At 44.2% G+C, this 144,179-nt stretch overlaps 1 protein-coding gene and 1 pseudogene across 2 annotated transcripts; one reads left to right on the top strand and one right to left on the bottom strand.

Moving 5' to 3' along the window:
* Positions 1 to 8,468: 8,468 nt before the first annotated feature.
* Positions 8,469 to 8,586, bottom strand: LOC124778579 (annotated as a pseudogene).
* A 66,207-nt stretch (positions 8,587 to 74,793) lies between these two features.
* On the top strand, positions 74,794 to 141,458 carry LOC124777719 (mitochondrial 2-oxoglutarate/malate carrier protein-like). Of its 2 annotated transcripts, XM_047253216.1 has the most exons (4): positions 74,799 to 74,854; positions 93,640 to 93,853; positions 105,188 to 105,287; positions 140,825 to 141,458. In XM_047253216.1, the coding sequence occupies exons 2-4, from the start codon at positions 93,646 to 93,648 to the stop codon at positions 141,051 to 141,053; spliced, it is 537 nt and encodes a 178-aa protein (XP_047109172.1). In that variant the 5' UTR covers positions 74,799 to 74,854; positions 93,640 to 93,645; the 3' UTR covers positions 141,054 to 141,458. The 2 variants fall into 2 exon arrangements, 1 of the variants encoding a protein (XP_047109172.1); XR_007015773.1 differs by lacking the exons at positions 93,640 to 93,853; positions 105,188 to 105,287; positions 140,825 to 141,458 and adding an exon at positions 75,248 to 75,485 and having other exon boundaries at positions 74,794 to 74,854.
* The last annotated feature ends 2,721 nt before the right edge of the window (positions 141,459 to 144,179 follow it).

Genomic DNA, 144,179 nt, shown 5'->3' with positions numbered 1-144,179 from the left:
TCGGAGCTGGTAGCCTTCTTGTAAACTGTGTACACCAATGTACCATTTGGTGGTCTGTATATTTCCATTCCGAGACATGGCAGTACGCCCCTATTTTATATTTATACGATATATTTGTTTCAACTGTAATCTAAACCTCTTGGAAAGAAGTGTTCATTAATACAACTTTTGTTTTGCAGTAAAATTTTCGCAAAAATTGGTTGGTAAATTTCTAAATTCATTGCTGGTCATAGAAGTTGCATCACTTGTAAGGGTAGCATACAACAGGATTTTACCTACTGTGTTTAAAGAGTATAGCAGGATGAATATACACTCTAAGACAAAATAATTAAGTAAATAAAAATAAAAACTACCCACCCCGGAGGAATTATACGAATGCGACGGAAATCAGGAGATATGATGTACATTTACAGACAAACATATGATTATAGTTTCAAAAAATTGGATGATGTATTCAAGAGGAAGAGCCCCACAAGTGGAGTAAGTCAATAGCGCATTGGTCCATCTCTGGCCCTTATGCAATCAATTATTGGGCTTGGCATTGATTGAGAGAGTTGCCGCGTGTCCTCCTGAGGAATATAGTGCCAAATTCTGTCCAACTGGCGCGTTAGTTCGTCAAAATCCCGAGCTGGTTGGAGAATGCTGCACATAGTGCTCCAAACGCTCTCAATTGGGGAGAGTTTCGGCGGCCTTGCTGGCCAGTGTAGGTTTTGGCAAACACAAAGACAAGCAGTAGAAACTCTTGCCGTGTGTGGGTGGGCGTTATCTTGCTGAATTGTAAGCCTAGGATGGCTTGCCATGAAGGACAACAAAGCAGGGTCTAGGATATCGTGCTGTAAGGGTACCGCGGCTGACAAAGGGGTTCTGCTATGAAATGAAATGGCACCTCAGACCATAACTCCTGGTTGTCGAGCCATATGGCGGCCGACAGTCAGGTAGGTATCCCACTGTTGTCCAGGGCGTCTCGAGACACCTCTTCGCTGGTCATCAGGGTTCAGTTCGATGCAGGACTCATCACTTAAGACAGTTTTACTCCAGACAATGAGGCTTCAGGCCGAATGTGCTCCACACCATAGCAAATGAGCTTGTTCATGAACAGAGGTCAATGATAGTCGGCGCAATGAGCTCAGCCCACTTTCTGTGAGCCGCCTATTGGTAGTCCTTGTAGTCAATGAAGCACCAGTTGCATGTCGGATCGGATCGATGATAATGATGAATCCAGGGCACTGGGTGTCTCTCTGACGACTACTCGGCCTTCTCGTTGTGTCATCTCCCTGCTTGCTTCTTAATGCTGTGTTCTGCCATAGTTCACCCATTCCTGCCAACATCGTCGAATAGTGGCATTGCTCTGTTCAAATGTTGAGTGATTCACCAATTACTTCAACTAGCTTGATCCTCTCTCAAATGCTGAAATCTGCGTGTATTGTTCATACGCCTATCTGCGAGGCATAGTTACTGAGTACACGGAATGAAATTCGCAAAGACTTTATGCCCTGGTATCGATATACCCCCCGTTTACTAACCTTGCCAGCTGTACGGTGAACCCCGCTGCAGCATCACACATTCATCCATAGGCCACCAAAATTTATAGTTTTGCATTTTCTATCGATACCTCTATGGATATAAACTTGTGACCAATTTGCATAGCTCCTTTGCGGTGCGCCTCTCTTTAGAGAGTATGATTAAACTTGTAGAGATTTAGGAGGTGTACAAGGTGTGGAATTTAGTACACATGACGAATGCAATTTGGCATCGTTTGCCCTCTTTGGATCGTACACACACACACACACACACACACACACACACACACACACACACACAGCTATATCGATCGCAGTACTGTATGTAGAACTGGGACCCGTCTGAGACGACGACGTGGTGTAACTTTTATGTCTACTACTGTCAGGCAAGTCACTATATATGTGCCTGTCTCAGATGCCGTTACAAGGAAAGCCGCAGTGATAGTTGGCATTTTCACAATCCGTGGAGCTACAGACTTAGTCGCTCTATCCATGTGTATATTTGTCTTGCTCCAAATAAGCCCCTTTTCTGACTCCATGTATACGACATGGTTGTGCGATCCTGTAGGGCCATGTACATTTGTCTGTCCTCTCGGACGCTAGATGCGTGGAGCCGTTGATATCTTACATTATACTGAATGTGGCTGTCGTTAAGTCCATCAGTAACATTTTCGTACAGCAGCCATCAGAACCTGACCAATGGGAGCAAATATACTGTGGGACGATGAACTGCAGTTTGGATAGGACACGAGTCTGCCACTGTCGGTTTCCAGTGTGTGCTGGTAGATGCTGCTTCTGTTTACATGGGGCATAACACGATCGTGGAAGGGCAAACAACATCTGAATGCGAATTCTGAGTGAGACAGCCTTCCCTTATAGAGGATGTAGATGACGATACTCCAGTTAATTTGTGTGTTTGCGCTGAAATACTGATCGTTTGTAAATCCAAGAATACCTGTGGTGGCCCGCAATATTTGCGTGCCTGAGACAATTACAGATCCTAAAATGCTTGTATCAGAGCTTCCGAGATTACTGTGAAGGGTGCACTTTGGAGTGGGGCGCAACATCCAGTAACGTAGTGAGGCGAATTACTAAGGGCTCTTCACAGGGATCTATATGTGGACCAGTTTTCTGGGACCTTATCCTTCGGCCATTGCTAACAACTCTGAATGAAAACGCTCAAGTGTCAGTAGTAATGGCCTATGCCGATGACATATCTGTTATGGTGGCAGAGGACTAAAGAGCCAAACTGGAAAGAAAAGCTTGTGGTGTGCTTGCTCAGAAAATTAATTAGAAATGGCACCAACTAAGACTACCTATCTGCTTTTGAAAAGCAGGCTGTCCCACTTCTGGAATCATTCTCTGAGAATTGGGGGGTGGCGTAACACGGTGAGATATGTCAGTGTTTGGGCATACAACTGGACGCGAAGCTTATCTCTGACGCACATATCTCTCACATTCTTGTATGTCATAAAGCTGCCAAAGTTATGCACAAAGTGGCAAGACTGGGCACTGTTGATTTTAAGATCCCTTTTTAACAGTTTAATCCCTGTCATGATGCACTCCCCATTGCCACCGTGGGATCTGTTAGTGTCTGGGTACACAGACTCCGATACAAATCAGTCCTTAGGCGTACAAAAAGAAGTATGCTGTGAGGCTCGCTGGAGCATATGGGACAACACTGTTGGAGGCACCGTTAGTCATACTAGACGTGTGCCAATTATTACTGTCAGATACAGAGGGTCTCTCTACTGGCTTCGCAAAGGGAATCTTCCCAAGGTGAAAGAAATAACCTAACAAGAGTTAAAATTATGGAAAGCGCTTGAGTGGCAAGGGATTGGAACAATATCACCACAGTGTGAAGGATATATGGCGTATTTCCAAACATCAAGGAGAGGATGTTTATGAGCCATGAAACTCCTCTAGATGCGTGGTTCATTGCCTGACAGTCCTGGGCTATACCCTGAATATTTATACAGCATAAAGAAACATCCGACAAATGTGTTTGCATATTGCAACATTGGTGCACCAGGCCATGTAATGCCTCCAGCCTACAAAGACTCATAACGAGCATTAGCACACTAAGTGACATTCTTAGAGACAAAAACAGATCGTATGCGGTGAACGAGGTGGCAAATAAGATATCTGCAAGGATGCTTAGAAAACACACTCTAAGGGAAAAAAACCGACGCACCACGAAGAAATTATTCAAATGGGACGGGAATCAGCAGAAGAGATGTTAATGTACAGATAAGCATATGGTTACAATTTCAGAAAAATTGGATGATTTATTCAAGGGAAAGAACTTGACAAATTGGGCAAGTCAATAACGCGTTTGTCCCTCTCTGGCTCTTATGCAAGCAATTATTGAGCTTGGCATACATTGATAAAGTTGTTGAATGTCCATCTGAGGGATATCGTGCCAAATTCTGTCAAATTGGCGCGTTAGGTCGTCAAAATCCTGAGCTGGTTGGAGAGTCCTGCTCCAGTCGTTCTCGGTTGGGGGCAGATTCGGCGATCTTGCTGGCCGAGGTAGGGTTTGGCAAGCATGAAGATAAGCAGTTGAAACCCTCTCACTTGAAGCTCTCTCAGTTGAAACTCTCTCTCTCTCTCTCTCTCTCTCTCTCTCTCTCTCTGTGTGTGTGTGTGTGTGTGTGTGTGTGTGTGTGTGTGTGCGCGCTAGCGTTATCTTACTGAAATGTAAACCCAGGATGGCTTGTCATGAAAGTAAAAAAAACGGGACGTAGAATGTCGTCGATGTATCGTTGTGCTGTAACTGTGCCGCGCATGACAGGCAAAGGGGTCCTGCTGTGAAATGAAATGGCACCCCAGAGCATCACTTTTGGTTGTCGGACCATATGGTGGGCGACAGTCAGGTTGGTGTCCCACCGTTGTCCAGAGCGACTCCAGACACGTTTTGGGCCTAGAATCTCATTGACTGGAGTAGTATTGTCTTCAATGACGAGCCCCGCTTCGAATTGAGCCCCGATGACCAGCGAAGAAGTGCCTGGAGAATCCTTCGATAGCTGGGTAGCAACCTGACAGTCGTCTGCCATATGGCCTGCCAACTAGGGGTGATTCTGTGGTGTGCCATTTTTTGCATAAGGGCTAGAGGTGAACCAACGCGTTATTGACTTACTCAGTTTGTGAAGCTATTTCTTTTGAATAAATCATCCCATTTTTCCGAAATTGTAATCATTTGTTTGTGTGTGCATTTGCATCACATCTACTGATTTCTGTCCGATTCGAATACTTCCTTTGTGGTACTTCGTATTTTTTGTTTTTTACAGTATATTTAGAGTGTAACAGAAACCCCAATTGTAAGCGCTAATGCTGAAGTGAATACTCTGAGTGAAGGAATATCACCGAGGACTCACTGATATAGAAATTATTTTCTACACGGAGGATGACTGGAACCAGGGGATATGTGACGAACACGTGGCAACTATGCCAGCACCTGCAGAATGAATGCGAACTTAAAGGTAACTTAGGTGGGTTTCTCACTTTTCCAGCAATAGCAAGCTGCGGAGGGTTGCTGTGGTGAATCCGTTAGTTTCCACTGGTAGACACTACTGGGACTGTGGATGATGGCGTTAGCATACTGGTGGTTCCATCTCAGGGCTGAAGCGTGGCGGGTTCAGGATTGTTTAGGAATGGTGTGGGTTTTCTCGGAACTCCTGGTCTAGAGATTTAGCATGCTGTCCGCAGCAATTGGGGATTCACTCCCAAAGAAATAAGTAATGTAACATGAGTCATGGATGTAGAATTTCGCATCAGGGGCTTCCTGGAGAATATATCTTCCTTAACCGCGATGTTTTCCATTGGTTAAGATTAGAATCTGCCAGTAAGCCATCTACCATAGTGAAGACGATTATCAAATGTAATATCATGGCTTATAGGTGTTTTTCCTTTCATATGTTTCATAAACGTTGTTCAAATGCGTCAAATGGCTCTAAGCACTATGGACTTAACATGTGAGGTCATCAGTCCCCTAGACTTAGAACTACTTAAACCTAACTAACCTAAGGACGTCACACACATCCATGCCCGAGGCAGAATTCGAACCTGCGACCGTAGCAGCAGCGCGGTTCCGGACTGAAGCGCCTAGAACCGCTCGTCCACAGCGGCCGGCTATAAATGCTGTATTTCACTAATTGTTGAAAATACTTAAATTGCTATTCTTGAAGTGAGTGTTAATAACAGTTGTATACAACTTTTTGTAACTATATGAAAATGAAAATTCGACCCGCTTTGGACTCCAGGAGGCAGGAGTCGTAATTGTAAGCAACAGTAAATAAATATCCACGGATGTACGACGATTGAAGCTTTAATAATGACGGATATTTGTTTAAAACTTATACAGAATAGATACGTTACAAAGTTTGACTATCCTTCAAAGTAGTCAGCAGCATTGTGTATAACCTATTGCCAGCGAGGTGGATATCGTAGGATACCCTTAGCAGCGCCAATTGTTTTGATAGTTCGGGTGTGAAGCAACCTACTGCCCGACGAATCTTCGTAACAATTCTGAAACGAACACCATGAAGTGTTTCCTTTATCCGGGAATCAAGTTGAAGTCCCAAGGATTTTAATGCACGCGGTGTTAAAAAAATGAACACCTTAGAGAAAGAAGTGGCGACACTTTCTCTAGGAGCTGCACATCATTTTTCAGGACATCGCTCGGGTGCATATGGCGCATCTTGTGACTGATTTGTTCGATCGATACCACACTCCCTGGACTTAAGCCCTCGTGACTTCAACTTGATTCCTGAGATGAAGGAAGCACTTAATGGTATTCCCTTCAGAACTATTCCAAAGATGCTTCGTGGAATACAAGGGTAGTCTGAAAAGTTCTCTGGCTGATAGTGAAAACGACAAAGACATCTTATTTTGCAATATAATCTCCTCTAATGTCAATACATTTCTTCCATTAGTGTTCCAATGCCATTATACCCTCTTTGCAGTGTTCTTCCGGAAGCCATCTACAACCGCAATGGCTTCTCGATTGGACGAAAAGCAAGCGCCGATCAGCGAGGAGTTTCTTCAGTTTCGATAATAGATGGAAGTCTGAGGGAGACAATTCTGGGGAAGAGGGTAGATGTTCCATCAACATCATAGAGCAAATCCCTAAATTTCCCCCATTGCCAAGACATTTTTGTGAGCAGATGCATTGTGTGATGGAAGATGATTTTTTTTTTTAAGCCGGGTCTGTTTTCACGAATGCTTGTGTCTATTTTAGTTAGAAGTTAAGAGAAGTATTCTCCAGTTATGGTTTTACCTTTTTCAATATAGCTAATCGACAAAATTCCTTTCGTATCCCAAATCACCGATGCCATGGTCTTTCCTGCAGGTGGTACCGTTCTTGCCTTCTTCGGAGCTGAAGAACCGTCTTCTATCCACTTTGCATAGACTGCTGTTTGGATTCGAGTGTGTAATGGTGAATCCATGTTTCATCCACTGTCACGTAGCGACGCAAGAAGTCACTTCTGTTTTTGTTAAAACGCATCAAGCACTATTGGGGAAGTGACGTGCGAATGCGTTTGTTATCCGCTTTGAGCAGACGCCGCTCCTATCTCGCGCAAAGCTTTCTCGTTTTAAATTCCTGGCGCAAGAAGTGACCAACACGTTCCTTTGACATCCCTAGGGCATTAGCGTTATCACCTACCTTTATACGCCGATCTTCCAAAATCATATCATGAACTTTATCGATGATTCCTGGCGTCCTTCCCATGGATCACCTAGGATGTTTTCACGACCACGTTTAAACTAGGCTGCCCATTTCTTGATGGTTGAAAATGAGAATAAGAGACATCATACACATTTACAAGCCACAAATGAATTTGGGTCGGTGCAAAACCTTTTTTTACGAAGAATTTAATCACTGCACGATACACGAATTTTTTTCATTTTCAACACCACATGCACCACAACTGCTTCAAACTACTGCCTACAGTCACCTGCTGCTCGGAATGATTTGCAATTTTACGTGGCGTCTACTAACATGTGTACAAACGTAAGAGGAAAGAAGTGACTTGAGTAGTGCCACGATCTCTGGGCAAGGCCGAGAACTTTTCAAAGAGCCCTCGTAGATCGCTCCACAGCTATCGCTGCCAAGGATATGCTACAGCTTCCACAATGCTGTCAGCGACTTTACACAATTCTGATGACTACTTTGAAGGACAGCGGACCTTTCAAACATGTTTCCATTTTGTAGAAACTGCAAATAAATAATTGCTGCTATTAAAGATTCAATCCTCGTAGTTCACTTCATGTGAACATGTTTGTTGCAATCGCCTTAACGGTCAGCAGTGTATACGCCAACACTTGCTGCAGATCTGTGCATCCCACCAGCTCCTGTAAGTGTGGCAGCTTAGGGAGGTGGGTGTCCGCAGAGTGGCGGTGGCGTGCGCGCTGCAGCCGCTGGATGTGGTCAAGATCCGGCTGCAGACGGGCATGGGCGGATACGGGGGGGCGGCGCACTGCGCCTACTCCATCGTCGCCCACGAGGGCCTAACCGGGCTCTATGCGGGCACCAGCGCCGCCCTGCTGCGGCACGCCATCCACGCCATTGGCTGGGTCTCCGCGCACTCCATCTTCATCAGCACTCTCACGTGAGCACCGCCTCTGTAATCACCTTCCATTTCACAGACCACGTAAGCTTCTAAAAGGAGTGCCGACTTTTCGAGGGTGGTAGTGTATTTATATCCCTAGTGAGTTTAATTACGAGGGGCATTCAATAAGTAATAAAGAACTCCGTCTTCAGGCCACGACTGGCCTACCGGGACCATCCGACCGCCGCGTCATCCTCGGTGGAGGATACGGATAGGAGGGGCGTGGGGTCAGCACACCGCTCTCCCGGTCGTAAGATGATATTCTTGGCCGAAGCCAGTACTATTCGGTCGAGTAGCTCCTCAATTGGCATCACGAGGCTGAGTGCACCCCGAAAAGTGGCAACAGCGCATGGCGGCCTGGATGGTCACCCATCCAAGTGCCGACCACGCCCGACAGCGCTTAACTTCGGTGATCTGACGGGAACCGGTATATTCACTGCGGCAAGGCCGTTGCCATTCAATAAGTAATGAAACACATTTTTTTTGCTGAAAATATGGTTGGTTTTATTCAGAATTCCAATACACCATATTATTTCCCACTCGGCTAAAATACCCTATTTTGCAACGTAATCTCCGTTTAATGCGATGGCCTTACGTCTATCTTACTGGAAGTGTCTGTGTGCCTATTTGGTACCATTCTGTTGGTCGACGTCGGAAGTAATGTCTTGCTGCATCAGTAACCTTTCTGTCATCCACATACTGCTTCCCGCAGACTGTATCCTTCATTGGGCCAAACAGGTGGAAGGTGTGAGACCCAAGGTGCAGTATGGAAAAGGAAGAACAGTCTAGTGAAGTTTCGTGAGCTCCTCTCGGGTGCATCTACATCTACATCTACATGGATACTCTGCAAATCACATTTAAGTGCCTGACAGAGGGTTCATCGATTATTCCAATCTCGTATAGCGCGCCGAAAGAATGAACACCTATATCTTTCCGTACAAGCTCTCGTTCCTCCCTATGTAGGTCGGTGGAAACAAAATGTTTTCGCATTCGGAGGAGAAAGTTGGTGATTGGAATTTCGTGAGAAGATTCCGTCGCAACGAAAAACGCCTTTCTTTTAATGATTTCCAGCCCAAATCCTGTATCATTTCTGTGACACTCTCTTCCTATATTCGCGATAGTTAAAACGTGCTGCCTTTCTTTGAACTCTTTCGATGTACTGAGTCAGTCCTATCTGGTAAGGATCCCAAACCGCGCAGCAATAATCTAAAAGACGACGGACAAGAGTAGTATAGGCAGTCTCCTTAGTAGATCTGTTACATTTTTTAAGTGTCCTGCCAATAAAACGCAGTCTTTGGTTAGCCTCCCCCACAATATTCTGCGTAGACTTGCGTGAGGCCTTACGTTGTCACGACGAAGGAGAATTTCGTTTGCATTTTTGTGGCGACAAATTTCAATTTCCTAATGGAAGCAAAATACAATTTAGACTCGGTCGATGCACCACGAGAGAGGGCATCAAGCAGAATAACGCCTTCAGAGTGCCAGAAGACCGTCGCCATGACCTTACTGGCTGAGGCTGCGGCTTTGAACTTTTTCTTCGGAGGCGAGGTGGTGTGTCGCCACTCCATGGACTGCCGTTTTTTGTTTCCCGTTCGAAGTGGTGAACCCACCTTTTATCGCCTGTGACGGTTTTCGATAAAAATTGTCACAATCAACCTCATAATACTCAAGCAATTTCTTACAGAGGGTCATTTGTAGTTCTGTACGCTCTTCTAATAGGAGGCGAGGAACCGAGCGGGCACACACCTTTGAGCATTCCAACTGGTGGACGAATGCGTCTCAGCATTACTAATAGAGACGTCTAGTTGAGGAATGAGATGTTTGGTTGTGATCCATCTATCACGTAGAATGATAATGTCCGCACGTTCCAACATCGAAGATGTCACAGATGTGCGGCCGGCCTGCACGCGGGAGATCGGACTTTTGTTCACAGTAGACATTCTGCAGTCGTCTATAAATATCTGCGACGCCTCCGTTATAGTCGCCAATTTGAAGGCTACGTATAGCGCCGATATCCATCGGAAACTCATGATGATAGCGGAACAAACACTGGTAGCAGTTACTTCTGTAAAATATGCGTACGGAACGATTTGAAGTGGAATGATAATACAAAATTAATTGATGGTAAGGCGGGTGCCAGGTTGAGATTCATTGGGAGAGTCCTTAGAAAATGTAGTCCATCAACAAAGGAGGTGGCTTACAAAACACTCGTTCGACCTATATTTGAGTATCGCTCATCAGTGTGGGATCCGTACCAGGTCGGGTTGACAGAGGAGATAGAGAAGGTCCAAAGAAGAGCGGCACTTTTCGTCACAGGGTTATTTGGTAAGCGTGATAGCGTTACGGAGATGTTTAGCAAACTCAAGTGGCAGACTCTACAAGAAAGGCGCTCTGCATGGTGGTGTAGCTTGTTGTCCAGGTTTCGAGAGAGCGCGTTTCTTTATGAGGTATCGAATATATTGCTTCCCCCTACTTATACCTCCCGAGGACATCACGAATGTAAAATTAGAGAGATTCGAGCGCACACGGAGGCTTTCCGGCAGTCGTTCTTCCCGCGAACCATACGCGACTGGAACAGGAAAGGGAGGTAATGACAGTGGCACGTAAAGTGCCCTCCGCCACACACCGTTGGGTGGCGTGCGGAGTATAGATGTAGATGTAGAACAGTAGGGGCTGAAGCTGGAATATTCCACGATGTCCTACAGCAAATTCCGCATATTTTCAAGCGAAATTGGACGATAGGAAAAAAAGTGTTGAATTACTTGCTGAACACTCCTAGTATATGTGCATCAGTCCGTTGTCTAAGACATGTTCTGCGCTGAAAGTTTCACCTCCTAATGCAGGGGATATCCTAAGAGGCTAATCCACCAAATTTTTGGAGTACAGTCCCATTCGCTTTATTTCACCTTTTTGTGATATTCTGGCTGTATCTCTTTCGGCCATCTGCAGAGTGAGCCAACTGAAACTACGGTACGCTACAGCACTTGTTCCGTCATTTTAAACCAGAGAAACCGCAGATCGTCCACACATGGAGCACCTTGTCCTTCAGCATGACAATGCCGTAGACATAAAGAACGAAGAAGAAGACATAGAAAGATCCATGGCTTTCTTGGTATCTGTGGGAAACATGTCGTTAAAAATAGGTCGGATCCTGACTAAACACAATGTTGATGTGATTTTTTGTATTCCACCGAAGACATCACCATTTCTGCATTCCGTCAAACATGACTTGATGCGCCACAAGGCTGGAGTTTACAAGATCGCCTGCTAAATGTGGTCTTGTGGGGCAGATGACTCGTAAAATCTAGAAAATGTGCATAGAACACTGCATATACACCCGACTGTTACAGCTCAATACATTGGCTATGCCAGAGCACTGCATCGATACCAGTCGCACCAGGCGATATGAAAACGTCAACTTCATCGTAGCCTCGACTTCATCAGTTTGGGACTCGGAGATGAAAACCGCAGCTGAAATTCGTTTGACGAATAATTTACGAGGTTGTGCTGAAAAGTAATGTCTCCATTTTTTTATGTGGTAACTCTTAAATCTTTTAAAATAAACCGCGCGTTATTAACATTCTACACATTTATCCTTTATTCTGTATATTTGCAGCCCTCTGCCGCTAGACGGCTCGATGTTTGTAGCATGTAGTATGGCGATGTGTAACGTAAGTATGTCGGTACGTGAGAAACAGTGTGCTGTAATTGAGTTTTGAATTTGAATAGTTCGTCCACACATGGAGCACCCTTTCCTTCAGCATGACAATGCCGGACAGCACACGAGCGCTGCGACGTCTACAACAACCCGACGTCTTGGGTTCACTGTCATCAGTCATCCTCTATTCATTCCCGATTTGGTCGTATCCGACTGTCATCTGTTTTCAAAATTTCAGGAACACCTTCAAGGACTTCACTTTGATAGTGAAGAACCGGTGTAGGCGCAGGTGAAGTAGTTGCTCCGTCTACAAAGCCAAACATTCTATAGTGACGGCATCAAAAGACTGGTCTCTCATTGGGAGAATGTTTGTCGCTAGGGTGACTATGTTGAGAAATAAATATGTAAACATGAAGAATAAAGATGTAGACTGTTAATTACGTTTGTTTTGTTTAAAAGGCTTTAAGAGATTCACAACAAAAATTCGGAAGCATTACTTTCAGAAAGCCGTCATGATTAACAAAGAAAGCAGTTTCAACCTAGGCAAATCATGGAATACGGCTCTTTCTTTAATGAACTCGCAAAGACGTCACTACAATGCAGCAAATAATGAGACACCGATATCCCAACATGGATGACAGCATACTCTTTGCCGCCGATCAACGCCTCTGGCGTTTGTGTTTTCTGTGGTTTAAAACGACGGATCAAGTACTGTAGCGTATCGTAGCTTCATTCGGCTTACTCTGAAGATGACCGGAAAATGTGCCACCGAAATATTAGAAAAAGAAAACATGAAGATTATGCGGTTGCACTCCCGAAATTTTATGTATGAATGAAAACTTCGCGAAAACATTATGAGGCACAGCTTCAAAAGCTATAAATATTGGTGCCCATATAAGTAAAATCACCAACGACACTTAAAAAAAATTTCTGCGCTACACGTTCTTAGATTCCGGGGGAGCCAGAAGTGGAAGAATAAGCCTTAAAATACTAAACAATTGTCTATGCGCTAGTAGGACTCGCGCATTGTATTTTACATACGAACTACTTATGTGTATAGACAGTTCATCCATTTCAGTAATCGAGGATCTTTACCATTTCTACCGGCTGCCGGCATTGATACTGGCAAGATATCTGTCCTATGTATCCCAAGACTTTCGTGAACGTTTTAATTTCACGTTTGAAATCGGATAACAAGTGACAAAAGAAATATTTTTCCGTGTGATATGTCATTTAACAATTTTCGGGTTTTTACTTTGGCTGTAGTGTGAAACCTTGCTTCTTGGTAAATTTCATGATTCTAGGTCAGAGGGAAGTACCCTGTACTGAGTTCGAGAGTAACAAAAAGTGTCATAAACGTCTGTATCTTTCGGTTGTATTGACTTATAAACTTCACTTTTTTACATCCCCAAGGGATCATAGACTTTACTATGTGACCTTACTATGCGTCTAATCATTTCTGAGAAAAAGGGTTTTGAACAGTTGGGCAGACAGACAGACGGACAGCAAAGTGATCCCACAAGGGTTCAGTTTTTAGCGACTGAGGCATGGCACCCTAATAAGTAGCTTTAAAACAAAACAATAACCAGAAATAGGTAATAAACGTCTTTGCACGTCTGTGAAATCAGAATCTTCTGCTGGTTTCCATTCAGTAGCGTATTGTTATTGCGCGTGCATTGCAACATGCTGGGATCCTCCTTGGGTCACTGCCCACAAAGTGGTCGAGTCAATGTGATCAAGCCTGTCCCACCCTTCGAAGGTTGTCCGTCTGAGGACATCTAGTGAGCGATAGGGGTTCATGCGACGACGCACTGCAAGCTTCTAGCGGTTCCAAGCATGCCCAGTCGGGTTCATGTCAGTAGATACCATAGGACACTGCATTTGATTGATTTCTGCCTTTCTGGAGGAAGGGGTTTACGAGGTGGTCACGGTCTGTTCATACATTACCGTCCTGAAAAACCAATTTATCGTAGAAGACTTTAAGTCTGGACAGTAGGTCGGAGGATGCTGTCCCGGTACTGTGCAAACCTCAAATTTCTCTCGACAACGATGAGATGCATCTGGGATCCGTTCGTGATATCGGACCAGAATATGACTGACATGCCACCATGATGAATGGTGGGACTGCACATCTGAGACATATGTTGATACCTGGTCTCCTCCGTACTCTGTTTCGCCGATCATCATGTGTCAGGCGAATGAAGTTTAGGATTTACTATCCCGTCGACATCGAGGTCATTTGAGACGGAGCACAAGCTCGGAATATTGCAAGGATGTCGAAGGAAATCGGTCGTGCCCTTTCCAACGGGACATTCTGGCATTTGCCTGGAGTGATGTAGGGAACTCATGGAAAACATAAATATGGGTGGCTGGACGCAGATTTGAGCCGTCATCCTCCCAATCGCGATTCGAGTGTCCTAATCGCTGCGACACCTCAATCTGCGTCAAACGAATCCTACACTCTTCGGTGAAGAGATTTCGACGCAGATGTTCCAATTTCCCAACTTCTTCGCGCACGCCGGTGATAGAATTTTGAGGTGATAGAATTTTGTATTATTGAAACTTCCTGGAAGATTAAAACTGTGTGCTGGGCCGAGTCTCGACCTCGGGACCTTTGCCTCTTGGGGATAAGCTCTCTACCGACTGAGCTGCCCATGCACACAACACAGGAGCCGTCCTCAGCTTCACTTCCGCTGTACCTCGTCTCCTACATTCCAAACTCCATAGAAGCTCAGTTGCGAAACTTGCAAGACCAGCACTCCTAAAAGAAAGGATATTGCGGAGACATGACTTAGCCACGAGCTAGAGATATTTGCAGAATGAAATTTTCACTCTGCAGCGACGTGTGCGCTGATATGAAACTTCCTGGCAGATTAAAACCGTGAGCCGGACCGAGACTCGAACTCGTGCCTTTTGATTTTCGTTGGCAGGTGCTCGCGGGAGAGCTCCTGTGAAATGTGGAAGGTAGGAGGTGAGGTACTGATCGAAGTGAAGCTGTGACGGTGAGTCATGTGTCGTGCTTGGGTAGTAGTCGAGGGTGGTTCCTCGTAGAGTGCGAATGCAGCTTAGCGGTGCAACGCTGTGTGACGTTTAGTGCATAGGAGAAGTGTTATCAAGTGGCATTAATGGGTTGGCTGTTTATCTTCCGGTCTTTTAAGTACTGAACATTGCCATATAAGCCCCGTTTTTGTTTGATGAATTAGCGAAGTTTTCCGCTGCCCCCTTGTTCATCATCTCGGATATTCTCAGGAAAAACACGTTAAGATTTTTGTTCGACAAGAATACACGTCATGTTCAGCCCACTGCATTGGAGATGCATAATTGGTTGCATGATAACTTTGGTATTTCAGGAGATAATGCTGAATTCACCCAGATTGATAATGAAAAGTATTGAGGGTTTGTCAAATTGTGTAATTCTGTTTTGTTGGAATTTGTAATGCTAACAGTGAGCTAAAGACTGTTAGAATTTTGAATCTTCCTCCTGAACTAGGTAATCATGATTTAGTACAGTTTCTTTCTAAATATGGCCAGGTTAAGCACACTGAATTTGAAAGGTGGTCCAGCAGGTACAAAATCCAGTATTATAACGGCATCATGTCAGTGCAGGTGTTTGTTAAAGTTGACATTCCATCCCACATTACTGTATCTGGTTGCAAGGCAAATGTTATCTATCCCGGACAGAAACCAACGTGTCATGTTTGTAATGAACCACGACACCTTCGCGAAAACTGTCCACAGCGGGTGTTCGTTTTGAGAAACAATCTACAAAAACGTACCAGACTGCAATTACTGGATATGATAACCACCGGTACTGTGAGATACTAGTGAAGTTACCCAAATGACGGACACGGAACCACCCCTAATCACCTTTGATGGCTACCGTTCTTTGATGAAAGGGACGAGAAAAGCATCACCGAATGTACAGGCAGATGGCGAGGAAAGTGGAAGAAGCACTGAAGTCCAACCTGTAATTCCTACGCAAGAAACAGGTGTAAAAGTAGGTGACTCGGTAGTTTCGCCACAAGAATGTGACACCAAAATGATAGCAGATGGCCATCTCATTACCATTGAACCTCAGAAGAGCAAAAAGCGGCCTTTGGAAAGGAAAACTCGAACTCCGAAGCGGAAGACGATGGTGACAGTTCTTCCCAACAACCGAGGAAGCAGAAATCGGATAAAGTAGTGAACTTCCCCGTTGGAATTGAGGCGGATACATCTGTGATAGTCTCTGTAGAAGTACTTATGCTACATCAGTCACCTAAACCAGACGTCACGGACTCCCACAGCCATGCCACTCAGGAACAGGAAAGTAAACAACAGCCGACGGACGGAGGAACACAACAGGCTACAACGCAATAGCAGCTGAGCCAGGCCTCAACAGCTGACAAGGCATACAGTAAACAAGGAACCAAAGCCGGGCACATCTCCAAAACACTTTCCCTGTCGCTGACGGCTCAGCTGAGGACACCGTTAGACACCTCGAACAAGCCGCCAAGCAGTCACACGTTGCTCGGACCCAAAAGTACAGCAAAACCGTCACGGGTGAAGCCCAAACCGAACTTAAACGTTGCACGTAACAAAACCAAGATTGAAGAAGTGAAAGAACACCGAAAAGACAAAGGAAAGGTAGATAAGCAACTAGCTCCAACATCACATGACCCTGGATCAGAACATTAAAAACGTGTAATTAGTTATATGGAAAACCAGAAGAGTACTCACGTTTTTAACGTTAAATATTTGTGGGTAAGGACTGAAAAGAAGATCAATATCTTGAGGAAATTTCTTCGAACTAATGCTATCAATGTTGTCTTTTTGCAAGAAGTCGTTTGCGAAGAGAGAGGTTCCTTTCCGTCATATAATGTATACAACAACGTTGGTGTCGGCGGCAGGGGTTGCTGTATCTTAACCAGGGATGGATTAGAGTTACGGACGTAGAAAAAGAGCCGGGAGGACGCATCGTCAAAGATGTTCGGAATGGTGTAACCCTTTTAATTCTCTACGCTCCCTCTGGGTCAAATAACAGAACTGCAAGGGCAAAGTTTTTTTACTGAAGATGTCGCGTATTATCTGAAGCAGGCGAAAGGCGAGATCATCATCGCAGGAGATTTTAATTTCGTACTCATGGCTATAGATTCGAAATGCACAACGTCCTTCTGTGGTCCCCTGCAAAACATGATCACAGGCCTGAACATGAAAGATCTGGTTGAGCGCCTTGGCATCACACGTACTCACCATACGTACGTCTCGGCAGCGGCGGCCTCAAGGCTTGACCGAATCTATATCACAATGGGCATAACCATGCAAGATTACGACGTAATTCCTGCCAGCTTTTCCGACCATTACACTGTAATAGCTAGAGTACAAGGTTTCCCTCGTCCCAAAGTACTTGGTAGAGGTTATTGGAAACTAAATTGTACCCTGCTCCACATACCATGAGTTAAAACAGAGTTTAGTGCCCGTTACAGATGGTGGATTACGTCGGAAACGTTTCTTTCGTAACGCTACTGAGTGGTGGATGACCCTTGTAAAACCTGGTATCCGGAAACTATTTATCAATGTCGCCTACAGGATTAATCAAAACAGGAGGAATAACATCGAGTACTACTACCTTGTTACTCGTGAACTGCAAACAAAAGTAGACAACGGGTAGGATCGAATAAGTTCAAATGGCTCTGAGCACTATGGGACTTAACTACTGTGGTCATCAGTCCCCTAGAACTTAGAACTACTCAAACCTAACTAGCCTAAGGACATCACACACATCCATGCCCGAGGCAGGATTCGAACCTGCGACCGTAGCAGTCGCGCGGTTCCGGACTGCGCGCCTAGAACCGCTAGACCACCGCGGCCGGCGATCGAATAAGTGATTTAAAAAATTCAAAAAGAAAATTTTAGAACTGCAGGAAAAGGAACTATAAGGGAGAATTCTCACCTGCAAGGATTACGGGCTTATACCAGATGAGAAATGGAGTCTTTATCGTCTCACAAGAGATCGGAAAAGGTGCAAACAGCGGTTTCTAAGTAATATACTGTCTCCAGATGGGAACGAATTTATTCGTCGCGAAAGGATCGGTGAACATTTCCAAAGGCTGTATAGTGCACAGTCATCTGATGCTCTCAGAACAGCACATCTGCTAAGCATTTGTACGTCCTCTTTAACAAACGAAAGTATCACTATGTTGTCCGCGCCAATCTCTGAGGAAGAAATTGAACATGCTCTCAAAGGTTTACCAAACTGCAGAAGTCTAGGAGCAGATGGTATCCCTTACGAATTTTACAAATCCTTCTGGTCAATTGTTTAGAAAGAGTTCATGAAAGTCATGAGGGAGAAACAGCGATTCGGACGCCCCTACTCCGAAAAGGAACCAGGAATTATCGTGCTTGTTCCAAATAAACCGATTCCATGGCGGATTTTGTGCTGACTCGAAAATACTTTCTCGTGTCTTAGCGGCACGGCTAAAGCAAACCCTTCCAGATATCCTCGGACCAGAACAAACGCGTAGCGTGCCCAACAAAAGTATTATCGGTGGCATTTGTTCCTTAAGGGGTACAACTTTCTACTCATAGCAGCATCCTGCACAACCACTAGGACTTTTGAACATAGATTTAGAAAAAGCTTTCGATAACGTCAGCCACCAGTATCTAGGACGTGTGCTACAGCATTTCGGGTACCTACAAGAACAATCTACCGAATCAATACCACCTGGTTTCCAAGGTGCATATCAACGGGCATTTCACGGACGAATTTCAGATCCAACGATCTGTCCGCCAGGGTTGTCCCTTATCTATGATTCTATTCGTCGTCTCCTTGGAACCTTTACTTCGTACCATCAGCGCCACACTCCCAGGATTACATGTGGGCGCGCAGCGATTCACCGTGAGCGCGTACGCTGATGATGTTACCATAATAATTACCGAACCTTAAGACATCGCAGGAATATTAGCAATAATGAACGATTATAACGAAGCAACAGGAGCGAAGATGAACAGCGCAAAAACGCAGCTCTCTTGGCTAAATAGATGTGCTCATTCTGTGCCACATCCCTTTACCAAATGTGATGAAATGCAAGTGCTTGGAGTGAAATTCCGGAAAAACATCGACGAGTTAATTGCAGTCAATTCTAAAGGAATGGCCGACATCTTGAGAGGTGGCTTCTGGCGCATAGTACGCGGCAGTTAAAGATCATTCAAAGGATCAAATGCGAAAATGTGGTATGTTGCTCGAATCATACCACTCGATCGGAAATATATCGCCCAGGTCAAAAAGTACATAGGCTGATTCACTTGTAAAGGTAATTTGTTTCGGGTAGCCAGGGATCAACTGACGAAAACACTTACCGAGGGCGGTGTAGCCTTAATAGATTGTGAGGCAAAATGTTTAGCCCTTATAGTGAAAAATTTGCTGAATACTTTAAACTTGCCAGTCGATCGGTCGGACTTACTGAAAGCTGGATGGGGTATTGCGGGGAAACAGAGGTGACAGGAGGATGCCAGCAAGTATAATTCGCGCCTTGCAAACTACAACACCTGTTTTAGCGCACACTCCCAATGTACGGATCTATACTACGAAGAAAATATTATAAATCATAGGAAACACTACTCCACGCCCCTCGGCCAACCAGACGAAACATAAAGACTTAAATTGGAAAATAGTCTGGTCAAATTTTGCAGACAGATCCTTAAGTTCGCGGTTGCGCTCCGCTGCTTACATGTTTATATATAATTTAATCGCAACAGCTGCGCCACGCCAAAAAGAAGCTAACTAGTCAACCATGCTGTGAATTGATTGGCACTGCCATTCACCGAACTGTAGGCTGCACCAAAAGTTAAAACGGCGAGATTGTTATCAACAAATGCTACTGAAATCAACGACAAGAAATTACCGTACATGAACGTTAAAGCATTTCCAGCGTCCAAGACAAGAACACTCACATGGTTTATATATTCTTTCCTCTACTACATCTTAAACGAGGGAGGAGAGTCAATACGTGACTCTCAACAACACATCATTCGTGAAAAACAAGCGATTCTCACCAATCCATGGACAAGAGAAAAGTTTTTACCATTTATCCACCTTCTCTAAAAATAACAAGAGAACAAAGGGCACTGACCGCAAACCAAAGTCACGAGTCCAACGTAACCGTTGCCAAATGAAACGCGTATCTCAGGTGTACTACCAACACATACCAATTTCTACATGTCAAGAATTTAATACTCTAGAACTTTAACTGTGTTGTCGTTCAGAAAAAAAAGGAGTCTCTTTACTTTGAATTTCCTGAATGGCAAAGAAGCCAGGCCGATGAAGGCATTTTTGATGAGAGCAAGGAAGGGCTAAAAGGGGAGTTGGGAGACCCTAAAAAAATAAAAGAAAGATAGCTCAGTCGGTAGAGCATTTGCCCTTGAGTGCCTTGAGGCCTTGAGTGCGAGTCTCGGTCTGGCACTCAGTTTTAATCTGCCAGGAAGTTTCCTCTCAGCACACACGCCGCTGCAGAGTGAAAATTTCATTCTGGTTTGTTTTGTTCGTAATGGACATTTACAGGTCGAACTGATCGTGTGTAGGCTGTGTTCCAGTTACAGCCAAAAAGGCAGTTCGCAATCCTGTTGTGTTCTGCTCCGGGAGCCTGCGAGCCATAATTTGTTGGTAGCAGACATCACCTAGTGTTGTCGGTCGCGGGCCACTATGAGGTTGTTTGTGTCTCACGGCAGCCGTTGAATGTTGAAATCACTTCGCTGCGGGGTACAGCAATTTGGCGGACAACTTCCCGTGCTCACAACCATTCTCGCAACGTAGATACAATGCGTGCGCGGTCCGAACTCCAAATTACCGTTTGAGAGATGCTGACAGACTGGGCGGTGTGCCCAAACTGCGCTGTCTGGTTCACGATTGGACAATAATGCACTATACTCAACAGTACTGAGAATGCAGCTTTGCATTCGCCTCCGTTTCCTAAGTGGCCGCACGTAGCCATTACCTATTACCTATTGCCAAAGTAGTGTACCGTGCGACGTGACGCAGTGGATAGTACACTGGACTCGCATCCGGGAGGATGTCGGTTCAAACCCGTGTCCGACCATCCTGATTTAGGTTTTCTGTGATTTCCGTAAATAACTTCAGGCAAATTCCGGAATGTTTCAAAAAAATGGTTCTGAGCACTATGGGACTTAACAGCTGAGGTCATCAGTCCCCTAGAACTTAGAACTACTTAAACCTAAGTAACCTAAGGACATCACACACATCCATGCCCGAGGCAGGATTCGAACCAGCGACCGTAGCGGTCGCGCGGTTCCAGACTGAAGCGCCTAGAACCCCTCGGCCACTCCGGCCGACCGGAATGTTTCCTTTAAAAGGGCACAGCCAACTTACTTTCCGATCCTTCCCAAATCTAATGGGACCGAGGACCTCGCTTTTCGGTCCCCTCCTCCAAATCAATCAACCAACCAAAATAGTATTCAGAAAGAGATTTCCGATAAAAAATACGTGCTATGCATGAGGGAGACGAAAAACTTTTTCGACTGTTCATGTCAGTAGCCGATTCCATTCCTGGGAAGTAACTTTGTGGAGCTCTGGAATGTCCTTGGTGACCGCAGACTGTCTGTAGCTCTTCTCCCCAGTGCATCTCACACAGGCTCCACTGTTAATATCCGAACCTGATGCAGCTCCCTGTTAAGCATGTGGGACTGCATGCCTGAGAAATGTATTGATCATTAATACATAGTTGCCTCCACATTTTTCTGCGACAACAATCAAACAAATCGTACACTCGTCAGCGAAGAGAAGCCTGCAGATGGAGAGCAGCTTCAAGACTCCGTGAGTAGGTGATGATAATATTGCCCATTACCTCCACCACCCTAGTTGCTCGTTCGAAGTGGCAGTTGGCTTTATAATTCTGCTGGAGGAATAACAATGGCACTTCTCTTAAGTAATCTACCTATGGACTGTAAAACTTTGCGTACAGTGCTATGAGCCTTTTGTTGTGCGTATTTTTCACGCAGCATCTGAAGCAACGCTTTAAGGGCTCAGTTTCTTCCAGAAGCCTCAGTGCTTTGCGCGTTTGCATTGCCCGCCACGCGCCTCACTAGCTACCCGTCTCAACAGCGTGTGCCCTGGTCTTGGTCCACACCTCCCAGATAATATTCTTTTGATGTATTACTCACCATCCACATTTTTCCTGCTTCTCCAAAACATTGGTCAGTGACGTGATATTTTAAGAGAATTCAAGTTATGACATCTCCATTTTTTCATTCTAACAATCTAATCACACAAAAACTATGAAACTTGTGTCACTTCTCGACTTGATATCTCTGCAGCCGTACACAACATCGATGCCATAATTCCTATGGCCGCTGCGAACGATTCTTTATGAGTTTGGGTTGAGCACTGGAAAGTTGTTGATGCAGTGGTGACACGGCTAGTGAATGTGCTACCACAGAGAGCGTCTTTCGCTGTTGGAAACAGCCAAAAGTCGCCAGGAACCAGGTGAGGTGAGTAGGAAGCATGAGAAATCACTTCAAAGTTTTTGTCACGAAAAGACTATAGTATCGCGCATGCTCGATATACTGGTGCGTTGTCGTGGTGCAATGGCACATGTGGAGCCTTTTCCGGCCGTTTTCCCCTGCAATGCTTGGAGTTTGTCCTCAAACCATCTTGATAGTATGCACCTGTCACCGTAGTGATCTTTCGAACGCAGTGAGTAAGCATTATGCCATCGCAGTCCCAGGACATGCTATAGGGAAGCAGCCTACTCACGCCTTATAAAATTCTCATCAGTCTTTCCATTGTGTGCCAGCCTAGTCCGCTGTTACTAGCTCTTACGTCATAAATGTTGCGCAATACTTTAAAAATCAAGTAAATAACCTGAACGTTTCTAGCATGTCAGGAGTAATACTAAATCAACATGTGTTGAATGTCAGTTCAATAACTTTAACTATTTTCGAAATTTGGACGTTTTTCTGTAAAAATCATTGGCGCAACAGAAAAGCGCTAGAGACTTAAAAATTTACATTTAGATTCCTTTTTCATAATAATTAAGATTTTAGTTGAAATTCATGATTTTCTGGTTTTTGTCTTAAAAATTAAGGAAGCAAGATATATTAAGTAGGCGAATAAATAAGGCTAGGATGTTTAAATTTAAGTAGAAGGGAGATCCGCTATAATCATAAAGATGTGAGAAGTTTCAAGTGAATAACTACAAAACTATAGCGATAGTGTATCTCCAAAGGGCAATTTCAGAGCTCGTCTACTGCGTGTAGTGTAATTAAATTAATACTCTCGCCCAAAATAATTGACTTAACCACGTCAGACTTTTATTATGTTTACTTACCTGTGTGCTGAATGCACATTTAAATTGAGAGCTTCATCGGCCATCAGAAAAGCAAGCGATGATTTATTCAATAACTTAAAGTGGTGCATTACTAGCCCAGCAGCTAGTCGGGAGAGCCGATTTGATCAGGCGTTCCCTTAGCCGTCCGCACCGCGGCTTTATATATAACAACGCTGCGCGATGATGCCGTACCGAGCAGACCGCAGTGAAGAAGCGAAGGGTGTGGCGGATCGCCGTTCGGCAGTGCCTGCTCTGTCGGTGGCTCCATCCGGCCCCCCAACAGCAACAACCCAGCAGACGCCCCTGGACGACGAGATGGAATGCAGCACGGACCAGCGCGGTCGTTATGCGACCTCAGCTTCGGCTGACGTAGCGAGTGGCGCGGCGGACGGCCGCACGGCGGGGCTTGCCCCGACGGCGGTCACAATCCGCCGCCCACCAACGACCGACCGGTCCAGACGGACGGGCGTTACCGAGAGAGGCAGGCGCGCACTTTCGGCGGATGGGGGCATGTCCCTGCACGCCTTTGCCCGCGTGCTCGATGTTGGTGGCCCGCCGGCCTTACCCTCGGCCTCACGCGCGCCACAGCCGACAGTTCAACAGACGCGAGCCGCAACAGAGACGGCTCTGACACCTGAGGATACCACTCCCACGGAGACTGCGCCTACTGGGGACCCAGCCCACACGCCGGAAGCGGAAAGGCAGCTCGCCTTCCTGATGGGCCTCATCCTAGGCGCCAAACCATCTCCGGCAACTATGGAAGTGGTGCAGCACTCGCGTAAGCGGCCAGCTGACGCCAGCGCGGAAACCGACACCAAAAGGACCGCCACTAGCTCGTCTAGTAGCGCTCTCATGCTCCGCGATGAGGGCTTCATGCAGCCCTCACGCAAGCACACAGTCAGGGCTGTGGTGCTTGCGCAACAGTCGGCGGTGCACACCGGCAACCGGTTTGCTGGCCTCTCCAATGATGCCAGTGAGCTCATGGACAGCCAGCAGCAGCAGCAGATGAAGTCATCGCCCCCACCACCTCTCGTGGTCATCAAGTGGACGGGCCACTTCCGCGAATTCAGAGAAAAAGTAAAATCGGTAGTCAAAGGGAACGTGACGTTCCGGGTCGCAGGGCGTGACTTGAACCGCGTCATTACGAAGATTTCTGAAGATTACCGCGGGGTCATGGTCCTCGCAGAGAGGGAAGGGCTGCACAGCTTCACCTACTCCTCAGAGCCGGTGAAGATGCTCAAAGTCGTGTTCCGCAAGCTCCCATTTAGTATGGACCCTGGATACTTGCGGGAGCTGCTCGAGGACCTGGGCTTCCCGATACGCACCACGGCGCGTATGAAGTCACCCAGGGACTTCTCCGACTTGCCACTATTTGTGGCGGTTCTCGACGACACCGTCGAGAATCGGAAAATATTCCAGCTGACCCACGTGGCCGATGTCGGCACCACCGTGGAGAAGCTGCGCAGAAGACGCGGCCCACTGCAGTGCTTCAATTGCCAAGGCCTGGACCATGTGGCGAAGTACTGCAAGATGCCTCCCCGCTGCATCGAATGCGCGGGGGAGCATCCCAGTCGGGAGTGCAAAATCCCGCGGACGGACGCGCCCACATGCTGCCATTGCGGCGAAAAGCATGTGGCATGTTACCGCGGCTGCACTGCCTTCCGGCGCGCCGCATCAAGAAGAGGACAGCCGACGGGGTCCGCGTGGGTGCAAACTGGAAGGAGCTATGCATCTGCTGCCACCGACAAGGCACCCGCCAAATTGGTTGAGCAGCGCCCTGTCGCCTCCGCTGACGTCCAGGGGCGTGGCAGTCAACCGGAGCCTTGCCTTGCCTCGTGACTCACGTGCAATTCACTGCACGGTTTGGAGCAGGTTAAGCAGATCAACTGCTGTTCCTGCGTCGTGGATTCACGTGTTGCCTTATGGTCCTCTTTTATGGTTTGTCATGTCAGTGTCACGAATGCTGGTCATCCTCTCTGGCTGCACGGAAAATTATTCCAGCAACCGGTCCGGCCATCTGGTCACTGGACGCCAGTGGATTTGGTTTCCCAGTCCACTGACCAGCGGGTTTCTGGATGTCCTCGCCGACTCGAAATAGTTCGATGCGAGCGCGCGGAAGCGGCGCTTCAGCATCGGAATTCCCGCGATGCCGTGGAGCATACGAGCGTCGTAGTCCCCCTCCTGATGGGTCAGGTACAGCGGAAGACGCTCTTGCACCTCCTGGATTGTCTCTTCCTCGACCACATCGTCCACAGTGGAGCAGGTCTCGGCGAAGGTGGCCCGAGCACGCTGGCCTTCATGTCCGGCTCTGCGGCGACTTCACGGCCAACTTGTAGCGGCGGGATGCGCTGCCCCTTGCGCAGAAAGCTCTTGATCATCGCCCAGGCGCTTCCGTCATTGATCCTGAGCGTGGCAATTTTGCCAGCCCAGTCCCGATTACGGTGGTGTCCGACGGCCGCCGAAATCGGTTTAGCAGCGGTTTAGCAGCCGCTTCGTGGCAGGGTTTCTAGTGATCTGCCACTCACGAAAAACCCGGTTCTTCTCTCTGATCAACGCCAAGGTGTCCGGCGGAAGCTGCTTGGATTTGTCCTTCGGCTTCCGCGGTCCTCGCGGCACTGCTGCATCTGCCGCCGCAAGTGTGTAGTGGGTGAATGCTGATGGTGCTGCATCCACCCCCTCCTCGTCAGGGTCAGGTGTGGCTGTGACCGTCTCTGCCAGGTGCTGCTGGAAGTGCGCCCAGTCGGTGTTGAGGCGGGCGCTGCGGTGCTCAGGTGGCGCCATACCGTCTGTGTCCAGGTCGAAGATCACTGGTGATCGGAAGATAGGGCACAGCGAGTGCTCGCGATCGCGTTATGTGCTGCCCCTTTCACAATCGCGATGTCGAGCACGTCGGGACGGCCGCGCGTAGGGTAGTGCGTCGGGTCGAAGGGACCCAGCACCACGGCGTCATGGTCGTTAACGACCCGGAGAAGCCGTCTGCCACTGATGGTGGTGACCCTGGAGTTCCACTCCGGGTGTTTTGCATTGAGATCGCCGCCGATGAACAGGTTCCCGCGCATCGACAGCAGCGTCTCGATGTCCCTGGAGTGGAGGTGTCCTGACGGCTGTCGGTAGGCTGCCACAAATGTTACGTGGCCCACGGAGGTGTTAACTACGACGCCGGTCGTCTCCAGGGTTGGCGTCACCGGGAGCTGCACCTGGTGGTGGCGCAACGACGTCTGCACGTACACCGCCGTTCCGCCGCCGTGGGTGGCCCGGTCGGTGCAGTAGCAGCGGAAGTTTTCCGCCCGCACGTCCACGCCCGGCTTCAGCCAAGTTTCTGTGACGAGACAGACGTCCACGTGTTCGTCTCGCAGATACTGGCGGAATTCTCCCGCTTGGGAACGTATGCTGTTCGCGTTCCACACGCAGACGGTTAGACACTGGATGTGCCTATCCACGTTTGGGTGTGGGAACAGCTGGTGTGGTGGTGGCCTGGGCGGCCGACTGCACTGCAGACGCGATCATCTGCGGGAGTTGTTGCAGGAGCAGCTTGAAGTCCTCCATCAAGGCCCTGACTTCATCCGCGACGCTCGCTGCGGATGTAAAGTCTGCCTGCTGCTCCTTTTCTGACTTCCTCACTGTGAGGAGGTTCGGGTGGAAGTTTGTGGCCTGTTGGCCTTTACTCCCCTGGGAATCTTCAGGAATCTTCTTTCTTTACTTGTAGGTTTTTCTGGACTGGCAAGGAGTGCCAATGACCTATTTTCTGTACTTGTCGGTATGACGACTTTTCTTCTTCTTCTTGGCTGTTGCTGAGGGCCCTTCCTCGGTTGGGATGTTGTGCAAAATGCATCCCGCTTTATCATACTCTCCATTGACCAGAGCGATGATGATACAGCGCATTTGCCACTCTGTGAAGATAGGGTAGGAGTCAATCAGATTGAACTCCTCCCTAGAAAGACCAAGAAGGCCTTCTGGATACCCGAGTGGGCGATGTGGGAGTTGTGGTTTAGGATGGTTAGGCGGAACGAAAGGATAAGGGTTATCGTGGTGGGGGTACGTACCATCGCGAAGCGATGCAGCTATCTTCTGCGTCACAGCGCTTGCGCTGTACATGTCTGGAAGCGGGAGGAATGGGACTTCTTCCCACTCTTCTTCTTGCGCTGCTGCTTCAGTGTCCGTCTTGGGCTGTGTTGCCTCCCCTTCGGCAGGCACGTCGGTCTGCGTGGCCACCGTCGCAAACTTCTTCTCTCGTGGAGGAGTCGTCTGGCTGGCGGTGTCGACTGCTGTGGCGGAAGCTGCTTTGGCTGAGTGAAGCTCCTGCGTCAGCTCAGCAATCTGACGCCGAGCCTCGCCCAGTTCCGCCAGCATGGCCGCCCTATCTTCCGCCGTGGCGGATTTGAAGGCGGACATGGCTTCTTCTACGGCGTCGTTAATGCGCCTGGTGACGACGTCTTTTGTGCAAGTGACCACCTCTTTGTGTGTGGTGGTCACTTGCTTCTGCGTCTTCTTCTCCGGTCCGCGCCAATTTCTTCTGTAGGCGCAGGAACGGGCGTTGGCCGCGTGTGCGCCGCCACAGTTGGCGCAAGTGCAGGGGGCGTCCTTCTGCTTCTTGCAGTCACGTGTATCGTGTGCTTGCGCACACTTCAAGCACGCAACTGCTCCGCTGCATTGCTTGGCGACGTGGCCAAGCTTTTGGCAGCGAAAGCACTGCGGTGTAGTCTTCCTCTTCTTCTTCCCGGCTGGTCCTGCTAGCGTGAGCAGCAACTCCGCCAAGGCAGCAGCATTGCGTCCCCTTCCGCGTCCCGACATCTCGAGTAGCAACAGCGACAATCAGCTTATGCGTAACTCTCCGCGGCGTGAGCGGGAATGGATGTAAAGTCAGTGCGGGGAGAGGATGCTGGCTCCTGTGCTCGAACAGCGGGCTGTGCGGCTGCTGGCTCGTGGGCAGGGCGCTCCCTCCGCCGTTCGCGCCGGCGGACGACCCTGGCTGGCGTTGGGTGCTCTCTCGGCGGTCCGCGCACGGCTACCACCGCTGGCGCAGGCTCCGGCTGGTGCTCTCTCGGCGGTCCGCGCCCGCGCACGACCACCGCCGCTGGCGCAGGCTCCGGCTGACTGCCACGCCCCTGGACGTCAGCGGGGGCGACAGGGCGCTGCTCAACCGATTTGGCGGGTGCCTTGTTGGTGGCAGCGGATGCATAGCTCCCTCCAGTTTGCACCCGCGCGGAACGCGCCGACTGTCCTCTTCTTGATGCTGCGCGCCGGAAGGCAGTGCAACCGTCTGCGCTGAGCCGCCGTAGCGAGAGGACGCTCTGGCTCAATGCAGCTGCTATTGTCTCGCTCGCGCTATTGTTCTTGCACGTCCTTGTCTGTGCGCCTTTATTAAGGTGCAATGGTCAACGGCGTCTGTGTGCAAAAGCAAAAGCTTGTCTCTCCTGCTAACCAGTTGCACGCGGGTTTGTTAGCGGCAGAATTGTTGTGTTAACTGCTACCGGCTGTGGCACAAATCGATTTAGGAATCGATTTGCGTCACGCCTAGGGAACGTTAGGGCACGCCGTGATCCAGGACCCCCTTCACGTGGGACCAGTCCGCGATCACTAGAGTTAGAAATCTCCACCTTTTCTTTCTCAATTACAGGTGCCCCATGGACCCAAAAAATAGCTGCCTAACCGCCATGGAGGATTCTGTCCCGACAGTTCGCGCTTTGTCGGCGGCGACATCCGCCACACTACCCGCCTCCAGCGATACCACGTCCACGGTCGGCGCTTCTTGCGCCCCCTCAGGCTACCGCCCTATCTCTGGCGTTGAACTGTATGTGATTATGGATCGCATGACAAACCCAAAAACTGTCGAAGACGAGAGGCCGCAGAAAAGGCGTACAAATTTTTCGTGCGCTACGAGTTAGCCGCCGTCAAGGCACAACAGCCGCAAACAGAGTCGTCCTTTCTGCCGAGTGAACTGCCGCGCTCGGCCATAGAAGAGGAGATTGTTCTGCCGGGTGCAGCAACTCAAGATGTTGCTGCTCTGGTGGAGGCGGCCCCGAATGGTGTTGCGTCACCAGACGTGGCTACTCAAGAAGCCAGTGCGCTGCTGATCGCCCCAACGGACAACTCCAGTGAAGAAGCCGCTAGTGCGCCAGTCCTCGCCGCGCAGGGACTGACCGACAGCGACCACCCAAACCCAACACGACACCCAACAACGCCAGTTTTACTAGAAATTCCTGAAGCCAACCTGGGGACACTTCTATCGGCAGAAATCCCGATGGAAGTGCAACAGGCATCACGGAAACGACTGGCCACCTCCGACTCTGAGGAACAAACTACAGCAACTGCGCCTGAAGGGCGCCAAACAAAAAAGAAGGTTGCTGCTGCAGACGCCCCCACGGCGCCCCCTGCAGCTGAGGAAGACGGTTTTACCGTACCAAACCGGCGGCACACTGCCAAGCCCAAAAGGCTTGAAAAGGTGCTCCCCCCACCGCCAGCCACATCAAATCGGTTCGCAGAGGCAACCGAAGATGTCATGGAGCGGAATCCGCCGCCCCAGCGCGTAAACAGACACGCCCCCCTCCAGTAGTCATGAAGTGGGACGATGATTACATGGACCTCCGCCGCATGATTAAAGAAGTAGCGGAAATAAAGTCATTCAAAGTCAACGGGAATGACATCTATAAGGTCTTCCTAACATCCATAGACGAGCACAAAAAGCTCATGGATTTTGTTAGGGATCAGGGACTCCATTGCTATACCCACAACACCGAGTCCCTGAAGCTACTAAAGGTGGTTATACGTCACCTGCCAATCAAGATGGACCCCACCCACCTTAAACATGAACTCGCGGAGTCGGGTTATGCCGCGCGCACGGTAGAATTAATGACATCGCCGCGTACGCACAAAAAGATGCCGTTGTTCCTTGTCGTCCTAGTGGACAACGAGGACAACAGGAAAATCTTCCAACTCGACAAAATTGCGGACATCGACGTCTCAGTCGAACTGCTCAAGGCCAAGGGCATGAGGCCTCAGTGTTACTCTTGCCAAGGCCTAGACCATGTTGCACACAATTGCACCATGCCCGCGCGTTGCGTGAAGTGTGCAGGTGCACACCAAAGCCGTGACTGCGTAAAAAAGCGAGACGAACAGCCCAAATGGTGCAACTGCAGTGAGCCGCATGTTGCCAGCTACAGGGGCTGTAACACATTCAAATCCCGCAAGTGTGGCAAGGCTGCCAAGAAAGTGCAGCCAGGAGTCAGCTTTGCTTCCGTTGCCGGGGGACGGGCTGCTGAACAGCAGGCCCTGTCTCGCGATGAACCTCGCCCACCCACCCGCAACCTGCAACCGCCTACCAACCCACAGCCGGAACCCAGTGCTGCTGGGCTAACCCCCCCCCCCCCCGTCCGCCGACCCGCGCCGAAAATGGACAGGCTGCCCCTGCTACGCAGAGTCCCGTCGCAAAACAGTGAACAGTGCCAACCTAGTACTGCTCCAGCGCCGCCCGCCCCCGCTATCACCGATGATCTGGAGACGCTACTGCAAACATTAAACAGAATCATGACACAAATACCCACGCTAGTCTCCGCAGCTGCGACGGCCCTCCAGGCCATCGCCCAGCCCCCCAGTCATGGATAACGACCATACCCATGGTCTGACTATTTGCGTTTTCAACGCAATCAGTCTTGTACCGCAGCTGGGTGAATTTAGGGAATTTCTACACAGCGAGGCAGTAGACATCTGCCTCGTCTGTGAAACATTCCTAAAACCCGGTGTGCACGTCAGGGTCGCAAACTACAGCTGCTACCGCACCGACCGGCCGACCCACGGCGGCGGTACGGCGGCGTATGTCAGGTCGTCCCTGCGGCACTACCCTGTGCAACTGCCACAACTCGAACACCTTGAAGCCACCGGCGTGACCGTTAACACGTCTGTCGGCAAGATCACTTTCGTGGCGGCATACCGGCCGCCGCGGGTTGTTCTACAAGAGGCCGATTTCGACACCCTACTGGCCATGGAGGGGAGGCTGTTCATCGGGGGGGACTTTAACGCAAAGTCCGCCCACTGGAACTGAAACGTCCCATTTGAACAATTTATATATGGCTGTGCTTAACCTGACACACAATATTTTGTTAGCGCAATGCAATCTGACTTTCAAAAATCCCTACAAAAGAATGGCCCTGACTAACATTAAACTATACCTTTCACAAATCACTTACCTCACAAAAATCTTCGCTGCTCAAGCTACTGCAATACAGCGAGCGCCACTACTGCCAGCTAAATAAAAGATTCAAACTATGGAAGGCACTAACTACTGATAGGGATAGTTAGCAAATGAAAGATATTAGTAGAGAACAAACAATGTATTTACCTTGATATCATCATATATAAATATAGCAGTTCATGACAAATTACAAATCTCCGCCATCTCTCTCCCCACATCCACCACTGCTGGCGGCTCACCTCCAACTGCGCAACGCTACACGCTGTTCACATCCAGCTGCCTAACACTACAATGGCGAGAATTACAACAATGCAAAGCAGCCACAGACTGCACACAGCACAGCCAGTGATTTTCATATTGAGCGCTACGTAACGTTGCCAATAAGAAAACATAAACAGCCTACTTACATAGAGAAAACATAAACAGCCTACTTACATAGAGAAAACATAAACAGCCTACTTACATAGAGAAAACATAAACAGCCTACTTACATAGAGAAAACATAAACAGCCTACTTACATAGCCCCCATGCTCCCCACAAAAAATTTTTACAAATGGTGTTGGGCACTGGCCAATACAGAGTTGACAAAAATTTTTCACAATTACAATAACAAAGAAATCAAATGCACACACTTATTGATACAATGTTGGTCAAAAGCTAAAATTTTCTCACAGTCCATAAAGATAGTCCTGATCATTCATCATAACAGTAATTACAGGTTTTTTTTCACAAAGTCTCATTAGTAAAAGAAATTGCACACAGAAGTAGTGGATTTCCATGCAGTCTTGAAGAAGTAGTGTTGTCCTTCCAACGGAAAGACAGTGCTGACTCGACATGCAGACAGGTAATGGGCCACAACAGAGTAAACCCACAGCAGAGTCAGTCGACGTTTTGAAGAATATTGGTAGTTAGGTCATCACAGAGCAGACCCACTGTAGTCCTGGTAGAGATTACGGTATTGGTGGGCCACCAGAGGTGCAGACCCACTGTAGTCCTTGTAGAGATAATGGTAATGGTGGGCCATCAAAGATGCAGACCCACTGTAGTCCTTGTAGAGATGGCCAGCAGCCATCTGTTGCGATTGTGCAGGTGCACAATCACCATCGAAGAGTCTTGCGGACAATATAGCAAGTCCATAAACCACCACTTGTGCACTCACAAAGTTTTTGGAATTGTCCTTAGAACCAGCAATGCTGTTATCCAGTCCCTTGCTGAATTATTAACACACGTGCAAACACTAACAGTCCCTACTTCTCACATATTGTCCATATACTATGACCAACAGAAATGTGTGCAGTGAAATGTAACTTAATTGGAAGAACTGGTGTCTGTACAATTATAAATTTACAACATGAAAATACAATTACAAAGGTACAAAATACATCATTAAAGAACATAACAATACAGATAACATTTGTAGTAACACAGGCTTTACAAAAGAATAGAAATAAACATATACATCAGTGGAATTATGACATGAGTACATACATAAAGGATCACAATAACTTTTGAAACATCAACTTCACACATGAGCATTGAACAGAACAGAATTAATAATGTCTAACATCTTTACAAAGTAAATAACATATTATTAATGCCAATTATATTCGAGGATAACAGTATTCCTCATCATAGTGAATGTAGCTTAATATTAAAAGAAGAAAAAATTCTATGAAACTACACAGAGACAGGAAGAAAACAAATACACAAGGGTACACAAACACATAGTGGGATAACACCAATAGGAAAGGACAGGGTTCGTTTTCAGTGTCACATTTGGTACTGCAGTCCAACCCAAGACTTCATATATCTTTCCTCTTATTTCATCCTTTGTTTCCACCAAAAAAATTCTATCTAAGCATGCTTTCTGTATTTATATGTTCACACATTTCTCACCTCAACATTTATTTCCAAGAAAATCCTACCTAAACCTGTTTTCTGTATTCTAACCATATTTCTTTCAAAAGAAATATGGCTCATTGTGCAATACTCATTTAGGCCCAAATCGTTTTCATATAACTTTCAAAGCATTCTTTCCCTATTCTCCATAGTTAGGTTCTTATATAGTCTACCCCCTCTTAAGCTAACTTAAATCTACTGAGCTCAGATACTAAACTAAGGAACGAGGCAATGCAGCAGCACATAAAACAATTAATATAAACAGCAATAAAAAAATGGAAAATCGCAAAGCAAGCTACAGTAAATCTAAATTACCAAGCAATTCAACATTACAACTAATATGAGGCAATGCAGCAAACAAAAAATAAATCTGGCTTAGCAGAGTAACACAAATTAAAGTTCAGTAGCACTATGCCTGGCAAACAGCAGCTTATATCTAAACATGACATAGCTCAAGCAGAATAAATAGTACACTAAAGATAACAATGCAGATAAGGGAAATGTATAATCACATCTTAATGTCTAAGTAATTAAAGTGGTGCACCACAACAACTGATTGTAAAAAGAAATATTACCATGTACTTGAAAAGAAAATTATGTGTTACTGTTACTAGTTCCTTCTTATTGTTCTTTCCTTTCCAAGTGCTCCTTTTTTAAAGAATGTGGATCATAAAATAATTATTTAATTGATCTGTTGACAGAAAGTGTTCACATTAGCAAATGCATTTCATTTTATAAAAGCAATGCTGCAACACAGCTGGAAACCAGATATCAAATGAAATAAGCAATTACGCAAACCAAAGCATAAAAACATCATTCAATAGCTATGTGGCATTTCGTAAGTCAGTAGCTCTCAATTCTCGTAGAAAGACACTTGTCATTATCAGGTTTGCAGATGTAAGAATATTTCCGAGGATAATGGCCTCCCCTTTTTTTTTGTTCTACCTGTGCCGCTGAAAAGGGCTCGCAATAATGGCTTTTTCTCCAGGCGTCTGACACAGCTGGGTGCCCGCGACGCATTACGTGCAGGTGGTCACTTAACTTTCGTACGGAAATATTTACGACAGCAGTTTCTGCTACCGTTGCAGTCTCATATAAAAATATTTCACAGGTCAAGAATTAGCGTTGCAAATCTGTAGAAACAAAATCCTATAAATATAAGTGTCCAAAAAAAATATTCGTCAGCATTGTGATACAGTCACACATTTCATAACTCTTAAAGTACGTTTCTTGGTTTCCAACATCCTTTTCATAAATCAGAGTCCCTAAACACTACTCATTATTCCTTACCTCATTATACATATACATATTCGTCGACACTTCTTCAATATTTCATCGTGAGAAATACGTAGCATAATAAACATTCCTCAACAACATAATACACATCGTCGTCGTAATAATAACATCATAAAACTTCAGTCAAATCTCAAAATCATCGTAACTTCCTCCAATAATTTCTAAGCCTAAAAAGAATTCTCTGCTCATTCAAATAGTGTCATCTACCTCAAACGTACTTTAAAAATCATGATCTCACACCAAATACATCATTCAAAGCTCTCATAGTATCACAATGGTTCTGAAAAAATATGAACAGTTCACAAAGTACAGACGAAATACAATTTCTTAAGTGTGAAGTTATCCAACGGTGTAATCACGTAAACATCTGTCACTGCCGTAGTAAAAAAGTTTGTCTCTCTCAGTTCAATGATCAGATAGCTGTGTAATTTGTGTGTTAGAGATATATGGTACCGATGTGTAATGTTGTATAAGCAAATACCATATTAGCTAGGGTTCCTTGTGGTTGCCACACACATGGTACACAAAGTAAGTGTGTACCCCCCTGAGGTTTAATGTAATTATACCCTCAGGTGTTACAGATTACAGCAATGGAATGAAATGTATCATGGAAAAACTTCGTATCATTGTACTTCAAATATCTTAAAAAATAAATTTTTAAAGTACAAAATTAATCACTCAAATGCGTGTCCTGTAGCGCTAAATGTGCGTCTTGTTGCAACATAATCTCTGTGGAAGTGTCGTAGTTATCGTCCTGCGAAAGCTAAGTTCTGCAGAAGTCAATGTACTTACCTCATAATACACAAAAGTGAAATGCTTTGCGTATAAATGTCTTAGTTATTACGCTTATTGCCGTGATGAAGAAAGTACTGTACTGTAACGTAATGTTGTGCCACGAAAAAGGCTGTCTCATTGTTGCTATACCACAAAAGTTACTACTAAAACATGTTTTTCTTTCCAGAAGAATTCAGAAAACTGTGCAGATATAAAACAGATACACCGCAAAAGCAACATTGTAAATTGTCACTCATTAGTAGCGTCGTGATAAAAATCGTGTAGCTGTCACATAAACTAACCTCTGTGTCATCTGGTATCTCTCAGAAAGCACTTTAAATTCAGAATGTATTTTCAAATAAACCAAAATGTTGCATTAAAATCTCATTAGCAGTACTGGTAAATGTTCTAAGTATGTGAGCCTTATAGTCGTTACGTAATCGTGCAACAAACAAGCAAGAATGTACACACACAATAACACTGTGACGTCTGTTCACTATAACAATGCATTCGTCATTTCTGTTTAAATAAGTTCTCTTGGTTCTTGACTGGATATTTCACTTCAAACATTGTTACATATTAACAGATTCTAAATCTGACAAAGCATATTAGTAATGTGAAGCGAAAAATTTTATGACAAAGACTAAGTTAAAAAGCAGATTATCTTTCAATAAACGGTTTTACATGTGAAATGTGGTGTAAACCTTTACTCTTCCTAGCACGCAGAGTTTCAACTTCAACGCAATTATCATGTGGTACACGTCGGATTCTGTAAGGTCCATTGTAAACTAGAAAGAATTTGTGACTCAAGTGTTTCTTCTTATGTGACAATGAATGAGCTTTAATGAGAACCTTCTGACCAATATACAATTTCTTTGCATTTGCTTTACCGTGTAGTTTTCTCCTTTTGTCTGCTGCAGATTTTATATTTTTAAGAGCCAAATCAATTATGTCTTTGTGTCGAAGTTTACGTGTATTTGGGAAAGGTACAAGCTCTCTGATTCTGTTTGGTGGTTCTTCATTCTTTAGTACAAGAGTAGGTGGTAAAGCAGTGGAATCATGAGGCATTTCATTCAGCACATTATGAAATAAGTGTAAATATCTGTCCCAATGCTGATGCTTTCTGTGACAATAAAGCCTGCAAAGCTTATTGATTTCTTTCATAATCCGTTCGGAGGGGTTACAATGTGGTGAGTACAATGAAATAAAAACAGGTTTGATTTTATGGTTGCGAAGCATGCGTGACCAAACAGCAGATCTAAATTGCGGTCCGTTATCTGAAATGACTTTAGCAATGTGGCCAACTTCACGTAAGAAATTTTTAACAAAGGCGTTGGATACAGACCGTCCAGTGGCTTTACGTAACGGTGTGAAAGAAACAAATTTTGAAGTAAGTTCAACAGCGACTAGAACGTACGAAAATCCATTAGATGTTCTGACAAGCGGTCCCAAGAGATCAACAGCAGCAAATTCTTTTAATTTAGAAGGAATGATAGGAAACAACGGAGCACGATGTGAGACAGTAGATGGTTTCGCCTTTTGACAAAGTTTACAAATAGACAAGACTCTTCGAATTCTCTTTTCCATGTTGTTAAAATAACAAGTCGTTCGAAGAATATGATAACATTTTCGTGGACCAAAATGTGCGTAGCTGAAATGAATGTACCAAATGAGCTTATTAACAAAATCGTCAGGAATGCAAAGTACCCATAGCTTGTCATCAACAGTGCAGCGTTTGAACAGTATGTGGTTTCTAACCAGATAATAATGCCGAATCTGTGTGTGTGTCTTTTCATGCCATTTGCTCTTGATGTCTTTCCAAATCGGATCTTTATCTTGTTCATGAGCAATGTCCTTTAAGGATGTGGTGATGAAGTTTTCAAAGGCGACTTTCTGAATGTAAAGAATACTGAAATTTTTCTCGAGGTTGCCTTCTGTGGTACTTTTCTCAAGCCCAGCCGGTGCGCGTGACAGTGCGTCCGCAACAATGTTCTCCTTGCCGGGAATGTAGACTATTGTGAAGCGGAATTCTTGCAGAAACAATGCCCAACGTTTTAACCTGTCATGATTTAATTTTGAAGACATAAGAAATTGTAATGCACGATGATCACTGTATACTTTTACGTGCTTACCAGAAAGAAAGAAACGGAATTTGTTAAATGCCCAAACGATAGCTAAAGCTTCTAATTCAGTAACGGAATAATTTTTTTCAGATTTTGTTAGCACTCGGCTAGCAAAAGCAATGGTTTTCTGAACGGTAGTGTCATTTTCTATGGCTTCTTGAAATAAATGGGCACCAAGACCGACTTTAGAAGAATCGGTGCTAAGGCAGAAATCTTGTGACAGATCTGGATGAGCTAAGATTGGCGCGTGAAGTAACGCTTCTTTCAAAGAATTGAATTCCAACTGTGCTTGTTCGTCCCAGTTCCAAATAGTATTTTTTCCAGTGAGAGAACAAAGTTTTGGTGTAACAAGAATTTGCATATTCAGAAAACGACGGTAAAAATTTACGAGACCTAGAAAACTGCGGACTTGTCTTTTTGTGGATGGAACTGGAATGGCTCTGATTGCTTCTAACTTTTCAGGATCCGGCTGAATGCCTTCAGAAGAAATAATATGTCCCAAAAACTTCACCTTTGTCCTACCGAATTCAGACTTTTCCAAGTTAACTGTAATTCCAGATTCTGCAAAAATACGTAACAAACTGTTGAGGATGCGATTATGTAGTTCCCATGAAGCTTCTGCTATTAGAATATCGTCCACATATAAGGTGATGTGACGTTTTAAGAACTCAGGTAATATCGAATTTAGCCCGCGAATGAATGCTGCTGAAGAAATGTTCAAACCAAAGGGAAGTTTCCGAAACTGATAACAAACGCCGAAACAAAGGAAAGCTGTGTATTTTCTACATTCTGGATGAAGTTCGATCTGATAAAAGCTGGATCTGAGATCAATGGAAGACAACACTTTTACACCATTAAAATTTTGAAGAAGTTCTTCCATCGTCTGCGGCCTGTCTGTTTCAGGAATAATGATAGTATTGATTTGTCTCGAATCTAAGACAAGCCTGATCGATCCATTTTTCTTCTCAACAACATGTAACGGATTGTTGTATGAGCTTACTGCAGGCTCAATAATGCCCTCGTCAAGCATAGATTGTATTTCTGTTCTAACACGGTCCCTATAATGCGCCGGAATTACGTATGGTCTAACACAAAATTTAGTATGCTCACGAACACGAAATTGGTATTGAAATCCCTTGATTGTTCCTGTTTTGTGAGTAAAAACTGTGGAATGTTCTTGTAAAATCTCAAAAAGGTCCTGCCTATCAGTGTCATTACAATTCTCAATTGTTTGAATTTTATTCTGAATTAACTCATTAATTTCAAATATGCCGTCGATATCATCCCTGTCAGTTCTTGCAGAGTGATTGTTAGTGTCTAGTTCCGTAGAAAATTCCGAATTGTTGTCCAACAGAAGGTAAAGCCGATTAATTTCCTCGTCATGGTTTGAGAGCCAATCTTCAAATTTCAAAGCTATTGACTTACCTTCTTTGTCTAAACTTATTTCAGCATCGTGAAAGTTTAAGATTGCTTTGTATTCATTCAAAAAGTCTACTCCCAATATAATTTCCGTCGACAATAATGGAACAATGAGAAAGTTCATAGAGAAGCTGTGGCTTTGACAAAAGCATTCTAAATTGGTTTGTTGGCGTACATCTACACTTTTTCCAAAGATTGCACCTTGTAATTTAATCTTACGTAACGGAAGTGTGGGGCAATCGTTCGATTTGTTGCATTTGCTAAAGGCTGTTTCACTGATTACTGAAATGGGACTGCCAGAGTCAAGTACTGCCGTAAATTTTACGTCATTTACAGTAATGTGAATCACAGGATATGCAATGTTGTTATGTTTTACGTCGTGTTCCTGGAGTAAGATGTCCCTAATGTCTTCCATTTTTACGTAATTACTAGCTACGGCAGATGCGTCGTTAGTGTCATAAGAACGTTTTGCGGCTGCCAGCGGTGTGAGTCATTGCCTATTGTCTCTTTGTTGGCGCGCGTCGTTATTGGGATTTGGAGACCTAACTTCTAAAAATTCACCTCCTCGAGAGGGCCCTGCTCTGTTTGAATCCCGCCAGTTCTGATGCAATTCAGGTCTGTCGTTACGATCACATCGTCTGTCGTCATGTCGGTAGTTCCTGTAGTTTCTTTCTTGTCGGTTAAGTGGTGGAGAATTTCTCCCTGAATCGTAACTGCGCGCTGAACTGTTGCGTCTGAAGTTATTCTGTCTCCCTTGATAATAATTATTTTGGTTCCCATATTGTCTGTTTCTCTGATTGTCTCTGTGATAGTCACTACCGCGGAGAGGTGATCTTTCCCTGTAATTATTACTACTCTGCCAACGGTTGTCGTACGGGTGGTGTCTATTTTGGTCACGATTTGCGTTGTAAGAATAGACCAGTCGTGTCCGGTTATTGTTTCTGTCGTCACGGAATTGTGACGGATGTGACCTGTAATTGTTGTGTCCTTGTTTTCGCGTTCCGCGATTATCAGTGTCAATTTCTAGTTCTTGTAACAGTCCCTGAAAAGCTTCAATGTCGTCTTTGCAACGTCCTGCTAAAATAATATGCCGTAAATGTTCAGGTAATTTGATTAAGCAAATGCGGATGAGTTCTGAGGGGCTGTATGGGTTTGACAGGTACTGATTCTTGTGCAACATGTCTTCAAAATATTTCACAAGACTGGAGAATTCAGATTGTTCGAAATGTTTCATCATTATGATACCATGTTTTACGCGGTCTTGTGTGGCTTGAGACCAATACGCTGAGAGGAAGGCATGGTAAAATTCTCCTTCACTGTGGCAATCGTGAATGACCGATCGCATTCTTACAGCTGGTTCATTCTCTAAGTAGCCACACATAAATTCTAATCTGTGTTCCAACGACCAGTTGGGAGGAAAACAATGAGAGAATTGATGGAGCCATGCTTGTGGATGAATGTCGTTGCCAGAATTCTTAAATGTTTTGAATTTACGTGTAGTAATGAACAGCTTATAGTCAAAATCGTCATGTCGGCGAGTCGCATATCGGTCATTGTTAGGTCGTGTCGGCCGTTCCATCTCAAAATTCGGTGCACATTGCCAATTTCTTTCATAACTTCCGAAATGCCCTGTGTTATTATTTTGCGGCTTTTCCGTGTTTCTAAGTCCCTCTTCCCGTGTTGGAGCGCGAGTGTCCTCTGAAATACGTAATTCTTGTATTACCTGTGTCAGCTGATCTTGTACTTCCCGGATTTCTCTTTGGTGTTGTGTATTAATTTGATTCTGATTTTGTTTGAATTTTCTGATTTGTTCATACTCTTCTGTGTCAGTGAAGGCTACGGGTCTTGTGTCATTCAGATCATCATCTACCTTTGTAGATAAGTTAGTGACCTGATCCGAAAGTTCGGCTACTTTCTCCGATAGTGTACTTATTTCTTCAGTGTGTTTTTCTGAACCAAGTTTCAGAATATCTACTGTGTCCTTAAAGTTTTCCTGAGTTTTTGCAAGTTGCGTAACCGAATCGGTAGATGCAACAGTCAATTTTAGCCCACAAGGTCTCATGATTTTCATGAACAATGGTTTGCAGTTCTTTTATGGCTGCTTCGTGATTCTGTAATGCATTTTCATGCCGCGAAAAAATAGGTTGAAAATGCTCACAAATTTGTGTTTTTACGTCATTACAGACTTTTTGACATTTCGATTCAATGTTATGTAACTCAGTAGTTAAATCTTCACGTGTTTGTTCAAGCGTGGTGTGAAGATTTTGTTCCATTGCGTCTAACTGTTGCTGTGTTTGTCTCTGGTGTTGTTCCATTGTGTCTAACTTTTTAAGATTTTGTCCCATTTGTCTCTGATTTTGTTCCATTTGTTGCATTAATTGCAATAATAATGTATTAGTGTCTGGAATCTGTTTCTCTACGCTTTTCGGCAGTGCATTTGCACCGGCAACATTCACATTTTGACAAGCAGAAAATGTGTCTTGACTTATTTGAGAAAACGGTGATGACCCAAAACCTGAATCTACAGTATTTGCGATATTGTGTTCTGTCATTCCCGATTCCTGAGGCGAGCTGTTGCCGACCAATCGATCGATAACGCTTCCCTGTTCACTACCAGTTTCACTGTCTACACCATTGTTTGCCGCCCGCTCCATTTCCCTATGCGCAATTACCAAATTACTACTTTGAACATTAGTTAATTCATTACTCTGCGGCGCTAACACACTGCCTTCGTCTTCACTGTCATTTCTCAGTTTACTTTGGAGTCTAGTATTACGTTTTTCACACGCCATAATTGTCACAATATTTCACACGATAACACAGAAAAGCACAATTTGAAGAGCAAAATAAAATAACATAGCAATGGAAATAATGTCTACTTAATTGCCAGCGCAGCTGCGAAATACTTGGTGCAAATCTACATGCATGCCACAACTGTTTTACTGTACAACAATGAAAGGCTACAACTACAAAGGAGATTCTCTCTACAATTACGCGCTAGCAATAAACAAAATCTACACTAATTACACAAACTACAAGAAAAATCAGAAGATTCCAGTGAGGTATCCTAGGCTAAGGGTCGACATATGAAACGTCCCCTTTGAACAATTTATATATGGCTGTGCTTAACCTGACACACAATATTTTGTTAGCGCAATGCAATCTGACTTTCAAAAATCCCTACAAAAGAATGGCCCTGACTAACATTAAACTATACCTTTCACAAATCACTTACCTCACAAAAATCTTCGCTGCTCAAGCTACTGCAATACAGCGAGCGCCACTACTGGCAGCTAAATAAAAATGAAAGATATTAGTAGAGAACAAACAATGTATTTACCTTGATATCATCATATATAAATATAGCAGTTCATGACAAATTACAAATCTCCGCCATCTCTCTCCCCACATCCACCACTGCTGGCGGCTCACCTCCAACTGCGCAACGCTACGCGCTGTTCACATCCAGCTGCCTAACACTACAATGGCGAGAATTACAACAATGCAAAGCAGCCACAGACTGCACACAGCACAGCCAGTGATTTTCATATTGAGCGCTACGTAACGTTGCCAATAAGAAAACATAAACAGCCTACTTACATAGAGAAAACATAAACAGCCTACTTACATAGAGAAAACATAAACAGCCTACTTACATAGAGAAAACATAAACAGCCTACTTACATAGAGAAAACATAAACAGCCTACTTACAGAACTCCCGCCTCACCAATGTCAGCGGGCGCCGACTTGAACGCGTCGCCCTCAGACACGGCGCCATCGTTCTAGGGCCCTACGACCCAACCTGACGTTCTCGATGTTGCTATACTGCGGGGGTTCGATCGGTTTACGACTGCTGAAACGAGGACGGCTCTGTCATCAGATCACTTGCCAGTGATCTTTGACATAGACGTCGCCGGCGCGGCGGTGCGGGCCGGTCGTCCATCCTTCAGGAAAGTCAACGTCGAGCACTTCCAAACCGAGGTACGGGAGTACCTCACAGATGCCCCTGATCCGGAGGAGGTGGGGGCGGAAGCCGCCATCACCTCCCTAAATCAGGCGCTCCTGCGAGCTGCAGAGACTGCCACACCTGGTCGCACTCGTCAGCCACAAGACAGGTCGCGTCGCCTCCCGCAAGAAATACGGGAGCTCATAGTGGCGAAAAACCACCTCTTCCGCGAGTGGCAAATAACACGACAGCCAGAAACGAAACGCTGCGTAAACCGCATGCGTCGTACCATCACTGCGGCCGTCCGCGAACACCGCAACCAAGCATGGGCCAACCTTGTCGAGTCCCTCGACCCGGATGACGGCAGTGCATGGCACGTCGTGAGAGGTTTTCTGCGCCGCAGGCAGCGCATTCCTCCCCTGCAACTCGGTCAGGACCACGTCTACGAGCTGGACGCCAAGGCAAGTGTCCTAGCGGACACCTTCGAGGCAAACTTCCGGCCCGTAGTAGAAGACATTGACTGGCCCACGTCCGTCTAGTGGAAGAACGTCTCCCAGTCTTCCTCGATGCACGAGAGGAGGGTGACAGCATAGACCTCATCACCGCCGAAGAAGTCGCATTGCAACTCCGATCACTCAATGCCCGGAGGGCAGGCGGCATCGACGCCATCCCGAACTCACTCCTTAGGAATCTTCCTCAGGAGTATGAGCAATATCTAGCCACAGTCTTTAACGAAATCCTTGCCTCGGGTGTCTACCCCTCGGTGTGGAAACATGCCGAGGTGCTGGCCATCCCGAGGCAGGACAAGGACCCCCGGTCGCCATCCAGCTACAGGCCCATCAGCCTCCTCCCATGTCTCTCGAAGGTTTTCGAGAGACTTTACGTGTGGCGACTTCTAAAACACGTGGACGAGGAACACACACTGCCAGACGAGCAGTTTGGTTTTCGTGGAGGTCACTCCACAACCCAACAGCTGCTCTACCTCGTGGAATCCGCTATGAGGGCGCTGGAGACGAGGGATTACATGGGGGCAGTATTCCCGGACGTCTCACGCGCCTTCGACTCCGTGTGGCATGACGGCCTCGTCTACAAGTTGTTTGTACTCGGGGTACCGACGTCGCACGGAGTCCTTCTCAGGTCCTACTTATCTGGCAGGACCTTCCACGTCCGGGTAGAACAGGGAAGGTCCACAAACAGACCCATCCGTGCCGGTGTACCGCAGGGGTCGGTACTCGGCCCCATACTTTACTCGCTCTTTACCGCCGACACACCGCGAGTGGACAGAGTAGAGTTGGCCCTCTACGCGGACGACACTGCTCTGTCCACCCGGAGCATGAACGCGCATACCATGGGGCGCCGCCTCCAGCAAGGATGTGAAGCGCTTGGTGCTTGGGCCACTATGTGGCGCCTTAAATTTAACGTTGGCAAGAGCCTGGCGGTGGCGTTCACGAAACGCAGAGTGCCGCCAAATCTAGAAGCCTTACACATCGCGGGAGGCCCCATCCCGTGGTCAAAAACAGCGACCTACCTCGGAGTGAGACTAGACCAGCGGCTCACCTGGGCCCCACACATTCAGTGGATCAGAAACAAGGCGATAGGGCGGCTTCGTGCACTCTACCCCTTGTTAAACCCAGAGTCCACATTGCCCTCGCACCACGGCATCACACTGTATCTGACACTGATACGCCCAGTGTTAGAGTACGCGGCCGTGGTGTGGGGCAATGCCGCCGACTCCTCCATACGATCGCTACAACGCGTACAAAACAAGGTGCTGAAGCTTGCGCTGCGCCTTCCCAAGTTCTACCCCACCACCTTTCTCCACGAAGACACGGGTATCCTGACGTTGCGGGTCCGATTCCGAGCCCTAGCACGTCAGTTTTACCAAAAAGCGGGTCAATCCCGCAATCGGCTGATTCAGGGCTTGGGCCAGCAGCAGCACCACCGACCAACTACCCGTTGGCCGGACCTGTTGCAGGAATAACCCTTCCCCCAACAACATCAGGACACACGAGATAAACACCGAGAGGACCCCAACAACGGTTAGGATGTCTTTTCAAAAACCTTTATTTCAGGTTCTGCAGATACAGCACACAAGTGCTTACCCTGCCCAAACACGTGCCTCAGGTAGGCACGTCAGTATCGGAGTCGGAAGGCAGTGCAGCCGTGGTAGCACGCCACATGCTTTTCGCCGCAATGGCAGCATGTGGACCCGTCCGTCCGCTGGATTTTGCACTCCCGACTGGGATGCTCCCCCACGCATTTGACGCAGCGGGGAGGCATCTTGCAGTACTTCGCCACGTGGTCCAGGCCTTGGCAATTGAAGCACTGCGGTGGGCTGCGTCTTCTGCGCAGCTTTTCCACGGTCACGTCCGATTCTCGACGGTGTCGTCTAGAACCGCCATAAATAGCGGCATGTCGGAGAAGTCCCTGGGTGATTTCATACGCGCTGTGGTGCGTATCGGGAAGCCCAGGTCCTCAAGCAGCTCCCGCAAGTATCCAGGGTCCATACTAAATGGTAGCTTGCAGAACACGACTTTGAGCGTCTTCACCGGCTCCGAAGAGTAGGTGAAGCTATGCAGCCCTTCCCTCTCTGCGAGGTCCATGACCCCGCGGTAATCTTCGGCAATCTTCGTTATGACGCGGTTCAAGTCGCGCCCTGTGACCCGGAACATCACGTTCCCTTTGACTACCGATTTTACTTTTTCTCTGAATTCGCGGAAGTGGCCCGTCCACTTGATGACCACGGGAGGTGGTGGGGGCGATGACTTCATCTGCTGCTGCTGCTGGCTGTCCATGAGCTCACTGGCATCATTGGAGAGGCCAGTAAACCGGTTGCCGGTGTGCACCGCCGACTGTTTCGCAAGCACCACAGCCCTGGCTGTGTGCTTGCGGGAGGGCTGCATGAAGCCCTCATCGTCCATGGTCGGGGGAAGGGTCCTGGATCCCTACCGCGACGCCTTGCGCTGGGTGCGGAGCGTGGGAGCGCTACTAGACGAGCTAGTGGCGGTCCTTTTGGTGTCGGTTTCCGCGCTGGCGTCAGCTGGCCGCTTACGCGAGTGCTGCACCACTTCCATAGTTGCCGGAGATGGTTTGGCGCCTAGGATGAGGCCCATCAGGAAGGCGAGCTGCCTTTCCGCTTCCGGCGTGTGGGCTGGGTCCCCAGTAGGCGCAGTCTCCGTGGGAGTGGTATCCTCAGGTGTCAGAGCCGTCTCTGTTGCGGCTCGCGTCTGTTGAACTGTCGGCTGTGGCGCGCGTGAGGCCGAGGGTAAGGCCGGCGGGCCACCAACATCGAGCACGCGGGCAAAGGCGTGCAGGGACATGCCCCCATCCGCCGAAAGTGCGCGCCTGCCTCTCTCGGTAACGCCCGTCCGTCTGGACCGGTCGGTCGTTGGTGGGCGGCGGATTGTGACCGCCGTCGGGGCAAGCCCCGCCGTGCGGCCGTCCGCCGCGCCACTCGCTACGTCAGCCGAAGCTGAGGTCGCATAACGACCGCGCTGGTCCGTGCTGCATTCCATCTCGTCGTCCAGGGGCGTCTGCTGGGTTGTTGCTGTTGGGGGGCCGGATGGAGCCACCGACAGAGCAGGCTCTGCCGAACGGCGATCCGCCACACCCTTCGCTTCTTCACTGCGGTCCGCTCGGTACGGCATCACGGCTCGGAATACCAGCCGGAGCCTTGTCTTGCCTCACGGCTGTAGCCGTGCGCGGGCGCGGACCGCCGAGAGAGCACCCAACGCCAGCCAGGGTCGTCCGCCGGCGCGGACGGCGGAGGGAGCGCCCTGTCCTCGATCCAGCAACCGCACAGCCCACTGTTCGAGCACGGGAGCCAGCATCCTCTCCCCGGACTGACTTTACATCCACAGCGAGCGTCGTGGATGAAGTCAGGGCCTTGATGGAGGAATTCAAGCTGCTCCTGCAACAACTCCCGCAGATGATCGCGTCTGCAGTGCAGTCGGCCGCCCAGGCCACCACCACACCAGCTGTTCCCACGCCCAAACATGGATAGGCACATCCAGGGTCTAACCGTTTGCGTGTGGAACGCGAACAGCATACGTTCCCAAGCGGGAGAATTCCGCCAGTTTCTGCGAGACGAACACGTGGACGTCTGTATCGTCACAGAAACTTGGCTGAAGTCAGGCGTGGACGTGCGGGCGGAAAACTTCCGCTGCTACTGCACCGACTGGGCCACCCACGGCGGCGGCACGGCGGTGTACGTGAAGACGTCGTTGCGCCACCACCAGGTGCAGCTCCCTGTGACGCCAACCCTGGAGACGACCGGCGTCGTGGTTAACACCTTCGTGGGCCACGTAACATTCGTGGAGGCCTACCGACAGCCGTCAGGACACCTCCACTCCAGGGACATCGAGACGCTGCTGTCGATGCGCGGGAACCTGTTCATCGGCGGCGATCTCAATGCAAAACACCCGGAGTGGAACTCCAGGGTCACAACCATCAGCGGCAGACGGCTTCTCCGGGTCGTTAACGACCATGACGACGTGGTGCTGGGTCCCTTCGACCCGACGCACTACCCGACGCGCGGCCGTCCCGACGTGCTCGACATCGCGATTGTGAAAGGGGCAGCACATAACGCGATCGCGAGCACTCGCTGTGCCCTATCTTCCGATCACCTGCCAGTGATCTTCGACCTGGACACAGACGGTATGGCGCCACCTGAGCGCCGCAGCGCCCGCCTCAACACCGACTGGGCGCACTTCCAGCAGCACCTGGCAGAGACGGTCACAGCCACATCTGACCCTGACGAGGAGGGGGTGGATGCAGCACTAGCAGCATTCACCCACTACACACTTGCGGCGGCAGATGCAGCAGCGCCGCGAGGACCGCGGAAGCCGAAGGACAACTCCAAGCAGCTTCCGCCGGACATCTTGGCGTTGATCAGAGAGAAGAACCGGGTTTTTCGTGAGTGGCAGATCACGAGAAACCCTGCCACCAAGCGGCTGCTAAACCGCTTGCGCCAGGAGATTTCGGCGGCCGTCGGCCACCACCGTAATCGGGACTGGGCTGGCAAAATAGCCACGCTCAGGATCGATGACGGAAGCGCCTGGGCGATGACCAGGAGCTTTCTGCGCAAGGGGCAGCGCATCCCGCCGCTGCAAGTTGGTCGTGACGTCGCCGCACAGCCGGACATGAAGGCCAGCGTGCTCGCGGACACCTTCGCCGAGAACTTCTCCACTGTGGACGACGTGGTCGATGAAGAGACAATCCAGGAGGTGCAAGAGCGTCTTCCGCTGTACCTGACCCATCAGGAGGCGGACGACGTCATTGAACCAACCACTGCGGAGGAAGTGCAACACCACCCCGACTTCCTACAGCCCAGGAAGGCAGGGGTTTGCGACAAGATCGACAACGCACTGCTGAAGAAGCTGCCATCGGAAGCAGTGCGTGTTGTCACAGCGATCTTCAACGCCATCCTTCGCACAGGCGCCTACCCCGATGCATGGAAACACGCAGAGGTGATCGTCATTCCGAAGGCTGGCAAGGACCCCAGGCTGGCGCAGAACTATCTCCCGATAAACCTACTGCCCTCCCTCTCGAAGACCTTCGAGAGGATACTCGCCAAACGGCTACAGCGCCACGTCAGAGAAGAAGGCCTGCTTCCTGACGAGCAGTTTGGCTTTCGCAGTGGGCATTCGACGCAGCACCAACTACTGCGACTGGTGGAGCAGTCGATGGGGGCCCTGGAGCGTCGCGAGTACCTTGGGGCGGTACTCCTCGACGTCTCCAAGATCTTTGATAGCGTGTGGCACGACGGCCTCCTGTATAAGCTGCTGGTACAGGGGGTACCCGTGTCGCACGTCCGCCTTCTCCAGTCCTACCTGCGAGGGCGCACGTTCCATGTGCGTGCAGACGGTGGCGTGTCAACGGCGCGCCACATACGTGCTGGAGTGCCGCAGGGGTCCGTCCTTGGCCCCCTGCTGTACTCTCTTTTCACTGCCGACGTCCCGAAGACGACGCCGAGGGTTCATCTGGCGCTCTACGCCGATGACACCGTGCTGTACACGCGCAGCATGAGCGCGCAGCTGATGCGCCGCCGCCTGCGGCTCGCCTGCAATGAGATTGGAGCGTGGGCCACCAAATGGCGGCTCAAGTTCAACGCTGGGAAGAGCCAGGCGGTGGTGTTTACGCGCCGCCGCATACCCGACGCGCTGCCGCAAGTACGGATCATGGGAAGCCCCATCCCGTGGTCCCGTACTGGAAAGTACCTCGGCGTCACCATGGATCGACGCCTGACCTGGGGTCCACACATCAGGGAGCTGAGGGGCCTGGCGCTTGGACGGATGCGCTCGCTCTACCCCTCCTCAACCCCACGACGACACTGCCCCCCCCCCACTGCGGCCTCACGCTCTACCTAGAGCTAATCAGGCCAGTGCTGGAGTATGCGGCCGTGGTGTGGGGAAATGCCGCCGACACACACATCGAGACGCTGCAACGAGTGCAGAACAAAGCCCTTCGGCTGGCGCTCCACTTACCAAGGGACTACGACGCTCGTATGCTCCACGGCATCGCGGGAGTTCCGATGCTGAAGCGCCGCTTCCGCACGCTCGCAAGGAACTTTTACGAGTCGGCGAGGACGTCCAGAAACCCGCTGGTCAGTGGACTGGGAAACCAACTCCACTGGCGTCCAGCGACCAGATGGCCGGACCGGTTGCTGGAATAATTCCTTGCAGCCAGAGAGGATGACCGGCATTCGTGACTACGAGAAGACACACAACAAAGTGAGGACCACATTATATCAAGTGAATCCACGACGCAGGAACAGCAGTTGATCTGCTTAACCTGCTCTAAATCGTGCAGGGAATTGCACGTAGTCACACGGTACTGTACGATGAAGGAAGGCCCCAGTTCTCTCCAGACGCTGAATAGCACACCACCTGTGTCGGGAGTCGCGTCGCGTCGGTGTCATTGCTATAAACAGCCCCGGATGCCGTATTAAGTTACTCGGGATACGCGTAACCATGAAATCATTTTCGAGTGAAGTGTTAATTGTGGGATGAATTTAATGATCTATCTTCAGTTTGCGTATGTCGTATTTTCACGTGCCGCTGCGGGACAGACATTCTACCATTATTTAGCGTGGCGTTTGATGAACATTATCATCAAATTATGGCGAGCATTCACTTAAACATTTAATTTGGACAGTCATAGTTGCATTAGCGCATTAGACTCTGAACTGCTCTGGTAGTTGGACTGTGTGGTTTCTTTTTTTTTTTTTCATCTGTGACTTTCAGAATATAGCGAACGTTTTTACACGATCGTTTTTGATTATGAATCCCAGACAATTTCCTAATTCCTCAGAGCTTTAAGCTGTAGCTATAAGTGTATTTCTCAGATGAAGTGGGCACTAGGAATTCTAATTACAGGCTTCACGTTTTGCTAATCACTTTCTGGTTGCCAATATTGTAGTTAGAGAGCCAGTGTTGAGAACGGCAAAAGACTGCATAAAGAATAGGAACGATTTTGAAGATGTAATTCCACCCGCCGCCCCACAATGCCCAACATTATTTTTTCAGCAGTGACGCTTACCCGAAATTTTTTTGGTGGCGGTGAGTGTGCGTACTTTCATGGAACTGACTGACTCTTCGTTTCAGGATAGAAAACGGCATCCGTGTCTCATCCGTTTTCACAGTCGTTAAAAAGAAATTCCCATTCATGCTGTCATCACGCATCTACTTGCCTGTCAACATGCCACGTGTAAAGTCTTGACGTCATCGGGCAGCATTCGTGGCACCAACCTGGAGCATACTTTTCGCATTTTCAGGTCTTCATGCAGGATTATGTGCCCATATCCGACGGAGATACCAACTTTGCAGGCGATGTGTTCCACACGCATTCGGCGGCCCTCTAAAACAACTTTCTCAGTGCTCTCGATCATGTTGCCAGACGACTGTAGCGAGGCCGAGATTGTCTTGCCTTGTTGTCATATGATGTTCTGCTTTCTTTGAACTGTCACACACGCGATCGCACACTAAACGTATCCTCAATACCATCACCACATGTTTCACTCAAGTGGCGACGCATTTCAGTTGGTGCCACACCTCACTAATGGAGAAAACGAATGATTACTCACCAATTTAAGTATAAAAACCAGTCCTCACTTTCGCCTCTGCCGCTAGAGTTCTATGTGCCGTACTATGTTGCTGTCTCTGCCACGCATTCACAACGAATGAACACGTATTTTAAAACGAACCGCATGTTTCTATATCTTTTCAGTCCGAGAAAAAATCAGAGTAGTTATAACTTGAATGTACTACGTACAGATGTTCATCATTTGCATAAACACAAAACACTGAAAATGTGCAAAGTAGATTTATAATTTGGATAAACATAAATAATTATACTTAATGTCCAATGACATAACACGGCATTTATGAATCAAAGCAAAGATAAATTAAATGTAGCGTATATATGTGACATTTTACTGTTGTGTTACAACTTGACATAGAAATGAAGTAGGCAGAAGGGATTTTTTCACACAGATTGAGTAATAGCTCAACAAGCGAATACTGTGGAATGAAAATCATATCAGAACGTACTTAAAAGAAGTTATGTTTCCTGTAAATGTTCAATGAAAGCTGTAGGGGCGGAAGGTTATCACTTGTGCCTAAGAGTAATTTGCCGATGGCGTAGTAGTCCTTCACCACGCCCGAACTAGTTTCTCATCAAAGTATCAGTTTGCAGTTAAAACAAGAGTGCGATACAGCTTTCCGAAATGTAGAGCCGTTTTCCGTAGTTGATTTGATTCTGGCATTCTCGTAACATTCTTTTAGTGCCCATTTATTTGTTAAGGTTTAAGAGCTGTCAGTTCAGTATCGCTGCATCTATTCTCAAAGAGAGAGATGTCTTAAGATCCGTAGCGTCTGGCAAGACAGCGTATTGACTTGTGACGCCATAGATATGTCTCCCGACTAATGTGAACGTTGCAACGGTAAATTGAAAAGTCAAATAAGCACACCCACGCCCCACCTCAAAAAAAATGACACGCGAAAATTTAGAAAACGTTCATTTTTCTGCTAATGACGGGGAAGGCTTATGCAAGCTTGTGCATCAAAGTGCACCGCCATATAACCCGCCCTTGCTACTAATACCGACAACAAGACCACTCAATCTTCGGACTCACAGTCGGCAGGGTGGCGGTTCAAATACCCATCGAACCATCCGACTTTATGTTTTCTGTGGTTTCCTGAAGTTGCTTAAGGCATTGGACAAATACTGGACACTTACTACATCTTCAGTGGGCAAGTTCTGGCCGGCCGCGGTGGCCGAGCGGTCCTAGGTGCTTCAGTCCGAAACCGCGCGACTGCTACGGTCGCAGGTTCGAATCCTGCCTCGGGCATGGATGTGTGTGATGCCCTTACGTTAGTTAGGTTTAAGTAGTTCTAAGTTCTAGGGGACTTACGACCTCAGATGTTAAGTCCCATAGTGCTCAGAGCCATTTGACTCTATTTGGGCAAATTCTCGAGTATGACGTCTATACTGGGAGAGCTGAAGACGTCACAGTAGTTTAGATGAAGTGTTGTTTGGTTCTTTTTGTCTAACATACATGATTTCAATATAAGCGTTGAAGGTTATCCCAGTACAATTCACACGTCGAAAGCGCCAATTCTAATCACTGCTACGAAACAGTATGAATTTGTGAGTAATCTGGACGCGTATCTAAGCTTCCAGTTGAGGCTGTAGGCTGCCTTGTGGGATACTTGTGTGTCGGAGGACTGGGCCAGCGCTATTTATAGTGCAACACAGGCGCGCCAAGTGTCACTGACTTTCACAAGGTCAATGTGGTACGGAGATAGATCCCCGAAAATCATACAGTGATACCAAGACAACAGCAGTAAAGGATGCCGAGAGTAAATACATCGGGACATTTCCCCAAGAGTCTGACCATCATCATCGTTAAATAGAATGAAATAAATTAATTCTGACAACAGCCGCAATTGGGCACTGAAATGAATTTAATGGCGACAAGTGAAAATTTGTGCCGGACCGGGACTCGAACCCGGATTTCCCACTTATGCGAGTGATCTCCTTAACAGCTTTTTTGTTTCGCTCTCATTTCGTTCGTTATTATTATTATTATTATTATTATTATTTACAGAGGGCAGGCAGTCCTCCTCCCGAACACGCTGAGTTACCGTGCCGGCTTAAAGCTTCGGATATCCAAGCATGCTTTCTGTCCGACCCAAATTCCCAAGACGTCGCACACTACTTACGTAACGCCCCCTGTCCACCATACTTAGTAATCGCCGCATTACGCGAACAGGAGGCGCTACACGAGTAGAGCGCAGCGAGATGGGAATTTGGGTTGGATGGAAAGCGTGCTCGGATAGCTGAAGCATTAAGGCGATCAGTCGCATAAGCGGCAAATTCTCACCTGTCGCCATTGAATTCATTTCAATGCCCAATTGCAGCCAGTGTCAGAATTTATTTAATCATATATACTTGCGGTTCCAGAATCAAGAGATTCTTTCTTCTGGACGTGTCTGAAAGGATAGACACAACACATATAAACATCGTAAAATAATGGTATTCGCATGATGCGTATGTTTATGAACTACGAAAACTTGCAAATGTATGGGTGTCATATTTGTATTCACAGGAGGCACCGAGTAATCTGGCGCTCTAGTGAGAACTGGTTATTATCCTAGGCAGGACCGTATTTGAGTGTAGGCTACATGGCTGGTCTTCTGTTCGAAGACTGGTTTGATGCAGATCTTCACGCTAATATCCTGTGCAAGCCACTCCATCTTCGGATGGTTGCTGCAACATTCTTTTAGTGAGGTCGTGCCACAAATTTCTTTTCTCCCCAATTCTGTTCAGTACCTCCTCATTAGTTATGTGATATACCCATCCGATCTTCAGCCTTCTTTTATAGCACCACATTTCAAAAACTTCTATTCTCTTCTTGTCTGAATTCCTTATCGTCCACGTGTCATTTCCATACAAGGCCACACGCAAGACGAAATAATACCATCAGAAAAGACTGCCTAACACTTAAATTTGTATTCGATGTTAACAAATTTCTCTTCTTCACAAACGCTTTTTTTTCCATTGCCAGTTTATATTTCGTATTATCTCTGCTTCGGCCACCATCATTTTCTTACTGCCCAAATAGCAAAGTTCGTTTACTGCTTTTAGTGTCTCTTTTCCTAATCTAATTCCTTCAGCATAACCTGATTTAATTCGACTAGATTCCATTGCCCTTGTTTTGCTTTTGTTTCTGTCCATCTTATATCCTCCTTTCAATATACTGTCCATCCCCCTGAACTGCCCTTCCAAGTCCTTTGCTGTCTCTGACAGAATTACATTGTTATCAGCAAACATAGAAGTTTTTATTTCTTTCCCCTGAGCTTTAATTCCTACTGCAAATTTTTCTTTTGTGTCTGTACTGCTTGCTCAATGTGCAGATTGAGTAACACCGGGGTACGCTAAAACTATGTCTCGCTCCCGTTTCAATCCATTTCATGCCTTTCGAGTTTCGTAAGTGCAGTCTGGATTCTGTACAATTTGTAAATATCATTTCGCTCCCTGTATTTTCGCTACTTTCAGAATTTCAAAGAATACATTCCATTCAGCATTGTCAAAAGCTTTCTATAAACCTACAAATGCTATAAATATAGGTTTGCCTGTCTTTAACCCAACGTCTTAGATAAGTTTTAGGATCAGTATTGCCTCGGATGTTCCTAAATTTCTCCGGAACCCTTTCCGAGTTCACCTTCTACTAGTTTTTCCATTCTACTGTAAATAATTTGTGTCAGTATTTTGCAGCCATGACTTATTGAACTGATAGTTGGGTAATATTCACACCTATCAGTCCCGTCTTTCTTTGGAAGTGGAATTATTACATTGTTCTTGAAATTTAAGGGTATTTCGCTTGTCTCATAAATCTTGCTTACCAGGTGGAATAGTTTTGTCAAGGGTGGATCTTCTAAGGATATCAGAAGTTCTGAGAGACTGTGAGCCCAGGGCCTTTTACGACTTAGGTCTTGCAGTGTTCTGTCAAACTTTTCTCGCAGTAATCATACCTCCCATCTCATCTCCAACAACGTCCTCTTCCTTTTCTATAATACTGTCCTCACGTTTTTTTCCCTTGTAAATACCCCCTGCATATTTCTTTCAGCTTTCCGTTCTTTGTTTAGTACTGGTTTTCTATCTGAGGTCTCGATACTGGTACAGCTGCCTCTTTCTCCAAACGCGTCTATAAGCGATATCTATCTTTCCCATAATTATACATGCTTCCAAAGCCTTGCATTTGTCCTCTTCTCACTCAGCTTAGCCATTTTGCATTTTCTGTCAATCTCATTTTTCAGACGTCTGTATTCCCTTGTTCCAGCTTCATTTGCTTCATTATTATATATTCTTCTTTCATTATTTAAATTCAACATATCCTATGACATCCAAGGATTTCTACTAGGCCTTGTCTTTCTACCTATTTGTTCCTATGCTGCTTTTCCTATTTAATCTCTCAAACCTACCCATTCGTTGTCTATTGTATTCCTTTCCCTCGTTTCTGTCAGTCATTCCCTAATCCTCCCTTTGAAGCTCTCATCAACAACTGGTTCTCTAGTTTATTGAGGGCCCGTCTGCTTAATTTCCCACCTTTTTGGAATTTCTTCAGTTTTAATCTCCATTTCATAACTAATGAATTACGGTCGCTGTCCGCATCTGCGACTGGAAATGTCTTACAGTTCAAGATCCCGCTCCAAAATCTTTGTCTTACTATATTATATAATGAACATGAAACCTTTCAGTATGGCCAGGCCTCTTCCACGTATAAAACCTTATTTCATCGTTCGTAAACCAAGTCCTAGCGATGATTGAATTATCCTCTGTGCAAAATTCTACCAGGTGGTTTTCTCTTTCATTCCTCCCCCTCCCCCCCCCCCCCCCCACTCCATACTGTCTTAGTATTTTTTCTTTTCATCCTTTTCCGAACTTAACTAATCTTACTGTATCTGACTTAAGCCTATCCATTTCCATTTTAAATTTTCTAACTATGTACCCGATTAAGGGATATAACATTCCATTCTCCAGCCCGTGGAATCCCAGTTGTGTTTTCCCTCCTGAGAAGTCCACGTGCGGAAGTCTGAATGGGGCATTATTTTACCTCTCTTACTTTTTACGTAAGTCAATGGAACAAGGGGGATTAGAATTTTATTCTGACTGGCTCATATTCTCAAGCAACGCCGAATCCAGCTTCTCCTTGGAGTAGGGACTGTTCTCCTCTTCATCACTGTCAGAATAAAAGTTACGAGCATCCTTCTCTATTCGTTCGTTCGTTGACGAATAGAGTCCCCATTTTTAGCCCTTTCGTCACTTGATTTCGTGCTTCGTATGAAGGCTATAATCCCCTAGTACAGATGTCTGATTCTTTGAAAAGGGTCTCATGCAACCACTGACATAGGTATCTCCCTTGCGCAAAAATATTGAGCCTTGCCTTTCTGCTAGAGAATAGGACACATTTGACAGGTGAAGTTATTCTTTCCCCTACGCTTTTCTTTCCATCAGTATGAAAATTCTATGACTTTTTCAAGTACGCATCGAATCTCATATGCTCTGAAAAATTGTTACATCTCCTAGAATGTACGAGCGTTGAATGATCTGATGACTTGGGTATCGTTTTGTTGATTTTAATTTTCTCGCAAATTTTGTTAGTGGGTCAATGGTCCAACTATTTTGCAGTTCGTTTTGAAAATGTCGGACATGTTCGACAGAACAGACACCACACATGTATGATTATATATACACGCCTTGACCGTCATTATAGATCATTTCCGTGCCGATGCACTCTCTTTCTCGGACTTGCGGGAATCAGCGTGAGGCTGTGAGCATGATGGGGCAGGAGGCGCTACGTAAGTAGTGTGCGGCTTGGGAATTTGTGATGGACGGGAGGCACGCTCAGACAGTAGAAGCGGTTAAGGAGAGCGCTCGTGTAAATCGGGGAATCCGGTTTCGAGTTACGGTCTGGTGCAAATTTTCGCTTGTTGTCGCTGAACTCATTTCAACCCTCGACTGCGACCGATGTCATAATTCCTATTTCATTTTGTCGTACTCATGATTATTATAAGCACGCTGGTGTAGATCACCCATCAAACTCTGTAGTATAGATAAGTCTGAGAGACAGAAACCACACAAAATTGAAGTGTACACAACGTTGTGGCGTCGTCCGCTGCATTTGTTTACCATCGGTAATCGTTCCGCTCACGCAGACTCGGTGCAGATATCTGAAAAAATTAAATTATACAATGTAATTACTAGAAACAATTACCAATGCAGATCCTTCGAACTGTCTGCATATAGTAAAAAATTACTTTTTATGTGCATTGTGAGAAAATTTTAACTTTTGCATTTACGTTGATCAGCCATCAGCGCGGTGCTATTGAATATGCAGTACATGTCGACATGACTTCACAGTTCATAATGTGGAGAGAGTACTGTGAAGTGGCTGCTATCTGTGCTTAAGCGACATGCAGCAGAAATTCTCGACAGTTACGAAAATATCATTCCTCTAGACAGACGCTGCATGACGAAATGCGAGTTCAGAGTTTCGATATGTGTCTGTTGTAACTAAAGATCAGGAAGTACACAATAAGTGACTTATAACTTGTTAATTTCGGAGCACTGCACAGTCATACACTGAAGCGCCAATGAAACTGGTATAGGCATGTGTATTCAAATACAGAGATATGTAAACAGGCAGAATACGGCACTGAGGTCGGAAACTTCTGTACAAGACAACAAGTGTCTGGCGCAGATGTTAGGTCGGTTAAAGCTGCTACAATGGCAGGTTATCAGGATTTAAGTGAGTTTGAACGTGGTGCTATAGTCGGCGCACAGCATCTCCGAGGTAGTGATGGCTAAATGGTTCAAATGGCTCTGAAAACTACGGGACTTAACTTCTGAGGTCATCAGTCCCCTAGAACTTAGAACTACTTAAACCTAACTAACCTAAGGACATCACACACATCCATGTCCGAGGCAGGCGGTAGCGATGAAGCGGGGGATTTTACCGTACGACCATTTCACGAGTGTACCGTGAATATCAGGAACCAGGAAAAACATCAAATCTCCGACATCGGTGCGGCCGGAAAAAGATCCTGCAAGAACGGGACCAACGACGACTGAAGTGAATCGTTCAATGTGACAGAAGTGCAACACTTCCGCAAACTGCTGTAGATTTCAACGCTGGACCATCAAGTGTTAGCGTACGAACCATTCAACGAAACATCATTGATATGGGCTTTCGTAGTCGAAGACCCACTCGTGTACCCTTGGTGACTGCACTACACAAAGCTTTATGCCTCACCTGGGCCCGTCAACATAGACACTGGATTGTTGATGACTGGAAGCTTGTTGCCTGGTCGGACGGGTTTCGTTCGAATTGTATCGTGGGGATGGACGAATACGGGTATGGAGACAACCTCCTCATGAATTCTTGCACCCTGCATGTCGGCAGGGGACTGTTCAAGCTAGTGGATACTCTGTAATGGAGTGGGGTATGTGCAGATGGAGTGATCTGGGACCCCTGATACGTCTGACAGGTGACACGTATGTAGGCATCATGTCTGATCACTTGCATCCATTCATGTCCATTGTGCATTCCGGCGGACTTGGACAATTCCAGTAGAACAATGCGACACCTCTCACGTCCAGAATTGCTACAGAGTGGCTCCAGAACATTCTTCTGAGTTCAAACTCTTCGGCTGGCCACCAAACTCCCCAGACATTAACATTATTGAGCATATCGGCGATGCCTTGCGATGTGCTGTTCAGAAGATATCTCCACCCCTCGTACTCTTGCGGATCTATGGACAGTACTGCAGAATTCATGGAGTCAGTTCCCTACAGAACTACTACAGACATTAGTCGCCGCATGACGCAAATTAACAGACTTTGGACGCTAAAGGTCAGTTGCAGTTAGATGGATGGGACATTCCGTTTCAGAAATCATTAGGTTCTGAGGTCCACAGATCCAAGAGTGTGCCAACAATACCAAACTTCAGGCGTTACCTCCCACTACGGACAAAGCAGTGACCGACGGCGCTCACTTATCTACCGATAGCAGCGGCGTTTGCGTAGAGTTGTCAGTGCTAACAGAGAAGCAACGTTGCGTGAAATAACCACAGAAATCAATGTGAAACGTACGACGAACGTATCCGTTAGGACAGTGCGGCTAAATATGGCGCTAATGAGCTGTGGCAGCAGACGATCGATGAGAATGCCTTTGCTAATAGCACGACAACTCCTGCAGCGCCTCTCCTGGGCTCTTGACCATATCTGTTCGACTCTAGACTGGAAAAGAGTGTCCTGGTCAGATGAGTCCCGATTTCAGTTGGTAAGAAGTGATGGTAGGGTTCAAGTGGCTCCAAATGGTGTGGGCTGTGTTTACATGGAATGGATTGGAGACCATTTACAGCCATCCATTGACTCCATGTTTCCAAGCAACGATGGAGTTTTTATGGATGGCAATGGTCCATGTCAACGGCCCACAGATGTTCGCGATTGGTTTGCGGAACATTCTGGACAGTTCGAGAAAATGATTTGGCCACCCAGATCGCCCGATGTGAACATTTTTAGAGCATAATTGGGAGGTCAGTTCGTGAAAAAAATCCTGCACCGCCAACATTTTCGCAGTTATGAACGGCTTTAGAGGCAGCATGATTCAATATTTCTGTAGGGGACTTCCAATGACCTGAGTCCGTGCCCGGACAAAAGGAGATTCGACACGATAATAGGAGGTATCCCATGACTTTTTCATCTCAGCGTAAATTCATCAATGGACTCAAATGGTTCAAATGGCTCTGAGAACTATGGGACTTAACATCTGAGGTCATCAGTCCTCGAGAACTTAGAACTACTTAAACCTAACTAGCCCAAGGATATCACACACATCCATGCCGGAGGCAGAATTCGAAGCTGCGTCCGTAGCGGTCGCGCGGTTCCAGACTGAAGTGCCTAGAACCGCTCGGTCACAACGGCCGGCCATCAATGGACTCAATAGCATACATTTAAACATTTTAGTATTTTTTGACTGGGACGTCTATCTACATTCGACTGGAGTACTTTTGGACGTTCTTTCTTGTAGTCCTTTGTCCATGTCGTCTCCAACAGGTCATTTGAAGAAGGGAATGCTTTACGTGTCCCCCAATTTAGAACTGGAAGTGCCATATAAGATATCTAAGGCATCTGAGCACAAAATTGGTTTCGTTCAAAGAATAGATCGCAAAAAAGATTATTATTGCCCATCTACAGGAAAAGAAAATTTAATACCACCCCTTTCTGTATTAAACACATTACAATCAGCCTTAAACTCGATGTAACTGAAACCTAACAAGAAAACGTTGTCAGTTTGGATATAGTAAGAACCTTCTTCATCCATCCAACTAGCTATAACTTGTCACCCTTCATAAGTTTTTCTCTGTGTATACACAGGCGATTTTAAAATAAAACGAGGTATAACTGCACGTGTGCCAGTATATAATCCACCTCTGCCAGAACCATGGAAAGTGTTACAGGTTCTTTGATGCTGAAGTTTAACATGAAAGTTGCACTGCATCAACATTTTTCTCGGAAAATCGAGTTTCAGAAAGTAGTAATAGTGAATGATTCAACTGGGAACGCCTAACGTCGTCTTCCCACTGCATAGATTAGGGTGTCACAAGAAAGCGGGAAACTTCAATGTACTGCTGAGAGAAATAGTAAGTTACGTGGGATAAACAGTCGCTTCAAACAAATACTTTCTAAAAGTAAGATCCCTAAGATGACAGCCACACAACTCTATTCGCTTCTCAAAGCGTGTATTGAGATGTTGCGTTGTTTCTTTTATTTTTTTAATGACTTCCATGAGAATTGCAACGATTGCTTTTTGAATGCTTGTTTTTAACTCAGTGATTGTTGTTTTGCGAGGGATGTGCACTTTGCTTTTTAGGTGACTCCACAAAAAAAAAAAAATCTTGCGCTAACAGATCTGGCGATCTTGGGAGTTGGATTGAGATGAATGTTAACAAACCGTGACATTACCTTGTCGAACGGACCTTTTACGCTCTGGCCGTATGATCCGTAGCTCCATCATGCTGACAGCAACGATTATGAAGCTCGGGGAAGTTCTGACGTTGTTCTGCTACAAAAGTCTAGACCTTATTCACACATTCAAACGTTGCATCCCTTTTCTCATCCACTACAAAACAACGCTCCGACATGCCTCACGTTGAAACGGCACACCAAATAGTAATCTTTATGCTGTGTAATAGATTTTTGTGCAGTTGACGAGGGTTTTCAGGTGCCCAAGAATTACTGAGATCATTGGGAAAGACAACCATGACAGAATTAATTCGCCTGATGTACAAGCTGTTTGAGACAGGGGAAATACCTTAAAAACTTCAAGAAGAATGCAATAATTCCAGTTGCAAAGAAGGCGGGTGCTAACTGGTGAGAAAACCTTCGAACCATGAGTTTAATAAGCCGTACCTCACGAGTCATTTACAAAAGAAATGTAAAAACTGACAGAAACCAACCTCGGAGAGGACCAGTTTTCGTTACGGAGAAATTTAAGAACACACAAGACGATACTGACCCTACGATTTACCTTAGAAGATAGCTCAAAGAAAGGCAAAAGTATATAGAAAGCTTTTGACAATGTTGACTGGAATACACTCTTTGATCTTTTTAGATACAAGTAGCAGGGACAAAATACAGGAAGCGCAGGGTAATTTAATTTATATTAAAAAAAACAGACGCAGTTATAGAAGCCATAGGACAAGAAAGGGAAGCAGTAGTTGAGAATGGAGTGAGACAGAATAGTGACCTATCCAAGTTATTCAGCAGTAAGCAGTAAAAGAAACCAAGGAGCAATTCCGGAAATTAAGAGTCGGTAAAGGACTTTGAAGAGCAGCAGCTCGCATGGATAGTGTCTTGAAAATAGATTATATGATGAAAATCCAAGGAAATAAAACAAGGGTAATGGAATGTAGTCGAATAAAATCAGACGATGCTAATAGGAGCTGAGGCACTAAAAGTAGTCCTTGAGTTTTGCTATCTGGGCAGCAAAATATCTGATTATAGCTGAAGCAGAAATGATACAGGCGATAGTAGAGAAGAACGTCTGAAAAAGGGGAATCTGTTAAAATCTGATATAAATTTAAGTGTTATGAAGTTTTGTCTGAAAGTATCTGTCTCGAGTGCAGCGCCATTCGGAAGAAGTGATCGCTGGATATGACACACCCTGAGGCATGAAGGAATCGTGTATTTACTATTAGAGGGAAGTACTGGGAACTAAGGGCTGAATACAGTTAGCAGGTTAAAATGAATGTAGAGTGCAGCAGTTATCTAGAGATGAAGGGGCTTGCACAGGACAGACTAACGTGTAGCGCTGAGTCAAATCAGTCGTCGGAGTTAAAGACCTCAGCAACGTCAACATACCTGAAATTCCTTTTGTTGCATTTCTGCTAATATGGAACCGAGCCTAATCCAACATGAAGAGATCTTCAACAAAATTAGGGTCGTCTTTAAAGTTTCCCATCAGTTTTTTTTCACAGAACTGTTTCGCACCATACGTTTTGATGGGTTTAATGCAAGTACAACTTTATTATTTTAAGGGTAATTTCATATCACTGTGGAGTAAACGACGGACGGTTGTTTGGCTTAGGTTTAATGCTGCTGTGTGTTCCTTTATTGATTGTTGTTGGCTCCCTGCGATTCCCACTCGAAGTGTTTCAGTGTTTTCTTGAATTTGGTGATTGCATTGTCCTCCTAATAGAGCCTTTTTTTAGTTTACTCGTTTCCTTCAAATTATCATTCCTTGTCTTTATACTGTGGTAGGATGGAACCCAACCACGGCGTCCTAGATTTAATGAGCATTAAATACAATTGTAATGTGAGATTATCTCCTTTCTTGTAAAATACGTTCACGGCAATTCACGTTGTGAACCGCCCCACTAAATGGCAAGGAGTTACGCGCTCCCGGCCTCTGTGGCCGAGCGGTTCTAGGCTCTGCAGTCCGAAACCGCGCTGCTGCTACGGTCGCAGGTTCGAATCCTGCTTCGGGCATGGATGTGTGTGATGTCCTTAGATTGGTTAAGTAGTTCTAAGTGTATGGGACTGGTGACATCAGATGTTAAGTCCCATAGTGCTGACTTTTCAGGGCTAGCAACACTATTTTCAGAATTTCTTGTTTCCCTGTGCCAACCTGCTTTACAATAATTTTTCATTTTTCTATGTAAGATTTTTGTTGCCTCTTTTTCCTGTTTTTTATGAAATTTTTGTCTACTATGGCACATACCATTATCCTAAATAAAAACTAACAAGAAAAATGGGTTCTGATATACACTGCTGGCCATTAAACTGCAACATCAGGATGGAGAGCAAATAATGAAATTTTACTTACTGCCTGTATACTATAATGTGGAAGAATATTTGCTGAAATTCGCAGGTGATTTGCGAGTATATAGGGTGTGAAGCTCAGTACTAGAGCTGCCATGTCTGGCAACAATAATGGCTCTAATACGACTAGTCGTCCATTCCAACTGAGCATCGATGCCAAACACGGATACGTCATTCCATGGTGCTACAACTCTGTCGCCAGTGTTCATCAACTGAAGTGGCTAGGCGCTACAGTCCGGAGCCGCGCGACCGCTACGGTCGCAGGTTCGAATCCTGCCTCGGGCATGGATGTGTGTGATGTCCTTAGGTTAGTGAGGTTTAAGTAGTTCTAAGTTCTAGGGGACTGATGACCTCAGAAGTTAAGTCCCATAGTGCTCAGAGCCATTTGAACCATTTTTTTGAAGTGGCTAGTAAGTGGTGACCGGCCTTCCTAGTGGCAACTCACAGTCAGGTGGCATATACGGAGAACATGTAGGCCAGGGTAACACCCTCTGTAGTGAGATAGGTCACGACGGTGCGGGAAACATTCGGTCTTGCGTTATCTTGTGGAAAGATAATGTCACGAAGGCTTCGAAACTAGGGTACAGCTGCCGGCATTGACACACCAGGAATGTAGTACCTGCTCCCAAAATTACTGACTATGTGAACCCCAGATCATGTTATGTACCCAGTGCCACCCATTCCGTGACAGCAGGTGCTGGGCTTGTGTTACGATCGTGAATGCAGTCTGCTAACGTTCATTCCTCTTGGAGTCTCTACACAGCTATACGACCATCATACCATTGTACGCAGAACCGCGATTCGCCTAAAAAGACATGTAGCAATTCCTGTGACCAGTGTTCTCATTCCGTGTCACTCTCTCTGCTACAGCATCAAGGGAAGCCGTAACAACGATTTCCTGACTCAAGGTATGTGGTGTGACTGTATGATGCTGCACGGTCGAGCGAACAGTATGTCTGTTCTCCCGAATGCTTGTTGTGTGAACCCATTGAGATCTTACATGGCTTTTAGCATGGCTCTCCTGAACCCATCGATTCCGTATCGGCGTAACAGTCATGGGACACGAGCCAACGCAAATATCGCGGAAAAATAAATCGCAGGCTTCGTAGCACATGGTGAAATGTCGCAGTTGCTGTGTGCTCGTCCTAAAGAAACAGTACTCACTCACTTTGCGGCGGTATCTTCTTCCGGTCCACGCACGTTCCCTGCTAAAAAAGAATGATGTTCCTCCACAGGAAAAGCTGCAGCATTATACGAATCCAACGGGTGCAGCAAATGTTTTTCAGTATCAGGTTAACTCAGCTATTAATTGAAAGATAGTTTGTGAGTGAAAATTTCGATCTATTGACACTTGTTTGCTTCAAAAAAGCTGCCATACCCATGTTAATTTTAAATTCTTGTTCCAACATACACACACACAATCACAGCCACTGACAATAGCCAGCTTTGGTAATTAACCAAACCGGTTACCAAAAGTATTACCAATCGGATTATCTGTAACAGAATGCTCACTCAAATATTACCCAGTTCGATGACTACCAATGTTCAGTTTGCAGTCACAGTTTGTATAACATGCGATTCGGATTTTGGTTATTCTCACACGTCCGCATCCTACTTTTCAGCACTCCACGGTCTAGTTTGAATCGTTATTCAGCAAAATTGACGCATATATTCAAAGTTTTTTGCATCCGCATCCGAACACGATGACTAAGCTCCGAACTGAACTCTTTAGACGTTACAGAGCAATTCTTTAACCCACAAAATTCACGCGAACCTACTGCCCTGTGACTGGCTGATACACATCATAGCCAGTCTGGTATTAATATTAAAGGCCGCAATCCCGCATCTCTTACATTTGACCACTCCCAGCTTAATAGCTTTTATGATAGATTTGCTTTATGAACAAATACAGAAACTCCACAAATATCAGAATAGCTCCCTCTTTAAATAACAGAATTATCGTAACATATTTCTTGTTTTCCCATTTCAATAAACTAGATATAACAGTATTAATTTAATATCTTACTTTCCATTCATAGCATAATTCACATTACTAAACAAATTCGCAATATTTAACGAGTCATAATAATCACAATAACCTACAGTTTTGTTTCCAAAATATGTTTTAACTGCTTCATAATTTCATAGACCGAAAGAAGCCCTTCGGTCAAACTCGTAGCTACTTGCAGCTAGCTACTGGATTAGAGTGCGTCTGTCATGTGCTAACCATGATTCACTGTCTCAAGGTGTCTGCCCGCTATCGTCTCTTTACTCTCAACATAGGCACGATACAAAGCGCTACACCTGAATGGTCCTGCCGCTGATACGTGTTAGTAGATACCTCTCTTATTTACACGAGGCATGTCACGAGCTTGTCCCAAACAAACAATATGCAAATGCAGTTTCTGAATGAGAAAGCTGCCGTTTAACCTTTCCTTGCGCACAGAATGTATGTGGCACTATACTGTTATATTGCTCTTTTATCGATAAATTAAGAATTTTAGGGTTCGCTTACAGAAAATGAAAGAGCAATGAAAATTTCCTACAAACATTTTTATACAATGCTAACGTTTGCAGGGATTGTCCTTTCAGGAGTAATTATAGGTGCTGATCTTTCTGGAAATAGCTAAGGTCGACGATTTACCTCTTCAGTGTGTGGTTTTCCAATTTCTGTAATTTAGTCGTCGTCCGCCAAAACGAATCTTTCTTTGGTCCCTTGTTGCCTGGATCGGACGTACTTTTTCCGCCTCGCCATGCTGCGTCTTTGTCAACTAGAAATCATTTTCTCGTACCGGATTTATAAAGTAATTAGTTGAATAACTTTTTTGAGTTCTTAATGACTCGTATATATTTCCCTTTAAAAGCGGAGTTTTTATTACATGTATGGCTGATTCGGTCGACACACTCCAGCAATGAGTGATACAGACACAAGAAGCTAATTAAAAAAATTGAATACAGCCAAGTCATCGAATATCGGTTAAGACTTAAGAGATTTTCTTAGTTCATATGACTATATACAATTTACCATAATTAGTTACAAAATACTAAACTTTATCGCCAAATAAAAGAAAAATGAAATTAATTCTTCTCTCACCTTTCCTAGATACGTTACGGCGTTACTCCTACCTATTTCGCACGATTTTGCTGAAACATTATTTGTATATCCAGGCATCTTTAAGGATCATTCCGAAAGTAAAGAACTTTTTTCTATAGAAAATTTTGTTATAATTAAACGAAACTGTGTTTTACATACGATTTGATACGAAGCCACTTTTCCACGTAGTCGCCGTTCAAATTTAGGCACTTGTCTTACCGTTTTTACACCTTTTCTATGCCTTCTGTGTACTCAGTTGCCGCTAAGTTGTTGAACAACTGAGTAATGGCTTCTTTAAGTTCATCATGAATTCAGTAGCGTTGTCCACTCAAAAAATCTTACAGTTTGGGGAAATAAGTGATAATTACTTGGGGCTAAGTCCGTACTATAATGCGTATGTTGAAACATTTCCCACAGAAACAACTAAAGCAAGTCTTGCGGCACTCTCGCTGCATGCGGTCGTGCATCAGCGTGAAGGATGGTGTCTCAATTTTATTTATTTAATTTAATTTATTTATTTGGTCCTGTTGATTAAATATTATACAGCCAGTGTACAAGTAATATAGGACAAGTCAATTGATGCAATTACAGTAGTACCTTAACATTTATACATCACATAGACAGACATTGGTTTATTTTACAAGAACAATTACTTGCATGCAGTATTAAAGCATGCATTATGCCAAAAACAGTTTAAGTGATTGTTTAAAATAGTAGAATAAGTGACAGTGCATATTTTTATGCTACTGACATATATAAGGAAGTAAATTTTCTTCATGGTCATGGTTTGAATGAATACAAGTTTTAACTGCATTGCTTAAGAAGAGGTTTAAGAGAATGCTCAAGAGAGTGGGACACATGGGAGTTCACATTTTCTCATAATGAAACAGATAAATTTACATTTTATCACCACAATTTCAGACAAACTACAAGTAACAGCATCACACTTTATCTTTAAGGGAGTGCTTTTCTTAGGCAGTTTCCCCCTCTCTTGTACATCATAACTCTAAGTATTCATTCATTTTATAGAAAGTTTGTTCGATGAGAAATAATTTTAGTTTCCTTTTGAAAACCAGTACATTACTTATTTCCTTTTTTATATTGATGGCGAGCTTATTGAAGACCTTTATACCTGACTCAGTAACTCCCCTATGTACTTTAGTGAGAGATGCAGAGCCTTGATGAAAATTTTTCACTGGTCTTGGTTCATGGTTGTGGATGTCACAACTTTTCTGAAACATTTCCCTGTTGTTGGCTACAAATAACATAAGTGATTATATATACTGACCTGTGATGGTAAGTATCCTGAGAGATTTGAAGACACTTCTGCAAGATGTCCCATTAGGGACCCCACATATTAGCCTCACTGCTCGTTTTTGTATTCTGAAGACTTTTTCAACACCTGCAGCATTTCCCCAGAAGATTATGCCATAGGAGAGAACAGAATGGAAATATGCAAAGTATGACAACAACATTATTTCTCTGTCTACTAACTGATGGAGAGCTCTTAGTGCAAATCACAATGAGCTAAGTTTCTTGACCAGCTGATCAATTTGTTCTTTCCATCTTAGGTGACTGTCTATCTGGATACCTAAGAATTTTGTATGTGTGGTTTCATTAATTTTGTGATTGTTAACATGTATTCCAGGAGCTTTAATTTTTTTTTATTTTTTGTCAGAAACTGTATCATATTGGTTTTTGAAATATTTAAGGTTAGGCTATTCACAGTGAACCATTTGTGTACTTGAGTAGAGACTGTCATGGCTGTATCCTGCATTGTTGAGTTGGGTCCTTTTATGAGGATACTTGTATCGTCGGCAAACATTACTATTTTTGCTCTGTTGTTAATTGCGATTGGTAGATCATTAATGTAGATCAAGAAAATTAATGGCCCAAGAATTGAGCCCTGTGGGACTCTATACTTTATATTTCCCCAGTCTGATGTTAATGCTGTTCCTGTCTCCCTTAAAACAACCCTTTGCTTCCTGTTCTATAAGTATGATTCTAACCAAGTCATAACCAAGTCAAAGATTTGTCTTTAATGTCATAATGTGGAAGCTTTTTTAAGAGTGTGTTGTGATCTATACAATCAAATGCCTTGGCAAGGTCACAAAATATCCCTACTGGATACCTTTTGTAATTTAGTTCACCTAAAATTTCATGTGTTAGGTTAAATATAGCTCTGTCTGTGGAGGAGCCCTTACGAAAGCTGAACTGTGTAGGAGCCAGTAAGCCATTTTGTGTAGTGTGACTATAAATCCTATCATACACTGTTGTTGTTGTTGTTGTTGTGGTCTTCAGTCCTGAGACTGGTTTGATGCAGCTCTCCATGCTACTCTATCCTGTGCAAGCTTCTTCATCTCCCAGTACCTACTGCAAGCTACATCCTTCTGTATCTGCTTAGTGTATTCATCTCTTGGTCTCCCTCTACGATTTTTACCCCCCACGGTGCCTTCCAATGCTAAATTTGTGATCCCTCGATGCCTCAAAACATGTCCTACCAACCGATCCCTTCTTCTAGTCAAGTTGCGCCACAAACTCCTCTTCTCCCCAATCCTACTCAATACCTCCTCATTAGTTACGTGATCTACCCACCTTATCTTCAGCATTCTTCTGTAGCACCACATTTCGAAAGCTTCTATTCTCTTCTTGTCCAAACTAGTTATCGTCCATGTTTCACTTCCATACATGGCTACACTCCATACAAATACTTTCAGAAACGACTTCCTGACACTTAAATCTATACTCGATGTTAACAAATTTCTCTTCTTGAGAAACGTTTTGCTTGCCATTGCCAGTCTACATTTTATATCCTCTCTGCTTCGACCATCATCGGTTATTTTACTCCCTAAATAGCAAAACTCCTTTACTACTTTAAGTGTCTCATTTCCTAATCTAATTACCTCAGCATACACTATTCTCTCAAATACCTTTGAGAATACTGGCAGCAGGGAGATGGGCCAATAGTTGGATATTTCATCCCTTGCTCCACTTTTGTGGATTGGCATCACTACTGCATGTTTTAATCTAGCTGGGAACACACCAGTTTCCATAGATTGGTTACACAAATAGCACAATATATAACTGATTAAGTCTGCACATGATTTTAGAATCCTACTTGATATGCCATCGTATCCACAGGAATCTGAGTTTTTGAGTAATTTTATGGTTTTTTTTTCTTTAGGGGTTGCACTTCTGAAATGAAGTGCTACTTTAGATGTTATTTGCATGTGGTTAAGTAGTTCAAGAGCTTCTGTGTGAGCCTGTTTATTATGGTTCACTGGTTTTTCAGCTACAGAGAGAAAAAAATTGTTGAAATCTGAGGCTGCAGCTTTGTGTTTATTATTGTCAGGTTTTATGTTCCTATTTGTCTCACTTTTTATGATGTGCCATATGGTTTTTATTTTATTGTTTGAATTGCTAATTTTTTGTGCATAGTGCAACTGTTTGGCCTTCTTGATTACACTTGTTAGAATTTTACAGTATTTCTTGTAATGTAACTTTACTGCTGAGTCTGTACTAGTCCTCTGTTGTACATACAGATCTCTCTTTTTGTTACATGATATTTTTATGCCAGTAGTTAGCCATTATTTCCTTTTACTATAGGTTGGTTTGATTTTAATCTGTCTTTGGGGGAAAGAAGCTTCGAAATGTTTAAGGAATAAGTTCAGGAATGAGTTGAACTTCTCATTCACTGTGTCAGCATGGTACACTTCCTCCCATTGTTCATGGCATAAACTATTTCTGAACAAGCAAGTAGATTCAGCATTTATTGATCTAACATGTTTAACTTGGTTGCAATGGCCATGTGTTGTTTTTCTGCTGGCAAGTTTTAGAGTTGTCATTTGACTGTCGTGATCAGACAGACCATTTGTTACTGCCCGTGTCATCACTTCATTGTAATTTGTGGGATCGAGGAACAGATTATCAATCAGGGTCTTGCTGTGCCCATATACTCTGTTGGGAATGAGATCATGGGGAACAGATTGAAGGTTAACAGTAGTGATTCTAATAGTTTCTGGTTGTTATTTTTTGTGAGTAAGTTTATGTTAAAGTCACCACATACGATGACATTACTATTGTTTCTATAAAGTTTAGTAAGAACTGTTTCTAGCTGAGAGAGAAATTTTTGAATGTCTCCCATAGGTGACCTGTAAACTGTTACTATGATCAGGAACTGTGTTTCAAGCTCTAATTTGACTGCACAACATTCAAAGTGCTGTTCAATACAATATGTAGATACATCCATAACTTGTGACCTATAGTATTGTGTGTGTAAATTGCCACACCGCCTTGTTTTAAATTGCTCCGACAGTAGGTAGAATCAATTTTATAACTATTTAAATGTAGCTGATTAATTTCTGTGTCTTGCAAGTGATGTTCAGTTAGGCAGAGCACATCAGGAATAATTCCGTCTGTGTCAGCTGTTTCTTGCAGTGAAAGCATCAGCTCTTCTTTTTTATTCAAAAGACTTTTTATATTCTGATGAAATATTTTAAAACAATATAGCTTAGCAATTGTATTTTTAACTGGTTCCTTAATGTTAGTTTTCACACAAGTTAAATTGTCAAAAGGTACAACATTTACACTGTGCTATCTTCTGTTCCTTAGCCTAAAAAAGATCTTATTTGAGTGTTGACTATTACTGGAATGTGTTGCTGTGGGAAAAAATCACTATTTTTCTTTTCTGTGGTTGGCGATGAAACAAATTTTGTCATTACTGTTGAATTTGTAGTAAAACTGTTGCCTGTGCTTATTTCAATTAGTTTTAGTGTTAGGAACCTTTTCCCAAGACTGTTCAAATGAAGCCCATGTGAGGTACGGAATCTTCGACCAACACCACTTACATCTAGAACATTTACATTTTTAAACTGTTTACATACGTTTGAGAGCTATTCATTTGCAAGTATGATCTCTCTGTTCACACGAGACGACTGATGTAAGTCGTACCTCTGTGGAATGTTTACATATATTACATTTGTGTGCCCTAGATAACACAAGCACTTCTTTAGTTCTTGGCAGGCTACTGATGTTTCATTGCGGTACATGTCATTAGAGCCGCCGAGCAGTACAATGAAATCCTTGGATGACAACTTACCGATTTCTTCTGAACGTATATTTCATTGGTTAGCATTCCGCACCGCGTGTTTTTAATGGCGCGCAGCGAATTCGTTGAAGCGTCTGACAGTACGCCGCCGCAGTCTACCAATTCTGAAACGCCATCTTCTTGGGTTTTTGTGTCAATTCTTGCTTAAAGTCACAATCGAGGACCTGCCCGAGCGATCTTCGTCTTGAACATCTTCCGTCCGCCATTAAACGTGATACACGACTTGCGAACTAACTCTTCGTTCATCACGTTACTGTAAACTTCAGTTATCTGTCAATAAATTTCGATGGGTCGGACTTTTTCCGCGTTTAATAAACAGGTAACACTACACACGTCACACTTGCAGCGATCTTCAATTTTGTCACACATGTTTAAGTTGCACAACTAACAAGGGAACCTCCCCATCGCAACCCCCTCAGATTTAGTTATAAGTTGGCAGAGTGGATAGGCCTTGAAAAACTGAACACAGATCAATCGAGAATACAGGAAGAAGTTGTGTGGAACAATGAAAAAAATAAGCAAAATATACCAACTGAGTAGTCCATGCGCTAGATAGGCAACATCAAGGGCACCATGAGCTAAAGCGCGCCATGGTCCAGTGGTTAGCGTGAGCAGCTCTGAAACGAGAGGTCCTCCGTTCAAGTCTTCCCCTGAGTGATAAATTTACTTTATTTATTCTCGCAAAGTTATGATCTGTTCGTTCGTTCATTGACGTCTCTGTTCACTGTAATAAGTTTAGTGTCTGTGTTTTGCGACCGCACCGCAAAACCGTGCGATTAAAGTGCGCGTCATTTATGACGACGGCCGAGTTTAGGTTCGTTCTGCGCATCTGACGTCACAAAACACAGTCAGCCAATGAACAGAGAACGACGTTGCCAGAGCTCGACTGCAGTGTAGAGCATGGACGAGTGTCTTCAGTTTTAGAAACGTTCAGTCATAAATAACGTTATTGAACAAAAGCAATGTCTTGACTTTCTTTTGTAGAAAGTTTGGAAAAAGCATTCTTTATACCAATTGCTTCATATTCTATTAATTAATTAAACCAAACAAGCAATAAGCCTCCTAATTCAGGCGATAGCAAGGAAAGGTGTTTGTATCATTCTCACTAATCGCTTTTTCGCAATAAAGAACAGCGGTAATTGTTTATTTCCTATTGTACTTCGACGAAACGTGAGTAATTCATAATCACACCAACAGTGTTTGTCGGTATTTTGCGTGATAGTTTAAAGTCCTCCGGGAGACATATTGAACGATGAGCTGAGTTAGCGTAATGGTTAAAGTGTATGGCTGCTAAACGAAAGGTTCTGAATTCAAACCTTGATCGATGCTTAATATTTTCTTTACTTAAAAACAATATCGAAGTGTCTTATTTCATGAATTTTATTCGTTTGAATGTGATTTTTTTGAAATTTCTAGTGGCAACTAAAATCGACCATACGGAAAGTATACGCTATGGACTTTTACCTCTGCAAACTCTTCAAAATTTCGTGCAATGGTTTACTACATCTAGTGCTGCACAATAACTGCGTTGAACATCGAAACAAAATTAAGTCATTTATGGGGGGAAGGTATCAGTCAAGAAGATGTGTAAAAATCAAATTTTTGGGCCAAATAGTTTTTGTGAAATCGAATGATAAAGTGTGTCAAAGCAGTCGAAACACCATGTGTCTGCACAGGCGAGCAGTGCAATGATGACAAAATCGCCCACATCGCAGAATGTGGGGAGCACGTCTCTGTAGCAGCGAAAGGGTTAATGCGGCCGTGGTGGCTTTACTTCATAAATTGCGCGCTCCCCCCTTAACGTAAGTTTACGAACTATACTATGGCGCTGCTTCTCTTGGCACGTACAACTGGCAACGCAGCAATCTCCCGCGTCTGGGCGGGCATGCGCGAACCGCCAAGATAAAAAAATTGAACTATAGTAGACGAGAGGACGTGCCTCACAATGGGAACCGAAAACATTTGATCGCAAGGTCATAGGTCAACCGATTCCTCCACAGGAAAACACGTCTGATATATTCTATGCGACACTGGTGACGGCATGTGCGTCACATGACAGGAATATGTTGTCGACCCACCTAACTTATGCACTTGGCGAATGGGTAAAAAGATTCTTCTATCTTGCTCGATTTAGGTTTTGTTGTGGATGTGATAATCACTCCCAAAAGACGGACAGATAATAATTGTCTGAAAATAAAAAATTAGACTGTTCACTCGAGGGAAGACTTGAACCAAGGACGAGAGCTGCTCACGCTAATCACGGGACCACGGCGCTCCTGAGCTTACACTATCCTTGAGTTGCATATCTTGCGCATGGACTACTCAGTTTGTATATTTTGCTTTTTTTTTCATAGTTCCACACAACTTCTTCCTGTTTTCTCGATCGATCTGTGTTCAGTTTTTCAAGGCCTATCCACTGTGCCAACTTATAATAAATCTGAGGGGGGGTGGGATGGGGAGGTTCCCTTGCAAGCAGTAATCAACTATATTGGATAGTTGCCGCCAAACTGAAGCGGATGCATACTGAGGTCAGCGGTCCATCGGCGATGGTGGTAGGGGAAAGCGGTCAGTATGACGTCTGTAACATGCTGTCTTCATGGTATTTTTTAATGCTTTTCGCTTTGCAATTTCTCGCAGCTGGTATCACATGCTTGTATTTAACTTCTGTTACCGTAGAAGAACACGCGGTGCTTATGCGTGTCGGTGTGAGTGGCAGTAAGAGAACGACATGTTGGCAGGAACCAGCGGCCGATTGGCGCCGCGCAGCGCCTGCTGAGCGGCCGAGGCTCGATGGCCAATATCATGGGCTTCCACCTGCAGGTGAACTGGCCCGACACGTTGCACGAGCACGGAGTGCTCAGGGGCTTCTGCTACGGGGCCATCGTCGGCGTCGTGGCGGCCATCATGTCCAACCCCGCCGAGGTCAGTCACCTGTCGCTCCTATGCATTTACCTCTGTCTTACTGTACAGCATTTCATGCGTGTAAACCTGAGGCACACAGTACGCGCATATACAGATGGCGGTAGTATCGAGTACGCAAGGTACAAATGGACAGAGCTGTCAATATACTCGTGTGATTCGTGACGTGATTATGGCCGCACGACGGGAATTAACAGTCTTTGAACGCGGAATAGTTGGAACTGAACGCACGGGGCAGTCCAGTTCGGAAATCATTAGGGAATTCAATATTTAGAGATTCACAGCCTCAAAAGCGTGCCGAGAACACCATATTTCAGGCATTAGGGTAAGGATGCCTTATTCCGTGATACCCCTAATACCGTGATACTTGGTTCAGCAATGTGCCACGGCGTTAGGATCCATATGCCTTGCTTTCTGAAGCATCCAACAGATAGCGCAGGTTGTGTGCTTTCCAGTTCTATGCGCCCCAGCGCTCTGCGGGAAAGAACAGAACTACAACACGGCTAGTGCACTGTGCAGTGAACATCGGTCAAACGCTCGAGAATTGGTGTGCTATGTTACCGTTCCTCAAGAAATACTGATTTGACAGGTAAATATTAGTGACAAAACGTTAAAAATGCTTCCTAATATAGATAAACGTACAGAGAATCATTGCATGTCAGTATTATAATTATATTGTGCTTACACAGTCCTGGAACACTTTTCCATTTCCATGCTTTATTTTTGCATTTTCTGCAGTATGGCATCTTACTGAAACTAGTAAAGTTCATGAAAGGGATGCTATGCATACATATATCTTCTGTAGAGTGTAAAACAAATAAATATATAATTTTCATTAAATGTTTTGATGCTATAATGGCAGAAATATTTTCAAGTCAACATTATTATGTCATAATGAGTGAAACATTTTTTTATATTTATTTTCTGGGGATACAGTGCCAATAAGATAGAATATAGAGTAATTTCTATATTTTTGCTTTAGGTTTGTTCTGATGTCATAATGGGAAAATGCAGTAAAGAGATCAAACGTGGAAAACATTCCATCAAATCATATGATGGAAGAAGGCTTGAACTGGCTCTAAGGAAAGTTTTGCGGGAAGACTGGTCAGTTTACAAAGCATCGAAGGCTTATTCAATCCCTTCGGACCACTTCAAAAGAAAATGTCATGAAAGCTACTGAACACTTTGGCTGCAACACAAACAAACTTAAAAACTTTGAACTTGGGAAATGGGTAGGCCGTTTGCTCTTCCTTCAGATGTTGAAGTGCAGCTTGCATCCTACATCATTAAAATGCAGGAGATTTGATTTGGACTGTTATCCACATAAGGAAACTTGCCTACAAATTAGGAGAAACGTGTAGCCCTAAAGCAACAGTAAGGTTCAGTTAGAAAAATAAAATTACTGGAAAAAAGTGGTATGCTGGTTTTAAATGTGGATTCAATCTAACATTGCGAACACCTACAAACTTATCCAGATATCGTGCATCTTATGCAAATCTGGTATTAATTCAAGGATTTAATTACTTTCTTGAGAAAGTTATGAATGATGACAATTTGATGAATTCACCCAATCAGATATGGAATTGTGATGAAACAGGGCTGATGTTTGTCACAGCTGGGTTAAAAATTGTGACAGGCATAGGGAAAAAATACATCTACAGACGAGTTTATGCTGAAAGAGGAACAACAACAACAACAACAATCCTTGGCTGTGGCAATGCTGCTGGGAAGTGTTGTACAGTCCTAATAATCTTTAAAGGAGTGCAGAATATTCCAGCATTAAAAGTTGGTACCCACTGTGATGCTATTGTAGAAGTTACTCCAAAAGGTTGGGTAAACAATGACATTTTTGTGAAATGGATGCAGCATTTCATCAGATCACTTCCACCTGCCAGACCTGTTCCCTTGTTGATGGACTCTCATGGGTCACATTTGTCTCCAGAAGCACTGCAAATGGCTGAAGAAAATGGGATAATTCTACTGACCTTTCCATCTCATACGAGGCACCTACTGCATCCCCTTGATGTTAGTATCTACAAATCACTAAAAAGTTCCTGGAAAGCTGAACTTGATTCGCATATGAGGAGGAATCCTAGAAAGGCGCCAAGCAGATATGATTTCCATGCACTCTTCAATGCATGTTATGACAAATCATTCTGCCCTCAAATAAGTAAATCAGGTATCAAGAAGGCACGGATACACCATTTTAACAGAGATTCAAATCCACCAGAAGCCCTAGCACCCTCTTCGCTTTCTGATAAACCAGTTGCTGATGTTAATGTCACGCCAGAGGAAGAGCAAATATTGTCCATTCCTGTATGTGAACCTTCTCTAGTAAAGAGCACTCGCAGAAAATCACAGTCTGCACAAGTTCATACCATATTGCTCACTACATGCAATGCTGATAGGTCTTCTGAACCTGGCCCATCTTCTAAAAGACCACAGGGAAGAAATGGGGGAAGAAATGCCAAATCTCATGACAAAATTGTGTGTTCAGTGTGCAATTTGGACTATGAATGTGATGTGCATGTGGTGGAGCAGAGTGGATACAGTGTTGTTTTTGTCTTCAGTGGTATCACAACAAATGAGAAGTTCTAGGGGATGATTGTGACAAAGATGTTTATATGTGCTAAGTGTGTGCGGATTAATGTTTTTGTTTGTATAATGAGATATCTGGTTTCTCTTTTTGTATTTGGACTTTTTATTGGTTATCTTTGTTTTTGTTTTTTTCACTACTGAACATCTCATTATTTTCATCTGTGTTATTTTAGGTGTAATATTTTTCAGTATATTTTGAAATTTAGGTCTTTTTGATCACGCTAACATGTTGCAACATTACAGCAATGTAATGGATGACAATGAAATGTTAGAAAGTAATAGTTTTGTATATTTTATGTTTTTTTTGGACTCTTGGAATTAGGATACCACTATCACAGATTTAGGAATCTTGCCATGCATTAGGAGCCTCTGTCACTTGATTTATTTCTATATTTTTTGTTTTATGTGTAAGAATTAACAATAACTAGCAAAATAAAAAAGGTTAGAGAACAATGAAAATGTCTACATGACATGTTATTTACATGACTTCTTATCATTTATGGACACTGAGCTACACAATACGAAAAATAGCACTGAATTACGCATCCTTACCCTACAACTCACCACAGACAATGTAGTGGCCCACGACCTTCACTTAACAACCGAGAGCAGCGGCGTTTGCATAGAGTTGTCACTCCTAATGGACAAGCATTACTGCGTGAAATAACCCCAGAAATCATTGTGGGACATACGACGAACGTATCCATTAGAGCAGTGCACCGGAATTTGGTGTTAATGCACTACGGCAACAAACTACAGATTTGAGTGCCTTTGCTAGCAGCACAACATCGCCTGCAGTGGCTCTCCTGGACTCGTGACCATATCGGTTGGACCACAGATGACTGGAAAACCGTGGCCTGGTCAGATGAGACCTGATTTCGGTTGGTAAGAGCTGGTGGTGATGTTTGAGTGTGGCGCAGACCTCACGATGCCATGGGCCCAAGTTGTCGACAGGCACTGTGCAAGCTGGTAGTTCCTCCATTATTTACATGGAACTGACTGGGTCACTGTCTGGAAATGGTTATGTTCGGCTACTTGGAGGCCATTTGCAGCCATTCATGGACTTAATATTCGCAAACAATGATTGAATTTTAATGGATGGCAATGCACCATGTCACAGGGCCACAATTGTTTACGATTGGTTTGAAGAATATTCTGGGCAATTCGAGCGAATGATTTGGCCCCCCAGATTGCCTGACATGAATCCTGTTTAACATGTATGGGACGTAATCGAGAGGTCAGTTTGTGCACAAAATCCTGCACCAGCAACGCCTTCACAATGGGGTATGCCTATAGAGACGACATGGCTCAATATTTCTGCAGGGTATTTCCAACAACATATTGAGTCTATGCCATGTCGAGTTGCTGCGCAACACCGAGCAAAATTATGTCCAATGAGATATTGAGAGCCGGCTGCTGTGGCTGAGCGGTTCTAGGCGCTTCAGTCTGGAACCGCACTGCTGATATGGTCGCAGGTTCGAATCCAGCCACAGGCCTGGATGAGTGTTAATCCTTGAGCTAGTTGAGTTTAAGTAGTTCTAAGTCTCGGGGACTGATGACCTTAGGTTTAAGTCCCATAGTGCTTAGAGCCATTTGAACCATGTTTCGAGACATTAAGAGGTACCCCATGACTTGTCACCTCAGGGTATGCAAAATCACTTTACGTGACTGATTGAGGTAGACATGGAGGCAGCTGCTCCAATCACACTACAACTGTCAGAGATAGGGGTGGGGAAGAAATCACGTATCTGTTACAAATGACGGTGAGTGGGAAGTCGCAGGTTTCACAATAACAATTTTATAGTATCTGGCTGCGATTTCAATCACTACTAGAAGTTATAAGTGTAAAATAGCAACTAAAACATTCAACACCATGTGCTACCTGTTGGTGAACTTCGTACTTCTTTTCTAAGAATCTTGTGTATGACGCTATGGCTGCATAGCCTACCTATTGTGGAAGCAATGAATCAAGATGCCAGTTTGCGCTGACAAAAATTTTACACTTGTTTACCTGATATGTTTGGCGAGGATGACTCTGGACTCCCATCTATTGTGGAAATCTTGGTTGTGTAGCATAGACCGAGATTTAGGTTACGTTGAAGGCTGATAATTCGGCTGGGTTTGTGAACCAAACGAATCTGAATGCCAAATAAAAGATTGACCTGTGGCGTACGATAGTGTTCATGTTCAGGCCATGTTGAAATACACTTAAAACACTTTCTATCAAATACTAATACGGCAAGATAAATTCAGGAAAGATATATTAGATAATGGACAAGGCTCCGACCAGTATTTTGATGCATGTTATCCACACATATTGTACATGAACTACGAAAAACGCAGGGGGAGGGTTCACTACGTAACTTTTAGCAAGCGTATTCACAAGAGGTATTTTTTTTCAGCAGTAGGTTACACGGGTAATCATGTGTGTATATGCAAGTATTGCACTTACACTATTCCTGATGTCAGCTTTTAACTGAAACTTATTAAATAAACACATTCGTGATCGCATTTAAATTGTTAATTTCTATGTTTTAGGTGACCGATCTCGATCTTCTAGGAGATCGTCATTAGATCTACATTTCTTGATGAGAATAGGAATCGGTGGCGTGGAGCAGGTCCATCTGTGCTGGCATGGAGAACACTGGCGAACCTGCTGCACGCCAGCGAGTCTTACTGTCATCAAGAAATGTAGATCTGATGACGATCTCTTAGATGATCGAAATCGATCACCCAAGAAATTGAAATTAACTGAAAGCTATGTATTTCCTACCCTTTTCATGCACGTATCATCAACTTTAAACACATAACCAAGTCTTTATTAATAACCACAAAGCAGAAAATTTAGGGATATGGCTCAGCTTAAACAAGAGGAAAATGTAATTTTCATGTTATTCACTCACAGTGTATTTCATGTTTATTTATCATCGATTTCAATTCGCATAGTAACTGTAATGACACGCTGTTGAAAAACTCAATTTGCACACTTTACAGATGAGAACATGTCACTTCTGCTGCATTTAACACAGTTCACCTGCTCAAATCTATCACACAGCTTCAACGACTGATTGCTTTACAAATGAATTAATCTGCTAAATATTTGACGTAACCGAGAACGAGTTTAGCAAAGATTCGAAATCACGTTTGAAATTTGTTGGAAGTCGCTAACGTTTGTTCTTATGAGACACTGGCTGAATACTGTCTGGATAATTTGCGCTCCATTTTAAGCTAAAGCTAGTTTTTCACACATTTCAATGTTTATGACGTCATATGTCCTGAACCAGACCTTGTTCTCAACTATGTGTCGCAGGGCTACATAATTTTGCAGACACATTCAGTGACATATGTAAATGCTGTCGGAAAAGTGTGTTGCGAATAGAGTTAGTAGTAAAGAAGAAACAAATTACAGCGTCTTGCCTGATGCTGAAGTTTCTTTGTGCTCTATTTTAGGCAAAAGCTAGGTTTTTCACAGATCTCTGTCTTTATGACGTCAATGTTGTGCAATGATAAAATTTTGCAGATACGTTCAATGAAATTGGATACGGTCTACGAGGTGTGTTGGGAATACGAGTAGAGTTAGTAGTAGAGAAGTAATAAATTATAACGTCATGCCTGATGCTGAAGTTTTACTGCAAGAACGAAAATGTAGTAAGAGGTAAACTTTTTCCCTTTAATCATTTTGTGGGTGCTGTCAGCGAGAAAAAGTTCCGTAATGCTTTGGAATAATCTTTAAAATATTTACTGTTGTCTGTTAGATGCTGTTTGTGACTAAATCACAGTGTAACAGCTACCGTGATAAAAATTGTAAAAAACTGCGACAAATCGCAACTAAAATCACAGCTACCGAAAATAGATTTCACGTAGAGCACTGTTATCGGAACGTCACAGTTTATCACACTCCTAGTCAGGGTCTTTTTTCGGCGACTCCGCTATAGCGAGACAGGTAACAGTACCAGTGGTAGTGTATCGGGCGAAAGCGACACAGACGATGGACTGACGTAGAATCAGAACTAAGTGTAAAATGATAACATAGATTATGAGATATATTAAACTCAGTTCAAAATTACTTTGACACTGTCCTTTTGGCGGGAGCACGTGGAGGCATGGAGCACAGTTGCCACATCACACACAAAGCACGTGAGTAATCTTACATTTCATTCACCTGCCTTAAACTCCCAAAACATTCAGCTTACTGAACGAGAGTTTTGGAAGATCTGAACTATGATTTGATTTAATTTTTATTTGCACGAGCAAATTTGTATGGCGAGATGAGGAAAGTTTACGAAAATGATTTCGTAATGGCATTACCGAATCTTCGACCAGCAAGAAACCTTTTTTTTGTTTTGTTTTAAGATAGACGAACAAATTATCCCAGCTAAGTCTTAGGAATAAATCATGTTTCGATGTGCTCTGAAATGGAGCTGTGTCGGAGATCTTTGGAGTTAATTGTGATGTGCAATGCTCAGCACTCGTCCGTTAAGAGCTAAGCAGTTGCCCCCTTGTTTTCATTACTAGAAACAGATCACCACATTTATAACTATTTATTACATTTTTTGATCAGTCATGCATCTTTATCTTTCCTCATCTTCAACAGTTTATGGCCACAGAAATACCCACAATGAAACCTCAGATTGTGCAAACGCACAGTCCACACCTGCCATGGAGGCGGCCTCTGTCAAGGATGGGATGGGGGACGCTGGAAGGGAGGTGTTTGGAATCGAAAGTGCTAATTAAAGGAAACGCTGGTATACTATGATACCGTCTGCCACGCCTCAATGCTAGAAAACAAAATCGTGTGCTCATACCAAGGCTGGAACTCGAGAGACACACTTCACTTCCACCTTCTACCCAGGTCACGACCGCTAGCAACCACTTGACAATTCTCTTATGCTTACCTAGTAGCTAGTCGGTGTGTGGACACTTTTAGTGCATTACCAGAAAGAACTACTACTGCCCTGAGGGGACAGGCCGTTTCCTAGCCAATCTTCAAAACAGTGTTTTCATTTAAATTCAAAGCTGTAACAGTTCCTTCGATCAGCTTATTAGCTGTTAAAACACTCTATAGCCAAGAGAGCATAAAATATTTTTTATTTAAGATAACCGATTTCAACAGACTACGCTGTCATCGTCAAGTCTTAAAATCTGTTATAAAACACGTTCGTATTATGCTGACCTCACGTACAAGAAGGCAAGTGGATAAAAATAGCACATTGTAAAAGGTTTGTCATCGCTAAAGTATTTAAAAACATAAAGCACATTGTGCAACAGGCTATGTCCATATACATATTACTCATAGTTGCTTGTTGCAACAAGCAACTGTAATATTTATATGGACACATACGTAAAATGAATGTGTTTTCACAAAATTTCTCTGATTTCTCGAATTTTCTCCTCGTGCTCAATACGCGAGATGTCTGTGCGGGGTGGTAATATGTTGTCCAACTCCTCCTGAAAAGTGCTGTTCCGAAATTTCAATAGTAAATCTCTCCGCGATTCATAGCGTCTCTCTTGTAACGTCCGCCAATGGAGTTTGTTTAGCATCACTGTAACACTCTCTCGCCAGCTAAACGATCCCGTGACGAAACGCGCCGCCGTTCGTTGGATCTTCTCTATTAGTCCTACCTGCTAGGGATCCCAGACAGATGAACAATACTCAAGAATCGGGCAAACAAGCGCCTTACAAGCCATTTCTTTCGTGGATGAGTTACATTTCCTTCAGATTGTTCCGATGAATCTGAGTCTGGTATCTGCATTTCGCTATATCTGTTTTATGTGGTCATTCCATTTAACGTCGCTGTGGATAGTTACGCCTAGATATTTTACGGCAGACGCTGTCTCCAGCTGTTTGTCATCAATAGTGCAGCTGTACAGTAGTGGATTTCTTTTCCTATGTATGCGCAATACGTTACAATTATTTACGTTCAGGGTCAGTTGCCAGAGCCTGCACTATTCATCACTTCTCTGCAGGTCGTTCTGCAAATTCTTACTATCTTCTGGCGTTGCTACTTTGATATAGACAACTGCATCATCTGCGAATAGCCTTAAAGACCATCCGACGCTTTCTACTAGATCATTTATACATATTGTAAACAGCAATGGTCCTATCACACTTTCCTGTGGCACTCCGGATATTATCTTTACATCTGTCGATTTTCTTCCGTTAAGAGCTACGTCTTGAGTTCTGTCTGCAAGAAAGTCTTGAATTCAATCCCAAGTCTGCTCCGATACTCCGTAAGCTCGTATTTTTTTCGTTAACGGCAATGCAGGACGGTGTCAAATGCCTTACAGAAATCAAGGAACACGGCATCAACCTGAGCGCCGTTTGTCCATTGCACTGTGGATCCCATAGAGCAATAGAGCGAGCTGTTTCGCAGGATCTCTGTCTGCGGAATCCATGTTGATTTTTATAGAGGAGATGTTTCTTTTTCAAAGACGTCATAATTCTGCAGCTTAAAACTTGTTCCATAATTCTGTAACAGATTGACGTCAACGCTATAGATCTATAATTGTGTGGATCTATCTTACGGTCTTTCTTAAAAACGGGAATGACCTGCGCTTTTTTTCCAGTCGTTAGGTACCTTTCGTTGCTCAAGCGATCTACGATAAATTACTGCTAGAAGAGGAGCAAGTTCTTTCGCATAATCTTTATAGAATCTTACATGTATCTCACCGGGTCCTGACGCCTTTCCACTACTAAGCGATTGTAGCTGCTTTTCAATTCCGAGATCGGTTACCTCTATATCTTCGTTCGTACGACGATTGAATGGAGGGTCAGTGCTACGATCTTCCGCGGTGAAACAACTTCGAAAGACCGAATTTAGTGGCCTTCTCTCTGTTATCTTCCGTTTCGGTGCCGGTGTGGTCGCTGAGAGAATGAATAGATGATTTTTACCGACTTACTGATTCTACATACGACCAAAATCTCTTAGGGTTTTTACGCAGGTCGGTTGACATCGTCCTACTTTCAAAATCACTGAACGCTTCTCTCATTGCTCTCCTTACGCTCATTTTCGCTTCGTTCAGTTTATTTTGTCAGCTAGGTTTTTACTTCTCTTGAATCTGAGATGAAGTGTTCTTTGCTTATGTTGCGCTTTTCTAACACGACTGTTAATCCATAGTGGATCTTTCCCATCGCTTAAAACTTTACTCGGATCATACCTATCTAGAGCATATTGAACGATGCCTTTGAATTTTTTCCATTTGTTCTCCACATCTTCGTCCTCATAACCGAATATTTGATGCTGACTGCTGAGATATTCTGAAATTTGTATCCTGTCACCCTTGCTGAGCAAACATAACTTCCTACTTTTCTTTGGGTCCTACTTTTTGAGTCGAACGATGATTGTTGTGCTAATTTAAGTTCAGAGCAAAAATACAGTACCTTCGTTGCCCAAAGAAAACATTGAGAGTAATAGCTTTCAATGAAAAAAGAAATGGCTTTAAATTTTTCAGTTGAACGAAGGAGGGAGAAAACGCCTAACGTTAAGCTGCGTGCAAAGCCGGTTTCGTTTCGTAAAATCTGAAAATGAATTGTATTGACACAAGGAAGATTTACACGCATTACGGAATGTGCGGCAAACTCAAACTCGCGAAAGTGTGAAAGAAAAACTATTCGGAAGATTTAGAACTGCTTGGGAGAGTTAGTTCACCATTGCCAAGTGAAATTTACGGGACAAGACCTTCTGAATTGCAACTGAGGTGAACATTACTGCTTTCCAGGCTTCTTCGACGTGGCTAAACAGATTCAGAAAATTACACGGAAAAGGAAGTCGCAAAATTACGAAGTTTCCTCAAGTGACACCTTCGACTGTCAAGAATTCAATGCCTGCACGTTGCTTAAATCGCATTGACCGACCGTCTGCGCAGCGTTCCATACTTTACACCGTAACAACACAAACGTTCAATGCTAAGGCTTCCCGCCAACTAGAGCTGCGGAGAAAAGACTACGCAACAAGCCAGTAGCTGCCACATACCAATGCTGCCAACTGTTGAAGTGTTACGAAGGTAGAGGCATTACTTTTCAGTCAACCCTTGTAGAAGCTTACACTTATTACACCACCAAGAGCCTACAAACCTTAACATGTGAAATAAATTTTAACTTGATACAGCTACCCTGATCTGAGAGAAAGGAGTCTTAGCATACGGACGAACAGAGTTAGATAACAAAGGACAAAAAAAATTTTTCTTGTGATATAATTATAGATCTGAAGTTTTCGGATTTTTGCTTTGATTGTGCTGTGAGTCCTTTTTTGTTAAATTTCGTGATTCTAGGCCAACAGAAAGTACACTGTAGGTTTTGGTGAGGGAGTCTGCGAGTGTCAAAATATGTGACTTGCTTATATTGACTTAGAAACTTACATTTATTACCTCGCCAAGATCCTGAGACCTTAGTATGTAACAAATTTCAGCTTGATTCGTCAACCAGTTCCTGAGAAAAATGGGTCTCAACAGACGGACGAACGGACAGACAGATAAGAAACGATAAAACAATTGGTTCGTCTTATATAATTACAAATTTACAATTTTTGGATTTTTTTCCTTTGTTTGTATTGTGAAACCTTGCTTCTTGCCAAATTTTATTATTCTAGGTCAACGAGAAACATCCTATAGGTTTTGATGAGCGAGTTTGCGAGTATCAAAGTATGTGACATAAATGGACGCATCTTTTGACTGCATTGACGTGGAAGCTTCAGTTTTTTACACTGTCAAGGAGCCGTAGATCTTAGTATCTTAGTGTGTGACATAAATTTCAACTAAACATGTCTACCCGTTCCTGAGAAAAGGAGTTTTTAACAGTCGGACAGAGAGGTAGACGGACGGAGAACAAGGCGATCCTTGGGTTCCGTTTTTACCGATTGAGGTACGGAACCCTAAAAATTAAAAAAAAAGGACTGTTTGGTTGCAAAAATCTTGTGATCTATGTAGCAAACCCCGCGACGACAAAAAGACTTCGTATAATTCGGATTCCATTCTGAACTAATAGTATGATTCAGCTTCTCAATAAAGAAATTTTTTCGACTGTGTAAAGTATTTTTCAGTAAATTATCGGACGGTATATTTCCCATAACTCTGTCATTTCAGATTTATCAGCGTAAAAGTGTTGTTACATTTCAGTCATTTGTGAGTAGTCAGTTTGCATCGTCACTTTTTACGAATTTGATCAAGTATGTCTGGTACGCAGCTCAATATGCAGAACAACAGCTACGACCATTTCTTACTCCATCTCAGTTCCGTCTAAATAAAACTATTAGGTCTACAACTTTGCAATAGCGGCAAGTGGGGTTCAGATGGTTGGTCATAGGTGTAATACAGTCAGCTTAGGCATCTGTAAACATAATGCCATAAAAATATTAGTCGATTTGTGATTGCATCATAAGGTCATTCTCGATTAAGTACTCAACTTACGTACTCATTTCTCGCCATTTGCGGGATGTTTTAATTTTCTGCTTTAACATGAAGAAATCTGCGGCTGTGGCTTTTAAAATGCTGGGTAAGACCAATGGTGAGGGAACTATTAGTGGAAGAACGCGCAGAGAATGTTTTCAACGCCTTAAGAACGGTGGTATTGATTTTTGAAGACCGGCATGGCGGTGGAAGACAGAACGTTTTAGTAGCTACTGAAACAGACGAAGACAGTCACAGGACATGATTATCGAAAGCAACTGATGCGTTCGAGCCCTGCACTGAAACATAAACGGCCACAATACAGCGATAGTCACGTAAAGGTAATTTTGCAGCAGGTCAGTGCTCGACCCCACGTCTCAAAACCCGTCAAAATATACATGGAAACATATCTTCTGGTAAACCTTCCGGGATGTAAGGTCGTGGTCCATGAAACTCTTCAGCTCCTAACGTTTCGTCCAGAGCTGCGCTGGACATCTTCAGAGGGGTGTTTCTCCTCCGGTGAGTCTTGCAGTCGGCAAGACTCACCGGAGGAGAAACACCCCTCTGAAGATGTCCAGCGCAGCTCTGGACGAAACGTTAGGAGCTGAAGAGTTTCATGGACCACGACCTTACATCCCGGAAGGTTTACCAGAAGATATGTCATCCGGTCGTGAAAGCCTTCATACTATGATACATGGAAACGTTGAAATGAGAAGTCCTATCCCTCCCGCCGTATTCTCCATACGTTGCTCTCTCTGACTACCAACTTTTTCCATCAGTGGCATACAGTCTGGCTGACCATCACTTCCGATCATATGAACAAGTGCAAAATTGAATTGATTAATGGATCCCCACAAAAGACGCCCAGTTCTTCCGCCACGGGATTCATGTGCTATCCGAAAGATGGGATAATGTAGTGGCCAGTGATGGGCAATGCTATGAATCAATTTTTTTTGTAAGTTTTTCACAATAAAGCCCCGAACTTCGAGAAAAAACGGCGGAAGCAAAGTTGAAGACCTAGTAGTCATTGCTGTGCAGTGCCTGAATGCATTAAATTTTGTTTTATCAGGTGTATCTTGGACAAGGAAAACGTTTGTTTTCGTCACCACACTCTTTGCATTTTTTGTGACTACTACAGCGTATAAACAAGGAACTGTTTCATTGTTAGTAAAATAAACGTATCCAAAACTTACCATATGAATCGTGCTACAGGAATTTGTATAAAATATTTCATGTCAACAAAGTATCAATTGTAGAAGTCGTCTGTAAAGTAACATAATACACTGCCATGTTTTTATTTCCTCTGCCAGTCACTTGAGTGTTACAGCTACATCTGCAACTGTTTGCCTGTCAGTATGAACTAAGAAGTATTCAAAAATTAACTATTTGAGACATTTTTGGTGTGGTTTAAGTACTTAAAATTCGCGTGTGCGCACTTTGGACTTCGCTCTAGACGGCGCTGCACGGTGCTACGTTCTCTCGTCAAGGCAGTGTCAGCTTATTCACCGGATCCCGCGCTATGCAGGAAGGGGGGGGGGGGGGGTTCTTCGTGCGGAAAAACTGAGTAATTTGAACATTTTTTAAGTACTTGCAGAGCGTCTTAGCAGCTAAAATTTTGACTGCTTATTTCTTTCGGTGTGTTGTTCCTGTGCGAACAATTTCAGAGTAGGCTTCGTGTCAGATTGGATCATTCCGTTGTTAGTCTCATGAGTTATTCTTTTTATCGATACGTAGTAACAGGGGCCGTAAGATTAACCAGTACTCGAGGAGCGACTTGAGCAACGCTGTTGCATGGCGGTAGCAATCATGAGATATATAAATATATGTGATATATACGTCTCAGAATTACTGTCTTAGATGTGTTGCACCACAGCAAAGAATTCTGTGTGAATGTAAATTTTTTAAAGTTTTTTTTCCCCGATAAGTGTAGACCAGAACCAATGCTGTTGGAGTACTGGTTATTCTTTGAGTTTTGTGGTCCCTTTAAATACATATCGACAGAACGGATATCATACTAAACTAATCTGGAACCATTCTATCGAAAGGACACTTGAAATTTCACTTTAAAAATAATTTTGTTTGTAATGGCAAACAAACCGACACATTCCATCGAAACTGGGCGTCATCACGAGCAGTATTTGTTCTGGGATGACTCCTGCTATAGGCCTACGTTGGAAAAATGAAATTGCAAATATCGGTTGAAACACCAGAGAAAATGCGCCTGACGAATGTTAGGAGGGACACCTGGTATAGATACTGTTGTGTTGTTCCGTCAATTTGATCCTTCATCCGTTGCGAAGTAAATCATAAAGCAATTTCTGGTCCATTGCAGAAACTACCTACAACCCAAAGAAGGCGTTTTCATGAGATATATACATATGTGATATACAGGGTGTTACAAAAAGGTACGGCCAAACTTTCAGGAAACATTCCTCACACACAAATAAAGAAAAGATGCTATGTGGACATGTGTCCGGAAACGCTTAATTTCCATGTTAGAGCTCATTTTAGTTTCGTCAGTATGTACTGTACTTCCTCGATTCACGGCCAGTTGGCCCAATTGAAGGAAGGTAATGTTGACTTCAGTGCTTGTGTTGACATGCGACTCATTGCTCTACAGTACTAGCATCAAGCGCATCAGTACGTAGCATCAACAGGTTAGTGTTCATCACGAACGTGGTTTTGCAGTCAGCGCAATGTTTACAAATGCGGAATTGGCAGATGCCCATTTGATGTATGGATTAGCACGGGGCAATAGCCGAGGCGCGGTACGTTTGTATCGAGACAGATTTCCAGAACGAAGGTGTCCCGACAGGAAGACGTTCGAAGCAATTGATCGGCGTCTTAGAGAGCACGGAACAGTCCAGCCTATGACTCGCGACTGGGGAAGACCTAGAACGACGAGGACACCTGTAGTGGACGAGGCAATTCTTCGTGCAGTTGACGATAACCCTAAAGTCAGCGTAAGAGAAGTTGCTGCTGTACAAGGTAACGTTGACCACGACACTGTATGGAGAGTGCTACGGGAGAACCAGTTGTTTCTGTACCATGTACAGCAGCTGATTGGCCTCCACGGGTACACTTCTGTGAATGGTTCATCCAACAGTGTGTCAATCCTCATTTCAGTGCAAATGTTCTCTTTACGGATGAGGCTTCATTCCAACGTGATCAAATTGTAAATTTTCACAATCAACATGTGTGCGCTGACTAGACTCCGCACGCAATTGTGCAATCACGTCATCAACACAGATTTTCTGTGAACGTTTGGGCAGGCATTGTTGGTGATGTCGTGATTGGGTCCCATGTTCTTCCACCTATGCTCAATGGAGCACGTTATCATGATTTCATACGGGACACTCTACCTATGCTGCTAGAACATGTGCCTTTATAAGTACGACACAACATGTGGTTCATGCACGATGGAGCTCCTGCACATTTCAGTCGATGTGTTCGTACGCGTCTCAACAACAGATTTGGTGACCGATGGATTGATAGAGGCGGACCAATTCCGTGGCCTCCACGCTCTCCTGACCTCAACCCTCTTGACTTTCATTTATGGGGGCATTTGAAATGTCTTGTCTACGCAACCCCGGTACCAAATGTAGAGACTCTTCGTGCGCGTATTGTGAACGGCTGTGATACAATACGCCATTCTCCAGGGCTGCATCAGCGCATCAGGGATTCCATGCGACGGAGGGTGGATGCATGTATCCTCGCTAACGGAGGACATTTTGAACATTTCCTGTAACAAAGTGTTTGAAGTCATGCTGGTTCGTTCTGTTGCTGTGTGTTTCCATTCCATGATTAATGTGATATGAAGAGAAGTAATAAAATGAGCTCTAACATGGAAAGTAAGCGTTTCCGGACACCTGTCCACATAACATATTTACTTTCTTTGTGTGTGAGGAATGTTTCCTGAAAGTTTGGTCGTACCTTTTTGTAACACCCTGTATACGTCTCAAAATTACTGTCTTAGATGTGTTGCACCACAGCAAGGAATTCTGTGTGAATGTAAGTTTTTAAAGTTTTTTCCCCCCAGTAAGTGTCGACCAGAGCCAATGCAGGCCCAAGCACTGTGTCACAGTCAGAGCGTAACCAGGAAGAAAAACCAATGTAGCGGTTTGCGAGACACACAACTGGGGCATTGCCACAGCAACCCAAACTGAGTCGAGAATGCAATTGCAGCAGAATGGTCAAATCATAATATCATTCTGACAGCACTGCGCGGCGCTGTAACAAAACGTAAATTGTATCCAGGAATGCCTTTCAGCATGCTGATATAGCAGAAAGAGCTAAGCAGAAGAGCTCAGAGCCGTAGTTGGGACATTGCGGCATGGTCATTCAGAGCTACCAGCCTTAGAAAATGGGGCCAAATTCTCCCATCCACGCAACTCGATAACTTCATCGGCATAATCCGATCAGCATAAATACTGCGACTTCTGAAGCACACAAGCCATTCGATTCGATTTTATTGAATGCTGTTTCGTTGCAGGTAGGCAGTAACCATTTAGCTTGACAGAATTGTGAGTTACACTAAATCCACGTCGAGGCTGTTCCACAATGTGCTGCCTAATATTCATCTACTGAATTCAACTGCAAGACACTAGCCTGCCTGATTCACTGCACAGCTGTGGAATGCCACTGCTGCCATTAATGTGTAGACCTGAGCTGGGGGTCACCCAGGTGTGACCTGCCAGCTGCCGGCCACAGACACTGTCCGGGAGAGGGGCGATCTTGATGTCCCCGCTGGCTGTATCTGTGAACAGATGCTGCAATTGTTCCCGCCTCTTGTTGAGAGGCCTGGGCATACTTCTCATCGTGCCACACAGATCTGTTGGCCACTGACCTATGCACAAACTACGATGGGTTCGAGAGCACTCCCATTAAGCAGTGCACCTTGCTACCAGCATCCCAACTGGGTAGACAATGGCTACAGAACCCTGGATCGCCATTCTGCCTGACGTGTCAGTGCTGAAGATGCAGTTCTTGACTTCCAGCATGCAGCGTAGACGCCACTGTGCTGGGTGTGTCAGAAACTCCTGGCTGGCTTTCGTCGACGCCACCGAGAAGATGTTTGCATTGTATGACTCCAGAAATAAATGTATTTACAGCCAACGCTCTGCCACTGACGGTCTTGGGCCCTTCACTGGACCACACTCCTGCGCTCCGAGCTCGGCGTCCTACACTCGTTGAGATCACAGCTCTCTGCATCTCCACAGAGGCACGGTGCAAAGTATGTTTGTAGTGCGTGGACTCTGAGGAAGACGTTATTAATATTTGCGTTCCACATGCTGTAACCTCCACCACATTGTGTCGTACGTTAGTTCTAGCATTTGCGAAAATAAAAATATTAATTGCCGGTAAATTATGTAGTCAGTATCAGTCTTACGAAATAATGATAATATTAATTATTTATTAGAGTAACTTTTGTGACTGAAACATAATCGAACCCTTTGCTTTCTACCACTCAGAAAATTACCAGACTGGGAAGCACTCTTCTAAGATAAATTGTAGATTCAGTATTGTCTCATTTTCCGATACCTTAACCAGGTTTCCCATTTTTCTGTAAGTACACTACTGGCCATTAAAATTGCTACACCAAGAAGAAATGCAGATGATAAACGGGCATTCATTGGATAAATATATTGTACTAGAACTGACATGTAACTACATTTACACGCAATTTGGGAGCATAGATCCTGAAAAATCAGTACCCAGCACAACCACCTTGGCCGTAATAACGGCCTTGATACGCCTGGACATTGAGTCAAACAGAGCTTGGATGGCGTGTACAGGTACAGCTGCCCATGCAGCTTCAACACGATACCACAGTTCATCAAGAGTAGTGACTGTCGTATTGTGACGAGCCAGTTGCTCGGTCACCATTGACCAGACGTTTTGAATTGGTGAAAGATCTGGAGAATGTGTTGGCCAGGGCAGCAGTCGAACATTTTCTGTATCCAGAAAGGCCCGTACAGAACCTGTAACATGCGGTCGTGCATTATCCTGCTGAAATGTAGGGTTTCTCAGAAACTGAATGAAGGGTAGAAAATGGTTCAAATGGCTCTGAGCACTATGGGACTTAACAGCTGTGGTCATCAGTCCCCTAGAACTTAGAACTACTTAAACCTAACTAACCTAGGGCAGAACACACATCCATGCCCGAGGCAGGATTCGAACCTGCGACCGTAGCAGTCGCGCGGTTCCGGACTGCGCGCCTAGAACCGAGAGACCACCGCGGCCGGCCATGAAGGGTAGAGCCACGGGTCGTAACACATCCGAAATGTAACGTCCAATGTTCAAAGTGCCGTCAATGCGAACAAGAAGTGACCGAGACGTGTAACCGATGGCACCTCATACCATCACGCCGGGTGATACGCCAGTATGGCTATGACGAATACACGCTTCCAATGTGCGTTCACCGCGATGTCGCCAAACACGGATGCCAACATCATGATGCTGTAAACAGAACCTGCATTCATCCGAAAAAATGGCGTTTTGACATTCGTGCACCCAGTTTCGTCGTTGACTACACCATCGCAGGCGCTCCTGTCTGTGATGCAGTGTCAAGGGTAACCGCAGCCATGGTCTCCGAGCTAATAGTCCATGCTGCTGCAAACGTCGTCGAACTGTTCGTGCAGATGGTTGTTGTCTTGCAAACGTCCCATCTGTTGACTCAAGGATCGAGAAGTGGCTGCACGATCCGTTACAGCATGCGGATAAGATGCCTGTCACCTCGACTGCTAGTGATACGAGGCCGTTGGGATCCAGCACGGCGTTGCGTATTACCCTCCTGAACCCACCGATTCCATATTCTGCTAACAGTCATTGGATCTCGACCAACGCGAGCAGCAATATCGCGATACGATAAACCGCAATCGCTGTAGGCTACAATTCGACCTTTATCAAAGTCGGAAACGTGATGGTACGCATTTCTCCTCCTTACACGAGGCATCACAACAACGTTTCACCAGGCAACGCCGATCAACTGCTGTTTATGTATGAGAAATCGGTAGGAAACTTTCCTCATGTTAGCTCGTTGTAAGTGTCGCCAACCTTGTGTGAATGCTCTTAAAAGCTAATCATTTGCATATCACAGCATCTTCTTCCTGTCGGTTAAATTTCGCGTCTGTACCACATCCTCGTGATGTAGCAATTTTAATAGCCAGTAGTGTAATTCGCATCAGTATTTTGCAGTTATGACTTATTAAACTGATAGTTACGTGATATTCACATTTTTCAGCACTTACCCCTTTTTGGAGTATGGGCACCAAAAAATTTCCAAGATTGCATCATAGCTATTTCATGCTCACATTTATAGTTGGTGTAGTAGCTCTATATGTGCGTAAGTGACAGCGTTGTGCAGAGGGTAATTGTTGGTCATTCGGATAGGTGGCGATGGTGCGGATGGCGACGGATGGAATGCTGCGGAAATCGAAGCGCCACGAGTACCGCCACGTAATGGACGCGATGCGGCGCATACGGCACGAGGAGGGCCTGTGGGCGCTGTGGTCCGGCTCTCTCCACAGCGTGGTGCGCACCGTGCTCAGCCTCGGTGTCTCCATGCCCTTCTATGCCGGCATGCGCTCCTCACTCATCGCCTCTGGTCAGCCGCTCGTCCATCCATTCACTCCATTTCGTACTCGGACAAGCGGACCTCACAGACTGTCCCTCTTCCATATTCGTCATTCTTACTGGATTTTAAGCTCGGTGTCTGGACATCAGTTACCTAACACACTGTCGAGCTGCAAAACATTTCTAGCCTATTAATGTATTCATCGATAACTCAGTGCGTCCCATTATAGATTTGTAGTGGAGATATCACTTATTTGCATCTCGTTAGTAGTAACCCTAGTCTCCTATTACCCACATTTCATATTTATTGACAAATGGAAATGTTAATTAACAAATATCGTATTATACTTTTTGATGAAATAATATTTTATCTAATTACTGGTTGTATGACAGTGACCCAAGAGCGCTAACACTCACACTTCCTGGACACAGGGAGACAAGCCAGCCCCGGGTAGAAGCCAGCTTCGCAGATTAATGATGTGAGCTGTTGATACAGTCAGTCTGGATGTGGTTTTTTGGGCTGTTTCGCACATCCATATGGGTAAATGCCGGACACGTACCAACGTCCTGCACACTGAACAAAGATTTAGAAAAAGACTTTCGAAATTCAGTATAAAGAGCTGCAATAGCCGCAGACAAGAGGGACATGTAGATCTCTTCACAAGGGGGGAATGGTGGTATCAGGAAGCACATCAGGCCACCAGACATCACTAACATCGCCAAAACCGATACATAACAAGGACGACCCCATGTGGGAAAAGGCAAAACGAAAACAAAGAAAATAAGATGGTTGTATGAACCGAGATACATCACAGGAATTCGCCGAAAACAATTTAAAATAATTTTTCCATTAATTTATTGTCTTTTTTCTCTTTAATTCATTCACCATACAATTAGAAGACCAATAAAGACAACGTTATTTCCGGGTACAATGGAAAGCATTTCTATAGTTATGTCCTATGGACAGGGGTAAATAAATGAAAAACAAAAATTAATAAAATAATAACTGGGTTCTGACCGTCGTTTTCTCAGAAACGGTCAAGTATCAACGGATAAGCCGAGATACATGTTCACTTATTTTGACCCCTCTTCCACTCAGCGGAGTTTCTGGGAAATCGGGGCATGGTACTTCTTGTCTTCTCCTTATGGGGAGTATCAATACTGGAGGGAATTATCATATTTATCCTAACTGTGCGTCATGATAAGAGACAGTATTTGTTAGTGAGTAAACAGTAATTCTGTTGCTTTGAACTTCCTCAAAGGAATCTTTATCAATAAGGGTCCTACTGTCGTTGTTCGCCTGTGTTGGAAAGTTAATTACTGAGATCAAGTAGGAGGATCTACATTAAGTTTCCAGGTTCTTTTTCTATCAGAATCATTTAGAAAATCTACATTGAAATCACCACAGCCTATTAACTGCATGCTGTTGTCTGACCATCAGCGATGTAAGGAATGTAAATTCCTCATAAACAGTCCAGAATTTCCCATTCGTTCCTATATACATTTACAATTACAAGTGAACCATTTTCACTTATTAATTCAGCAGCACACACTTCTATGTGCAGATCAACACATAATCTGCAAGGCTCAATGTTTTTGAACTTTTATTCTGTCTTAAAATAAGTAGCAACTCCTTCTTTTCCCATACTAGTTCTGGATGATTGAGATGGTGCAGCGTAATCTTTTATTTGCAACTTTTCTAACCGTTTGGCTATGTGGTGCTCAGCTAGGCACAGGATCTTTTCTGAGCGCTCTAAATTTTCCAGGCAGACAAGAAGCTCTTCCGTCTTAATTCTCAGTCCCCCAATATTCTGATGAAATCAATTAACCTTACTTTCCAGTGTATTCTTAAGCATATTGTGAGGCTCTTCTGTTATTTGAGCTTCTTTCATAACAGGCAGCCTGAACCGTAATTGTAAGTATAAAAGCTCCATCTGTGTGACTTTCCCAAGCATTTTGACTGCTTAGTGAGAGAAAAATTATGTAATGATTTTTTAAAATTAGATACGCCTGTAATTTGAGGATGACACTCGATGGAATCGTTAGTCTTAGCACACAAAAAAATTACATTAGCGAGAGAGGTACGAACGGGTTATTTCATAGTGCCCTATTTCATGATTGTAGCTAGTTTAACGATCTAGAAAAAAATAACTGTCTCGAAATAGATCGGTATGCGGGGGCAGAGGGCTTCTGCGATGAGCTGATCCGGAGAAAACTATTAGTCCTTTCATGCTTTGACCGTGAAATCGGAAAGTAAAGATTGCAAGCTCTTGAAAAGTGTGAGAATTCTACTCAATTCTTACGTACCGCTCAAGCGGCCATTTTACACAGTCCAAGCCAGCCAGAAATAATCCTTTTTCACGTACCTCCTTTTACAACCTCGATGAACAGCAAAACCCTTTCGCCTTCTCTGCAATAAAACGTGCCACAGGACAACAATAATTGTTTACACCGATTTTTTCACTTGAATGATTATTATTAATTAATGAATGTGCATACTCTCATTTGCCCAAACTCTGTTCAACGCCAAAAATGCGACAAAACAAATCAACCTATACATATCTACCGTTTTTCTGCAGAGATCATGATATTCCATCTGGTACCGAAATTATTTATTGTTAAGTCTTCATAAAATAAAAATGTAACTCTCCGATACTAGTACTTACTGGGATTTTGCTTTAGGCCATGTTTAGTATATCTCGTCTTCCAATTGTAACGACAGGCACTGCGATCATATGAGATTTCATTTCAGTCAGCAGCAGCCTGCTCGACTCAGTGTTCACACAATTCACAGTAGTGTTAACCCAGGGCTAATCAACGATGCTCTAGTACCTCCACAAAACTCACATTTGTGAGTGTAGTTTGTACTCCTATTTCATCCATGTCACCCCTAGTACTGTAGTTTCAGTCCTTAGCCACGCCGTTTCCCACTCTATCTACTATAATAACCTGACCATTTTCGTCAAAATCTTTGCACAGATTCCCTACGACCTCTCTCATCTGGCTAAGGCTAGCATTTGACTTCAACTTACTTGCGACCTGGTACACTATTCCTAACTTGTCCTGTACCACCTGGCCTACACCCCTGCCGGGGCTACTACCTAGCACCAGAACACTTTCCTTCATTCTATCTTTTGGTCCCGACCTACACTTAGTTTCTTTGCTATAAGTCTGCTGTAGCCTAATGTGACCTACAGTTGTATGAGGCTCTACCCTCTCTTCTTCAGGTAATAAGTCAAACTTATTAAATTAAAAACTGTTAGCCCAAATGTAGTTGAAGAGCTGTTAATCTTTCATCCATTACCTGTTACCTTTACCCAGTTCCTACAATATTATTCCCCCTCCAGCCTATCGAGCTCAAATTCCGCATGTTCTAATTCAGGTTGAAGGGCACAAATCTTTATCTCTTGCCCGGCGATTCTCTTGTCTTTTTCGCAGAGACAACGGTTCCATGGGAGACCCTCACTGAATTCCTCATTCAGTTCTCCTCTACAGTAACCCTAGTGGAATACCAACCTACAATTTACCCATACCACTCTGTGTCTGACTACCCTATGGCAACACCCACATTATTACACATTGCAACACAGATTAAATGCTCAAAAATAGAATTAAATCACTTAACACACTTTACAGTACACAACTTTTCGTTACTAACGATTCGCAAAAATTAGACCTTCATGTTAGCGCTTCTGGTGTGTAACGTAAAAAGTTAATTATTTCCGCTAAAAACAAGACCTCAGTACTCACGTAACTGCAGTATCTTTTAGTTAACTTATTCACAACAAAATGTAACTTTTAACGTAACTGCAATATATGCAAAATGTATGTAAACAAATTATTAATGCAAAAGTTTCTAAATCAAACAGCTTAAGATTTACATTACATTCCTGAAATATGAGCTTAGTAATGAAGGGATATACCGTACTTAAATTTCTGGAAAGAAAAAGAACTATTAAACGTCATTCTTTAAGTTTACTGCCCCAAAACGTAAACAAAAATACGATTACAATTCGACTTAACCATCTTTTCGCGTTTTCTGGAATAATACGTAATTATAAGTGAAACCTTTGATAGAAAGACGTAAAACACATAAATACGCGTATTTAATGAGTAATCTATACTAAAGTAACTGTTATTACGATCTAAATAACTTATCTTTACGAGAACACACAAACTCCTAAGCACTTCGGATGGAAAACTGAGAGGGATATCCAAGTTCAAGTTTTTTATACAGTGTTGATCACAATTAGTTGCAAAAACTGATATGGGTAAAAGTGTACAAGGGAAAGGGGAGATGTGGAGGGAGGAGGACGGCGCATGAGAACAAGTCTCTTATGGGTAAAAATGTTTTAACCATTTTTAGAAGGTGACTGTCACCAGCCGTCAAGTAATGTATAAAATGCATGTCTGACCGTCGTCTGCTTTTATATTAAATCCAAGTATCAATCGGTTTCAGTCATGGACCATCTTCACGGATAAGTGTTAAAAATATTTAACCCCCCACATTAATTTGTCATTACTTAAGTAATGTGTAGAGCATGTCGTGAGTATCGATATACGACACAGGACTTTTAGAAGCAAACGTAGTAAGTGTAAACAGAGCAGTATTGATGAGAAGATGAGGACTACAAGTATTACATTGTATAACATATTGAGGAATTGTCAAAGATCTTTAAAAAGTCTTTTTAAAAATCTTTCACCACTCCTCAATATTTTATACAAAGTAATACTTATAGTCCTGATCTCCTAATCAGTACTGCTCTGTGTACACTTGCTATGCTTGCTTTTAAAAGTCCTGTGTCGTATATTGATATTCAATACATGCTCTACACTTATTTAGGTAATGACAAATGTAATGTGCTGACTTAAATCATTTTAACCCTTACCCGTGAATATGGTCCATGACCGAAACAGGTTGATATTTGGGTTTAAAATAAAAGCAGCCGATGGTAAAAATGTTGCACATGGTGTAGTTACAACCCCCAGTGATTTGAATAGATTTTTACAATAAGCTGAACTACTATTTTTGGTTATTATTCATATGGCTCCTTCTTGTAGTAGGAAAGCTGTGTTCATATTTTGTGCTCATGTTCTCCAGAAAAGAATCCCATAGCTAAGTACTGAGTGTACATATGAATAATGTACAACTAAAAGACACTGGCTGTTATACGATGATGACAGGATTCATATTTGAGAATATGTTCTAGCGTTTGCCTTACAGCCATTGGAAACGTGCCAAATAATTTTTGAGAAGTGCGCGATTGGAACCTACAAAGACAAAAGTACAAGGATTGAGTGAAAAGTAATACCTAAACCTTTGTAACTCGTGATCAGATGGCAGCTGTTTTTGCGGCTTGTGTTGTGTTCAGTAGACTCTCCTCTACAAGTCTGTTTGGTGGGAAGCAATAAACGCTTGTGATGCTGTATGGTAAAGACGGTCGGTTAATGCCATTTAAGCAATGTGTTTCCATTGAATTCTTGACAGCAAATGTGAAATGCCCTTTTTGTTCATGACTAGGAGCTCCTTGGCATACTGCTCGACAGATTCTGTCCGAAGCGTTCATTGGCTGCTACACGTGTAAATCCATTTAGTAAGGGTCGTCTGCCTTACTTTGACCCACGAGACATAGTTCAACTTCTCACTACTCCAGTGAGAATAATTAAAGCCCTGTAGTAATCCAACTACTTCCAGAACAGTTCCGAAATCGGACTGCTGCACTGGAGTATATACAGGGATTGGACAAAAGTATGGGAACACCACGGGAAATGCATGCTTGCATATAAATGCAGGTGCTAACTAAGCTTGTACGTTGCGCTGCTGTATCTGATCAGGAAAAGCACCTGTGCATCAATACGTTGCAAGCGTTGGTCGTCTTCAGAACGGTCTTCTCTGTAGTATTGCGTGCATTATGTCAGAACTCAGCGAATTCGAACGTGGTCCTATTATTGGTACTCGTATGATGAACGCTTCCATAGTCAAGGTAGCCGGAGTGCTGAGAGTTTCAACAGGCACCAAGTCAAAGATTTGTACCACATACGGGGAAAGCGGGGAAACATCGTCATAAGACGAACAAAAGTGTTTATTTTGTGATCGTGACAGATGATCTTTGAAGAGAATTGTGGCGATAAATAAGAGGACAACAGCTGTAAAAGTCCCTGAAAAACTGAATGGCGCACTCGCAAACGCTGTCAGTAGCAAAAAAACACGAAGGGGAATTACAGCGTGGATGTTTGGTTTGTGGGGCTCTCAGCAATGCGGTCACCAGCGCCCTTACAAAGTCGCAATTTTTACACAGTCCAATTTTTCGTACACAATCCACAAGTGGTGATGATGAAATGATGAGAAAATCCACAACCTGGTCGGGAATCGAAACCGGGACCCCGTGATCTAGAGCCAGCCACGCTAGCCACTAGACCACGAGCTGCGGACACGAAATTTAAGATGAGGGCTCTACCGGCCGGACACTTGCACACACAGTTCAAAGCAACAGGCCTAGCAAAGAATTCCACGCTGTCTCATAGGAACGCACGTTTGTTTCGTGTAGACTTGCCGTAATTGAAAAAATAACTTGTTTGGTCACTCCATACCATTAACTACTGACTTCAGAAACACACTTCAGAACACTATATCCCAGAGCACATACGACACCACCAAACCACTTCACGAAATTATTTTAAAAGGCGCACATTGTTTATTCAAGTATCGAAAATGTCTAAATAATGGTAACTGGTTCTTCTGTGGGACGTACTTAATTCACGAAACTTTTTTTTTTTCGTAGTCGCGAGCTTCCTATTGAAAAAACAGTTCTTGTCATTCTCTGTCTTTCACTGAATGCCAAGCCGTCTTAAGTCCCATAAACTTTAACTGAAGTTGCCCCTACATACTACCACAAAAAAACATCGCAATGGGAATTTAACTGTTTGGCTTCAGACCGACCGATCAAGAACTGAAGTTTACTAACTGCTTCCTAGTATCTTTCTTACACGGCATATGAGGTTAATGACCACAGGAGCGCGATGGCGTGCTAAAACACACATTGGGAAGAGTTTGACGAAGGGAGCTGATTTCAAACGGACATTTATTCACAAAATGGAGATTATTCCTGAATTTCAGTAAACATTTAACAAGTATAAAAGCCTAACACCGTGGTTCCGTAAAGGAAAATGTTTGTTGTTATATTGATCATCATTATTAAGCGAGGATTAAGTAAACTAAGGAACGCAACATGAGCGTGCATGTTTTCACACGCAAAGATTCAAACACCCAGAGAATAACTGAAGGCAGAATTCCCATTTTCTAGTAAAGGTTGAGCTGTTAAAAGTAGCTTGTGACTCACAACGAAAAGAAGATCGAAACATAATCGGAATTACGATGGATGCGGTGATTTGTGACTGGATAAAAAACAAAATCGACCCTATCTGAATCTAATTAAATGATAGCATATACTGTACATCACTCGTGAGAACCCCATAAAACTTCTGATAAATGACGTTAAAAATTACAGAAAATTCGTAACACGAAAGACTGAGCTAACTTCCAAACAAAATTACCTTTCAGATGTCCTCAGAAGTAGCACATCGTACTCACCACACGCCATCACCAAAACTATTCAGCGACTGACCAACTCTATACAAAAATACAACTTGTCTCCCTTACAAAGAGATCGAAAAAAGCTTGGAGGGGTGAACTGCCGCCAATCGACAAGTCGAATTTTTCAGTGGCACCAGGTATTTTCTCCAATCAGAAGACACGAGAGACAACGCGTATTTTGTTTACTTCGCCCAAAATTTCCCATCGGTTCAACTTTTAAAATGTGAACAACCACGTGGCATATGATTGGGTCTGAGGGAACCAGTGGCGAGGCAGAACGTTAAGAAAATTCGGGCAGATAACTACCCTGCTGGAGTGGTAACTCAAGCCAGGTTCGAAAATTCAACCCTACGACCGCTCCCAGACGTATATCACAAGACTGAACCAAGAAAGTCCATCTGAATATCATCAAAGTGCATGCTTTTGCAATTACACCCACATTCATAGAATCTAACGACCATCAATGTGTAGGAAAGGTGGTTAAAGATACATGGCATTCTGAATATCAAACGTAATAGAAATGAAACTCACTTAACTCGATTCCCAGAGTGATCTCCCCCTTTGCATTTTAAGAAATGAGAAAAAAACAGGCAAAGAAAAGCCTGTCTGCAGAACTTGATAATCTACAAAATCTCATGAAAGGTGGACTGACTGCAGTCTTTCAATTTTAACGTTTAGACCTTCCGGCTATTCAGCTAAAGGAATAGAATTCAAACATTTCCAATGACTTTAAATGAAACAACAAGTTTACTGTGACCAGTCACCGTTTCATTTATTTCCACGACGCGCTTCAAAGGTTTAAACCTCCATCATCGGTTGGATTTACATAAGTTAGTATGACATTTATGTGTGTGTTGTGTTACGATTTTTTGGAGGAACGTGTGGCACTGTCTCCAGTGTTCACAGGTTCCTTTCGCTGACATAACACATCACATGTATACTGTCATATTTGTAAACAAATATTACAAATATGACAGTATACATGTGATGTGTTACGACAGCGAAAAGAACCTATGACCACTGGAGACAGTGCCACAAGTTCCTCCAAAAAATCGTAACACAACACACACACACACACAAATGTCATACTAACTAATGTAAATCCACCCGATGATGGAGGTTTAAACCTTTGAAACGCGTCGTGGAAATAAATAAAACGGTGATTGGTAACAGTAAACTTGTTTTTTCATTTAATGTCAATAACAGTCACTGTAAAGCCTACCCTAAAATGTTCGCATTTAAAGTTTCCGCTGACTGCTTTCGGTTCCCACTAATAGAACTCAGCGAAGAACTGCTTCCACCTAGGGCTTCTCAGGTTTATTTCCTAGAGGTTGTTAGGAAACACCAACCCTCCTGTGAGAATCACTCACACTTGAAAACAGCATGGTCGGTCCAAGCCATCACACATTTTCGGGGATTAGGGATAAACCGGACCATTACTTCCATGATGCAGGAAACGGCTTTCTGTGACGTATACAATAGTCACAGAAACTAGAAAAAAGATGAGGTGTGCATATGGTATTTTACAGAAGGTGTCACCCCATATTAACTTTATCAAAGAATGCCTCCCATTTATGGTGTTTGTTGACTTGTTGGTATGTGGAGTATCGACACAAAAGCTCTCTCCAGAAAAAGAAATTCGAGGTACAGTCCTCAGCTGGAAAAATAGTGGCATCAGTATTATGGGAGACAAATGGCGTTTATCCACACCAATTTCCTTGAAAGAGGAACAACAACTTTGATTCGTCTACTAACATTGGTGTAGAAGGCAAAGGGAAATGTTTTCCGGCAGTATGACAGTGCCAGACCACACACCTCACATGTCATCATAACAGAACATCGGAAACTGAAGTTCACCACTGTACAGCATCCTGCATACTGCTCAAATTCAGCACCGCCTGACTTCCATCTGTTCCACGCAATGAAATAAATGCTACTGAGACGTCACTATGCGTATTAAGAAGAGGCCGTGGGAAGTGCGAGAGGCTGGCTGCGGAAACAGTGTAGCGCCTTCTTCTGTGACGGCCTCAGGACACTTTTCATCGTTGAGATACACTACTGGCCATTAAAATGGCTACACCAAGAAGAAATGCAGATGATAAATGGGTATTCATAAGACAAATATATTATACTAGAACTGACGTGATTACATTTTCACGCAATTTGGGTGCATAGATCCTGAGAAATCAGTATCCAGAGCAACCACCTTGGCCGTAATAACGGCCTTGATACGCCTGGACATTGAGTCAAACAGAGCTTGGATGGCGTGTACAGGTACAGCTGCCCATGCAGCTTCAACACGATACCACATTTCATCAATAGTAGTGACTGGCTTATTGTGACGAGCCAGTTGCTCGGCCACCATTGACCAGATGTTTTCAGTTGGTGAGAGGTCTGGAGAGTGTGTTGGCCAGGGCAGCAGTCGAACATTTTTTGTATCCAGAAAGGTCCGTACTGGACCTGCAACATGCGGTCGTGCATTATCCTGCTGAAATGTAGGGTTTCGCGGGAATCGAATGAAGGGTAGAGCCAAGGGTCGTAACACATCTGAAATGTAACATCCACTGTTAAAATTGCCGTCAATGCGAACAAGAGGTGACCGAGACGCGTAATCAATGGCATCCCATACCATCACGCCAGGTGATACGCCAATATGGCGATGACGAATACACGTTTCCAATGTGCTTTCACCGTCGCCAAACACGGATGCACCCATCATGATTCTCTAAACAGAACCTGGTTTAATCAGAAAAAATGACGTTTTCCCATTCGTGCACCCAGGTTCGCCGTTGAGTACACCATCGCAGGCGCTCCTGTCTGTGATGCAGCGTCAAGGGTAACCGCAGCCATGGTCTCCGAGCTGATAGTCCATGCTGCTGCAAACGTCGTCGAACTGTTCGTGCAGATAGTTGTTGTCTTGCAAACGTCCCCATCTGTTGACTCAGGGATAGAGACGTGGCTGCACGATCCGTTACAGCCATGCGGATAAGATGCCTATCATCTCGACTGCTACTGATACGAGGCCGTTGGGATCCAGCACGGCGTTGCGTATTACCCTCCTGAACCCACCGATTGCATATTCTGCTAACAGTCATTGGATCTCGACCAACGCGAGCAGCAATATCGGGATACAATAAACCGCAATCGCTATAGGCTACAATCCGACCTTTATCAAAGTCGGAAACGTGATGGTACGCATTTCTCCTCCTTACACGATGCATCACAACAACGTTTCATCAGGCAACGCCGGTCAACTGCTGTTTATGTATGAGAAATCGGTTGGAAACTTTCCTCATGTTAGCTCGTTGTAAGTGTCGCCACCGGCGCCAACCTTGTGTGAATGCTCTTAAAAGCTAATCATTTGCATATCACAGCATTTTATTCCTGTCGGTTGAATTACGCGTCTGTAGCACGTCATCTTAGTGGTGTAGCAATTTTAATGGCCAGTAGTGTAAATGTATCCAACTTCCGGGTTATTATGTGGAAAAGTGAACATCTCTAAGTAAAGAGCACTATTTGTAAAATTGCTTCTGCGTTTTACTTATTAAAATTTTTCCATAAAAAAGTTACTAAGGAGGGAGGCATTATTTTTCACTCAACTCTCATCTGTGAGCCAAATGCATCTGTGTGTATCTGTGTGAGTATATAAAGTGCAGTAAGGTCTATAATTGGCTTGACATATAATAAGTGCCTCTTTCAGTATCGTGTCCTCCGATTTCGAAGGTTCCCACAGCCGTTTGACGCTGGCGTGCATGTGTTTGATGTGTGCAGGAATGGCACCAGACAGCGCTAGCCTGCACTTCTGCTGCAGCGCAGGCACAGGACTCATAGCTTCCGTAGTCACCTTGCCCAGTGACTTCGCCAAGACAAGGTGAGTAGTCGCCAGAACGTCATTACTACATAGGATCTTGCTCTCGCTAGTTGAGTTGACTAAGAAATGGTCCACTCCTACAGGTCCGAGCTTGCCGTGACATTGTTTACACGGGGAGAATACACCGACAGAAACAAACTCGAAATTTTAGCTGCTAAGACACACTGCAAATATTTTTACAAAATGCTGAAAATAGCCAAATTCGTTGCTCGTCAAGCGACTGGATTAATGTACATCTATGCTATCGTTGCAGCAGACAGTGCATATCCTTGGTTGTCGTCACTTCGGTAAACAGATAACACGGCATGATGCGATCTTAATTTGTAAAGCAAAATTCAATTTTCGTTGATAGTTTCTCTGTCACAATTGTTCACAGTTACTATTCACTAGAATACGCAACTCCTTTAACATCTATAATAATTAGCAGTTCCGGTTGCGGTATCGCTAAGTGTTGGCCATGGAGATGAACCTGACTTAATTTCTTTGTGTTTTCTTCGTATACGCCTGCTAATAGCATCTGTCGTTGTGCAGGTTCCAAAGTCTCACACTAATGTATAATCCAATAATGTTTTCAATCTTGCAAAGATGAAATACGAAGAACGTGGCACAAAGTCGAAATCACCTACGTCTGCTAAATACCCACGTACGGGTTATTTTTATTAGTTAATTTCTCGGACATTTATTTGGATGGTGTCGATATTTCTCTACAAATTGTGCAAACTTTAGAAGGAACAAGAAATAACTGACGATTCTGTGAACTGCGGTTCTAACGATGATTCTTGTGCGGAACAAAAATACAGTACCCTCCCAGAACAAAGAAAACATGTACAGTAACAGCTTTCAGTGAAAAAGAAAGGATTGTAAATTTTTTGGTTAAACGAAGGAGGAAGAAAACTCAGAGTTAAGCAGTGTGCAAAGCCGGCTTGGTTTCGTAAAATTTGGACGTGAACTGTATAAATGGAACAAAGATTTATACGAAGTATGAAAAATGCGCCTAAATGAAACCCGCAAAAGTGTGAAAGAAAACCTATTCGAAAGATTTAGAACTGCTCGTGAGAGTCAGTGCGCCATGTCCATGAGAGATCTACAGATTTCCAGGCTATTTCGATCTGGTTAAACAGATTGAGGAACTTAAACGGAAAAAGAAGTGGCAAAATTGCGAACTAAACTAAATGTGTAGAGATGTCATTAATAGTAATATATATTTTTAGTTATCAGCCATCTGACCGGTTTGACACGGTCCTCCATAACGCGCGGGATTAGCCGAGCGGTCTTGGGCGCTGCAGTCATGGACGGTGCAGCTGATCCCGGCGGAGGTTCGAGTCCTCCCTCGGGCATGGGTGTGTGTGTTCGTCCTTAGGATAATTTAGTTTAAGTAGTGTGTAAGCTTAGGGACTGATGACCTTAGCAGTTAAGTCCCATAAGATTTCACACACATTTGAACATTCCTCCATAAATTTCTCTCCTGTACCAACCTTTTCATATCAGAGTAGCACTTGTAACGTACGTCCTCAGTTATATGTTGGATGAATTCCATCTCTGTCTTCTTCTACAGTTTTCACCCACTACAGCTCCCTTTAGTACCATGGAAGTTATTCCCTGACGTCTTCAACAGGTCTTCTATCATCTTGCCGCCTCTTCTTGTTAGTGTTTTCCATCGTCCCTCGCCGATTCTGAACAGAACCTCTTCATTCCTTACTTTATCAGTCCTCCTAATTTTCACCATTCTTCTGTAACATCACATCTCAAATGCTTTGATTCTCTTCTATTCCGGTTTTGCTACCATACAAAAGAGTTTCAGACGCAAATTCTCAGAAATTTCTTCCTCATATTAAGGCGTATGTTTGATACTAGTAGGCTTCTCTTGGCCAGAAATGGCCCTTTTGCCAGTGCTAGTCTCCCTCCTTCCTCTGTCCAACGTAGCGTACTTTGCTGCCTGTGAACAGTGTTCCTTAACTTCGCTTTCTTCGTTATCCCCAATTCTGATGTTAAGTTTCTCGCTATTCTCATTTCTGCTACTTCTCATTACTTCCGTCTTTCTTCGATTTATTTTCAATCCATATTCTGTACTCATTAGACTGTTTTATCAAACACATCCTGTCATAACTCTTTTTCACTTTGACTGAGGACAATAATGTCATCAGTGAATCTTATCATTGATATCCTTTCATCCTGTATTTTGAACCTATTCTTGAACCTTTCTCTTATTTCCGTCATTGCTTCTTCGATGTATAGACCGAATAATAGGGGCGAGAGAATACATTCCTGTCTCACACCATTTTAATCCAATTACGTCGTTCTTCATTCCAGTCTTATTGTTCCCTCTTGGTTGTTGTACATATTGTATATTACCCGTCTTTCCCTGTAGTTTATCTCCACTTTTGTCAGTATTTCAAATACCTTGTTCCATTTTACATTGTCGAACGCTTTTTCCAAGTCGACAAATCCTATGAACATGTCTTGATTTTTCCTCAGTCTGGCTTCCATTATCAACCGCAACGTAAGAACTCCTCTTACCGTTCCTAAAGCCAAATTGACCATCTAACATATCGATTTTCGTTTCCATTCTTCTGTATGTTATTTTTGTCAGCAGCTGGGATGCATGAGCTGTTAAGCTGATAATTCTCGCACTTGTTGGCTCTTGCAATCTTCGGAATTGTGTGGATGATGTTTTTACAAAAGTCTGATGGTATATTTCTCATTTCATACGTTCTACATACCAACATGAAGAGTCGTACTGTTGTCACTTCCCCCAATGATTTTAGGAATTCCAGTGGAATGTTATCAATCCCTCCTGTCTTATTGAATCTTAAGTCTCTCAAATTTCTATTAAATTTTGACTAACACTAGATCCCCTATCTTTATCTTTTAAGAGACAGTCTTCACTCCTTCCGATCTGATCATGCAAGCGTAGAAAAGTTGTGGAATGATTTCAAAGAGATAGTATCGACAGCAATTGAGAAATATATACCACGTAAATTAATAAATGGTACTGATCCCCCATGGTACACAAAACGGGTCAGATCGCTGTTGAAGAAGCAGCGAAAAAAGCATGCCAAATTTAAAAGAACGCAAAATCTCCAAGACTGGCAAAATTATAAAGACGCGCGTACTTCAATGCGAGATGCTTTTAATAATTTCCACAACGAAATTCTGTCTCGAAATCTGGCAGAGTACCCAAAGAGATTTTGGTCATACGTAAAGTTCACCAGTGTCAAGACGCAATCAATATTTTCACTGCGCGATAACAACGGTGAAGTCACTGATGACAGTGCCACTAAAGCAGAGTTATTAAACACTGTTTTCCGAAACTGCTACACCAAAGAAGATGAAGTAAATATTCCTGAATTCCAATCAAGAACAACGCCAAGATAAGAAACACAGAAGTAGATATCCTCGGTGTAACAAAGCAGCTTATATCACTTAATAAAGGCGAGGCCTCCTAGCCATATAGTATACCAGTCATGTTCCTTTCAGAGTATGCTGATACAATAGCTCCATATTTAGCAATTATATGCAACCGCTCGCTCACAGAAAGATCCGTACCTAAAGACTGGAAAATTGCTCAAGTCACACCAATACCCAAAAATGGAAGTAGGGGTAATCCGCTGAATTATAGGCCCATATCACTAACGCTGATTTACAGTAGTGTTTTGGAACATACATTGTATTCGAACATTATGAAGTACCTCGAAGACAACCATTTATTGACATATAGTCAGCACGGATTCAGAAAATATCGTTCTTGTGAAACACAACTAGCTCTTTATACTCATGAAGTAATGAGTGCTATCGACAGGGGATGTCAAATTGATGCCATATTTTTAGATTTCCAGAAGGCTTCCGACACCGTTCCTCACAAACGTCTTCTAGCCAAACTGCGTGCCTATGGAATATCGCCTCAGTTGTGCGACTTGACTCGTGATTTCTTGTCAGAAAGGTATCAGTTCGTAGTAACAGACGGAAAGTCATCGAATAAAAGTGAAGTAATATCCGGCGATCCCCAAGGAAGTGTTATAGGCCCTCTATTGTTCCTGATCTATATTAACGACATAGGAGACAATCTGAGAAGCCGTCTTAGATTGTTTGCCGATGATGCTGTCATTTACCGTCTTGTAAAGTTATCAGATGACCAAAACGAATTGCAAAATGATTTATATAAGATATCTGTATGGCGCGAAAAGTAGCAATAGACCCTGAATAATGTATGGAGTGAAAAGTCGCAATTGACCCTGAATAACGAAACGTGTGGAGCTATTCACATGAGTACTAAAAGAAATTCACTAAATTTCGATTACGCGATAAGTCACACAAATCTGAAGGCTGTAAAGTCAACTAAATAGTCTGGGATTACAATTACAAATAACCTAAATTGGAACGATCGCATAGCTAATGTTGTGGGTAGAGCAAACTGCGATTCATCGCCAGAACACTTAGACGGTGCAACAGGTCTACTATAGAAACTGCTTACACCACGCTTGTTCGCCCTATTCTGGAGTATTGCTGTGCGGTGTGGAATCCGCATCACGTGGGACTGACGGATGACATCGAAAAAGTTCAAAGAAGGGCAGCTCGTTTTGTATTATCGCGAAATAGGAGAGATAGTGCCACAGACATGATACGTCAATTGTAGTGGCAGTCATTAGAACAAAGACATTTTTTGTTGCGACGGGATCTTCTCGTGAAATTTCAATCACCAGTTTTCTCCTCCGATTGCGAAAACATTCTGTTGGCCCCCACCTACATAGGGAGAAATGATCACTATGAAATAAGAGAAAGCAGGTCCCGCACAGAAAAATTTAAGTGGTAGTTTTTCCCGCGCGCCGTTAGACTGTGGAACGGTAGAGAGACAGCTTGAACACTGTGCCAGGCACTTTATTGTGAATTGCAGAGTAATCACGTAGATGTAGATGTCTTCCCTGTCGACTCCTGTTTCTTCTTCTATCACGTCATCAGACCAACCCTCCCCACCATAGGGGTCTTTACTGTACACTTTCCACCTGTTTTCTCTCTCCTCTGCATTTAACAATGGAATTCCCATGGCACAATTAATGTTTGCATCCTTGCTTCTATGCTGTATCAGTCCTTCTGACAATCATTTCTTTTTCGATTTCTTCATATTTTTCATATAGCCATTTCGCCTTAGCTTCCCTGCATCTCCTATTTATTTCATTCCAAGTGAGTGGTATCTCCGTATTCCTCAATGTCCCTGAACATTTTTGTAATTCCTTCTTTCGTCGATCAGTTGAAGTACTTCTCCTGTTGCCCATGGTTTCTTCGCAGTTACTTTCCCCGTGAACCCAAATTTTCCTTTCCATCTTCTGTGATTGCCCTTTTTATAGATGCCGAGTCCCCTTCAACTGAACTGCCTACTGAGCTATTCATTATCACAGTACTTAACGCTTCAGAGAACTCCAAGTATATGTCTGCGTTCCTTAGAATTTCCGTATCCCACTGCTTTGCCCATTGTTTCCTCCTAACTGGTCTCTTAAACCTCAACCTATCCTTAGTCATTACTAAATTGTAATCTGAGTCTATATCTGCTTCTTGGTACGCCTTACAATCTAATATCTGATTCCCGTGCTTTACAAACGCCAACTCATCCTCCTGTGATTCTTGAACAGAGTATTCGCTATTACAAGCTGAAATGTATTGCAGAACTCGATCTTTCTCCTCTCTCGTTCCTAGTACCAAGCCTATATTCTCCCATAACTCCTTCCTCTACAACCGCATTTCAGTTCCCAACGACTATTAGGTTTTCATCCCCTTTACGAACTGAAATACCCGTTCAATGTGCTCATACGAGGTCTGCTAGAAAATTTCCGGAACATCCGCAATTTCGAGCCAGTGGTGTGTTGGAGCAATATGTACTTGGCATCGCTGCACACGCCTGTGTATGATGTATAACTGCTGGAAGTTTAATTGTTGTATGTCTCTTAGTTATTGTTCGGTGCTGTATTGAGTTGAACGTGTCGCACAGTTTGCGAGTTTCGAGATGACAGAGTTAAGAGAGCAATGCTTCTGCATTAAATATTGCGTGAAACTCAAGAAAATCTTTACAGAGACACACAAAATTATGCAGAAACCCTACGGTGATGACTTCTTAAACCGTACTCTGTGTTACGAATGGTTCACACGGCTTAAAAACCAGTCGTGTGGCCAAGGAGACGGCAGCATGAATAATGGAACCATCTGCAACGATGGACTGTTCTACATAACGTGGATAGATGCAGCACAGGATAGAGCAATCTTGAATCCGTTAGTGCCGCCGATCCGTGACCTTAGACGTCCTTCATTGCCGGATGCCTTGACGTTGGTTGCCGCGAACGAGAACGGGCGATGTGGTGGACATGTTACGAGTTCAATGTCATGGTTAACTCTGTCTTGAGCGTTTCAGGCCTCTAATTGGCGTGCCCTCGGCGGGTCGCCAGCAGTACAACACAACAATAGAATTGCTGACGCTTTCTGTACACAGTTACTCACCCCAGTTTTCGACAGTGTCACACACGTACGTCACTCGCGACTATATTTAGTAGATCGCCTTAATTGCAGTGCTAACTTGTTCCGGTTATCTTTGTCACTGAAACTTCCTGAAAAATTGAGACTATGTACAGGACGGGAACCCGATCCTGGGACCTTTGCCTTTTCGCACTCAAGCGCCTCACCGACTGAGCTGTCAAAGTAAGACTCAACGACCCAGCATCACAGCGTCACCCATGACCTCCTCTCTCCTGCATTCCAAAGTTCAGAGTTCTCCTGCATACGTTGTGAGACCAAAATACAAGGTGTACAACTTTGCTTCCGCCGTTTGCCGATATGTGGCGACAACGGTAAGTAGCGGTCGAAAGAAACAGATCGCAGACGTCAGGCAGTTAGCTTGGACCTCGGTCAACATAACCTCGTTCGAACATTAGTCGATTTGTGTCTGCATCATAAAGTTGTTCTTGATTGAAAATGTCAGTTTACGAGCCTAATTCTCGTCATTTGCGGGAGGTGTTACTGTTTTGTTTCAGTATGAAGAAAACAGCGGACACTGTTAGTGAAAGAACGTGTCGTGAATGCTTTCAACGCTTCAAGAACGGTGATTTTAACGTCTTAGACCGGCGTAGTGGTGAAAGAGAGAATGTTTTCGAAGATGCGAAATTGGAGACATTGCTGAGTGAAGACTCGCGTCAAACTCAAGAAGAATTGGCACGATTAGAGGCAGTGACTCAGCAAGCCATTTCAAAACGTCTCAAGGCTATGGGCATGATTCAGAAAGAAGGAACTTGGGTCCCGTGTGAGCTGAAACCAAGAGAAGTTGAACGCCGTTTGTGTGTTTGTGAACATTTGCTTAAGAGGCAAAAACGGGAGGGATTTCTGCATCGCATTGTGACCGGGGACGAAAAATGGGTTCTTTACGATAACCCCAAAAAATCATGTGGATATTTCGGCGATGATTCCACGTCGACGGCCAAACCGAATATTCACGGCTCCAAGATGATGCTCTACATTTGGTGGGACCAGCTCGGCGTCGTGTACTATGAGCTGTTAAAACCAAGTGAAACAATCACAGGTACTCGTTATCGAACGCAATTAACGCGTTTGAGCAGAGCATTAAAAGACAAATACAGTGAGAGGCACGAAAAGTGATTTTGCAGCACGACAACGCACGACCCCACGTTGCAAAAGAGGTCCAAACGTACTTGGAAACGTTAAAATGTGAAGTCCTACCGCCGTATTCTCCAGACCTTGCTCCCCCTGACTATCACCTGTTTAGATCAATGGCGCATGGTCTGGCTGACCAAGACTTCCGATCTCATGAAGTCACAAATTGCATCGATTCGTGGATGGCTTCAAAAGATGAACAATTTTTTCGACGCGGGATTCGTACACTGCCCAAAAGATGGGAGAAAGTAGTGGCCAGCGATGGAAAATACTTCGAATGATACATGTGTAACCAATTTGTTTCATTAAAGCCTCAAATGTTGGGGAAGAAACGGCGGAAGCAAAGTTGTACACCTTGTAGCACCGCTGTAAGGAAGGATATTGCAGAGAAATGGCTTAGCAACAGCCTAGTGGATTGTTTCCAGATTGAATTTTCATTCTGCAGCGGCATTTGCGCTGATTTGAAATTGTTTGGAAGGCAGGAAAAGAGGTACCGGCGATTCGCTAGTCGCACTTGCTGAGCCCCTCTGCTTTATGGGCAGAGCGTAGTGTTGAAGCGAGTGTGGAACACACATATTTTTGCAAGAAAACGTTTACCATTTGGACTAGGATGAGAACAAAGTCTCCACCGTTACAAGAACAGCAATAAGGATGACGCACGTGGACCACGTTTTGCGGCCAGAGTGGAATTCTTTCCCTGAAGAGAAACACAACGCATTTGCCTGGCTTATCGGTCATTGGACGTTATTTCTCGTCACGCTCAAGGACACTGATATGCGGAAATTTGTCGATTTTTTGTCATTGCAGCATTCAATTTTATATCATCTGGGGGTCAGATGTGGACCAACAGTCCACAATTATCAGCGTGTGGCCCTGGAGACCTGGTTAAGAAGTTAAAATAACGTTGAAGAGTTCGCATTCAAGCTAGCAACACGAACACCTGATGTGAGCAATTGGGAACAACCATGAAAAATTAAAAAGAAAATAGATTGAGATGCAGAATGCTTTGAGACAACATACAGAGTCTGATCAGAAGTATGCGGACACCTATATGTAATGGGGAGTTGACCAGTAGGTGTCACGAGAGATGGAACAGCCAATAGAGAACGAGGCGGGGTGTACTGTTTCGTCAATAGACAAGTAACGGCGGAATGGGTCGGTCAGAGAGCTCAGTGACATCGAACGTGGACTACTCATTGAATATCACCTGGGTAACAAATCCCTTTTAAAGCTATCCAAGTAGACTATTGCAGATGTGATTGTGAAGTAGAAACCGCTAACCAAGACGAGACGGCCCTCGTGCACTGTGGGACAGGGACTGTCGATCACTGCAGAGGGTGGTTGTAAGAGGTCGCATGAAATAAGAGAAAGGAATCACTTGTGGGTTACAGTATGCTACTAGCAGTTCAACTAGCATAATGACTACACGTAGGCATTTTAAAAAATGTATGAGGTTCATTCAAATGAAAGCTGGTCAGTGCGTCTACCTTTGCCTTACACGTAAGGCTAGGCGCGCACTGGCGATTTTCAGTCGTGCGATTTATTTGTCGCAAGAATGAAACACAGTGGCTCGAATAGGAGCGCGCGCACTTGCGACAAAAAAGTAGCGGCGATTTAAAAGACGCAACCGGCCCTATTTCACGCGCGACGCGATTGTTGCAGGTGTGGAATGATTCACAGGCACTGGCATGGGCCCGCGCGCACTAGCGACGCGATTTCTGTCAGTCGCTCTCGCTCTGTGTTGCATACACACAATTTCAGTGCGCCAACAGTATGTCTGGTAACGGGAGTTGCGCTACGGATGACATTGGAAGTTGTGTTGTCGATTCAGAAAGACTTATTGCAGAAGTAGAAAAGCGACCAGCTCTCTACAACAGGAAATTAAAAGAATACAGCGATCGCAATTTGAAAGAGAAACTATGGGGAGAAGTATGCTGCAGCCTAATTCGGAACTGGACTGAACTGCCTGGACCAGAAGACTAACAAAGGTATTTCATGGTTCACTTATTTTATTCATTCATGTAGACATCACAGTTACAACAATTTAAATTTTTTCATATTGCCAAGATACTGATCCTTGTGGAGTCACAAAGTAGTTTGGAAAATAATCCCTTATCTGCATACCACACGCATCAGCTCTTATTCCTACAGGCTCGCAGCCTTGCAGAAGGCATTCATACGATTCGTCCTCAGTTCGTACACCATCATTTCGTCTTACGAAATTCTGCAGAATACAACATGCTTTTATGATTATGTCTGAAAAACCAACATCCACATCCATAGGTCGATGAAATATTCTCCATTTGTTAGCCAAAATTTCCAAAGTACATTCCACCATTCTACGAGCACGACAATGTCTATAATTAAAAACACGCTGTTTCATTGTCAAGTTTTTCTTCGAGTACGGCTGCAGAATCTGTCTAGACAGTGCAAATGCTTCATCTCCTACAAAATTAAAAGTTTGAGGCTCTCCTTCCTCATCATGTGGTAATTTTTGAGGGTTTGGAATGTTTAACTGATTAGATTTCAGTTTTTGATAGAAGTTGGATTTCTTGAACACATTAGAATCCCCATTGGCTCCGTACGAGCCCACGCCTATCACACTGAAACAACAGTCACCGTCCACTACGGCCAAAAGTATTGTCGAAAAGTAATTCTTTTAATTATAAAACTTTGAGCCACTGTCAGCAGGCTTCTTCAGTCTCACATGTTTCCCGTCCACAGCACCAATGCAATTTGGAAAGTCAGTTCTGTCTAAAAACTGTTTGGCAATAATCTTCCAATCATCTTCAGTTTTTTCTGCCATATGAATAGGCTGTAGACATTGCCACAACTGCTCGCATGTATCCTTAACAATTTCTCTGATTGTAGTGGCTCCCAGTAGATATTCGTAGTGTAATGAGCGAAAGCTATTTCCAGTTGCAAGGTATCTGGAAGAAATAATATTCAGTAACAGCATTAATATTTATTCATAGAAGTATTAAGGTAAATACTTACAATAAATTATATTCAGTGATAATTTCATTTATGACACGTAAAGAAATTCAAAGGAAGTGGAAAAATCTGAAGGACTGCTTCGCGAGAGAACTGGCATCACAGAAAAAATCTTCGTTTGGCGAGGCTGCAAGAAAACGGAGGAAATATCTATACTTCGATGCAATGTTATTTCTGCTCCCTCAAATGGAAGACAGACCGACCACCAGCAACATCGAAATTATGCCAAGTAGCACAGGAAACATGGAAGTAGGTTCTCCCCCCAGTTTGTATTCACAAAACGACAACGATACTGCACAGAGCACAAAAGTACGACATCCTACGAAAAGAGGAGCCAAGAAGGTTACGAGGAATCTCTATTAAATATATTAAAAGACAGACAAAAAGAAGAAGTTAACGAGGATAAGAATTTTACATTAATGCTTGTCCCCATGCTGGCAAGGTTAAACGAAGAACAGAAAGATTACGCGAAAATAGAAATACTGAATGTGATGAGGAATGCCAGATATTATCACCTTTCACCGATTTTTCCACAGCATCCGAACATGTGTTATAACACAACTCAAGCTACTTATAACACCACTCAAGCAACTTATTCTCCACCATCTTCATTCGTTCAACTGTATTCTTCAAATGTCCTAAATGAAACGGAACCTCCACAAAATTTGTTCGTGTGCTCCTCTGCTGACAAACGCAACGAGACCACAGAAACCTCTATGTGCAACATGGTTTTGCAGTTTTCTCATGAAACAAGTTCGTCGGTTTCGACTTGCAGTAGTGATTTTCTTGATGTATCTGATCAGTAATGTAAAATGGCAACAACAATTGTTGAATGAAATGATTCTCTTGATGTACCTAATCAATAATGTAAAAGGGCAATAAAAACTGTTGAATGAAATAATGTGTGCCTACCTCAAAGTCACTGATAAGCGCTCCTCAGGTGGTGTACACTTCCTCCATGTCGTATCTTGTTTTGTTATATTCGGTCCTACTGTCTGAAGCAGTGTATCAAAACTATTCTTACTCATTCGATAGTATTGAAAGAATTTTTTTGGGTGATTTTGTAACTCTTCGTGTAATTTGTAAAACTGCCCTTTCACTAGTCTTTGACTTATAATCGGATGCACCCAGTAACGACATTTGCGCTGTTTTGTCGCCCTTCTTCGTAGTAAAAGCGCCACCAAACAAGCTGTTTCGATGAAATCCATGCTAGTACTGAGAGTAGTTGCGATTTTCCTGCCGCTGTGTGCGCACCACAATGTACTTCCGCGACAGCGATTGTTAAGTCGCGCCGACTGAAAAATCGCCTGTGCGCGCCTAGCCCAAGGTGGCACCTCGTAACTGCGGATATGCTGGTGCCATCTGTTGGTAGACAGACTGACGCGGGCGCGCCGTTTGATGTTGCATAGCGCCAGTGTGGGGTGGTCACACAAGTTACTAAGCAGCAACAACGAGATGATTCGATTTTTGGCGACGGAGGGAGTTGGAGGCCGTTGAATGTGTTGATGGATGAAGGCTTTGTACGGTGTGTACAGTCTGAGTCGTTCAAATTTTGTGGAATGGCGCAAACGATTAATCGAGGGGCGCGAGTCACTGGAAGACGATGCTCGTCCTGGATAGGTTCATCGTGTCATCACAACGGAAATGGTTGCGGAAGTGAATGCTTTAGTCTCGGACAACCGCCGAATCACAGTGGACGACATCCACCGGATACTGGGTATTAGCGTGGGCAATGCCTACACCATAATGCATCAACACTTGAACCTTCGAAAAATCTGTGCGCATTGGGTTCCCCACTAACTGATCGCCGAATAGCGCAATACTAGAATGGTGCTGTCTCTGACTCATCTGCAACGTTATCATGAGGAAGGATACGGCTTTTTGTCGCGTATTGTCACAGGTGACGACACATGGTGTCACCATTTTGAACCGGAAAGCAAGCGTCAGAGCAAGCAGTGGAAACATGCGACTTCATCACCTCCGAAGAAATTAAATACCTTGCACACCAGTTCTGGTAGGGTCATGATGTCCTTTTTTGACCACAAGGGCCCGCTGATTGTCGAGTTCCTGGAACGGGGAGCCACCACAAATGCCCAGCGTTATCAAGCCTCTTTACAGAACCTTAGACGAGCCATTAAGTCGAAATGCCGAGGCATGTTGTCAAATGGTGTTATAGTCTTGCATGATAATGCCCGCCCACACACGGCCAATGCGGTGAAGACGGCATTGCAGCAGTTTCGGTGGGAAACGCTGGAACATCCACCGTACAGTCCCGACCTTTCACCGTGTGTCTTTCATGTGTTTGGACCTCTAAAACAAGCTATTCGCGGACATCGATTCGCAACGGTCGACGAAGTGTGTGACTGGTTCCAGGCGTGGATCCGACAGCAGCCTACCAGCTTCAAGGTTGGAATCGACCGGCAAATGTTCAAAAATGTTCAAATGTGTGTGAAATCTTATGAGACTTAACTGCTAATGTCATCAGTCCCTAAGCTTACACACTACTTAACCTAAATTATCCTAAGGACAAACACACACACCCATGCCCGAGGGAGGACTCGAACCTCCGCCGGGACCAGCCGAGCTAGTGTCGCAATGGGATAAATGTGCCAACAGTTTGGCGGCTATTTTTGAGTATGTGTGCTGTGTATAACTACATTTTTATCGTTGCCGTTACTTTACACTAGTGACCGGCTTTCATTTGAATGGCCCTTATACTACAGTCGTCGAACAGCTCCTCATAAGCCACACTATTCTGAGGTCAGTGCTAAGCGACAGTTGAGGTAATGTAGAGGGAGGCGTGACTGGAATGAGGATGATTTGAAGTGATGAATCACGCTATATACTGTGGCAATCCAATGGGAAGGTTTCAGTTTGGTGAATGTTACCTGCCATCGTGTGTAGTGTCGACAGTAGAAGTACAGAGGAGGTGGTGATGTGCTACGGGAGTGTTTTCTTAGTGAGGTTGTGGGTTTCTTTATTACGCTTAAGAAAATGCTAAATGCGGAAGGTTATGCTCATATTTTACGGCATTGTGTACTGCACAGGAGAGATTGTTATCAACATATCAATGCACCCTGTCATAAAGCAGCATCTGTGAGGCAATAACCTTGTGGACAATAACATTCATGAAGTGTTCTGGGCTGCCCAGATTTCCAGCCTGAACTCAATGGAACACCTTTGGGATGAGTCAATAAAATTTTTCTGCGTTTGAGGCCGCATTGTCATCTGTAAAAGTCCGACGTTTCGGCAACTGTTGCAAGGCGCCTTCCTGAGGGTGTGTTGCTAACTGCTGAATGAGCTTTTTTTTTCCTTTGTTGTTATTTTACACCTGCACATACAAACAGGTAGGCTGGCAGCAGCGTTCTACACCGCTCTTCAGCCTTAGAGGAGACAATGATAAAAGACAGAAAGAATACTCAGAAATGACAGAATGGTGGGTAAAAAACAGTAGACATAAAAGACAAAACACGGAGCCGTTCACACTCGACGAGAAATCACACTACAAGCTGTTGACACGATGCACAAATATCGATGATTGCGATGACACATGGGAACGATGGAGCGTGACGGTAATCACTGAACACAAAACACGACGGCACACACACGAGACACTGATGGCGATGATCTCCGGCGCGCGAATGTCCACGTAATGTGTGCGAGTCCGGGGACCTGCCAAGAGGGGAAGGAGGGTGAGGGGGAGGGAGAGGGGAGAGCAAAGATGCCAATGGAGAGGGGAGGGGAGGAGGAGTAGAGGGATGGGGGTAGGGGAAGCCCGGGGGGAGGAGTGAGGAGAAAGGGAGGAGGGAGGGAAGGGGGAGAGAAGGGAGAGAGGGTGCCCAAAGGAAACAAACACAAGAAGAGGGAGGGAGGATCAAGGTTGGTAGGAGGGGTAGATGGAGGAGAGGAGGGCATCATCAGGGAGGGGGAGCTGGCAGAAGCCACCTTGGGAGAGGATGTGGAGAGTGGAGAGATGGAGAGCAGGTGGGAAATGAAAGTACAGGCGCGGCAGCGGACGGGGGCGGGAGAGGATGGGAGAGACCAGCGGGTAAGGAGGATCGAGTTTGCGGGAGGTGTAGAGGATCCAGGCAGCAGAGATCCAGGCAGTGTGGGCGTAGCAAAGGATGGGGCGAATGAGGGATTTATAGATATGGAGGATGGTAGAGGGGTCCAGACCCCAAGTTCGGCCGGAGAGGAGTTTGAGGAGACAGAGGTGGGAGCGTGCCTCGGCTTGGATTGTCCGGAGGTGGGGGGTCCAGGAGAGGCGACGGTCAAGGGTGACACCAAGGTACTTAAGGGTGTGGGTGAGGGCGATAGGACGGCCATAGATGGTGATGTAGAAATCGAGGAGGCGGAAGGAAGGAGTTGTTTTGCCTACTGTGATCGCCTGTGAATGAGCACGAGTGTGGAGACTTATATACTATGGAGGAGTGCTGTCATTGGATATGAGGGTGAGGAGAAAGGGTATTAGGAGTTCAGTTTATTGGTCTTTGCATTGCGTGTTGTTATTGGGGGAAATAGGCGTTTTCCATTGGAGCTTCCTTTACTGCTTACCATTGTTGGAAATCGGCGAATAGGAGACTTAGCGACAACTACAGCGTAGCGTTGTTTACTAACCGCGTAGTATCGACTAGCGCTCTGTGTACCCTCCACCGCTGTGGCCTACCGCGCGCCTGTTGCTTTGCGCGCGCTGTCCTTCCGCAAAGCTGTCACAGCTGGCAGCCAAGAAGCTGGAAGTCGGTACCCGTCTTCTCTATTCATATCGTCGGGTCGCTTGGCTATTTCTATAGTCTTTCTAATCTTCCTCCTCAAACTAAACGTCTGTTTCGCCAAAACGTGCTCCTCTCGAAATTCGATCTTCATCCTGCACTGTTCATGATGTTCTGCCACCGCTGATTTGTTGTATTGTTTGAGGCGGATATATCTCTCGTGTTCAGTTATCCTTGTACTTATTGGACGCCCATTCTCACCTACATACACCAGTCCACCACATTCGCACCCTATTTCATAAACTCCGGCGGCATGAAACTTGTCAATTGTATCGTTCGTCGAGCCCATTATGTCTTTTATTTTGTTGTTGCTACGAAAAATCGGCTTAATACCTGCCCGACGGAGAATTTTGCCCTGGTCGATACTAGACGGTTAGTAAACTACGCTACGCTGTAGTCGCCACAAAGTCTCCTATTCGCCGATTTCCACCAATGGCAGGCACTAGAGGAAACTCCAATGGAAAACGCCTATTTCCGCCAATAACAACACGCAATGCAAAGACCAATAAAATGAACTCCTAATACCCTTCCTCCTCACCCTCACATCCAATGACAGCACTCCTCCATAGTATATAAGTATCCACACTAGTGCTCATTCAGCAGTTAGCAACACACTCTGAGGAAGGCGCCTGGCAACAGTCGCCGAACTGTCGGAATTTTACAGATTATGCGGTCTCAAACCCAGAAGAATTTTACTGACCTTGACAACGTCTGCGGAAGCCTACGTTTACACCTTCGGGATGAGTTAGAACGTCCACTTCGCTCAAGACCCACGTCCAGTGTTACTGCCTTCTGTGGTTTCGGCTCTTGAGAAAGGATGGGCTGCCATTCCTCCACAGACATTCGAACACCTTAATGAAAGTGTCCACAGCAGAATTCAATCCTTCACAAAGGCGATGGGTGCATACACACCATATTAGTGTCCATTAATAGGTGTCCTGATAATTTTGTCAGATAGTTTATGTATAGACAACCTTCTGTGTAACTTCAGATGTTTTTATTCCAGTGAAATCTAAGAAAATTTCACGTCTAATTGTACTATCATCTTCTTTGCCTTGCCCCCTTGTCTCCATGGGGTCGGCACGTCACATTGATTTTTGGCAATGTTAGTGGTGTTTGGTGGCTGGATGCCTTTCGTGAAGCTATTAGGTGTGTAGTTCAATTTAAAAAAATTGTACAAATAACTCATTTATCACAAATTTGAATAAATAATTTGGATAAGTTTTTTAATAAATATTCTGTGGCATTTGTTACAGTTTTGCTACTTAATTTCTGTAAATTACAACTGAAAGCAATGGAAATAATACATCAAAATAGCACCGAGAAAATGTTCTACAAGAAGAATTTATAAGGGTGAAATCTAAGTTTTCATTTGAGGGCGTTGCTGCAGCTTACATGCAACGATGCTGGTATATAGTACCGACGTGTAAGCAAGGGATTAGTGTGGCATCAAACGCGTCTAAATAGAACCAACGTGCTGTTATTCTTTTCTTGGCTGCTGGCGGACAAGCAGCGGCAGACATCCATCGGAGAGTGAAGAATGTGTACGACGTAGCATGTCCGTCGAAAACCACCGCTGTGGAATGGTGCGCCATGTTCATGATAACGCACGTCCCCATATTGCAAATGTCGTGAAGCAGACGTTACGCCAATTCGAGAGGGGAACACTCGAGCACCCGCCCTATAGTCCTAATCTCTAGCCCATGTGATTATTACGCCTTCGGTCTCGTAAAAAAGGCTTTGAAGGATCGACGATTCCTATCAGTCGGGGATGTGCAGCAGTCAGTTACGGACTTATTCACGTTAGCAGGATACGGTGTTTTACCAAACGGGTAGCGCATCGGTGGGAATGATTGTCTCAATGCTCACGGCGATTTGCCTGGTATGCATATCGATTCTGGACTGTACGGCCTTCGAACGGAAACTTTTCGATCGTGCCTTGTAAAAACAATTTATATTGTCTGAAAAACGCATATATTCTTATGGATGCAAATGTACTCCGGCATTGCCCCCTTTTTCCCTTGTTTATTTGAGTTTTTAAATTAATTCTCGCTTAAAATGATAAATGACGATGTCTTATTTGCTTTTTGCACCAACATTTATACAGCGTTGTTATTTATTGTAGTTCAGCACAATAAGGTGTTGACAGATGTGAAAACTACCGATCTATCATTTTAATAAGCCATGGCTGCAAAATACTAACACAAAATCTTTACAGACGAATGGAAAAACTGGTAGAAGCCGACCTCGGGGAAGATCAGTTTGGATTCCGTAGAAATGTTGGAACACGTGAGCCAATACTGATCTTACGACTTACCTTATAAAATCGATTAAGGAAAGGCAAACCTACGTTTCTAGCATTTGTAGACTTAGAGAAAGCTTTTGACAATGTTATCTGGAATACTCTCTTTCAAATTCTGAAGGTGACAAGGGTAAAATATAGGGAGCGAAAGGCTATTTACAATTTGTACAGAAACCAGATGGCAGTTATAAGAGTTGAGGGATATGAAAGGGAAGCAGTGGTTGGGAAGGGAGTAAGACAGGGTTGTAGCCTCTCCCCGATGTTGTTCAATCTGTATATTGAGCAAGCAGTAAAGGAAACAAAAGAAAAAATCGGAGTGGGTATTAAAATCCATGGAGAAGAAATAAAAACATTGAGGTTCGCCGATGACATTGTAATTATGTCAGAGACAGCAAAGGACTTGGAAGAGCAGCTGAACGGAATGGACCGTGTCTTGAAAGGAGGATATAAGATGAACATCAACAAAAGCAAAACGAGAATAATGGAATCTAGTCGAATTAAATCGGTTGATGCTGCGGGAATTAGATTAGGAAATGAGACGCTTAAAGTAATAAATGAGTTCTGCTATTTGGGGAGCAAAATAACTGATGATGGTCGAATTAGAGAGGATATAAAATGTAGACTGGCAATGGCAAGGAAAGCGTTTATGAGGAAGAGAAATTTGTTAACATCGAGTATAGATTTAAGTGTCAGGAAGTCGTTTCTGAAAGTATTTGCGTGGAGTGTAGCCATGTACGGAAGTGAAACATGGACGATAAATAGTTTAGTCAAGAAGAGAATAGAAGCTTTCGAAATGTGGTGCTACAGAAAATGCTGAAGATTAGATGGGTAGTTCACATAATTAATGAGGAGGTATTGAATAGAATTGGAGAGAAGAGAAATTTGTAGCACAACTTGACTAGAAGAAGGGATCGGTTGGTAGGGCATATTCTGAGGCATCAAGGGATCACCAATTTAGTATTAGAGGGCAGCGTGGAGGGTAAAAAACGTAGAGGGAGACCAAGAGATGAATACGCTAAACAGATTCAGAAGGATGTAGGTTGCAGTAGGTACTGGGAGATGAAGAACCTAGCACAGGATGGAGTAGCATGGAGAGCTGCATCAAACCAGCCTCAGGACTGAAGACCACAACAATAACAAAATACTTTAGTTTAAACAATGTAGTTTAGTCAGTGGAGTAATTGCTCGCGAAAGTCAAAGGTCCTAGATTATAGTCCCAGAGCCAAATAGTTTTAATTTTCCAGGAAGTTTCATATCAGCGCACACTCTGCAGAGTGACAATTCATTCTTGATCTTTCCCACTGTTTGAGTTTTTTATGTTCGATCGTTTTCCTGGTAGCTTCTGTTATTCTTATCATGGTGCAGTGTTTTCCTTCGTGCCTACATGCTGTAGCTATTATTAGTTGCCTTACAAGAATGTTCCTTTCACTCTCTTCTTAAATCTGAATTACTTCAAACCGCTTCCCTAGGAACGTGCCTCTTCATCCCTTTTATCTGGTACATTTTATGCAGTATAACACGCAACTTCAATGCCACACTCTACGTATCTATCATTTTATCAGACCACTTTCGTAATATGTAGAAGACTCGATACATTTCCTCTTTTTTCGTCTACTGTGTAACGTTAATGAAAGGGTGACGAGGCAAGCCCTATATAGTGACATTGTGTCAAACTGTCCGCTCGAAATGTTCGCTTCATTCCTCACACTAGAGGTCTGCGCGGATGCGGATATATCCGCGGATATCCGCGGTATTTGTTACTTGGCGGATAAAATCGCGACCGGCGCGGATATCCGCGGGTCATCTGCGGATAATGAGCGAGGCATCTGCCCAGTACGTATGTTGCAATGTTAGTTGAAAACTTCATGTCTGTTGACATTCTTGGAATCTTGCAGGGCTCGGGTAGAGCGGATGTCTGTTGTCCTCAGCCCCTGGCTGCGACCGACGTAGCTGTACCCAAGAGACCTGCGCCTAATCCGTTTCCGCGACCGTGTCTTCTGTGTGGCCTGTGAAGTGCTCTCTGGGCGGCAAACCTGCCCACTGTCTACCACACAGGTGCCCGTTGCAATTTTCCGCTGCCTTCAGTTAGCGCTTTGTAGTGACCGAGTGACAACGTGCATCGTAGCAAATATCAGTGAGAGTTCTTTCTTTAAATGAACACCATATCGATGGGTACAATTTCGTGTAAGGTGAAAAAAGGTGATTTTACATTAGTGAAGGAAAACAAATTGAAATCGCCAATTTGGAAAAAAAATTCGGATACGTATTTGATGGCAACGAAAAGATAAAAGATATAGTGGCTTGTTTTGCAGGTAAAAAAGTATATTCCTACACTGGACACAAAAGTGGAACTTCAAATTTGCTTAAAGATTCGTGTGAGGCTGGACAGAGTAGCATAATTACTTATTTAAATACCAAGAGAGACGTTAAAGTTCCTGAAGTTCCGCCAAATTTGAAGACAGCCGCGACAGAAAAACTTATCGATCTTGTCAGCAAAGACATTTTACCATTCGAAGTTGCGTGTGGATCAGGGTTTCTCGAGACGGCACAGTTTCTTATTGATGTGGGGGCCAAGTACGGTGCAGTGAGTGCTAAGGAACTGCTACCTCATCCAACCATCATATCCAGAAATTTGAAGGAAACGGCCGATCGTCTGCGTGAAACTGTCTCCGCAGGAGTGAAGAATATATTCAGAGATATAGGTGGAGCACAAACTGTCGACTTATGGACTGATTCGTACGGTAAAATAAACTATATGGGAGTGACTGCACATTATGCTAATTATGAAGAAGTGAAACTTGAGGATCCAGTGTTGTGCATCAGGAATTTTGAGAGTGAGATTAAAAAAACAGGAGAAAACATTAAACTTGAATTTATTAAGATACTACGGTCGTTCGATTTATTCAGTGCTGTGAATAACATCGTGTTCGTTACGGATAGAGGTCCAAATATTGTGGCAGCACTTTGCCAATACAAGAGGCTCTCGTGCTCAGCACACATTCTTAATACTGTGCTGGAGCACACGACTCGAGGAGACGCGAATGATGAGAAGAGTGCTGTGCAGCGACTAATAAATTCCTGTCGAGCTATCACAACTTTCTTTAAAAGATCTGGTCTTCAGAATCGCCTTCAGAAGTCATTGAAAGGAGATATAGACACACGACGGAACAGTAAATTTGATATGTTTGAGTCTATTAATTCACAATGGTTTGAAGTTCTGTCAATTTTGTCAGAGAAAAATCAAGATAATTTGATTGATTCTATAGACAAGAGGACGTTGGAAGATATAATAACCTTTCTGACACCATTTAAAATAGCTTCTGGTGATCTCGAAGCCTCCAAAAGCCCTACGCTTTATTTATGAGTGTTGTGGAAGTTGAAACTTCTCTCCTTCCTTGAAAAAAATGATGGCGGCAGCCCATTTCTGATAGATTTAAAGAGTACAGCCAAATCTATTTTAATCAGCAAATGGGACATATAGTAAAGAATTTCCTCGACATATTGTTAGTATTATTACTATTCCCAACAAGAACATTTAATTAGCATTAGGTAAAAGAAGGAAATATTTAACAAGCAATTTGTTTTGTTGTAATTTTCATATTAAACAGCTCAATTTTAAGTTTTTACTCTTCGCAACAAGAACATTCAACAGCTAACACGTCAATATTATTAAACTAGGTAATGATGATCTCATAAGTGCCTACCTAAATTTTAGCGTGCACTACAGTAACATTTGCAGCCGCCGAGCATTGTCGCTCTTTGTGAACAGTGAAACAGCCCGGTCGGAGCGGTGGCACGGCGGGCCTTGTAATTAATTACAAGTGGGACTTCAAACTACGGCTCACGACAGCCAACAAGCTGTGACTGCGACAGCCCGTGAAAGATTATTCTGATCGCATTGAAAACTTACAAAATATTCAAATCATTCAAAATAATAATGTGTCTTTTAATTTACCAGCCAATTAGTAAAGATAAGGGCTGAAATTCGTAATAAAATTGAACATTTTAACTGTAACTCGGTATTGCCTAACATTTGAAGTTATGGGACAATGGTTTTTATATAGACGTAATTCATAATTAAGCTTTTTCATGACAACAATAAAATTTTGCCAAGTTTTACGTTGATGGTTTTTGGGATGGATTATAATCAGTAATGCAATATTGCTGGTAAAAATTAATTATATTCTGAAAACGCTTCTTCAAATATTTACTGTTGGTAATGAAATGATTTTACAAACGTTCAAATGTGACTTACTTTTTACAATAATCTTACAACTAGCATTGCGCAAACATACCTTCAGTAGTCTTAAGTTTCTCAAAAAAAAAAAAAATTCAATAATATTAGTTCCTCTTATGAAACATGGACGGTAAATAGTTTGGACAAGAAGAGAATAGAAGCTTTTGAAATGTGGTGCTACAGAAGAATGCTGAAGATTAGATGGGTAGATCGCATAACTAATGAGGAAGTATTGAATAGGATTGGGGAGAAGAGAAGTTTGTGGCACAATTTGACCAGAAGAAGGGATCGGTTGGTAGGACATGTTCTGAGGCATCAAGGGATCACCAATTTAGTATTGGAGGGCAGCGTGGAGGGTAAAAATCATAGGGGGAGACCAAGAGATGAATACACTAAGCAGATTCAGAAGGATGTAGGTCGCAGTAGGTACTGGGAGATGAAGAAGCTTGCACAGGATAGAGTAGCATGGAGAGCTGCATCAAACCAGTCTCAGGACTGAAGACCACAACAACAACAACATGATAATAGATAGCTGATGTCTCTTGTAAATCATAGCTGGTGGCTGGCGGGCACACCGCTCCTCTCAACCTCTGGCTTCAGACCTGCTACCGACACACTTCACATTTCGCTTACTACTGACTTCCTACGAGCGCTATAGTGCGGTCTCTCCCGCCAGCAATGCTTTTTGGTGCAGAAAATCCGTGCTACCATTACAAAATGTATCAATGCGCGGTCTTTCCTGCTCTTTTCTTTAAATGTATCCATACGCGGTCTCTCCCGCTCTTTTTAAAATTATATCAATGTGCGGTCTCTCCCGCTAACAATACTTTGGTGCAGACATTCCCTGCTATCACAATTATTTCCAAAATGACAAATATTAATTATTCCTACTTAATCCTATTAATAAAATATAAACATCTTTCATGAATTGTGGTTTAACAATAGACAATAGAAATATACACGTCTTACAATAGTCAGAGAACATGAGTGCTATTGAATTTATTGCTGACAAAGTGAAATGTTTCACCAAAAACGTTGCGTTTGCGTGCATATAGGCAATGGAAGATCAAAACGAGTTAGTCTAAGGAAAAGCATTTTGCAAGAAAATATACTGTTGCAACTTAAATCTATCATTGTAATGGATCAAACAGTAAAAATTATGAAGCCAGATACCTTCGTTTTGCAAATTTTTAATAGTACAGAGGAAAAAATTGTAAGGAGAAAGCTAGATGTTTTTGCGCATCAACATATTTTGCTGAAAAACGTAAAAATAAAACAATAGCAATCAATAACGGATTCACACAGATTCCTGAAAGGAACCAGCCTTCTTTAAATATTTAGGAAGTGTTATTGGAGATGTAATTCTACAAGGCAAAGCGGAGTGCAGAAGTCTTAACATTTATTTCACCAACTGAACAAAAAAGGCTGCCTGACATCAAATATCAGGAAATGTGAAATTAGCAGTGCTGAACGCTTACTTTGCCCAAGTTCTTACGTATTCGGTCAGAAATGGAACTCAGCAGATCTAAGAACCGAAGATCGGCAATCATAAAATCAGGAGGGAAACAATGAGCAAGAAGCTGACAAAATTCCCATAGTTGGTGCCGTAGGCAGTAGTAACCTTCGACTGTGCAGACAAGGGCTGACAACGAAGAGCATTAGGACAACAAAAAATATCTCCGCGAGTAAACGGCTTGCTCATCGCGCAGGATCCTCTGTTGCAGTTGCCTATCTAACGGCTTCCAGGGGCAACACAAACTACATTTTCAATTTTTCACATTATTATTGGAAGAATTTAAAAATATAAAATTGTGTCATAATCTAATCATTACAAATTACGATCTTACCTGAAAGGTATGAAACAGTAAGACTAATATTACAGTTAGGAACTGTATGTGCCTTGAGGCAGCGTAAGTCGCTGCGCGCAAATTACTCAGACTTTCTTCATCCATTGTTTGAGAATGAGACCACTTAGCGACTACCAACAAACTTCACACAATCTCAAGCCTTTACAAAACTTTTTCTCGCTTAACACCCTACACAAAATGATGAACGGGAAAAAAGTTTCTCGCTTACTCCATTATCACCGACCATGCAGTAAAATTTAAACATCAGGCATGATGTTTTAATTTTACTTCTTCACTATTATCTATTCACAACACATTTTACAGACGGTATTCATATACACCGCTGAACGTACATGCAAAATTATATTATTGTACGACACCTATCGGCAGATAAGACATCATAAACGTTGAAATGCGTGGAAAACTGGCTTTTGCTTAAAGTGGATCGCAAATTAACTAGACTATATTCATTTAGTGTTTCATAATTAGAGCACTTAGCGACTGCCAACAAACTTTAAGCATAATTTCAAACCTTTTTTACACTTTTCGTCTACCTTCGTGATGTCAAATAATTAACACGTGAACTCATTTGTAATCAGACTTTTGAAGCTGTTTTTATACATGGGGGTTCTATTCATCAAAGAATCGGGGGTTTACTAACCCCTACAGAAACGAAAGTGAAAAGCTCAAGGAAATGGTGTTAACAAAACTGCAAGGATAATAGTGAAAAGAAGAGGTGTCACTCGTGAACTGCGGAAACAGAAAATGTGCGCTGTTACGTATGTGAATGGAACATCATGGAGAATTCTACGAATAATATAAATATTCTATGAGATTCAAAGCAAAATACGGTTTGTAAACAATCAACAGTATTCCACACATTTAGTGTAGAAACGCCATCTTTGTAAGGGGTAGTAAGGTAAATGAGCCCTTTCCTATAAACAGAGTCGGTATCACGGATTGAACATAAAAACGCCGAGTCTGTAAAAACTGAATTTATGATGTTGAAAGAGTGATCTTTTATTTCGAACACTTCAATGACTTAGTTAACATTCAACCTGAAAGAAGACAACTACTCAGCCAAATCGCATTTATAAAACATTTATTTACGATGACCGGTTTCGGTAAAACAGAGTTACCATCATCTAATCTATGGATAGTGAACATAAAATGTCAAGCATATTAAATTATGAAAATAGCGTACGAAGTCATAAATATAGTACATAGAGCGAATTATTGTTACACGTACCTCGTAGACGTTAATGCGGGTGCCCAATCAGAGCTTAATTTGCCGGATACTTGGCATAAGATGCATTGGCATGTCAAAGTTAACACCAGTGTTTACAACATGTTTCCCAAATAGCATCCGTTCCACATTACAATTCACAGAGTAAGCAAAGGCGCCGCTGAACTGACACGCAGCGAAAGTCATTAGAGAACATGTTTGTATTTAGTGGCGCTATAGGTCGTTTGTGTATTCATGGTATCGTCAATTGCAAATATAAATATGTAATTTTAATAAAAATGCGGTACTGTTATAAAACTGTAAATCTTTTGGTAGCGAATAACGGCTAAAATACTTAATAAAAAGATGTGGTTACTGTTGTACACTTATATTTATGTAAGTCCAGTGTGCTAACCACTGTGCGTGGCATAGGTTCCTCTCATCCCTTCAAGGCGACCTCATCCCCATCCCCCAGCACACCCGTCCCGAATCCAACTCCACTCCCGATGTTATCCTCTCCTCCCCCAACCTCCTTGGACGCATAATGGTGGATGTCCTGGAGCCTATTGGTAGCGACCATCTCCCTGTCCTCCTCACCGTTTCAGACGGTCGTCGCCCCCGCCCCGACCCTCACAATGATCCTCCCCCTATGTACGTCCATGACTATTCCCGTGCCAACTGGAATGCCTACCGAGATACCCTCTCCACCCAGGTCGATAGCCACCCCTTCACCTACCACCACCCTCACGATGTGACCCATGCCGCCTCCTTTCTCCAGCAGACCTTGTCTGAGGCCGTGGAGGCCCACATCCCTACTGTCGCCATCCACCCCCACCGTCCTACCTTACCCCCACAGGCTGTCCTCCTCCTCCATGAAACCCGCCGTCTCTACCGTGCCTTCCTCCACACGCGTGACCCGGACACACTACGACGCCATCAGCAACTCCAGCGACACATTTGTAATTTGCTCACTGCTAAGAAACGCCGGGACTGGCGACAGACACGCACCTGTTTAAATGCTACCCTACCTATCAACTCTTCCAAGTTCTGGTCAGCCTTCCGTCACCTTCCGGAACTAAACCCTCCCCCTACTATCCTCTTCTCCATGATGATCACCCCTTCCCTGACATCCTTAGTAAGGCCAATCACTTTGCCTCCTACCTCTCTGATGTGTTTTCCATCCCCAATGATCCCCAGTTTGATTACTCCCTCTTCCCAGATGTCCGCGATCGAACTGACACCTCTGTCCCTCCCCTCGCACCTGGTTTCCAGTACTTGGACAACATTGCACACACGGAACTCAATGTCCCTGTCACTACACAGGATCTCATTGCTACACACCACACAAAACGCAACACCGCTCCTGGTCACGATCGTGTCAACTACCGTCACCTTCGTGAACCTCCTGTCTCTTTCCTCTCCACCCTGGCCAGGCTCTACAATGTAGTCCTGTCCACCGGTTACCACCCCGACTTGTGGAAAACCTCCCATATCCTGATGTTCCTTAAACCTGGAAAACCGCCGTCCGCCGTCTCCTCCTACCGTCCCATCAGCCTTACCTTGGTCTTCAGCAAGCTCCTGGAATCTATCCTTACCCACCACATCCACCAGCATCTCCGCCAGCACCGCCTCCTTCCCGTTACCCAGTGTGGCTTTCGGCCGTCCTTCTCTTCCGACGACCTTCTCCTTCACCTCACTCATCTCCTTTCCGACCAGCTTAATTCCCATCCCTCCGCAATCTTCCTCTCCCTGGACCTCTAACGTGCTTATGACTGCGTATGGCATTCCAGTCTCCTCTTCAAGCTCCAAACCTTCGCCCTTCCCATTAATTACATCCGTCTGATCGGCTCCTTTCTCTCCCACCGTCCTTCCTGCGTCACCATCCATAACACAGATTCCTACACCTTTTTCCCCTCCGCCGGTGTGCCCCAAGGCTCCGTCCTCTCCCCCCTTCTGTACCTTTTGTATCTGGCGGACATGCCGCCGCCGTCACCCCCCAGTCCACCTTCTCCAGTTTGCCGATGACACTGCCTTCCTTGCCCTTGCCCCCACCCTGCAGCGCTCCCAACACCTTCTCCAATCCCATCTTGACTGGTTCACTGCTTGGTGCAACCGGTGGTTGCTCAAGGTCAATCCCTCCAAAACCCAGGCGATCATTGTAGGCAAAACCACCCCTCCTTCCGCCTCCTTGATTTCTATCTAACCATCTATGGCCGTCCTATCACCCTCACTCCCACCCTGAAGTACCTTGGCGTCACCCTCGACCGTCGCCTCTCCTGGACTCCCCATCTCCGGACAATCCAAGCCAGGGCACGCTCCCGACTCCGTCTCCTCAAGCTCCTTTCCGGCCGTACGTGGGGTCTGGACCCCTCCACCATCCTCCACACCTATAAATCCCTCATCTGCCCTATCCTTTGTTATGCCCATCTGGCTTGGATCTCCGCCCCCCCTACCTTTTATAGCTCCCTCCAAATCCTTGAACGCCATGGTCTCCACCTCGACTATCACATCCGTCTCCCCTCCCCCATGCGGATCCTGTACAATCTCATCCCCTTCCCCCACCTCCTCCTTTTCCTTGAAAGGATAGAGATCCTGTACACCTCCCACAAACTCGATCCTTCTCACCCGCTTGTCTCACCCATCCTCTCTCACCCCTGCCCACTGCCACGCCTGTATTCCCACGTCCCACCCGGTCTCCGTCTCCTCACCCTCCTTACCCTCTCCCAAGGTGGCTTCCGCCAGCTCCCCCTCCCTGATGATGTCGTCCTCCCCTCCATCTACCCCTCCTATCAACTTTGATCCTCCCCCCCACTTCCTGTGTCCTTTCCTTTCGGCACCCTCCCTCCCTTCTCTATCCTTTTCCCCCGTCCCCCATCCTCCGCCCCTCTTCCCCCGGGCTTCCCCTCCCCCTTCCTCCCACCCCCTCTCTCCACCGCCCATGGCATCTCTGCTCTCCCCTCTCCCTCTCCCACTCCCCTTCCTCCTCCTCCTCTCTTGGCAGGTCCCGGCCTCGCACACGCTCAGTGAACATTCGCGCGCCAGAGATCATCGCCATCAGTGTCTCGTGTGTGTGCCTTCGTTTGTGTTTAGTGTTCTTTCGCCATCTCGCCACCACTGTTCACGTGTGCCGTCGCCGTCATCGATGTTATGTGCGCCGTGTCAACAGGTTTTAGTGTTTTTTCTTGTCCAGCGTGAACGGCTTCATGTAACTTGTTTTTGTGTCTACAGTATTTACCCGCCATTTTTGTTGTATTTTCTGTCACTACTTTATGTCATTTATTGTACCACTCGCGGCTGAAGAGCAGCGTACTATGCTGCTGACAGCCCACTTTTGTACAAGTTGTTTAAAATAACAATAAAGAAAAAAAAAGAAACTAACCACTGCGCCACCTCGGTCGGTATGGATGTTGTTCGGAGCAAAAGCAGTCGGGCCGGCCGGAGTGGCCGTGCGGTTCTAGGCGCTACAGTCTGGAACCGCACGACCGCTACGGCCGCAGGTTCGAATCCTGCCTCGGGCATGGATGTGTGTGATGTCCTTAGGTTAGTTAGGTTTAATTAATTCTAAGTTCTAGGCAACTGATGACCTCAGAAGTTAAGTCGCATGGTGCTCAGAGCCATTTGAAAAGCAGCCGGCGGTTATGTGGCGGAGGCAAAGGCAGCGAGTAGATGCAGAGAGACCGATTAATCCGAGCCCCGGACAGTTATCACTGTATAAAAGTAAAAATGGTCGTGTTTATATAGCGAAAAAGAACGAACGGGTTTCCGACTGTGTGTTTCGGTACGTTTTAAGTGCCACACAAAAACAATTAATCATGAAATATACACTGCTGGCTATTAAAATTGCAACATCAAATAAAAGGCAAAGTGGTATACTTCAATATGCAGTTAATTATTGTTTCAGCGCATCCACACAAAGCAAGTAGCGGTAAGGCCACCTACATTTTATTTATAAAGAGAGACTAAGTAGCTGCTTTCTCAGTCATAACTTGCAAAGGAATCTACAGCGTTCCAAAGTAATCAATGTATTTTTTCAAGAGGGTGATTAATGTATTGCCCGTTTAACTTCTGAGTAAAGCGTAGTGTGGGAACGAGTAGAATATTCGCTTCGACGAGAACCGAAAACCGATTAAACGGCAAATTTGTAACTAACTGTGCCTCCAATTTTCATCATTATATTTGATAGCCACAAATGAAACTGATTATCTGAGGGGGCTCGTCGACGTCGACTTGGTTAACTGTAGTAGCTTGCACGTAGCGCACCGTCCCGGCGGTCCGCTGGCGCACAGCCGAACAATGCGGGAGCTGGTTCCGTGCCAGCCCGCCTTATCTCGGTTCTTTCTTGGCTCAGCCGACACGCGTATTCTCGGATTAATAAGAATGCCACGAGAGCCAGGCTCGACGAAGGTGACTCAGTCTTCGTCCCTAACTCGCTCATGTCTCCTAGACCGAGCGAGGTGGCACAGGATTTAGGTTCCCTGTGATTTCCCTAAATGGCTCCAGAAAAATTCTCTTGCAAGGGCACGGCGGATTACCAACCCCATCCTTTCGTAATTCAAGCTTGTGCTCCATCTATAACGACTGCGCTGTCTTCGGGACGTTAAACTCTAATCTTCCTTCCTGTCTCCTACTGCACAAAGAAAAAAATGGTATTGGGTTATGTGTTGTGTTGTCATCAGCCGGAAGACTCTTTGCTGCAGGTGTCCGCATTACCTTAAGCAAGAATTTTCATATTTACGTAACTGCTGCACTCTGCATCCATGTGAACTTACTTACTGTATTCAGACCTTGGTTTCCTTCTTCAATTTTTACCCCCTCCTCCCCACATTCACACCCACCCACCCACCTACACACACAAAAACCCATCACTCATTTTAGTAAAATTGTGCCACAAGCTAATTTTTCTCCTGTCCGATTCAGCACCTCTGCAGTAATAAGTGCGGACTGTAGCTGTAAATATGTGTAATGCACAAAATCATGAAGGACGGGCTTACTGACGGTGTTAATGATTAATCTGGCTTTTTGAGGAGTAACTGTTCGCTTCCAACGGAGCAGCAGTGTTCTGCGGGACGCTGTTTGGTAAACCCTAGTTTAGATAGCTAATGAAAAGAGGTGACGTTATACCGGCCACTAGCTGCTATTTATAGTCGATTTCGACAATATATGTGCATTGTGCGAAAAGTACCAGTTGTGTCTAAACAATAAAGTGTGAGGTCAACCACATGAGTACGAAAAGGAATCTATTAAATTTCTGTTACACGGGAAATCACGGTAATCTAAAGGTTGTCAATTCAAGTAAATACCTAGGGAGCACAATCAAGTGCAACTTAAATTGGAACGATCACATATATAACGTTGTGGGGAAGGGGAACCAGAGAGTGCGTTTAACTGGCAGAAGACGTAGAAGGTACAAGCTGCCTACACTGTGCTTATTCATCCTCTTCTGAAGTACTGCTCCGCGGTATGGGGTTCTTGCAAAATAGGGTTGACGGAGGACATCCAAAAAGTTCAAAGAAGGATAGCTCGTTTTGTATTAACGTGAAATAGGAGAGAGAGTGTCGCGGATGTATGTGGCAGTCATTAAAAGAAATGCGTTTTTCACTTCGGCGAGATCTGTTACCGAAATTTCGATCACCAACTTTTTCCTCCGAATGTTTGGCGGCCACCTACATGGGGAGGAATGATCATCGTAACAAGAGAAATCAGAGTTCACGCAGGAAGACTTAAGCCTTCGTTTTCTCCGCGTGTTAGTCGAGATTGGAACGGTAGAGGAATAGGCTGAAGTTGGTTCGATGGACCCTCTGCCAAGCACTTAAGTGTGAATTGTAGACTAGTCAGGTAAATGCAGATGTACACGACATCTAGCGCTGGACACACCCCTTCCTTCACGCCGGTTTCTTATCTCTGCCGACATTCACGACTCTGTAGGTAATCGGAAATTTTTAGACTATATAGTTGTGTGGAGATAACAGTGATTAATTTACTTATAATCAATTATTCAAAATGACAGTCACATTCGCATTATTTATTTTGCCGCCAACTGGTTTCAACCCACGATGGGATCATCTTCAGGGCAATTTACACCATTTGGTCGCTCGCTAGAGTCGTCACCCTGCCTAAAAAATGGCTCTGATCACTATGGGACTTAACTTCTGAAGTCATCAGTCCCCTAGAACTTAGAACTACTTAAACCTAACTAACCTAAGGACATCACACACATCCATGCCCGAGGCAGGATTCGAACCTGCGACCGTAGTGGTCGCGCGGGTTCAGACTGTAGCGCCTAGAACCGCTCGGCCACTCACCCTGCCTGTGCACGGTTGGTAATTATCCGTGCACAGGCAGGGTGACGACTCCAGCGAGCGACCAAATGGTGTAAATTGCCCTGAAGATGACCCCATCGCTGGTTGAAACCGGTTGGCGGCAAAATAAATAATGCGATTGTGGCTGTTATTTTGAATAATTGATTATAGGTATCGGAGGCTGTTAATCACATTAACAAATGCTTGCAGTGCCGCGTGGAAAGTCAGTGTGTCCATAAATTACCTTTACAGCGCTAGATTCTAATAACTTCAAAATTATACTAAATAATAACTACCGGTTTTCGGCAAGAGACAAGGCTCCAGGAACTCTACATGGCGTCTTCAAATGTGTTGATAATGCATGTCCTCAAGCCTTGTACGTCCGTCACCTCGGGTCGATGCACCTGGTCCTTTATAAATCCGCGTAGGAAGAGAACGACCAGAGTAAAGTCAGGTGATCGTGGAGGCCAGCAAATCGGACATCTCGTCCTATTCACCTTTGTGGAAACTTTTCACCCAGAAATTAACTGACATTTAGGAACCAAAGAGGTCTTCACCATCCTACTACAATAATTTCAGGTGCCCCAAGTGTAGCACTGTAAATTCTTGTAACATGTCCAAGTAAACATCACTGTTGATTTAGACTCACTGAGAAAGATTGGACCAAAGATGCAATTATACATAATTCCGCATTACTCATTGAGCTTAGAACTGTCACTTTCCATTCTACATTTAACACGAGGACACTCTTATCCCTAAACGAAACATTATGACAGTTGGTTTGCAGGTAACATGAAAAGATGAATCATCAGAGCAATAAATCTTTTGAAAAACTCATGCTTGCATCTTTCGTCAGATCTGCGCCACTTGGATTAAAAAAAAGTAAGAAAGGAAACCTTTGATTTCTTATGTCGTATGTTGAAAACCAGTTGTTAATATCTAGTACAGCTTTAAACCTATAAAATTCTAAAGCTGTAAAGATAACTAATGTATAGCTGTAGTGTAAATACATTTATTCTAATCCACATGATAGGTAACAGTTACGAAAATTGATCTATTTACTTGATCTCCAGTCCAATCACATTAATGTGACCACCACCTATGTTCAACTTGAAACGTACAATAACCACCCACAGACGGCAGCACTAGCAGTCGAGGGTATATAAGGCTTTTCGGGGAGGGGGGGGGGGGGGGAGGGAGACGAAGAAAACAGTGCAGTTGTTGTAATACAGAAACGCAGCGATTTATCTGACGTCCAAAAGGGAATGATCATTTGCTTTCGGGCCAAGGGTAGAAGCATTTTCGAAACGGCTAACTTTGTAAGCTATTCACCTGCCGCCGTGGTTTAAGTATAATGTGCGTGGCAAAATGACGCTATCCAAGACCGGCGCCAAGGCAACCGTGGTGCACCACGGGCCATAGATGACAGGGGTAAACCGTTGCGGAAATGTGTACGAGCGACTACACGTGCAACTGTTGAGCAACTGAACACCCAAATGAACCAACGGGACAGTGCGGTTCTAGACGCTTCAGTCTGGAACCGCGTGACCGCTACGGTCGCAGGTTCGAATCCTGCCTCGGGCATGGATGTGTGCGATGTCCTTAGGTTAGTTAGGTTTAAGTAATTCTAGGGGACTGATGACCACAGATGTTAAGTCCCATAGTTCTCAGAGCCATTTGAACCAACGGGGCTACCAACAGTGTCTCTTCAATTATCGTTCAGCGGATGTTGCTATGTACGTTCCCCCACAACAGGTGCCTGGCCCATACACCAGTACTGACTGCTGCTCATCGTTGACTAAGACTGGAATTTGCACGCCACTACGCAACTGGACTTCCACTGACTGGCGAAAAGTGGCCTTTTCAGATGAATCACGTTTAATGCTCCATCGGACAGATGGCCATTGGGGTTTACGGCGTAAAACGTCAGAACGAAAATACCTGCAACAATCGTCGGAGGATCCCGGCCGGAGGAGGGAGCGTTGTGGTCTGGGGAGTATTTTCGCGGCTTTCCCTGGGTGATCACGTCTTTCTGGAAGGGAAAATGGATCAATACAAGTATGCATTTATCCTTGGGGACCATGTCCATCCCTACATGCAGTAGGGCGCGCTGGCATCTAGCAGCAGGACAGTAGAACATGTCAACGTACGTGCGTTGTTCGAAAAGCACCAAAATGAGTTTACCGTACTTCCGTGGCTACCAAACTCTCCGGATTAGAACCCAGTCGAGAATCTGTGGGCCCATCTCGACCGAACTGTTCGCGTCATGAATTCTGAGCCGAGAACCTAGCGCAGATGGTCACGCCACTGTCGGTCCACATCCAGAGCCTCAGCGCCTGTCTTCCTGTACGTATCGCAGCAACCCGCACTGCAAACGATTATTCAGGCTTTTGACAAGTGGTCACATTACTGTTCCTGAACAGTGTATTAATGGTCAAGGCTGCATTTAAAGCTGCTATTGCAATATTTTAGTCCAATTAACCTTTGAAATATCTATTTGGGCAAGAACTAACCAACGCGCTAGCCACAGCCATTGCAGGACTAATTTGCTTATCAAGGGGGAACTGTTGAATGGACATTGTGTTATTGTGATGCTACGCACTAAAAGAATATGAATGATTACAGTGCAGTTTAGCTGGATCAGTGCCATATCCATCTAGGACACATCATTTGCAGAGCGTTTGCAGTCTTCCTAGCAGCCGGGCTCGCTAAGACGTCGACTTGTGTTTGCTGCAAATGATTTCTCAGATAATAAGACTTCGAGATAGGAAATGCGTAACAACAAATCTAGCTTCACAGAAGTTCAACTGACAACACTTCGGATGATCAGAAATTAACTCTTTTTGTTGAAAGATGATATGTATGCAGGATTGATTTTCACTCTCCTACCGGAGTGTGCACTGATTTTAAACTTTCTGTTGGGAGATTAAAACTGTGAGCTAGTCCGGAACTTGAACCGACAACCTTTCCCTTTCTGGTGCAAGTGCTCTACCGTCTGAGTTATCCAGGCATTATCCACGACCCGCTCTCCTACTAATCAGACTCCACAGAAATTCTCCCACATTCTTTGTGGGGCTAGCACTGCTGGAAGAAAGGTATCAGGTTCCAGATTAGAATCACAGGCGGCACACACTTTTAATCTGACAGGATTCTTAATGATAGATATTGTTCTTTACCATTGTCATGCTACTACTACTGATATTATTATTATTGTTGTTATTCTGTGGCTTGCAATAACCCTTTTGTACAGTTTTCTGTCTGCTGCGAGTCTGTCCAGCTTGTTGGTACTGTTGGTTCTTCTTGTTCCTTGATTTGCTAATGCGCATCTGCCCAGCTGTTTTTCCCTACATTGTAGCTCCCACTGATGTTCTTCAGCATTCGGTCGGGTCTTTGTAGCTGTTCAGTTAATGTATATCACCTTCCTCTATTCGTCTCGATATCCCTTCCGTTAGGTACTACGTATTTTACATCTACGTTATACTATGCAAAGCACTATGAAGTGTGTGGCAGAGAGTGTTTTTTATTGTACTGTATATTCAAGTTTCTTCCCCGTTCCACTCACAACTGTAGCGTAGAAAGGATGACTGTACGTCTCAGCGCAACTTCGTGGTCTTTGCGGAACTGATACGTAGATGCCTGAAGAATACCCGAAATTCGTGCTCTAAAAGTCGGCTCTTTTGAATTTTGTAAGCAGATTTTCTCGAGGGGTACGGAATCTAACTTTGGCTGTTTGCCAGTTAATGTTTTGCAACATTTTTGGTACACTCTCGTCAGTCAACGTCCTCTCAGTGACAAGGTCAGTAGAGACGGATTGGGGATGTATCAAGAAAGAAATTGGCAGTGCCCGATTGAAGGAATCATGCAGGCATTCGCTTAAGCTGTTTGCGGAAACCATGAAACAATGTATTTATGGACGGGTATTTAAATTACCATCTACTGAATGTGAGCCCAATATCATACTGCTGCTACATCTTGCTCGGTCATTCGCACTGCCCTTATTTGAATACACTCAGCGTTCTCCACTCTTGAGTAGCTTTCTAGTATGGGCCGCAAAAATGAGAAATAGCTTTCAGCGTCTGATCCATACTTTCTTATTTAAAATAGTTTGATTTGATGCATTTTATCATCTCCAAGGTTCGTAAAAGTAGTTCTTGAACACACATGAACTACAGTGAACACATTTCCAGTGTATTGAATGTTATTTCCTTTTTCTACAGGATTCAATGTTCAGACCACACGAGGTGCCACACGGAGTCGGCTGTGAAATTGCTCCGTACAATGACAAAGTCGCAGGCCATCCGCACTATATATAGTGGTCTGCCGCCGTACGCTGAAAAGATCCTGCTACAGTCGGCGCTGGCTGCGGTTTTCTACGACCACCTGGCGGAAGTGTACCGCTGGCTGTCAGGCACGCGCGCACCATCTGGCGGCGGCGTAGACACTTAGAACCTCGTTCCTGGCGCCACCAGTCAACAGCTGGTGCCTAGTTTCTCCTTGCACCGGCGTTGTACATCAACTCATAATCGTGTGGTGTTTCAATAATCGTGTACGACAAAACATGTTTGTCACAAGCAAAACGATCGTGGACTTTAAACATTTATAAGCCGTGGCCATCGACCAAGAACTCCTACAATTTTCAATGTCAGGCGCTTCTTGTCTTGTACAGTTATAAACAAGGATATCGATTTAAACAACTTAAAGAATATTCATGAAGCTCTATTCGCCTTGTGCTTTATGGAAAAAGAAGTATATATTAGAGGTAGTGCACTGGAAGATAGAACTAAGTAAACGTCGATTTGACATGACCATTATTTATCTTGGAAGGAACGTTGAGCTTGTTAGTGAAGAGAGTACCCTGACTTTCGACTTGAAAACTATTAAATGACCGTGTACGAAAATCAAGAATAATTAAAATTGAAACTGCCAGTACCGACGTTGTGCGCTTTTATTCAACATCATTAAATATATAACTGTCATCTCCTCAAAGTTTTTCACGTTAATCCAGATAGGTAGTATTTTTGATCACACAGTCGTAGGTGCGGTCTGAGTGATCCCTATTTTTAAATAACCATAAAAATTGCATTTAGCAATTCCAGTGGAACAACTCAGATTGTATGTAAAAGGTTATCCAATACTATACAAAAATATATCCCAAATAAATTTTAAAGTTTATTTTTACGAAAAAACGCATTTAAATAGAAAACTGCACAAAATGAACACAGTATTACATGATAATGTTATTGCTATAAAAATTCAAACACGCTGCACTCCGAATTTTACTTTTTGCTATATTTTTACTGTTTATTACGCATGTAATAATAAAAGCAGAAAAAACTCCCACAAAATATTAAAAAAATGAACACAAGCGCTTTTTATGTGTTTAGTTTCCTTCTCAGAGGTTTTCTTTGTATCCACTGGAAATTTTTGTGGAGATTTCATGTCAGGTAGGCTTGTTGTAACAATAGCAAAAATAAGGTGTCTTTCTTTTCTTTTTGTGGGTCGTAGCTGGAGCATGTTTTGCGTTTTTCGAATCGACTTGCTTTTTATCTGTGGTGTCACCAAGCTTCTTAAAAACTTAAAGCGTTTCACTTGCGTATTGACTTTGGAAGAATTGTGAAGGACAAACGCATTCACTCCACTTATGTCCAACATGCGGAAAAATGTCGGTGGCCATCGCTGGAAGAGGCCTCGACGAAGAGAGATATTTGTTTCGACCTAATGTACTTCTACCAGAACCTCAAGCTAAAGATTCAGTTTGCACACTTCTGTCTTCATCAGTTTGCTCAGTTGTTTCATTCATGGAATTCATGGGCGTCAAAATAAATTCGTCTTCACTTTCGCACTGGTCCTGTTCTACGTTATGTTCACTTTCAGTTTCGTTGCCACTATCTGATTCAACATCGCCTCGTAAACTGTCCTCAAACCATTTCAAACAATATCTTCAAAGTCAGGGTCAGTTCAACATGAACAGTAGACGATGACTACGCAACGCCCAGCTGCGGTCTCAGAGATCGCGAGCACGAAATAAGCGGTAATAGTGTAGGTCCACTTGACATTCAAGTGGCAACTGACAAAGGAAACCAAAGCAGTTCCGGGAAAGAGCAACTAGTCAGCGCTGTAATCCCCTGCAGCACCACTACGCGTTAGCAACAAACAATAAACGCCAGCGGTTAGTGAGACCGCATCTGGGACGTTAAGGGTTAAAGATCCTGGTTAAGCCTGCCCTTCATCCCGTAAAAAACGGAACATCCCCTGTTTTTGCCTGTGTGTCCCGCGTCCACAGAATTTTTTCCCTGTGTGATCCGCGTTCCCAGCAGAAAATAGAAGACCTATTCGCGTCCCAATTATTATAGGCCCTCTATTTTCTTAACACAGTCTTCCTAAATTAAAAATCAAACTATTTTTGCAATTTCTTGTTGTGAGAAATGCTGGATCGACATTTCTCTCACTTATTGTTGTCATTGTTTTGCGCCTTATGTGAACAACGCAGACAGACGAAGTTAGCTTAGTCCAGTGTTGGCAGTTAATATGGAGTGTCGTTGAGCTAAGGTGTTATGCAAATGCATGTTTTCTTCTAACTTAAAGGAAAAATATTCTTTTCTCGAACGGACAGTGCTGAATAATGAAGTTTACTGTAAAATTTGCAATCCCACATTTTCGACTGCACGTGGTGGGAACTCAGATGTTGTTCAGCGTGATAAATCAACCAAACATAAGCTGGCTTTTTCTGCTGCTGTAGCAACAGCTTCTAAAATCAATGACTTCTTCGCCGAAAAAAATTATGGTAAAGTTTTTTTCACGCATCCTAAGATATTCTGCTTAACGCTGTTTCAATGAAATACGTATTTAAAAATGATGTGAAACACTGCTAGCGTAAAAATGCTTTGTTAAAGAGCTATCACGAAAGCGAATCCTTCATACTCAAGATCACAAAGCTTTTACCTTAATTATAATTACGAAAGATGTAATATTATCGCTGAAGTGTTGACCTGGACTTCATAGTTGTCTCTATTGAGGGTGATTTTTTCCACCCTGTACAAACTATAGGGATTGATTGATGAGACGGAACAAAAAAAGGTCTAATGAACTTATGTCCAGAACTGCATGGTTTCCATGCTAGAGACCATTTATTGAATCTCACATAGTTAGAGAGACTGCCGTCTAATACGCGCTGTACCATGCGTCCACAATTACAGTATGTGTTGGAAATGGTTTCCGCGTGCCTCAGCGCTTGCTTGTACGCGCCGAAGCATGTTCTGTCTCACACGTTCACATCGGTCAGGCTCCAACCGAACAGTGTCAAAGGCAGCATGAATACGCTGCTCCAATTCTCCACATCTGGATTGGGCTCTGCATACATGATACTTTTGAGATGACCCCATAACGGGAAATCGCACGAGCTGAGATCCGATGAACGAGCAAACCATGCAACTAGACTCTCTCGTCCGATCCATCGACCAGGGAAGACACGATTGAGATGCCTCCAGACGTTAACGGCGAAGTAAACTGGAGCACCATCATGTAGCAGCCACATATCCCCTTTGAATCAATCATCGATGCACTTCTTACAGG

Source organism: Schistocerca piceifrons, chromosome 2 (assembly GCF_021461385.2).
Source record: "Schistocerca piceifrons isolate TAMUIC-IGC-003096 chromosome 2, iqSchPice1.1, whole genome shotgun sequence".
In the NCBI taxonomy this organism is placed as follows: domain Eukaryota; kingdom Metazoa; phylum Arthropoda; class Insecta; order Orthoptera; family Acrididae; genus Schistocerca; species Schistocerca piceifrons.
The sequence above is the reverse complement of the archived record's forward strand: the minus strand, read 5'-3'. Positions and strand labels throughout refer to the sequence as shown.

Excerpts from the sequence above, each read along its gene's own strand:
- LOC124777719 (XM_047253216.1), top strand. The coding sequence starts at position 93,646 with ATGGTGCGGATGGCGACGGATGGAATGCTGCGGAAATCGAAGCGCCAC. Across the intron at positions 93,854-105,187 it reads CTCCTCACTCATCGCCTCTG|GAATGGCACCAGACAGCGCT; the intron begins GTCAGCCGCTCG and ends TGATGTGTGCAG. Across the intron at positions 105,288-140,824 it reads AGTGACTTCGCCAAGACAAG|GATTCAATGTTCAGACCACA; the intron begins GTGAGTAGTCGC and ends CTTTTTCTACAG.